Source organism: Trifolium pratense, linkage group LG7 (genome assembly GCF_020283565.1).
Source record: "Trifolium pratense cultivar HEN17-A07 linkage group LG7, ARS_RC_1.1, whole genome shotgun sequence".
Taxonomy (NCBI): domain Eukaryota; kingdom Viridiplantae; phylum Streptophyta; class Magnoliopsida; order Fabales; family Fabaceae; genus Trifolium; species Trifolium pratense.
The window spans coordinates 35,479,285-35,610,137 of NC_060065.1; the positions used below are offsets into that span (position 1 = coordinate 35,479,285).

General features: G+C 33.4%; 14 protein-coding genes, 1 long non-coding RNA gene and 1 other non-coding gene across 23 annotated transcripts; 9 read left to right on the top strand and 7 right to left on the bottom strand.

Annotated features, from left to right (window-relative positions):
• Positions 1 to 8,931: 8,931 nt before the first annotated feature.
• On the bottom strand, positions 8,932 to 9,480 carry LOC123896340. Its single transcript, XM_045946740.1, has one exon. The coding sequence runs from the start codon at positions 9,478 to 9,480 to the stop codon at positions 8,932 to 8,934; it is 549 nt and encodes a 182-aa protein (XP_045802696.1).
• Positions 9,481 to 20,798: 11,318 nt separating this feature from the next.
• Positions 20,799 to 24,186, top strand: LOC123897982. Its single transcript, XM_045948824.1, has 5 exons — positions 20,799 to 21,174; positions 21,264 to 21,375; positions 22,482 to 22,574; positions 22,828 to 23,034; positions 23,468 to 24,186. The coding sequence occupies exons 1-5, from the start codon at positions 20,807 to 20,809 to the stop codon at positions 23,663 to 23,665; spliced, it is 978 nt and encodes a 325-aa protein (XP_045804780.1). The 5' UTR covers positions 20,799 to 20,806; the 3' UTR covers positions 23,666 to 24,186.
• A 1,370-nt stretch (positions 24,187 to 25,556) lies between these two features.
• LOC123897984 lies at positions 25,557 to 25,912 on the top strand. Its single transcript, XR_006805170.1, has 2 exons — positions 25,557 to 25,612; positions 25,822 to 25,912. It is a non-coding gene; the product is annotated as an uncharacterized LOC123897984 (long non-coding RNA).
• Positions 25,913 to 27,305: 1,393 nt separating this feature from the next.
• On the top strand, positions 27,306 to 30,841 carry LOC123897983. Its single transcript, XM_045948825.1, has 5 exons — positions 27,306 to 28,023; positions 28,171 to 28,282; positions 29,011 to 29,103; positions 29,298 to 29,498; positions 30,347 to 30,841. The coding sequence occupies exons 1-5, from the start codon at positions 27,707 to 27,709 to the stop codon at positions 30,572 to 30,574; spliced, it is 951 nt and encodes a 316-aa protein (XP_045804781.1). The 5' UTR covers positions 27,306 to 27,706; the 3' UTR covers positions 30,575 to 30,841.
• A 37-nt stretch (positions 30,842 to 30,878) lies between these two features.
• Positions 30,879 to 34,129, bottom strand: LOC123896341. The gene is made up of 2 exons (XM_045946741.1): positions 31,231 to 34,129; positions 30,879 to 30,961 (listed from the first exon to the last, which is right to left on the bottom strand). Exons 1-2 carry the CDS (start codon positions 34,127 to 34,129, stop codon positions 30,879 to 30,881), a joined length of 2,982 nt encoding a protein of 993 aa, XP_045802697.1.
• Positions 34,130 to 35,299: 1,170 nt separating this feature from the next.
• LOC123898907 (exosome complex component RRP45A-like) lies at positions 35,300 to 39,071 on the bottom strand. 4 transcript variants are annotated; one of them, XM_045949946.1, is made up of 8 exons: positions 38,909 to 39,066; positions 37,934 to 38,404; positions 37,724 to 37,838; positions 37,558 to 37,638; positions 37,279 to 37,467; positions 36,656 to 36,918; positions 36,268 to 36,326; positions 35,300 to 35,622 (listed from the first exon to the last, which is right to left on the bottom strand). In XM_045949946.1, exons 2-8 carry the CDS (start codon positions 38,374 to 38,376, stop codon positions 35,420 to 35,422), a joined length of 1,353 nt encoding a protein of 450 aa, XP_045805902.1. In that variant the 5' UTR covers positions 38,377 to 38,404; positions 38,909 to 39,066; the 3' UTR covers positions 35,300 to 35,419. The 4 variants fall into 4 exon arrangements, 3 of the variants coding, with proteins under 3 accessions (XP_045805902.1, XP_045805901.1, XP_045805903.1); XM_045949945.1 differs by having other exon boundaries at positions 37,934 to 38,382; positions 38,909 to 39,062; XM_045949947.1 differs by having other exon boundaries at positions 37,934 to 38,386; positions 38,909 to 39,062.
• A 1,510-nt stretch (positions 39,072 to 40,581) lies between these two features.
• Positions 40,582 to 41,835, top strand: LOC123898154 (protein TIFY 5A-like). Its single transcript, XM_045949046.1, has 3 exons — positions 40,582 to 40,716; positions 40,922 to 41,048; positions 41,496 to 41,835. Exons 1-3 carry the CDS (start codon positions 40,664 to 40,666, stop codon positions 41,700 to 41,702), a joined length of 387 nt encoding a protein of 128 aa, XP_045805002.1. The 5' UTR covers positions 40,582 to 40,663; the 3' UTR covers positions 41,703 to 41,835.
• A 10,325-nt stretch (positions 41,836 to 52,160) lies between these two features.
• Positions 52,161 to 55,407, top strand: LOC123899557 (protein TIFY 5A-like). 2 transcript variants are annotated; one of them, XM_045950722.1, is made up of 3 exons: positions 52,161 to 52,423; positions 52,549 to 52,669; positions 54,934 to 55,407. In XM_045950722.1, exons 1-3 carry the CDS (start codon positions 52,356 to 52,358, stop codon positions 55,138 to 55,140), a joined length of 396 nt encoding a protein of 131 aa, XP_045806678.1. In that variant the 5' UTR covers positions 52,161 to 52,355; the 3' UTR covers positions 55,141 to 55,407. The 2 variants fall into 2 exon arrangements, with proteins under 2 accessions (XP_045806678.1, XP_045806679.1); XM_045950723.1 differs by having other exon boundaries at positions 52,163 to 52,418; positions 52,547 to 52,669.
• A 3,857-nt stretch (positions 55,408 to 59,264) lies between these two features.
• Positions 59,265 to 61,093, bottom strand: LOC123899555 (receptor like protein 29-like). Its single transcript, XM_045950720.1, has one exon. It carries the CDS (start codon positions 60,765 to 60,767, stop codon positions 59,364 to 59,366), a length of 1,404 nt encoding a protein of 467 aa, XP_045806676.1. The 5' UTR covers positions 60,768 to 61,093; the 3' UTR covers positions 59,265 to 59,363.
• An 8,850-nt stretch (positions 61,094 to 69,943) lies between these two features.
• Positions 69,944 to 70,991, top strand: LOC123899556. Its single transcript, XM_045950721.1, has one exon. It carries the CDS (start codon positions 70,084 to 70,086, stop codon positions 70,879 to 70,881), a length of 798 nt encoding a protein of 265 aa, XP_045806677.1. The 5' UTR covers positions 69,944 to 70,083; the 3' UTR covers positions 70,882 to 70,991.
• Positions 70,992 to 72,366: 1,375 nt separating this feature from the next.
• LOC123899765 (protease Do-like 5, chloroplastic) lies at positions 72,367 to 76,057 on the top strand. Its single transcript, XM_045950975.1, has 8 exons — positions 72,367 to 72,719; positions 73,451 to 73,600; positions 73,918 to 73,980; positions 74,070 to 74,159; positions 74,248 to 74,370; positions 74,594 to 74,681; positions 75,624 to 75,698; positions 75,832 to 76,057. The coding sequence occupies exons 1-8, from the start codon at positions 72,450 to 72,452 to the stop codon at positions 75,936 to 75,938; spliced, it is 966 nt and encodes a 321-aa protein (XP_045806931.1). The 5' UTR covers positions 72,367 to 72,449; the 3' UTR covers positions 75,939 to 76,057.
• Positions 76,058 to 78,127: 2,070 nt separating this feature from the next.
• On the bottom strand, positions 78,128 to 79,933 carry LOC123899766. 3 transcript variants are annotated; one of them, XM_045950978.1, is made up of 3 exons: positions 79,770 to 79,933; positions 79,103 to 79,197; positions 78,128 to 78,694 (listed from the first exon to the last, which is right to left on the bottom strand). In XM_045950978.1, the coding sequence occupies exon 3, from the start codon at positions 78,673 to 78,675 to the stop codon at positions 78,334 to 78,336; it is 342 nt and encodes a 113-aa protein (XP_045806934.1). In that variant the 5' UTR covers positions 78,676 to 78,694; positions 79,103 to 79,197; positions 79,770 to 79,933; the 3' UTR covers positions 78,128 to 78,333. The 3 variants fall into 3 exon arrangements, with proteins under 3 accessions (XP_045806934.1, XP_045806933.1, XP_045806932.1); XM_045950977.1 differs by lacking the exon at positions 79,103 to 79,197 and having other exon boundaries at positions 78,128 to 78,718; XM_045950976.1 differs by lacking the exon at positions 79,103 to 79,197 and having other exon boundaries at positions 79,770 to 79,930.
• LOC123900255 lies at positions 79,099 to 79,198 on the bottom strand. Its single transcript, XR_006805903.1, has one exon. It is a non-coding gene; the product is annotated as a small nucleolar RNA R30/Z108 (small nucleolar RNA).
• Positions 79,934 to 81,126: 1,193 nt separating the features above from the next.
• Positions 81,127 to 87,170, top strand: LOC123899764 (KH domain-containing protein At4g18375). The gene is made up of 8 exons (XM_045950974.1): positions 81,127 to 81,253; positions 81,626 to 82,223; positions 82,473 to 82,964; positions 83,925 to 84,164; positions 84,249 to 84,506; positions 85,057 to 85,112; positions 85,248 to 85,350; positions 86,289 to 87,170. Exons 2-8 carry the CDS (start codon positions 81,627 to 81,629, stop codon positions 86,418 to 86,420), a joined length of 1,878 nt encoding a protein of 625 aa, XP_045806930.1. The 5' UTR covers positions 81,127 to 81,253; position 81,626; the 3' UTR covers positions 86,421 to 87,170.
• An 8,508-nt stretch (positions 87,171 to 95,678) lies between these two features.
• Positions 95,679 to 98,302, top strand: LOC123899767 (F-box protein At5g46170). Of its 2 annotated transcripts, none has more exons than XM_045950979.1 (2): positions 95,679 to 97,157; positions 97,719 to 98,302. In XM_045950979.1, the coding sequence occupies exon 1, from the start codon at positions 95,967 to 95,969 to the stop codon at positions 97,134 to 97,136; it is 1,170 nt and encodes a 389-aa protein (XP_045806935.1). In that variant the 5' UTR covers positions 95,679 to 95,966; the 3' UTR covers positions 97,137 to 97,157; positions 97,719 to 98,302. The 2 variants fall into 2 exon arrangements, with proteins under 2 accessions (XP_045806935.1, XP_045806936.1); XM_045950980.1 differs by having other exon boundaries at positions 95,684 to 97,152.
• Positions 98,303 to 123,283: 24,981 nt separating this feature from the next.
• LOC123898165 (transcription factor TCP24) lies at positions 123,284 to 128,184 on the bottom strand. The gene is made up of 4 exons (XM_045949056.1): positions 127,822 to 128,184; positions 127,659 to 127,723; positions 125,272 to 126,737; positions 123,284 to 123,536 (listed from the first exon to the last, which is right to left on the bottom strand). The coding sequence occupies exon 3, from the start codon at positions 126,464 to 126,466 to the stop codon at positions 125,318 to 125,320; it is 1,149 nt and encodes a 382-aa protein (XP_045805012.1). The 5' UTR covers positions 126,467 to 126,737; positions 127,659 to 127,723; positions 127,822 to 128,184; the 3' UTR covers positions 123,284 to 123,536; positions 125,272 to 125,317.
• Between the last annotated feature and the right edge of the window lie 2,669 nt (positions 128,185 to 130,853).

Here is a 130,853-nt window from a genome sequence, read left to right on the forward strand (position 1 = left end):
TGGTAGGCATCACGCCGCGCGTGATCAAAGTGAAAACTTGGCTCCCTGTGATCTCCATCACGCGGCGCGTGATGGGCTACGCCCCCAGCGTAGTGAAAATCAGCAATTTCCTGCAATTTTTCCTGTTGTCTTGCAAAACAAGTAATCAAGCTTATGATTAGATTTCTCTTACATTTATTGCTTAAAACCTACTAAAATGCATTTAACGTTGCTAAAATAGGCATGGATTAGAGAGTGTGACGATCCGTCATCACAACCCCAAACTTAAACCTTTCCTTGTCCACAAGGAAACAACTATTACCTCAAGCTTTTGTGTCAAGACCTTGGCATTTTCCTTAAATTCACTCGAATCATACATACGTGAGAATCACCTGATGATCAATGATCCACCTGCAAACAATGCTCAATTGCACAATCGTTCCCGCAAGACATTTTCAAGTAATTCACACTTTTCAACCAAGGCTCTAAGATCCCATCACACTACTCCCATACACTCATCAGTTTTGGTAATTCACTCAAATCAACACATCAATGCAAGTCAACAATAAATTTGCAAGTAGTCTAAGAATTCATCCGGTTCACTTTGTGCACACACTTTAGAGGTCTTTTAGGGTTATAACGTGGCTTGGCTAGGGTGGATGGTGACATTTTGGGATAAGTAGTAGAAAAACTTGGAGTTAGATCTCCATAAGGTCAAAAATTCATAAACCAAACCCTTATTCTTTTGAAACATAGTGGACTAGAGAACATTTTCATTTCAACACACAAGTTTGCAATTCTCTTTGTAACTCAAGGCTATCACTTCTATTTGGATGTCTTTTCTCTTTTGCAACATTCATTTCTTGTTTTTTTTTTTTTTTTTTTCTTTCATAATGATTAAAGCCTTGCAACTTTTGAAATTTTTCTCAATTTTTCAAATCAAAACTTTGTATAAGTTCTCTAGGACCCTCACCCCAAACTTTATTTGTTGCTAATTCCAAAGAGCAACCCCAAACTTAGTGGTGAGCAATGCGCATCAACCACTAATTAGGTGCCTAACTTCCAAGAAAGTCATTCCTTTTTTTTCATCAAAATTTTCTTAAGGTTATGCAAAAATAACATATTTTCTTTCGGCTCAACTTGGGTAAGCAAAGGATAAATCAACATGTAAGGGTGGATAGAAAAGGCTCAAGGTACCAATAAACATGCCTCGTGTGTGCTACAAAAGTACCAATCAAATACAAAGACGACAAGCAAAATCGAGAGACAATACATGAGTGGATATCACACATAGAAAGAATGAGAGTGTTTGGCTCGATACCTCACGGTTGGGTCGAATCCAAGAACCGGTCAAAAAGTGTGCGTTCCCTTCCTTTGCCTCTTGATCACATGAGTGCAACAAGCTATTGCACTGCAAGTTTCACAAATTACACACGGAGAAAATCATGCAATTGATACTCAAGTAACTAGAAGGAACATGCCAAAATATTGAAACAAATTCTAAAGGTAAAAACCATTCCACAATCAAACAAGACAAAGTTCAAATTCAAAGTTAACATAGTACAATCCAGCCAAATCCAAGCAACATCAAATTATTATTACAAACCAACGAAAGTAAAGTAGTAGAAGGTAAAAGTAGAGATAGAGTAGCAGCAACAGAAAATCATAACCAAGGACGTCAAACGGTGTCATCCGGCTGGCCAGTGAAGTAGTTTGTGAAAGGGCTATTCAAGTTCAGATTCAGCCCGTCCACATCCAGCATCTCCCTCTCCATAGCAGCTGCCTCATCCTGCTCAACCCGGCGGCGCCTCTCGATCTCAGCTAACTCAGAAGTTATCAGACCAGAATTGTAAGCTTGTCTGGCCTGAAATGATGTCAGCTCCCTTGCCTGATATGCCTCCCAATCGGCATCATCCGGATACAAAGTCCCAAAAGTAGGAGGAGTGAAGGTAGAACGGTAAGTCATCGCCTCGGTGTACATGGAAGAGGATGTATCAAAGTAAAGATTAGGAAGCCCGGAGTATTGAGAAATCTCCATCTGATGCAACATAGAAATCTCCAGGCTTCACACAGCGCGTGATGCACCCCCACGCCGCGCGTAATATATTTTAAAAACTCCTTCCTCTGTACTGAAGGATCACGCCGCGCGTGATTGTACTGCGCCCCCGGCGTAATTGAGTTCTGTTTTGCCCTGTTTTGCTTCAGTCCTTGCTTCTGCTGCATACCTACCTACATACTTCAAAAACAAAACAAACTAAAATATTAGAAATCGTTGGGTTGCCTCCCAACCAGCGCTTGTTTAACGTCCCGATGCTTGACGTCCAATACCCCTAAGGGTTAAGGAAAAGTAGTTCCACAATGTGGCAAGTAGTGTGCATTCCAAGGTAACTTAAGAGCATCTTTAACAATATGATCATAAACCTGGACCTTAAAGCATTGTGGGTCTCCATCATAACACTTCATCTTATCAAAGACATTGAATGTAACCTGCTGATCATCGGTCCTTAGCATGAGTTCACCTATCTCCACATCGATTAAGGCTCGGCTAGTGGCTAAGAAGGGTCTACCAAGGAGCAAAGGTTCCCACTCCCTAGTTTCTTCCATGTCCAAGACCACAAAATCTGCGGGAAACACAAATCCAGCAACTCTAACCAACACATCATGGAGAATACCTTCCGGATGCACAATCGATCTATCCGCCAAAGAGAGACTCATCTTTGTCGGCTTTGCTACCGCTCCCAGTATCTTCTTCATCATTGATAACGGCATCAGATTTATGCTAGCAGCCAAATCACACAAAGCCTTTTCAATAGTGAGATTTCCAATAGAACATGGAATTGTAAAGCTCCCCGGATCTTTCTTTTTCTGAGGTAGCTTCCGTTGGATGAGGGCGCTGCACTCTTCCGTCATACTTACCATTTCATAATCTAGCGGTTTTCTTTTCTTTGTAAGCAGCTCCTTCAAAAACTTTGCATAACTTGGCATTTGTTCCAATGCCTCAACCAATGGTATAGCCATCTCAAGCTTGTTCAACACCTTCATGAACTTCTTGAACTCCTTCTCTCGCTCGAGATTCTTAACTTTCTTACTAGACCGTGATGGAGATTTCTTAGAGCCTATCTTCACTGAAGCTTTCAATGTTGAAGTGGAAGACTTTTGAGGATTGACAACCGGATTGGGCTCTTCTTCTTTGGCCACCTTGTGCAAACAATAGATAGGAACCGCACCATTCAAGTCCCATCCTAGGTCGTCATTCACTTTCTCCGCTTCTTTTAATAAGTCATTCTCTTCTAGTGGAGTGAGCAAATCACTTATGATCATGAGTTTCCTAGAGTCGCCACCCAAAAACACATACTTCCATTTAGGAGGAAGTTCTTTTAATTCCGGTGGCTTTTTTATCGCCTTTGGCTCTTTCTCCTCTTCTAGGGGGTTATCCAAGTTTTGAAGAAAAATTTCAATCTCATGATCCCACTCTTCTTCTTTCTCATCTTTTATCGCTTCCTCTAGCACTTCTACTTTGAAACATTCGGATACCACTCCACAAAGTTCAAGGTCTTGGTTCTTGACCTTCTTCATCCTCGAATAAGGCATTCTAGCATATGGTGAAGGAACTTGAAACTTGGGGTCCTTCACAATAGGTTTCTTGCCTTTCTTGGCACTAGACTCATTCTCCACTCTCTTTTCAACTTCACCCTCATAAGCTTTTTCTTCCTTATTTCTTTCTTCTTTCTTATTTTCTTTTCTATCTTCGACTACATCATCCCTCATCTTTTCAACTACACCATTTTTACTCTCATCCTTCTTAGGATTCTCCACTACTTCCGGTGATGAAACTTCTATATTCCTCAAATTAATGGAATTACAACTTTCATTACGAGGATCTGTGGTGTTTCCACAAAAACCATTTTGAGTTTGTAGAGAAGAGACTTGCCTTGCTAATTGACCCATTTGGTTTTCGAGATGTTTGATGGAGGCTTTATGACGTTCGCTTGACACTTCTTGGTTTGCCTTCATCACCTCAAAATTTCCTTGAGTCATCTGCATGGCTAAGATAAGAGTATCTTCAAAAGATTGAAGGTGATCTTCAAAATGTTGATCTTGAGGAAACGCTTGATTCGGATTAGCTCCATAAGAACAATTCATGTGATTCTTCACTCCAAGATTGAAGGTGTTGAAATGAGGATTATTTTGAAAGGTTGCTTGCACCATACATTGAGCTTCTAGTTGTTTGGTAATGATTTGTAGAAAGACATTATTGAACTTGCAACTAGTTAAAAGTGCCTCTTGATTGTATGATTCAAACATGTCTTCCTTCCACTTTACGATTTGCTCGTGCTGCTTTCTCAATTTCAGGATCGAAATCCAGCTGGATTGGACCTGTTCTCCGCATGCACAAGGAAACACACAAGTAGAACGCTCTCGACAGAAAAATGTAAAAACAGAAAAATCAAAGAAAACACAGAAAATATAAACACTATTGCCTTGTCGAATCAATCACAATCCCCGGCAATGGCGCCAAAAACTTGATGGATAATTTTCGCAAGTGAACGAATTACCACGTAGTAATAAAAATATCGATCCACAGGGATTGTGTGATTAAACTAGTCTAATAGTGTTCATAAACATTATGCAAGAAATACACATAAATTGGGGGTATGTTGAGTGATGAATTGTTAGAAAACGTGCTTTGATATAATGGAAAAGCGAGGTAGAATCATCGGAATCACCTAGTCTATAGCTAAACCACATGCAATCTACTATATCATACGAATCTACTCAAGTGTTCACAACTGGATCAACAAATTAGTGAATCGCAATCTCTTGTCAAAATCCACTCTATTCGTTGTCGATACTCCCCCGATCTCTCGGGCGGAAGCTACCTACAACGAATGATATGAAAGCGCGTCGATCGTTCGCTACACTCTATGTCTCAATCTCTCGACCGGAAACACTCGAGTGCTCAATGCAATTCAGTTCAGAAATTAAATCAATACTCTCGCACGTGACTTAACTCGACATCATTACAACACTAATGAAGGATTATAAAGCATTAAGAATAGATTTGCATTGAGTAAACACATGAACAGAGTACATTCTTACATATAGCAGATCACAATTGATTCATCTACATCCTAGACTATCCTAGATCCTACCTCCAAAAGAAGCTTAGCTCCTCATGTTGCTTCGTTCGCGGCCTCGCTTCAACTTCATGGCTTGAGAATCCATGCTATTGAGGTGCTCGGAGCTATCCTATGGAGTCCTTGATCTGGATCTTGATGCTTCCAAAATCAGAGAATAGATGAATATTGCCGAATTTTCCCCCTTAACAGAAAAATGCAGAATCCTTATATAATGAACGCAACCACGCCGCGCGCCAGATCTATCACGCCGCGCGTGGTTGCACTTTCTTCAACGACGCCGCGCGTGTAACGGTATCACGCGGCGCGTGATCAAATCTGAGGTCTCTGATCTTCAACTCTGCCATCTTCACGCCGCGCGTGATAGCTCCACGCCCCTGGTGTAGTTGTTCCTCTTCTCTTCACGCCGCGCGTGGTCAAGGCTACGCCGCGCGTGACCAAGTCAGAGAGCAATCCAATTCTGATCAAAGCTTCACGCCGCGCGTGGTAGGCATCACGCCGCGCGTGATCAAAGTGAAAACTTGGCTCCCTGTGATCTCCATCACGCGGCGCGTGATGGGCTACGCCCCCAGCGTAGTGAAAATCAGCAATTTCCTGCAATTTTTCCTGTTGTCTTGCAAAACAAGTAATCAAGCTTATGATTAGATTTCTCTTACATTTATTGCTTAAAACCTACTAAAATGCATTTAACGTTGCTAAAATAGGCATGGATTAGAGAGTGTGACGATCCGTCATCAGGGACAAAGGGTCCCCTTGTCGAACGCCTCTCATAGGGGTAAAAGTGTCAGTTTTATCTCCATTCCATAAAATTTTATAAGAAGTGGATGTGATACAATGATGAATAATATTAATAAGCTTAGGGGGGAACTTACAATCAGTCAGACACTTCTCAACAAAGTTCCAATTAAGACGATCGTACGCTTTTTCAAGATCAATCTTAATGGACATAAACATTTTTTTACCTTTCATTCTAGCCATAGAATGCATCATCTCTTGGGCCACAACAATATTATGATGAATAGTACGCCCCAAAATGAAACTCGATTGATATGGGGAGATGATGCCATCCAAGAGGGGCTTGATTCTATTAACAATCACTTTTGTAATAATTTTATAAACAACATTACATAAAGCAATAGGACGAAATTGAGAAATAAACTCGGGTTTATCCACTTTAGGAATCAAAACAAGTAGTGTATTATTAATTGAAGAAATAAGTGAAGGGTTAGACCACACCTGATTCACGTAGTGATACACAGAGCCACCAACAATATCCCAATTTTGTTGGAAAAAGAATGCAGGAAATCCATCTTCACCAGGGGCTTTATAAGGGCCTATATCAAAAAGGGCTTGCTTACACTCTAAGTAATGCACCAGGGAGCTCAACTTGTGATGTTCGGTCTCAAGATTCTGAGGGTAAGTCGTCCATGAAACAACAGGGTCGCGGACTGGCTTGTCTTCATGATATAAATTAAGGTAGAAATTCCTTACCATGTTGCTGAGATTTTCTTGATCCTCAATCCATTCTCCTGCCTCATTTCTAAGGGAAACAATCTTGTTACGACGTCTTCTAACAATTGTTTTTGAGTGGTAGTACTTCGTATTTCGGTCACCATCAGCAATCCATTTCCCTCTTGACTTTTGGTACCATAGACATTCTTCTTGATACAAAGTAGTCGCGAGTTGATCTTGAAGCTCCTTTTCCAGAGACTCGAGAAAATTGCTATAACCATAATTTAGACTGTTCTGGATCCCATTCAGTCTTGCCAAAAGCTCCTTCTTTCTTTTAAAAATATTTCCAAAAACCTCTTTGTTCCAGACTTTTAGATTATCAGTGAGATTGTTTAAGAGAAACACCAAATCTCTTCCCCTGTTCCAATTTTCCTGAAGGACCTGTTTAAAATTCTCATGAGTATTCCAAGCAGCTTTAAATCTGAAAGGTCGATTTCTCCCTTCATTAGGCTCCCCTTCATATAGAACAATAATAGGATGGTGATCGGATTGAACACGGGGAAGCACTTTAGCAAAACCATCATGGTATTTTAATCTCCAAGAGACGTTACACAAAACTCGATCAAGTTTTTTAAAGACTCTGTCCCTCCCATTCCAAAGAGGTCCCCTCCAAGTAAACTTTGTTCCCGCAGTAGTGACCTCCATAAGGTTGCACTCATTAATCCACCTGTTGAATTGCAAACATTTTCCTATATCTGCTTGCACTCCCCCTTTTTTTTCATCTGGACTAGCAATCTCATTAAAGTCACCCATCACGAGCCAAGGTTCAGTAATATTTGATGCTAATTGATGAATATGATGCCAGGTCTCGCTTCTCTCATTCTCACGAGGGCTAGCATAAACCACAGTTAGAAGCCAAGGGTCCACGTCTTTTTCCTTAACCTGCACATGAAGAAAGTGAAAGTTAGTTTTGATAAGGTGGACCTTGATATCCAATCTATTCCACATAATCCAAATACCGCCAGAGAAACCTCTAGCTTCCTCTAAAATAAAATATTTAAAACCCAATTTTTTTATAGTATTGCGAGCAATAGTGCCACTACACCGCGTCTCTTGTAAAGCAACTAAGTCTACTTTATTATTCCTGCAAAAATTAATAAGTGCTCTTCGAAATTTTTTTCCTTGAGCACCCCTGCAATTCCATGTAATAACTCTCATTAAAAAAATAATTAAAATAAAGTAAAACAATGAAAGATAAAAAACACTCATTATAATATCATAGAGCAAGCCTGAGCACGCCCTTCGTCCGGGCTATTTTTTTGCATGTTCAAACCATCATTCGCACTAGATTGAAGCTCTTCCATTTGCATTTCAACTAAGTCATCTCCATTGATCCCCTTCATGTTGGGACGTTGATGTAAAGAGCTGGAGGAGGTTGGATTTTGAATAATCACACTATCATGTCCTTTTTGAGATTTATCTCCATGATGAGCTTGAAGTGCACTATCTCTTTGGACTTGTAATGATCCATTCCCACTTTTTGCTACACGTGTAATATTAGTAGGATTAGTGGAATTGATACTTGGGATGACTTGAGTCATACTACTAGTTTCCTCATTCAATCTTTTCTTTTTCATTCGGACCTTAGCTTTTTGGTTAGGTCCAATAAGCGGGTCCATTTCTTCATTTTGGATCTTCTTTTTCATATTGAGATAACTTTCCTTATCAGGGAAACCATATTTGGTATGTTGTTGTAATTGCCCCCCTTTTAATAGCTCATTATTGCCATGATTCTTGGATTTATTGTTTCTTTTTTTTCTTTGAACCTTGATCCAATCACCATGCAACAAATTAAGAATGTTACTAACTTCCATACTATTTTTTTCCTCCCCATTAATAGCTGCATTATTAACAACGGTACTATTTTGATCATTTCCAAATCGTTCAACATCCGGTTCAACTTGCTTGGTTGGTTCAGTTCCTGGTTCAGCGAGTTTAAGGACCGGTTCAGTTGGTTTAAGGACCGGTTCACTCGTTTTTTTTCACGTTCATTCTTCCTGCCACTGTCAACATCTGTTACTGATTGCTTCGTCGGCGGCGCACAATCTTTCATCAAATGGCCATAACAACCACAATGTGTACAAATTATGTGTAGACCCTCGTATTGCACTTGATACCATTCGCCGTTTATCCCTACGCGACCAACCACCGGCTTTGTGAGATCAACTTCAACACACATACGAGCGAATCTTCCTCGAGCAACCTTCAAAGTTTGAAGATCCACTTTGATAGGATTTCCTACCATTGAAGCTATAGCCCATAAGACACTCTCATCGTAGAAAACAAGATTAAGACTCGGAATTCATATCCACGCCATGGTTTTGTCAATCTTTGCGGTGGAAGCATTAAAATTAGGTGTCCATTGTCGCACCATCAAATAACGATCATATATCATCCATGGACCTTCATTGATGACTTTGTTTTTGTCTTCCTCTCCATCAAACTTGACCATGTAAAAAGCATTTCTGACGTCCATTAACTCAATTCCTCCCATGAGTTTCCAAATGTTCTCTAGTTTGTTCTTCATAGTGTTGTATCCAAGATTTTTGCCGAGGAGTTTAACCACTAGCGCATCCTTCCAAGGTGTACTCAAATCTTCCATAACCATCTTCTCCACATGAAGCATAGGCATCAAACGATTACCTTGTACAAGTTCAATCTTTGCCATGTTGTTCGCGATGAGATCAACTTTTTCTCTAACCGCATGCATTTTAGTTCCCAGCACCTTATCTCGAAACGACACCTTGATGGTGTCTTCATTTGATCTTGAGTAATCACGGTGTTGGTCATCTGGTGGTTCAGGTGGCTTTTGTGGCGGCGGCGGCCGTACTGATGTAAAGGTGAAAACCATTGCTCACAAGGGTTGCACGGTGCACAACATGTTTTCAAGAGTTGGATTTATAGACCCACCACATCTTATTGTATGTCATCAATACTTGATTTTTTGTTTTTACTTTTCTTTCTCTTTCTTCTCAACCCAACATAAAAATCTCTCTCCTTTCACAGCCAAGGTGCGATACTTTATCAAAAACTCTTATTCACCATCACCCACTCTGCATGTTATTGATCTTTGTTTTTGTTTACATTATTCCATCTATTGATGATATTGAATATTCTTCCTTGTTTCTAATATTGAACTATAGCAAACAAATTAATTTTAATATAACAAAGAGAATATGGGGAAAACATGCAGAGACCATGATAATGGAAGTGGTAGGGAATATAAAATTCCGGCACGGCGGAGATGTGTTTCCGACACGGTGGTCGCCGAAAAATCGCTCCAATCATAAAATAAATTTAGGGGTTTTGTTGCCGATGTCAAACGAAAGAAAATCGTAGTCCGATTTTTCCATATGCGGCTGCCGGTGGCCATGGCGGCTGGAAAAAATGAGGTGTCAGTTGGGGTTTTTAAAATCTTTCTAATTTGAAATTTAATATGTCGTTTTATGCAGAGGGGGAAGAGAGAAATTAAATATTGGTGATTACTTGGCCAAACTACGGCCTTGGGACACAAAGATTTGGTTTGTTCCACGGCGAAGAATAGATTGTTGTGAGGAAGGAGAATGAAACTTTTTTTTTTAATAAAAAATTAAAAGCAGAATAAAAAATTAAAATTTAACTAATATAATACACAAAATACATGATAATATCTTATGCCATATTTTGATCCAACGGTAGAAACAAGTCTTGCATGGTGCAAGACTTAAATGAGTCTTTCACGGTAGACATCGCCATAATTATATACTAGCGTGCAGACGGGCACTCTCGTGCCCGTCTGTCCGCTCTTTTTATTTTGTTATTGCACTAACGTGTATATATTTGACTATTATGTGTGAAAACAACAAAAAAAAAACTTGAAAAATACACACATTGTAGTAAAAATAAGACAAAAAAATCCAGCACCATAAATAAAAAATAAAAAAAAGACTTAAAAAACAAAATCATGGAACAGAGTGTGTGACAATGTCTTTCATTTTTAATGTGACTTAATTTGTTGTTTTTCAAAAACCAACTATTTATATATATGTGAAAAATCTATAATATAATATTTTTATCCAACTTAGCAGAATAGAAAAAACGGAACACACAGACGGCCACTGGATTGAAAAAAATAATAAGAAATAAAATTAAAGTACATGTTAGCGTAATAGAAAAAGTGGATCACACAACAGGCACGGAACGTGTCCGCTTCTTTTGGCATCTAGCGGTCAAACGGACAAGTTCTGTGCCCGTTTGTGTGGTCTGCGTTTTTTATTTTGCTATCATATATAAACTGTAAATATTTTACTAAGAATTTAATTTTTATTCAATTCAATTTTTGTAGTTTTCATTTAAATAAAAGTTATATTTTATGTGAATTGATTGACATAAAAACAACTTGTTACCAATATATGTTAATATGTGATCTTATATTTGAAAAAATGTGATCTTATATTTGAAAAGTATTTTCAAAAAGACTCCATTCGATGTGTAGAACATAAGAATGAAAGTTCATGATGGTTGTCAATAGAAAAAAAAAAACTTTGAACATAAAATGACAATCCATTTTCATAACTATCAATGTTCCGGTCAAGATAAGTATTTATAGAGAGAGATATACATCCATAGTTAAAAATAAGACAAACTATATGTTTGTTAATTGTTGATTTCATGATCATACATGTCTTTGTGAAGATAAAAAATAGATTTTTGACTTAAAACAATAATCAAACTTCTCTCTAATCTTCTACTTCTTCTTTAATCATTTTGTGTGCCTTTCGTAAGGATGACCTGTTTTCATACTTTTTTCCTTGCTATAGTCTTCTCCCACTCTTTCCCCTTCTTTTCTATATGTATTTTTTTGTTGTTAATGGTGTGAAGTGTCTTCTCTCCTCGTCAACCTTGAACAGATGCCAAATAGAAAATTGAGATTGTAAAGCGTACAATAAGTTTCGTTAAAAAATGGAAGTACAAAAGAGACAATTAATGCTAAGATACAATGACATCAATCATCAAAATTGAAAAATGAGGTTTTTATCTTTTGGAAAAATTACAATTTTTGGAAAAATTAAGATATAATTACTGGAAAAATAGAAAGAGTAGAAAAATACCTTTTGTGTGTGATTTTTCCTTCAATGTTATAGCATATACTCGTTGTAGGTGTGAAGCCCCTGATGCATGACAAACCTTTTATGCTTTTCAAAAAATGTCAATATGATTTCCCATCTTTCTTTTCTCTCTGACATTTACTTTTATCTTTTGCAACGATTTTGAAATTAGGTCTGAAATAAGATGTAAAAAATTAAATAGAAAAGTAGAAATGAAATCAATTGAATGAAAAAAAAAGCATAGCCTTATATTAATGTCTATGATGTAAGCACAATTGAAAAAAAAAAACAAAGAAGGTTGTCCCTAACGTCCATGAATTTGTAGTGAAAACATTCCAAATATATATGTACTACAATATATAAATGACGATAAAAAAAAAATAATTGATGCTCTAAATTCCTAAAAATTAAAAGATAAAATATGTTCATTTTCTTTGTATTCAATTGCTGCTTAAATATTGTACTCTAAATACAAAACTACCATGAGTAAAAAATAAAACTTATAATTAAATATTTGGTTGTTCTAAAACACTTGCAGATTCAATCAAAAAGTAGAATCCATTTCATTGAGATACTCCATGAGATGTTCATTCAATCATCGGTAGTAACAAAGACTCAACCAAACATGAAATGTGATTATCGCATGGTAGTAACAATTGAAACAAAGAATGAGTATATATTTTACCAGCATTCTCAAACTTCAACTAATAATAAAATATTTCAAATACTGAGTATATACATGGTTGAAGGCTTGAAGCCATTTGAACACTTTTGTAGAAAGAGAAAAAAATTCGAACCAATATTAATGAACAACACAAATGAGAAAAAAAATTGAACAACCATTAATGCACAACACAAATGATGAACACTAACAAAGAAAAAATAACAATAGATGAAGAACCAAAGAGAAAGGGAGGGAGTGAGAGAAAGAGTCTTGAAATTGAAGCACCATCACTGACATGGTCTTCCATTGTGCGTATTTTTAATGTTAAAGATCAACAGAAAAGATGGATGTGAAACAAAAATCGTAGTGAAACATTTGTTTGTCGCATTGATGATGTCACTGCGTTTCAATTTCAATGAATGGACTTCTGCAATTAAACATTAACAAATTTGGATAAAAATTAAAGACATATATCAATCAAATATTAGAAGAAAAGTTAAGAAGAGTGTGTAGAATTGCCTCACTCACATGACTACCCTTAAAATAATTAGAAGAAATGACAATAAATAGTTATATTTCTTACTTGTATTTTTTGTTGATAGGTGTAACCTTTCTTACTTAAATTTCCATGATTTTGACCATGGCATCACTGAGAAATTGTAAGGTTGAATCTCATTTTATGATTTAAAAACCCTTAATTTTTTTTTTGACAAATAAAAGCCCTTTAATTAAGACTACTATATGAAGTGAAAAGGAGAAAACAAAAGGAGAAGAAGGGGTGTATTCAAATGGTAGTGGAATGAAAGGATGTGTAGTGTTGGAAGATAATATAAGCCGTTAACATAATTTTTTTGAAATGGTAACCGATATAAGATTTGATTTTTGAATATTTTGGGATTTTTAAAAAAAGGCTACACCAAATAAAATTCCGGCACGGCGGAGATGTGTTTCCGACACGGTGGTCGCCGACAAATCGCTCCAATCATAAAATAAATTTAGGGGTTTTGTTGCCGATGTCAAACGAAAGAAAATCGTAGTCCGATTTTTCCATATGCGGCTGCCGGTGGCCATGGCGGCTGGAAAAAAATGAGGTGTCAGTTGGGGTTTTTAAAATCTTTCTAATTTGAAATTTAATATGTCGTTTTATGCAGAGGGGGAAGAGAGAAATTAAATATTGGTGATTACTTGGCCAAACTACGGCCTTGGGACACAAAGATTTGGTTTGTTCCACGGCGAAGAATAGATTGTTGTGAGGAAGGAGAATGAAACTTTTTTTTTTAATAAAAAATTAAAAGCAGAATAAAAAATTAAAATTTAACTAATATAATACACAAAATACATGATAATATCTTATGCCATATTTTGATCCAACGGTAGAAACAAGTCTTGCATGGTGCAAGACTTAAATGAGTCTTTCACGGTAGACATCGCCATAATTATATACTAGCGTGCAGACGGGCACTCTCGTGCCCGTCTGTCCGCTCTTTTTATTTTGTTATTGCACTAACGTGTATATATTTGACTATTATGTGTGAAAACAACAAAAAAAAAACTTGAAAAATACACACATTGTAGTAAAAATAAGACAAAAAAATCCAGCACCATAAATAAAAAATAAAAAAAAGACTTAAAAAACAAAATCATGGAACAGAGTGTGTGACAATGTCTTTCATTTTTAATGTGACTTAATTTGTTGTTTTTCAAAAACCAACTATTTATATATATGTGAAAAATCTATAATATAATATTTTTATCCAACTTAGCAGAATAGAAAAAACGGAACACACAGACGGCCACTGGATTGAAAAAAATAATAAGAAATAAAATTAAAGTACATGTTAGCGTAATAGAAAAAGTGGATCACACAACAGGCACGGAACGTGTCCGCTTCTTTTGGCATCTAGCGGTCAAACGGACAAGTTCTGTGCCCGTTTGTGTGGTCTGCGTTTTTTATTTTGCTATCATATATAAACTGTAAATATTTTACTAAGAATTTAATTTTTATTCAATTCAATTTTTGTAGTTTTCATTTAAATAAAAGTTATATTTTATGTGAATTGATTGACATAAAAACAACTTGTTACCAATATATGTTAATATGTGATCTTATATTTGAAAAAATGTGATCTTATATTTGAAAAGTATTTTCAAAAAGACTCCATTCGATGTGTAGAACATAAGAATGAAAGTTCATGATGGTTGTCAATAGAAAAAAAAAAACTTTGAACATAAAATGACAATCCATTTTCATAACTATCAATGTTCCGGTCAAGATAAGTATTTATAGAGAGAGATATACATCCATAGTTAAAAATAAGACAAACTATATGTTTGTTAATTGTTGATTTCATGATCATACATGTCTTTGTGAAGATAAAAAATAGATTTTTGACTTAAAACAATAATCAAACTTCTCTCTAATCTTCTACTTCTTCTTTAATCATTTTGTGTGCCTTTCGTAAGGATGACCTGTTTTCATACTTTTTTCCTTGCTATAGTCTTCTCCCACTCTTTCCCCTTCTTTTCTATATGTATTTTTTTGTTGTTAATGGTGTGAAGTGTCTTCTCTCCTCGTCAACCTTGAACAGATGCCAAATAGAAAATTGAGATTGTAAAGCGTACAATAAGTTTCGTTAAAAAATGGAAGTACAAAAGAGACAATTAATGCTAAGATACAATGACATCAATCATCAAAATTGAAAAATGAGGTTTTTATCTTTTGGAAAAATTACAATTTTTGGAAAAATTAAGATATAATTACTGGAAAAATAGAAAGAGTAGAAAAATACCTTTTGTGTGTGATTTTTCCTTCAATGTTATAGCATATACTCGTTGTAGGTGTGAAGCCCCTGATGCATGACAAACCTTTTATGCTTTTCAAAAAATGTCAATATGATTTCCCATCTTTCTTTTCTCTCTGACATTTACTTTTATCTTTTGCAACGATTTTGAAATTAGGTCTGAAATAAGATGTAAAAAATTAAATAGAAAAGTAGAAATGAAATCAATTGAATGAAAAAAAAAGCATAGCCTTATATTAATGTCTATGATGTAAGCACAATTGAAAAAAAAAAACAAAGAAGGTTGTCCCTAACGTCCATGAATTTGTAGTGAAAACATTCCAAATATATATGTACTACAATATATAAATGACGATAAAAAAAAAATAATTGATGCTCTAAATTCCTAAAAATTAAAAGATAAAATATGTTCATTTTCTTTGTATTCAATTGCTGCTTAAATATTGTACTCTAAATACAAAACTACCATGAGTAAAAAATAAAACTTATAATTAAATATTTGGTTGTTCTAAAACACTTGCAGATTCAATCAAAAAGTAGAATCCATTTCATTGAGATACTCCATGAGATGTTCATTCAATCATCGGTAGTAACAAAGACTCAACCAAACATGAAATGTGATTATCGCATGGTAGTAACAATTGAAACAAAGAATGAGTATATATTTTACCAGCATTCTCAAACTTCAACTAATAATAAAATATTTCAAATACTGAGTATATACATGGTTGAAGGCTTGAAGCCATTTGAACACTTTTGTAGAAAGAGAAAAAAATTCGAACCAATATTAATGAACAACACAAATGAGAAAAAAAATTGAACAACCATTAATGCACAACACAAATGATGAACACTAACAAAGAAAAAATAACAATAGATGAAGAACCAAAGAGAAAGGGAGGGAGTGAGAGAAAGAGTCTTGAAATTGAAGCACCATCACTGACATGGTCTTCCATTGTGCGTATTTTTAATGTTAAAGATCAACAGAAAAGATGGATGTGAAACAAAAATCGTAGTGAAACATTTGTTTGTCGCATTGATGATGTCACTGCGTTTCAATTTCAATGAATGGACTTCTGCAATTAAACATTAACAAATTTGGATAAAAATTAAAGACATATATCAATCAAATATTAGAAGAAAAGTTAAGAAGAGTGTGTAGAATTGCCTCACTCACATGACTACCCTTAAAATAATTAGAAGAAATGACAATAAATAGTTATATTTCTTACTTGTATTTTTTGTTGATAGGTGTAACCTTTCTTACTTAAATTTCCATGATTTTGACCATGGCATCACTGAGAAATTGTAAGGTTGAATCTCATTTTATGATTTAAAAACCCTTAATTTTTTTTTTGACAAATAAAAGCCCTTTAATTAAGACTACTATATGAAGTGAAAAGGAGAAAACAAAAGGAGAAGAAGGGGTGTATTCAAATGGTAGTGGAATGAAAGGATGTGTAGTGTTGGAAGATAATATAAGCCGTTAACATAATTTTTTTGAAATGGTAACCGATATAAGATTTGATTTTTGAATATTTTGGGATTTTTAAAAAAAGGCTACACCAAATAAAATTCCGGCACGGCGGAGATGTGTTTCCGACACGGTGGTCGCCGACAAATCGCTCCAATCATAAAATAAATTTAGGGGTTTTGTTGCCGATGTCAAACGAAAGAAAATCGTAGTCCGATTTTTCCATATGCGGCTGCCGGTGGCCATGGCGGCTGGAAAAAAATGAGGTGTCAGTTGGGGTTTTTAAAATCTTTCTAATTTGAAATTTAATATGTCGTTTTATGCAGAGGGGGAAGAGAGAAATTAAATATTGGTGATTACTTGGCCAAACTACGGCCTTGGGACACAAAGATTTGGTTTGTTCCACGGCGAAGAATAGATTGTTGTGAGGAAGGAGAATGAAACTTTTTTTTTTAATAAAAAATTAAAAGCAGAATAAAAAATTAAAATTTAACTAATATAATACACAAAATACATGATAATATCTTATGCCATATTTTGATCCAACGGTAGAAACAAGTCTTGCATGGTGCAAGACTTAAATGAGTCTTTCACGGTAGACATCGCCATAATTATATACTAGCGTGCAGACGGGCACTCTCGTGCCCGTCTGTCCGCTCTTTTTATTTTGTTATTGCACTAACGTGTATATATTTGACTATTATGTGTGAAAACAACAAAAAAAAAACTTGAAAAATACACACATTGTAGTAAAAATAAGACAAAAAAATCCAGCACCATAAATAAAAAATAAAAAAAAGACTTAAAAAACAAAATCATGGAACAGAGTGTGTGACAATGTCTTTCATTTTTAATGTGACTTAATTTGTTGTTTTTCAAAAACCAACTATTTATATATATGTGAAAAATCTATAATATAATATTTTTATCCAACTTAGCAGAATAGAAAAAACGGAACACACAGACGGCCACTGGATTGAAAAAAATAATAAGAAATAAAATTAAAGTACATGTTAGCGTAATAGAAAAAGTGGATCACACAACAGGCACGGAACGTGTCCGCTTCTTTTGGCATCTAGCGGTCAAACGGACAAGTTCTGTGCCCGTTTGTGTGGTCCGCGTTTTTTATTTTGCTATCATATATAAACTGTAAATATTTTACTAAGAATTTAATTTTTATTCAATTCAATTTTTGTAGTTTTCATTTAAATAAAAGTTATATTTTATGTGAATTGATTGACATAAAAACAACTTGTTACCAATATATGTTAATATGTGATCTTATATTTGAAAAAATGTGATCTTATATTTGAAAAGTATTTTCAAAAAGACTCCATTCGATGTGTAGAACATAAGAATGAAAGTTCATGATGGTTGTCAATAGAAAAAAAAAAACTTTGAACATAAAATGACAATCCATTTTCATAACTATCAATGTTCCGGTCAAGATAAGTATTTATAGAGAGAGATATACATCCATAGTTAAAAATAAGACAAACTATATGTTTGTTAATTGTTGATTTCATGATCATACATGTCTTTGTGAAGATAAAAAATAGATTTTTGACTTAAAACAATAATCAAACTTCTCTCTAATCTTCTACTTCTTCTTTAATCATTTTGTGTGCCTTTCGTAAGGATGACCTGTTTTCATACTTTTTTCCTTGCTATAGTCTTCTCCCACTCTTTCCCCTTCTTTTCTATATGTATTTTTTTGTTGTTAATGGTGTGAAGTGTCTTCTCTCCTCGTCAACCTTGAACAGATGCCAAATAGAAAATTGAGATTGTAAAGCGTACAATAAGTTTCGTTAAAAAATGGAAGTACAAAAGAGACAATTAATGCTAAGATACAATGACATCAATCATCAAAATTGAAAAATGAGGTTTTTATCTTTTGGAAAAATTACAATTTTTGGAAAAATTAAGATATAATTACTGGAAAAATAGAAAGAGTAGAAAAATACCTTTTGTGTGTGATTTTTCCTTCAATGTTATAGCATATACTCGTTGTAGGTGTGAAGCCCCTGATGCATGACAAACCTTTTATGCTTTTCAAAAAATGTCAATATGATTTCCCATCTTTCTTTTCTCTCTGACATTTACTTTTATCTTTTGCAACAATTTTGAAATTAGGTCTGAAATAAGATGTAAAAAATTAAATAGAAAAGTAGAAATGAAATCAATTGAATGAAAAAAAAAGCATAGCCTTATATTAATGTCTATGATGTAAGCACAATTGAAAAAAAAAACAAAGAAGGTTGTCCCTAACGTCCATGAATTTGTAGTGAAAACATTCCAAATATATATGTACTACAATATATAAATGACGATAAAAAAAAAATAATTGATGCTCTAAATTCCTAAAAATTAAAAGATAAAATATGTTCATTTTCTTTGTATTCAATTGCTGCTTAAATATTGTACTCTAAATACAAAACTACCATGAGTAAAAAATAAAACTTATAATTAAATATTTGGTTGTTCTAAAACACTTGCAGATTCAATCAAAAAGTAGAATCCATTTCATTGAGATACTCCATGAGATGTTCATTCAATCATCGGTAGTAACAAAGACTCAACCAAACATGAAATGTGATTATCGCATGGTAGTAACAATTGAAACAAAGAATGAGTATATATTTTACCAGCATTCTCAAACTTCAACTAATAATAAAATATTTCAAATACTGAGTATATACATGGTTGAAGGCTTGAAGCCATTTGAACACTTTTGTAGAAAGAGAAAAAAATTCGAACCAATATTAATGAACAACACAAATGAGAAAAAAAATTGAACAACCATTAATGCACAACACAAATGATGAACACTAACAAAGAAAAAATAACAATAGATGAAGAACCAAAGAGAAAGGGAGGGAGTGAGAGAAAGAGTCTTGAAATTGAAGCACCATCACTGACATGGTCTTCCATTGTGCGTATTTTTAATGTTAAAGATCAACAGAAAAGATGGATGTGAAACAAAAATCGTAGTGAAACATTTGTTTGTCGCATTGATGATGTCACTGCGTTTCAATTTCAATGAATGGACTTCTGCAATTAAACATTAACAAATTTGGATAAAAATTAAGACATATATCAATCAAATATTAGAAGAAAAGTTAAGGAGAGTGTGTAGAATTGCCTCACTCACATGACTACCCTTAAAATAATTAGAAGAAATGACAATAAATAGTTATATTTCTTACTTGTATTTTTTGTTGATAGGTGTAACCTTTCTTACTTAAATTTCCATGATTTTGACCATGGCATCACTGAGAAATTGTAAGGTTGAATCTCATTTTATGATTTAAAAACCCTTAATTTTTTTTTTGACAAATAAAAGCCCTTTAATTAAGACTACTATATGAAGTGAAAAGGAGAAAACAAAAGGAGAAGAAGGGGTGTATTCAAATGGTAGTGGAATGAAAGGATGTGTAGTGTTGGAAGATAATATAAGCCGTTAACATAATTTTTTTGAAATGGTAACCGATATAAGATTTGATTTTTGAATATTTTGGGATTTTTAAAAAAAGGCTACACCAATAAAAATGTTTTCCCTTTATTATTGTTATATTATATATATCAAACACCACAAACAAAAAGTATTTCATCATAATAATAGAATTATTTTATCAAACACCACATGATTCACGTGTATATGTATATCAAGGCTTTATCTAACATGCACCACTTGATTAAGTGGTGCATGGTGCACAAGTGTTCGATATTTTTATAACGAATACGAATTTTATAAAATCCACCGTTGGATAGAAAATTTATATTGTTTAGATCATCCATAAATTTTTTAATTTTTTTTTTGAAAATTATTTGATATGTTATCGAGACCCATCAAGATTAACGGTATTGAATAAAAATCCATAAACCATTAATTTTTGGGGTCTCAATAACATATCAAATGATTTTAAATTTTTTTTAAAAAATTTATGGATGTTCTATACGATATAAATTTTCTATCCAACGGTGGTTTTATAAAATTCGTATTCGTTATAGTGTTTTCGATGACTTGTGCATGATGCACAACTTAAGTCACTTGTGCACCATAGACTTTGACGTATATCAAACACCACAAACAAAAAATATTTCATCATAATAATGGAATTATTTTATCAAACACCACATGACTCACGAGTATGTATATATATATATCAAACACCACAAACAAAAAATATTTCATCATAATAATGGAATTATTTTATCTTCTATGCTCTATAGTCTACACTTCCATCACCACTCTTATTCTATCCCTTTTCCTTCCCTTTCACACGTTGCTTCGCCGTTTAGTACTCTCACGCGCCGCTTCTTCCTCTTCCGGTGAAGGGGATGAATTCATATCACTCTACGAAGGTACAATCTATCATCAGCGCCGCCAACCCGTTCACCACTCCTTTCAACACCAAATTCGCTACGCGCTTATTGATCTCGACCGTACACCTCACGCGCCACCCAATCATCTTTCTCCTGATGAAGCTCGTCAAATTACTGATACCAATGGACCTATGTAATTTAAATTCTTTATTCTTTACATTTTCTTCATTGGGTTTCTTTATAGCCATGCAAAATTTCATCTTGACGTTTCAAATTGTGCAGTTTGCTTTTGACAATTCCACCTAGTGTTGGATATGAACAAAACCCATTGAGTGTATATTATTGCTATGATGTTGAAGATTCTTCTACACGTTTGAAGAAATGTATTGCTGAGGTTTGTAAGTTTGTTGGTGCTAAAGAAAATATTTATTCATTTATGTTTGAAGAAAATATAAACATGCTTAAATATGATCTGTTTTGATTTTGATCTTTGTAAAAAAATAATTTTCATTTATACCCGTGCAAAATCTCAAAAAAAAAAATTTAAAGGTCCATGAGTGGAAATTTTAGCTATCCACCTCGTTCTTTAGTATGTTCATTAGTGAACAAAAAGGAAATAAATATTGTCACTATCTAGGTTAATGCTACGTTGGACCACCTTTACAAGTGGTCCACCATGAACAAGTGATCTACCGAATATGAATTTTATAAAATTTACTATTGGATTGAAAGTTTATATCGTATAAATCATCCATAAATTTTTTTGAAAATCATTTGATGTGTTATTGAGACCCATCAAGATTTACGTTATTTAATAAAACGTTAATCTTGATGTGTCTCAATAACATATCAAATGGTTTTCAATTTTTCTAAATTTTTCTATGGATGATTTATATGATCTAAACTTTCAATCCAACGGTAGATTTTTTAAAATTCGTATTCGTTATAATGTTATTCGTGACTGGTCCACCATGGACCACTTAATTAAGTTGTCCATATTAGAATTTACCCTATAAAGTACTACATATCTTTCTCTTTTAAGTGTCTCCTTTTTAACTATTGTTACTAAAAAGGAAATAAATATTGTCACCAAATTAACAATGTATATTTTTGCATTTTATCTTCTTATTATACCCTTATTATATTTTTTTTTTTTTTTTTTGGTAGAGCCCTTATTATATTTTAATTCACCAATAAATTCTTATTTTTTCACACATTTTTTTTTCCAATGAATTTAATATATTACGTACAAAAAAAAATTAATATGTTATGTACTATTACCAAAAAAAAAAATTTAAAACAAAATTTAAATTTTTCAAATATATAACAATAATTAGTTTTATTAAAAAAGATAAGAGTAATTGACAATGAGCATAATTGACTAAAAATTCCAAAATAACTGTTAAATAGGAACGCTAAATCCGATATAAAAGACATTTAAAAAGGAACACAAGGCGTATAATATTGTGAAATTGGTGACATTTATTTTGTTTGTTTCAGGCAACCAATTCACCATGGTCCGAAAGATTATCCTTCACTTTCAATCCACATTCTGATCTAGTGGCCAAAACTATGCATGTCAGTCCTTTTATGGTATGTAATTAAATTATGAAAAATTTAGGAAACTTTGGTTCAAATTAAATTGCTATATGGTTGAGTTAAATTAATATATATATATATATATATATATATATATATATATATATATATATATATATATATATATATATATATATATATATATATATATATATATATATATATATATATATATATAACTGACAACAAATTTAAATAGTTTTTCAGCATTTTATCAGTAATTAAGCATCTATCTAAACTATTACAGGATATGCTTGGAAATTGGAGTATCAAAGCAGGTGAACCTGGAGAGAATCTTAACATATCAATTTCAATTCATCACCCTGAGCTTGGAAACTATTTTACTGCTACTCTGAAAGCCAAAAAGTTGTGCTCATCATCAACGTCGATTTTAGATCATTCAGTTTTCTTTTGGTTGATACCTCATAAGATTGTTGTGGGGATGTATTGGAATGTAAGCTTCATTTTTGCTATCAATAATAAGTCATTAACTCTTTTTTATAACGTATAGACATATAGTAGAGCGCATGTAATTTTTTTTAGGCCCCCAAAACATGGAGGCTCTGTTGTGCAGATCACACTCCACTTGTGCAGGGTCGGCCTTGGTCTTGTCATATATGTTGACATGGTATGTGAGTCATTGTCAAATATTGTGTTTTGACTTGGTCAAAAGCGATGAATTCATTTTCTTTTGCAAAATGTGCTAAAATTATGGGTCAAAATCATATGTTTGAAAAAATTAGAGGATAAAAAGTGTAGTTTAAACTTTTTTTTAATGTGCTGAATTCATTATGTTTAATTATGATAAATTTTTTATCCGTTTATGAATTAATTTATTTTTTCAATTGATTTTTTTATGTGCTGAACTGATTATGTTGTTCCACCAGGGTTTGAAACTGTGGTGGAAAAATGTGAAATTTATACCACACCCTAAATATACCAATCTTGCGTACAAGGATGAATCTTTAATTCGAGAGAGAAAATTACAGTGTTGTCCATTCAGTAGACAAAGAGAAATCAACGAAGATTGTTTAGCCGGAGGAACTCCTAAAGAAAGGTGGTTTAGATGGATTGATGCTAAATGACAATGGCCATAGAAAATTAATGCCAAATATTTGTTACATCAATCAATCATGGTTTGTTATTTGTCACATCAATCAATTTATATAACAAACATGACATTGTATCATGATTTGTTATTTGTCACATCAATCAATCAATTTATATAACAAACATGACATTGTATCATGGTTTGTTTTCTTGTATTTTTGTTTTTTAGTGTGATTTTCATATATTTGTTTGTTTTTGTGTATTTTGTTGTTCCGTCGTTGTGCGGTGTATCTTGTTGTCTCGCCTTTGTGCGGTATACTTTGTTTTTCTGTCTTTGTGCGGTGGGGAGGGATTGTCTCCCGTGGATATCTCACTGGAGAATATCCAGTGTTGATATCCACCCTTCTTCTTTTTTTGTCATCATTAAACAATTGTAAAATAAAATAAAATGAAGGGTTTAGATTTAATGGGAGGGAAATGTCACCGGAGACAACCTCATCCCTTGTGTGGTGTTCATTTGTTTCAGGTTGAAGGATTAGATCTGATCAAGTGTAAATCTATTCAATGCCAACTTTTGTGTCATCAACGCTACAGATCTGGAGGCATGGACAATCCAGACACTTCAATATAGTCATATTTGTGGGCTTATGTAATTTGTCGTTTTATGCTATTAACATGGATGTTATGAGTTTGTTCGCAAATTCATCCTTTTTGTTTTTAGCGAATTTGAATTTGCATTGCATCGATGTACTTTATCAATTTGAATGAATGAATATCGTTTATTTTTAGTAAAATAAAAAAATAAAAATTGAGAATTAACTTGTTTGTGGGATGAGTAAATGGATACCAACATAATTGAGATGTTTTTATTAAGCTTATATACAATATTGAGAGCTTTGTTAAAAATTGGAGCTTGGTTGAACAAAACTTTCACATCAATATATCCGAACATAAAGCATTTTATCTTCAACTCAAAATTAATTAGAATTAATTTTACACGATCATCTCCAAAACTCTTTAAAAACGAACTCGTAAATAAAGCTAACTTTATCTTTTGAGGCGAATTTTTATCTTCAAGCTTTGTGTTGTTAAGTTACACATATCTTTAATTCAGTATTGTAGCATAACGTTGGATCATATTTTGGGCCTGTTTGTTTTGGTTTTTTTTAAAATGAATTTTATACTGTTGCATAATTTTGTGTAAAACAATTTACAAGAATTTTTTTTATAAAAACTTCATTGGTTCAATTGAAAATTTGGTTTGAATAGTTATTCTTAACATGTTATTTTAGTTATTTCATATTTTATTGAAAAAAAAATTGGATATCAAATTTAAAAAAATCACTTAATTTTGAAGCTATTTCAAATAAATTTTCATAAAAATCATTTTTGAAATACAACTTTTTGAAAAAATTGTGATTTTGATTATGTTTTGATCTTCAAAAATGTATGTTTATGTTATATGATGTCAAAGTTAGTGTTTCAATTTAGAAAAAACAAATATAAAAAACTTGTAATATTTTGAAAAACGATTTTATAAAATCTATTTTAAAAAATTCATTTTTTTAAAGCCAAAACAAATAGACCTTTTATACGATGTCAGTTTTTATGTGTCAAAATACGAATTCACACTTTTAATTTTTTTTAAGACAAATACTAACTAATATTAGAGAGCTTATTAAGAATTCACATGTAGAAATATTTACTCTTTTATAAAACTAATTTTATTTATCTAAAATTTAAGTATAATCATTTTGCTAACTATATCACTTCTCAATTTTAGACATTAAAAAATTGTCCTCTTAACTTGGTCACACTTTATATGTAGGATTACGATCGATCGTTGATTTGAGAAATTTCAAAGGTTGATTTGAGATTGGGCAATGGACCAGAGTGTGATATGTTAAGGCCCAACCTAGAAAAGTACACACTCCACTTGTGCAGGGTCGGCCTTGGTCTTGCCATATATGTTGACATGACATGTGAGTCATTGCCAAATGTTGTGTTTTGAGTTGGTCAAAATCAACGAGTTCATTTTCTTTTGCAAAACGTGCTAAAATTATGGGTCAAAATCATATGTTTGAAAAAATTAGAGGAAAAAGTGTAGTTTAAACTTTTTTTTTAACGTGCTGAATTCATTATGTTTTCAATTGATTTTTTATGTGCTGAACTGATTATGTTGTTCCACCAGGGTTTGAAATTGTGGTGGAAAAATGTGAAATTTATACCACACCCTAGATATACCAATCTTGCGTACAAGGATGAATCTTTAATTCGAGAGAGAAAATTACAGTGTTGTCCATTCAGTAGACAAAGAGAAAGCAACGAAGATTGTTTAGCGGGAGGAAATCCTAAAGAACGGTGGTTTAGATGGATTGATGCTAACTGACCATGGTCATAGAAAATTAATGCCAAATATTTGTTACATGAATATTTTTTTAGCAATGCACTCTTTTCCCCTTCACTTCACCTGAATTTTCCTACGAGTTTTACAGATAAGGTTTTCAATTCGACTATTGAATTTGTTAGCTTCTACTTAGGTATTGGTCTAGTCCTCCTAAATTTTCTGTATTTTTTTCTTTTTTTCTTTCTCGTTATATTAAATAAATATGATTTTTACATATTTGTTTGTTTTTATTTATTTTGTTGTTCCGTCATTGTGCGGTGTATTTTGTTGTCCCACCTTTACGCGGTGTACTTTGTTTTCCCGTCTTTGTGCGGTGTTCATTTGTTTGAAGTTGAAGATTAGATCCGATCAAGTGTAAATTCATTCAATGTCGACTTTTGTGTCATCAATGCTACAAATATGGAGGCATGAATAATCCAGACACTTCAATATAGTCATATTCGTAGGCTTATGTAATTTGTCGTTTTATGCTATTAACATGGATGTTGTGAGTTTGTTCGCAAATTCATTCTTTTTGTTTTTAGCAAATTTGAATTAATGAACGTCGTTTACTTTTAGTAAAAAAATAATTGAGAATTAACTTGTTTGTGGGATGAGTAAATGAATACCAACGAGTAAACTGCCAAATATCCCCCTAAGATTTTAAAATTCGTCAAATACCCCCCTGAAATACTCCGCCAGGGGGCAATTTGATTGACTTTTTAAAATTTCAGGGAGTATTTGCCTATTTCCAAATTTCAGGAGGTATTTGACGTATTTTAAAATTCCAGGAGGGTATTTAACAGTTTACTCGAACACCAACATAATTGGAATGTTTTATTAAGCCTATAAAAATTATTGACAGCTTTGTTAAAACTTGGAGCTTGGTTTAACAAAACTTTCACATAAATACATCCAAATATAAATCATTTTTTCTTCAACTCAAAATTAATTAGAATTAATTTTACTCAATCATCTCCAAAACTCTTTAAAAAGGAGGTCGCAAATAAAGCTAACTTTATCTTTGCTTATAAAAAAAAAACTAACTTTATCTTTGGAAGTGAATTTTTTTTTTTTGTTCAAGGGAAGTTACACATATCTTTCATTTAAATGATTTAATATTAATGTAGCATAATTTCAGTGTTGGACCATAGATATCATGTGTCAAAAGAGGAAATCTAACTTTAAAAGACAATTACTAACTAATGTCTGTAGAAAATTTGTTAAAAATTCAAATGTAAAAATATTGAGTCTTACATAAAACTAATTTTATTTATCTAAATTTAAATATAATCATTTTGCTAAGTATACTCTATTTCTCACTTTTAGGTGTTAGAAAATTTGTCCTCCTAACTTGGTCGACACTTTATGTGCGTTGGTCGAGAATTCGAGATTAATTGTTGTTGAACTTCTACACGATTTCATGTTTTAATAAAGTTCAACAGTTAATTTATAATTTAACGATCTAAATTACACAATAAAATAATCTCAATCATTAATCTAAATTGACCGGTTGAAGGTTTGTCATGTAATTATATCAGAAAATCCAATTTTCTATTGTAACCCTTGAGTTGAGATCACAAAATATTTCATCATAAGCACATGGGTGTATCAAAGGGAGTAAAAGAAGGGTCCTAAAATTAAACACATAAACAAAGAAAAACACTTTTATTTTTCACAGAAAAAAAAAATGGAATTATTTTATCTTCTATGCTCTATAGTCTACACTTCCATCACCACTCTTATTCTATCCCTTTTCATTCCCTTTCACGCGCTGCTGCGCCGTTTAGTACTCTCACGCGCCGCTTCTTCCTCTTCCAGTGAAGGAGCTCAATCCATATCACTCTACGAAGGTACAGTCTACCATCAGCGCCGCCACCCCGTTCACCACTCCTTTCAATACCAAGTTCGCTACGCGCTTATTGATCTCGACCGTGCACCTCACGCGCCACCCAATCATCTTTCTCCTGATGAAGCTCGCCGAATTAGTGATACCAATGGACCCATGTAATTCATCTTATTTATTTTTTACTCTTTCTCCGTTGGGTTCCTTCAATGCTATGCAAAATTTCATCTTGATGTTTCAATTTAATGTGGGTGAAATTTTCTCTGTTATGAAGTTTTTGATTTGATGAAATTGACTCAATTTTGCAGTTTGCTTTTGACAATTCCACCTAGTGTTGGATATGAGCAGAATCCATTGAGTGTATATTATTGCTATGATGTTGAAGATTCTGCTACACGTTTGAAGAAATGCATTGCTGAGGTTTGTGCTAATTTTTGCTCTCTTTTCTTAGTTTATGAGACTTTTCCATTTTACATATATCTTAGAGGTTCATTATTAAGAAAATTAAGGAAATTTTTTGTTACTAAATTTAGAAAGTTTTTTTTTTTAAGCAAACTAAACTTAGAAAGTTAATAGTACTAATATTGTTTTTCCAAATTTACCTTTTTGGATAGAGTATTAATTTATTTTTAGCTTAATTGCATTTTTGGTCTCCCGTTGTTTTTTCTAAATTCGTTATTTTAGTCCCCAAATTTCAAAATGTCCAACATTTTTTGCAACTTTAAATTTGGGGATCAAAAGAAGATTTACAATAAATAGAAGTAATTTGGTAAAGAAAAAATTAACTCAGTTGGTTGGGATATTGCATGTAATATGCAGGGACTTGAGTTTGAACTCTGATACTCACACTTATTTACCCTAAAATTCGAAAGAGATCCTATAAAATTGGAGAACAAAGTTCTCAACAATGTGATATATAGAGACATAGGTACTATAAGGCTACCTATAGATTTGGAGTGTTGAACTGCATTTATCTGTTTTCTTTTCTTTATCGGATTTCTCAAGGAAGATGGTGTTTTTCACTTTTTATGTGGGATATTTAATTTGAAATGAGTACTGTTTTTTTTCTTCTTTCATTTCTATAAATATTGTCACTAAGAATAGTATTGTGAAATTGAAACTGCTGATATTTTTGTTGTTTGTTGCAGGTAACAAATACACCATGGGCTGAAAGAGTAACATTTATATTCGATCCCCATTCTGATCTAGTGGCCAAAGCTTTGCATGTCAGTCCTTTCATGGTATGTAAATTACGCCATTTGCATTTGCTATGCAGATTTTAGGAAACCGATGACAATTTTAGAATGGTTCCTGAGGGGATTTGAACTCTAATGCCAAGCTCTTATAACTTAAATTACTATAAAAATGAGAATGTATCTAAATAGTTTTTCTGCATTTTATCAGTAAACATCTCCCTAAACTTGAGCTGTTGCAGGATATGCTTGGGAGTTGGAATATCAAAGCAAGTGAGCCTGGAGAGAATCTAAGCATATCAATTTCAGTTCATCACCCTGAGTTTCAAAACTATTTTACTGCTAGTCTGAAAGCTAAAAAGTTGTGCTCGTCATCAACGACAGATCATGCAGTTTTCTTTTGGTTGATGCCTCATAAAGTTGCCATATGGATATATTGGCATGTAAGCTTCTGTTTGGCTTTACCTTCCTATTACTGTGTTTTAAAATTATATGAAGTATTTAGTGCAATTTCTGTTATGATAAATTTTCTTTGGCAAGAAATTTAAAGTCACACTTAATATCTTGCATGAGAAGTAACTTTTTTTTGCTTGAGATCAAGGACAACACTTTGGGTTTATTAAGTATGTCATTAGGCTTAAATATATTGTTTGTCCTTCTATTTTGTCTTATTCAAAATTTTGGTCTCCCTATTTTTATATCCATAATTTTGGTTTCCCAATTTTTCAAACGATAGAATTTTTCTTCGCGTATACATTTAGAGGTTGAATTTTGATGATGCGACAAGTAAGATGTTTATATGTAACAACTGAGTTGGTGACAATGAAAAAGAAACCAGATTCTTACTTTATAACTAATTTATAATTCTTCAAATTTTACATTATTAGTGTATATTACAAAAGAAACCAGATTTCATATAAAACACTGTTTAGGTTGATTCTCACTTAATAACTCATTTCCATGTCCTCAACTCAGTTGTCACATAAGTATCTCAATTGTCAAATGTATAGGTGAGGGAAGTTTCGAACATTTTGAAAACCGAGTGATCAAATCCGTAGATTTAAAAATGGGGAGACACAAATTGTAAATAAGACAAAATAGAGGAACTATAACCGAATTTATGCCAATCAAGGCATTTTTACATTTGAATTGAAATTACAATCCTATGTTACTGCCTTTATTTAAATGGACATGTTGCTTTGGAACACCACCATCAACCTGTTTTGGAATTAATGTTTTCATTTGAACTTTAATATATGTGCTGAGCCAATTATGTTCATTCTTCCTTCAGGCTGTAAAACTGTGGTGGAAAAATGTGCAATTTATACAGCATCCTAGATATACCGCTCCAACATACAGGGACGACGCTTTAGTACGAGATAGAAAATTGCAATGCTGTGGATTGAGTGATTATAATTTGCATGTACAACAAAGAGGAAGCAACAAGGATTGTTTAGCTGAAACAAGTCCTAGAGACAGGTGGTTCAGATGGATTGATGCTAAATGGCCATGGTCATAGAAAATACAAGCATTTGAGTGTGTGCAAATATTTAAAATGTATTCCACTTGATTTGTTTATACCAGCAAATAGTTGTAACAAACATTCCCAAATGGGTAATAATGATAAACATGTAGGTTTACCATTTATTGTTTACCATCACTTGGCTTGAGATATGCCATTATTTCCCTGTTTTTTTTAGATTTCTTAGTTCCTTTTGTCCTTTGAGCTGGTTAACTAACATTAAATTTGAAATAAATCTACCTGTATATAATAAATATTTGAGTATTTCTGCTGGAAAGTTCAACATACTTAAGCTTGATTATTAATCTGTGGGTTCCAGTTTCTTTAAATGGTTAAACAAACACGTTTTATGAGTGTTGAAGTTTTTTGAACCAAACAAACTTACTGCATTTCATTAATTATCAAAAGTTCAATACATGAAGGAATAATCTCAAATCTATGGAAACTAGTCCAGGAATTGGCCGCCCTAGCTAAAGTGTGAGCAACCGAATTCACTTGTCTCCTAATAAACTTAACTTCAAAGTTCACACATGATAACATAACAAGAATAATTTCATCAACGATTGAAAGAAACTCTGAATTGCCTCGCCTTTTGGTACGAATAGCATCAACCAACACTTGAGAGTCACTTTCAAACTGGACGCTTTCAAAACCTCTACTCTTAGCTTCATTCATAGCTTGCAATAGTGCCCATGCTTCACCCTCCTCGGTTGATAAAGTCAGTTGCTGCCACTGCGTAAATCCAGCCATAAACTCACCAGAATTATTACGAAAACAAGCACCCATCGCGGTCCTACCTGCATCGACAAAGAATGCTGCATCTACATTGCACTTCAACCATCCTCTACGAGGCTTTTCCCACCGAATGGTGCTAACAAGCGGAACATCATGATCATCGTTACCTCGCAACTTATGGACGGCAATCCACTCGTTCCACTGATCAAACGCAGCCCGGCCTATTTGGTTCGGGCTTCTAACATTATCGTTCCAAATTTTATCATTCCGGTTATGCCATATACTCCATAACAGCATAGCCACTCTACCTATCGTAGCGTAATCCTCGTTCCGACACAAGGCAAACACTCTATCTGCCGCACTACCTTGCTGACAAGCTGCGGAACCCAAGACAGATGACAGTCCAGCTGCTTGCCAACTGGATTGAGCAGACGTGCAGGTGAAAAATGTGTGTATATCATCTTCCACCTCATCTTCACATAATGGGCAATGAACATCACAATCAACATGACGTTCTAATAACCGACGCCTCGTTGGAATACATCCCCTACATAATCGCCAAAGAAGATGACGCGCTTTGTGTGGAGCATGCGCTTTCCATATTTCTTTCCAATTACCTTTCACATGGAATTTATCATTACGGAGAATACACTTCATAGCAAGCTTGTACCCGGATTTGACAGAGTAACACCCATTTCGTTCCTCCTCCCAAACCATTTTATCCACATAGACCGACCCAATGAGAGGTGTCGTAATAATCCTCTCTGCCACCTGGACTGGGAATAACATGCGAATTTTAGTCACATTCCATGCTCGATAATTGTCTACCATCAGGTCCCTAACATATAAGTTATACATTCCTTCAGGTTGAGGCGAAGGAATCCAGCGTTCTCCATTCCCACGTAACCAAGGATCCGACATAACGTGTATCTTGTCGCCACCACCAATCCTCCACCTACACCCGAGTAAAAGAACCTGTCTAGCTTTCCAGATACTACGCCATGCAAAACTAGGATTATAGCCCAGAGACGCCTCCAACAAAGTAGATCGTGGAAAATACCTTGCTTTAATAAGTCTAGCCACCAATGTATCTGGATTTTGTAAAATTTTCCATGCTTGTTTCGCTACCATAGCCATATTAAAGGCTTCAAAATTCCGGAAACCCAAACCCCCTTTATCTTTGGGGCAAGCAAGTCTCTCCCATGCTAACCAATGAATACCTTTACTATTACCATTACCACCTCCCCACCAAAAGGCATTTATCATTTTTTCAATATCATCAATAAATGAAGAAGGGAGGATAAACATACTCATAACATAAGCTGGGATGGCTTGAAGCACTGACTTTATCATAATCTCTTTTCCAGCTTTCGATAAGGCTCGACCTCTCCATGAGTTTATCCTCTTCCAGATACGATCTTTAATATAGGAAAAAATTGCCTTCTTACTTCTACCTACCATAGACGGTAGGCCGAGATAAATACCTGTGCCCAACACATGTCGCACCCCAAGAATACCGGCTAAATCTTCTTGAGCCGCCTGTGACATATTGCGACTAATGAACACTTCAGACTTAGACAGGTTAATTTCCTGACCCGAGGCCTGTTCATAAGTTTGTAGAATACTTAAAAGTTGGGTCACCTCATCAACATTAGCTCTGCAGAATAAGAAACAGTCATCTGCAAACAATAGATGAGACACTTCAGGGGCGCCTCGACAAATTCGCACACCATGAATGTCTCCTTTACTAACAGCTTGGTGTATTAGAGCAGTCAGTCCTTCCGCTACAAGGATAAATAAATAAGGGGACAATGGATCTCCCTGCCGTAAACCTCTTCCCGGAGTAATAGGACCAACTTTGTCAAAATTCATAAGCACTGAATAGTTAACAGAACTCACACACATCATCATCCACTGTACCCACTTCTCTCCAAACCCCATTTTGACTAACATACCACGAAGGAAACCCCAATCCACCTTGTCATAAGCCTTACTAATATCAATTTTTAATGCTAACTCACCTCTATATCCTCTAGTCTTTCTCTTCATAGCATGTATAACTTCAATAGCAATAAGGGCATTATCAAGGATCGACCTGCCTTCGACAAAAGCTGACTGCTCCTGGGAAACACATTTATCCAGACAGTGCTTCAACCTATTAGCAAGCACTTTAGAGACTATCTTGTAGAGGACATTACAGAGAGAAATAGGTCTCAAATCTTTCATCGAGGTAGGATTATCACATTTAGGGATGAGACAAATATTAGTTTCATTAAGGCTAGAAGGAAAATACCCCCTATCTAACCAGGAAGATGCGGCTACAAAAATATCATCTCCGCAATGTTCCCAGAACCTTTGGTAGAAAGCTGGGTTGAAACCATCAGGACCTGGTGATTTATCCGGGTGCATCTGAAATAAAGCTTGTTGTAATTCAATTTTGGTCAGAGGTGCCATAAGTAAATGGTTATCCTCCTCTGTCACCCTTCGCTGGATAAGATTAAGCACAGGTTCATGAATACCACTTATACATCTGAAGAGAGCATTAAAATAATTCTTAGCTACCCCGCACAAATCCTCTTGAGTATGAACTGTAGTACCTGCTTCATCCATAAGTTTGGTAATCTTTTTTTTCTTACTACGAGCTGAAGCGGACATATGAAAAAATCGAGTATTCAAGTCACCCTCTTGAAGCCAATGCATCTTGGCTCGCTGCTTCCAGTACCCTTCCTCCTGAACCAGTAAAGTAGCATGCTTATCAGAGCATTCCTGAAACCTCCTACTCTCTACCTCCCCCTGATTATCCCTCAACGCCTCCATCTCACGGACACATTCTTCAATCTCCCGTTTAAACTTCACTCTTTTCCTTTTACCCCACTCTTCAATCTCCTATGAGTGTTGAAGTTAAAACCAAGATTTGTACCTCTTTTAAAAAATTATGAATGAAAATAAACATAGTCAATCAAGTATTTACATGTACATCTTTTTATATTCAGGAATAAAACTTTCATGTAATACAACTCATTATATAATTTTTTGTCTGAGGATAGAGGTGGGAATAGGCTAGGCCGAGCTAGGCTTTGCCAAGCCTGAGTCTGGCCTGTCAAAAAATCGAAGGTCTGAGCCTGACCTGTGGCCTATCATAGGCTTAAATTCTAGGCATGAGCCTGGCCTTTTGAAAGTCTGATGTGGCCTGTTAGCCTGTTTAAAAGCCTATTTCATATGAACATATTTAAATAAATAATTATATTTATTTTGAAATATACTTATGAACTAATAAAATAATGTTTCATTTGATATTTTAGAGAATTTGACTATATATGTCATCATATTTCAATTCTAGTTTATAATAATACATTTATATATGTTAAAAACTAATGTAGATTAATAAACTTAAATTACTTAAAAAGTTAATAGATTTATAATTTAATCAAAGTATAAATTTTAATATATAAATAATAATCGTAATAAAAATATTATTCATGTTAACTTAAATAGGTCAGCCTAGTAGGCCTCAAAGGCTTTTTTAATGGCCTGCGGCCTGGCCTTTTTAGCTAAATAGGCTTATAAAAAAGCATTGGCCTGCTCTATTTAAAGAAATAGGCTGGCCTGGCCTGAGCCTATGTAGGCTAGGCCTTAAGGCCATGTAGGCCGGCCTGGCCTGTTCCCACCTCTATCTGAGGATCATCCCTACTTTTATCTTTTTCCCATTATCTTATTATGAAAGACAACTTTTTGCAAACCTCGCTGTATATTTTTGTTATCAATATTTTCTTTCCAAGTTCTAACACAATCAAATCTCTCCAACAAAACAGTGAACAAGAAACAAAACAATAACAATTTCTCGTATGATCATTAATATTAGTCACAAAACTTGACAAAGCATGTTTGGTTAAGTTTCTCTGCGCCACAAGAGTGACATTGTGCGCCTTCTCGGATACATTTGATGAAAGCATCCTTTTAGTCAAAATTGAATTTGGCATGCCTAAATGCACAAACAAACAACTAATTTTCATTATGCAATGAAATTTTACAGCATTCCGCCCTATCGATCAAATTTTCTAAGATAACATACATGGTCAGTAACAATGTGACTGCACATTTCATCACTTAATTTGCATTATTGGAAGATCCTTTTTTCTTCTTCCTCTTGTGCTTGGGCTTGACAGCATCCTTTAGAGTCTTGCCTTCATTACTCTGCCCTGAAGTTAGAGCTGTGTCCATCGGTGCAGAATCTATCTTGACTTCGTTCTGTGGTTCTTCTGGCTTAGTCTCCCGCCTTGAATCCTTTTTTTTACTAGGAGTTGAATGTCCTGCTTATTTTATAACAGTTATAATCATGAGATTATGTACTTCTTTTTTTTTTTTTTTTTTTTTTTTTTGGTAAAGTGAGATTATGTACTTCTATCTACTCATTAAACTACATAAATGCATGTATAAACTATATGAAGCGATACAGACACCAATGAAATATATGAAGCAGCCTGTAATTCAAAAAGCTGAACTATTGAAACTTAAAAGGGGAGCCCAAACAAAATCAACACGAGAAATTATGCATATATTTTAAATGAAAACATCACAAACCTCTCACAGAATAACGAATATCAGATTTATGTCTGTGTAAAGTACTGCACGGTTCACATCTCAACCACTAAGTTATTGTTTTTCAATGGGCTTGTGAGGGTTTTGTTTGTTCATGCACAATTTCTCAATCAACAACGCTTCCAAACTCCCATAATATTTGTAAGTGAATGTTTTTTAAACAGAATGGGTGGAAAATATTCTAGAACATCCAATTAGACAATTTTATCTAAACAAATGAGGCCTCTAAGTACTGCAACGATTTTAGTTTTTGGAAATATCCCTAAGCGCAAGCAAACAGAGTCACTGGTTTATATGTTTAATCAAAAGCCACATAACAGCCAAGATTATAATGAAGATAAAAGAGAAGCAATTACCACGAGAAGCTAGAGAAGCTTTTAGAAGATCTGAATTGACACAGTCTGAGTAGGGATCCCTGAGAAATGAAAGAGCAAGTATGCGTTATCCTCAAGAACTCAACATATACTAAATTCGGAATAGAAAAACCAAAATCACCAATAACATTACTTATTAATTTCAATGGTTCGCTAACTATGATTGTTACTTTAACATGCTTATGGCTCGTAGGTTTCCAAATCATCAATCCATTGGCTATAAATAGCAGTCTTCACTCTTCAGTTTAATAAATTATTCTTATAATAGATTTATATGAATGAACTAAACTAGAAACAACTAGATTATCAATAACTTTCATAAAGAAAACCAATTCAAAACCTATTAGTTCTTGGCGAACTGACATCTTACCAACTTGAAGGACCGCCAACGAAATTCTTTGAGCTTCCATCCTTCTTGTTACTCTGTACTTGTGCTGATGATGTGGCATCACATTCCATAGACTTTGTCTCGTCTTTCAACTTCAATTGGTCTAGACGACTACCTTCTTTATCACCATCTGATTGATTTTGTTTTCCCCCTAAACTGGCAGTGGTTCCACATACATCCACGGCAACAGAGGAAGAATGGCGTTTAATCTTCTGCAGTGCCCTTTCAGTGTTGTGCTTTTCAACCTACATCAATTCAGACAACAAAGAAAATTAGCCAACAATATGCATCTGTGTGGATTAATATGGTAATTGAGGCAGATAGCTAAAAAACGTGAAAATTTTCATGACGACATCTAGAAAAAGAAAATAAGATATTAAAGCATACTTCACTACAATGAAAAGCATGTAGAGGGCAACTCATACTATAGTTCTTTCTGTAATTATAACTAAACAAATCAGAAGACTTAATTCATTTGCACCAGCAAAGCTTAGCACCAAACACAAAAAGGGAGATGATATTATTAACTAAATGCATCGTTCAGTTCATAAGCATTAAAAGCATGTGAGGTCATTGAAGCTTAATTATAAAAAAAGAGAGCTCACCGCGTCCTTTATCTTGGCTGTCATATCACCAGCTTTGACATGAGCAAGTCTCAAGCAATGCATTATAACCCGATGAGAGATTTCCTGCCCCCCAGGCTTTTGAATGGCGCAAACATCACCATTTGCATTAAGAGTTGCAGTCATGCGTCCAGTCATTACAGCCTCTTCATGGTATGTCGGATCCAAGACCTAGAGAGCATCATAAAAAATCAGAAGATCATTACCTCGCATATGTATCAAAATCAAGAAAAGCAGTATTACAGAGAGATAGATTTGTACCACGAGATTTTCATTGCTGAAATATCCAAAGGTGACAGCAACTGGAAGATGATGTATAATCAAAGGGAGTGGCTCGCGCACCTACAAAGCATGTATTAGATAACAACTGTGGAAGCTAAGTAGAAAACAGGTGCGAAAGGACACACAGTAAACTGAGGAAACTAACCTCGGGAGGATGCACTACAACTTGTTGACCATCCTCTCCCCCCAACGAGCATTCAGGCCTTCTGAATGTCAACAGAGAAGCCAATGCAGCAATATTTGCAGCATCAACAAGATTCCTATTGAAAAATTAAAACATAACAAAATAAACAAATTAACAAGTTGCGTAAGAAAGAAGAAGAGAACAGAAGCAAAACTGAAAGTTGATTCTCACCCTGCATTGTCCAGTATATGGATATCAACGCGAATGGCCCAAACAAGCTTGGCAGAAAGAATGCAGAGAGATTCAGTGTCAATGGCTCTGCTTTCCCGTAAACCGCGGTCTATAATTCGTCCTAACTCCACGGCCGATTCTCCAGGACGGCCAGGCTCAAAGGAAGGATCAGCCATGGGAGAGAACTCAGTGAAGATGGAAAGTGTGCCTTCATTAGGCCTATCTCTGTAAGGCTGCACAAGTTGAGCACTCACATAACTCATCACACGTGTCTCACCCAATTGGACCTCGGCGGAGCCATCATTCTTCCCAAATTTAATGTTCAGCTTGCGATAATCCAAGGGGCCACGACCATCCACTCGAACATCTGATAGAAGAGCACTTTCGATGAATTTTTTTTCATTGACTGTCAACCGCCAACAATTAGCTAATCTCTGCTCCATCCCTCTCTGCTTAACAAAAAGAAAAAGGCTGATAAGCAAATAAGAATGCAATTAGCGAAAATTACAGAAAAAAATAAAATATGCAAAATATAAGCAAAAGCTTGTATGTAACACAATTTTCTGACAGAAGAACAAATAGTGATAACTTGGACTTGATTTCAGAGTAATTTTGTGCCTTCAACATCACATAAATCTACCACTACCTTCCTAAGAAGCACGGACACCGACACTGACCGACACATCGACACCAATAATAATTTGAGAAAATGACATAATTAAGTGTAATAATAAGTGTCAGACACCGACACGTGTCTGACACCGGACACGGCTAATCTGAAGAGTGCCGTGCTTCATAGCTACCTTGATGAAAATCAAAAGGGAATCAATATGCATCTTCCCGTATCATTTTAAGGTCCAAATTTGATCCCTATCAGTAACTAAAACTTTTGAACTATGTCAAAGCTCAAAGAATGGCTTCACAGCATGATTAAACAGAAAGAAACTCAATTAAACAAGAGCCGTAAAGTAATACCTGTACGTGCGGACGACGATTCAGGCGGGACTTTGTCGCAGATTCAGGCGGCCGACGACAAACTCCGTGTGGGTTTTCCGGCAATGAGTTCGGTGGAAATCGGAGTACAACAACGAAGGGTAAGTAAAGATGATGGGAAATCTTTGAAATTAGGGTTTTAGTGGGATCGAGATCCAGTGAGTTTAACGCGGGAAAGGCAGGTGCCGTTGGGTCAATACAGTCCGTCGGGTCAATCTAATGATCTTGATTCTACCACGTGTGATGATAGTCAACTAGGAACTTTACGAAAGATACTTTGCACAGCAGGAGAGGTGTACATGGACCGGATTGAGTTAAGTTTTACCAAAATCAAAACTTGAATCACATATGGTATTTCGGATTGGGTCCAGTAAAATAACCACACGTTATAACATTGAGTCGAGTTCGGTAAATTCACTAATTTCCGGGTTGGATTGGTTTGTATAGTGGGTTTACCCAAAGGGTCAGGATCAAATGACACAAACTAGTTTGACATCAAATGTTACCCCTCTCAATAACGTTTTAACCGATATAAATTTTATAAAATTCACCATTTGATTAAAAGTTTATATAATATACATCGTTTATGTAAAAGTATTGAATAGTCCCCGGATCACTACTTATAATTTTTTTTTTGACTAATTATCACTTAACTTATGGGGAAATAATTATTTTTGTCCTTAATGTGCAATTCGCTGTTATTTTGGTCTCTCACAAAGAAAAAACTATTGAATAGTCCATGAATCAGCATTCGGTTAATCAGTTTGGTTCATGCTGTTAAGTTTGACCGTTAACTCAACAAAAAAGCTGATGTGTCATTTTTTTGACACACGTAAGCTTTTTTTGTTAAGTTAACGGTCAAACTTAACAACAAAGCCAAACTGATTAACGAAATGCCGAATTAGGGACTATTCAATAGTTTTCTATCGGTGAGGGACCAAAACGACAACGAATTGCATATTGAAGGACCAAAATAACAGTAAATTGCACATTGAGAGACCAAAATAACTATTTCTTCATAAGTTAAGTGATAATTAGTAAAAAAAATAAAATTATAAGTAGTGATCCCCGTGGTGCCGACACGAGTGTGACATCTATACACTTGTGGTGTGCGTTTTCGTGTGCGAGACGTAAACACGTGATACCATCAAACTTTAAAAATAGACGTTGAAAACATGCTCTAATTTAATTATTTGATCTTGAATATATTTTTTGGGATAAAATATAGGGTCTTGTTAACATGTGCCCTTAAGGGCACATGTTAAGATATATAAAAATAGAAATTCAACATTTAATAATACAAGAAATTTAATGTTTCAAAAGTCAATATGCACAAATTAGCATTTAATAATTTCTATTTTTGCTTCCTTAACATGTGCCTTAAGGGCACAAGTTAACATTCTCCTAAAATATAAATGATCTTTAATTTTTGTAGTACTATTAAAACTAAATAAAAAACACATGCTCTAATTCTAAATCTAATTATTGTAAGAAAAAAGACAGCACACAACAGTGTATAAGTCGACAGCTCAAGTTGAACCAACCTCTGTATCTGTTCTGTCCTTTTCTCATCCTCTCAGCCGTTTCCACGCCGAAATTTACTTCTCTTTTCCATTCCATTCCACTTGTATTGTATATATATATATATACTCTTATCTCTATAGTAGTATACCATTAACATTTTTCACTTCATCTCTCTCTTTCTCTGATCTGATTTGAATATATCATTTGGAAAATATGAGGCGGAAATGTAACTTGGAACTCTGCCTTTTTCCTACCAATCACCCCATGTAAGCAATTTCTTTACTTTGTCTTTGATTTTCATATTTCCATTTCATTTGTTACTATCACTCTGGTTGGTAAAAAATAGCGAATAACTGATAAGCTAAGCTTATAACATACGAACTTATAGCGAATAACTTATATGTTGCTACGGTTTTCTTTTTACATTTGGGTATTGAGTTAATTGTTTGTTAATTAATTTGTCCTTTAAAGGCTACAAGAAGAAGAAGAAGAAGAAGAAGAGAGTGAACCGAGTCCAATGGAAAATCAGCAACAGGCGTCACTGACCATTTTCTATGATGGCAAGATGTGTGTTACTACTGATGTCACAGAGTTTCAGGTGATTTTTTATTTTAATTTATATTATTTTATGGTTTTTTTAGGCATTTGAGTGGCCTCTGTTCTTGAAGATGAATAAATGATTCTTATTAAGTATGCTATCATTTTTAATCCCAGCTTAATTGTTTTGGTTGTAATATGGTACAACAAGTTAGAAAATTAGTTTTGTTCTTTAGGTTAACTCTCTTATTATCATGATAAGCATAAGGGCTAATTCAGAGCCCAGCCGCTAACAAAGTAAAATTTGATAATTTTTTTTAAGAAGCTAAATTAGCCGACTAAATTGGCATCAGAGAGAATTGAACTTGAAACTAAATTTATACCAGGTCAATTATTTCGGATAAGAAAGGCATAGTCTTTGAACTATGCACTGATCCTATATTGAATGAAAGAATAATTAATCTCTTTGTGAGAAGAAAATTAATGGGTTAATGTGAATCATGTGCAGGCCAAATCCATCTTAATGCTAGCAAATAAAAAGGAACAAGAAAAAGTGAAGACACCAACAGGGTCAGTGCCAACAACACCAACAATTGTAGAATCTCCTCATCAATTGTATAGCCCTGGACCTGGTCTTTCAATGAAGAGATCTTTGCAACGTTTTCTACAGAAAAGAAAGAATCGGATCCAAGAAACATCTCCATATAATCACTAGCAAAATCAAATTAATTTTTCCTTTTTTACTATAGTATAGCCTATTTTGTAGTTAGGATCAGTTATTTTCTTCTCATTTTTTAGTTAAATATTGTTAATTTGAAATATCAGCTTCCAAATTTTTATCCAATCAATATATACCAATTCCTCATCAGAAAAATTGCTCAAAATAGTATATATAGTAGTAACCGAGAAGCAACCTTTACTGTCATTAGCCCCCCCTTTCTCATCCATGATCCATTCCATTATAGATGGTTTCTTGATTAACAAAAGTGATTATTATTATTTGATCAATTATTTTGGTTGAGATTTGATTATTTTTCATACATCAACGAATTACGGGTAGATCCTCTCCCGTAAAAAATATCTACATTAAATTTTAACCGGACATTATTTTTCGTTGCAAATGGTCGTGCAATAAAAAACATATTGAATGGTGAGGATATCCACTGGACCCTACCATAAAATCCTCACCGAAAGTGGAGAGAGTTCGTATCCACGAATTAACTACATGCATTTCCTTAATTATATTGTACGGGTATTTCAGATAATTAAATGTAGCAATTTTATATTTTAAGAGAAAAAATTAATATTAATATCCCCCTGAAATTTCAAAATTCGTCAAATACCCCCGAAATTTGGAAATAGGCAAATACCCCTGAAATTATAAAACGTCAATTAAATTACCCCCTAACGTGGACTCTGACTCGTAGTGTCAAGGGGCAATTTGATTAACTTTTTATAATTTCAGGGCGGTATTTGCCTAATGCCTATTACCAAATTTCATGAGGTATTTGACGAATTTTAAAATTTCAAGGGGTATTTGACAGTTTACTCGATTATTTTTCTTAAGAATCATAACTTCATTTTTAATGTATCAAAAAATAACTTCATTTTTAATGTTGAGATATGTGGGCTAGTCCACTGGGCCTTACTCTTGACAGTCCACAGTACTTACCCTAAAATTATAATTAAATACCAGAAATATCCTTTATTATATAGTTAGAAAAAACACCTTTTCCATTTTCACAAAGCTTTACTGGAATATTTTTTATATGATTTTTAATTCAGATTTTTAAAAATTTTAAGATTCTGCAAAAAGACTCATTTGAATTGTCGAAATAGAAAAAAATTTCGCCTTTCAACATGACAATTAGAGCTGTAAAAAGGGCCTTAAGGGGCCGGCCCTTTAAGGGGCGGACCCACTTATTCCTGATTATTAATTTTATTTAAATTTTAAACAATTTTTCTAGTGTCGTGAACTTATTCTCTTTTTCTTCAATCAGCACTGTCCACGATCGGCACCCTAAAAAAACTGTGTTTAAAATTTAAATAAAATTAATAATCATGAATAAGTAGGTCCGCCCCTTAAAGGGCCGGCCCCTTAAGGCCCTTTTTACAGCTCATGAATAAGTAGCAAGTCATTGACAATGTTTTAGACTTTAGGATTAAACATATTTGCAATTTAAATCGATGATGAATTTTTTTTATATTAAATGATCACTTTTATATTTTGCACGCAGCCTCCAAAAACTCGAAGACGCTCATTGTAACGCCCCAAAATTTAGAAATAGTTAGTTTAATAAAACTTGTTCGTTTTAAGTATTTTTCGCGTGTTAGTAAATTTTTGGTCGGTAGAATGTAAGACCCGAGAAATTTATTTTAATAAAATTATCTAAAGTATTAGAAATCAATTATTTTATTATTTTAGAATTATGAGTAGCCAGTCCCCATGAGCTTAGCTCAATTGGTTGGGACATCAGCATTTTATATGCAGGAGCCAGGGTTCGAACCCTGGACACTCCACTTATCCATCTTTAAAGGTGGAATTTCAAGCCACTAGGCTACCTGACCAAAAAAAAAAAAAAAAAGAATTATGAGTAGCCAAACCATTTTAGTATGTGACTGACTTTAGCAAATGACTCAAAATTGATCATGAAGGACATGCTAATTCTATTTCCTTCAGTTCCTTCAATTACATTAAAACCAACAAATAAATGCTCTTTATCACTAGCAAGTAGACGTATTTCTAGCCTCAATATCATTTTGTTTTCTTCAGTTACATTAGCAAGTCAACAAATTCATTCAATTGCAATTATTTTAATTAATTAGAAACATTATATTAGTTTATTTGCCTTGCCATTTTGAATGATCTGATAAGCCTCTCAAAAAGCTAAGGACTCACACGGTCCTTCATCTATCCTCTCCCATACATATATTCCATGTATATATGTTGATTGGTTCATTTTTTACAAATTCTCTTTTTATATTGCCATACGTTATATCAAAACTAGCATCCTTTGTCATCTCAAGAGATCATCATGCTTTATTATAAGCTTCATTCTCCTTAGTTCAATTTGTGTAAGTTCTCTTTGATGAGTCTCTCTATTTTATTTTCTATTTGTCCCATGAAAACTTCAAAAATAATTCATTTTCGTTTTCCTTAATGTTGACACCGTAAAATATCGACTGCGCTTTCGTTAACCGTCGGATCATACTCAACTTTGGACGGTGGGTTCACGACATGTGGTTTTTCATTTTCAACCGTTGGATCGTCGAAACAAATTTTGAAGCGTGAGATATCATGTGTGCACTGTAGCTGCGAGTTTAGGCTAGTTGTGCTTGAAAGGAAAGTGGCTAAGGTAAGGGCTCTTTCCCCATACATTCATACTACGTAAGGATTGTGTTGTGAATTGGTAATAGGGCCTTTTATCTTTTAAAAGAAATAATTAAAAATAAACTAATAGAAAGAAACTAGTTTTGTTTGAAGTTTGTTTGTTGTTGTTTGAGAAGTGAATTGATGATGATTTGGTAACTTATAAAAGTAAATAAATAATTAAAAAGAGAAAACAAATAAAAGTATACAGAGGATTAAGTTCTCCGTTCTACTCGCTAGTTATATTGGTTTTGTGCAGAAAATGACTATACTAAAAATATTTGATTTTGAATTAACATATGTAAATCAAATTAAATTGAGTTGATGCTTACAAGGTGTGTGATTATGCCGTTGTTACCGTTGATTGTTATGGTGGTTGTTGTGTTGTTGTTTGTCGTGTTGCCGTTGGTGTTATAAGTCGTTGTTTATAAGTTGTTGTCAACTATTGATGCTTGTTTTGTGATTAAGCCGTTGATTATTGATGTTGTTATAATGATGCTGAAGTTGTTAAATGATGTTGCCTATTGACGTTGCTTATTATAACATGACATGCATTCATTCATGTGTCCAATGACGTTGCCTATTGAAGTTGTATAAATGACGTTGTTCAATGATGTTGCTATTGGTGTTGTTCAATGAAGTTGAAAATAATATGACGTTGATCCTCCAAGATGTAAAACTGGAAATGACGTTGCTATTGGTACCACATGCATTTAGCGAGTATAGGCGCATTGCATGCATTTTATTTATTGAAGTTATGTTGTACTTGAATTGATGAAGTTGTGCTTTACCCATTGGGTGTGTTTTCTTGTCGTGTGTTGATGTTACTCCTTGATGTTCCGATAGTGTGTTTCTTTATATGATTGGTGACGAGTTATCCGCTTACTATTTGGAAATAAATAATTATATATATATTTTTGAAAATCTTTTGATTGGTGAAGTGTTTTGTTATTATTCTATGACATTTTTCTTATGGTGAGTATGATTCAATTTGGATAAGGAAATTGACCCTTACATGATTATTGTTGTAGGTACTAAAGATGATGTGTGACGTTGATAATTTGCTTGAAGTGTGTGCGGGAAAAAAATGGGTTTTATAAATTGGAAACTTTATGTAACGAATAGTCCGTTGAGAAACCTATTTTATTTTAATTATTTTGTAACTAAAGTTTTTCTATATAATTTCTTTATTTAAAATTTGGGCTGTTACACTCATAATATTATCTTAAAAGGATCATTAGTACTATACAAAAAAAAACATCATATTAAAAGTTAACACTAATTATTTTCAGTCTCTTCTCCTCTATGTTATCATGTGAACATATTGTAACTTTTATTTGAAAAATATCAAACACATCGGTGTCAAATCCGTACCTGAGAAATTCTTAGGTGAGTACTCGCCTAAGAATTTATGATTAGACACAACCAATAACATTTTTACAACTAATTAAATATTAAATAATTAAAAATAATTAATAGAGTATTAATAAATCAAATATGGACCAAATCTGGAAAATAAGGAAAAAATATATTTAGATCATTGCCAAAAGGGATGAGTATAGCATTGTTTGGTGCTTTCGTTGTATCAGAATTTTTTTTTAGTAAATTTAGCACTCTTTGTACCTATTTCACTCTTCAATAAAAAAAATAATTGATTTGTGTTCAGTTTATATATGGTGCCTATGTTTTGTAGTTTCATTTTTTTTGGTATCTATTCGTCTTGTGCAGAGACCGGTTATTAATAATACTAATGTATTTGCTGTTAAAATAAATGTTGTTTTTCCAAAAAAAAAAAACCATTGTATTTTCTTCAGTACATGTAATCTTCTTTTTTAGTTGAATCCATATTATTTTTCTTCTTCTTTTTTATGTTTATAAACCGTATATGTATTTTTTAATTATAGAATTATATATCTATTTTCTTTCATGCCATTTAAAATACATTTATATTATTTGTAGGAAAAATATGAAAAATGATGGCTCTAAAGAAATTTTTCTTGGTCAAGTTGTGAATAATAAGGATGATGCATACAACTTGTATCAAGAACGTGCATTTAAAATGAGTTTTTTAGACTTTTAGCGTAGGCACTTTTAAAATGGGATCAATAACATGTCAAATGATTTTAGATTTTTGTAAAACTTAATATGAATGATCTATACGATATAAGCTTTCAATCCAACGGTGAATTTTATAAAATTTGTATTCGTTAAAGCGTTATTGAGCGGTGTAACATTACTCAAATGTTACACCGGTGTAATTTGATCCCTCCCTATATATATATTTATTTAGTTCATTTAATTCAACCGTAAATTAATTCAATTTCCTTGTGTCACCCACAACTAACACATACAAATTGAGATGAATATATGGTACTAAAAATCTGGGGCAAAAACAAGTTACTCAAAATATGGCTCGAAAACAAATAATGTGGCACATGAGTTTCATTATTTTCTAAGATTTGGTTAAGATTTGTTTTTATTAATACTCTATTATTTACTTATAATTATTTAATATATTAATGTGTTGTAAAATTATTATTGGTTGTGTCTAACCATTAATGCTTAGGTGAATACTCATCTAAGAATTTCTCTACGTACCTAACACGAAACTTAAACAATTTTAGAATTCCTAAATTTCTAAATTGTGAAATTTGCATGAATGTGGTTCCTAGTATATAACACCGCTCTTTACTCCCTCTGTCCCAAAATGAGTGAGTCATTTTGACTATATACACTATTCGCATATCTTACTTTGACCGTATCTTTTTATTAATAAATAAAAGCAAATATTAACATATAAGATGTTGTTGAATTCATCTCGATAGGTATTTTCTGTTAAGAACAAATGGCCAAGTCAATTTTATTGATCACACAAACCTTGCTTATATAGCAAGTCATTACAATTGGGCCTAACACAACTATATTGGGCTTAAGCTAATCAAGGCCCAATACCACAAACACATTATACAACAAACTCTCCCCTAATTGAACAATCCTAAGAGTTCAATTAAAGGATACTTGACAAGCAAGCTAAACAATATTCACACACACAAAAACTGAAAAACTAAGCAAAGCAAAACTGCAGCAATCCAAGCCATTCTGCAGCAAGAGCAAAACTGAAGCACATCAAGCAATCAAAACAAGCAATTCTGCAGCAATCATTTCATCTCCATTCCTAACCCACTTCTCAATTTCAGAAAAGCATCCAACTTCAAAGGTTTAGTCATGATGTCAACCAACTGGTCTTGTGATTTGCAATGTTTGAGTTCAATTGTACCATCCTTTGTAAGATCTCTCAAAAAGTGAAACCTCACATCAATGTGCTTACAACGACCGTGCATAATGGGATTTTTAGACAGCTTGATGGAGGAGCTGTTATCACAATAAATCTGAGTGCAAATCTTCTGATTCTTAAGCAAGTAGCTTAGTATACTTCTCAACCAAACAGCTTGGCAAGCACATGCAGCAGCAGCAACATATTCTGCCTCTGTGGTGGACAAAGTGACAATAGGTTGCTTCTTAGAAGACCAAGATATGGCTCCTGATCCAAGCATGAATACAAACCCTGTGGTGCTCTTCCTGTCATTCACATCACCAGCATAGTCTGAATCTGACCATCCAACTAGCTCAAAACCCTTCTCAGTGTCACACCTGTACATGATTCCATTTGTAAGTGTACCCTTTAAGTACCTCAATATTCTTTTGACTGCTGTAAGGTGCATGTTTGTAGGCCTTTCCATATATCTAGCTACCAGACACACTGAATAAGCCAAGTCAGGCCTTGTAGCCAACAGGTACATTAGGCTCCCAACTATCTGCTTATACTCTCTTGCATCTGTAGCATCACTATCTTCATCTTTGTCAAGCTTACAACCAGGCACTATAGGGCTACATACACTGTTGTAATTCTCCATACCAAACCTTCCTAAGATCTCAGCAGCATATTTCTGTTGACTGATGTATATACCTTCCTCAGACTGGATTACTTCTACTCCAAGAAAAAACTTCATCTTGCCCAAATCAGTCATTGAAAATTCTTTTTGCATTGATGTCTTGAATTCATTCATCAAAAGCAAATCATTTCCAGTGTATATGAGATCATCAACATATAGACTGACTATCAGAATCTTACCATTTGGCTTGTGCTTTATGAACAATGTATGCTCTGAAGGACATTTCTCAAATTCTTCAGAATTGAAGTAGGCTTCAATTCTACTGTACCAGGCCCTTGGTGCTTGCTTTAGGCCATACAATGCTTTCTTAAGTTTGTACACCTTGTTCTTTTCCCTCTGATAACCTGGTGGCTGTTCAACATAGATATCTTCACTTAATTCTCCATGTAAAAAAGCACTTTTTACATCCAACTGAAATACTTTCCAACTTTCTCTTGCAGCTATAGCTAGTATTGATCTAATTGTGTCCCATCTTGCCACAGGAGCAAATACCTCATCATAGTCAATACCATGCTTCTGATTGTACCCTTTTGCCACCAGTCTTGCCTTATGTTTATCAATTTCTCCCTTTTCATTGTGTTTAGTTTTGTAAATCCATTTCACACCAATCACATTGGCTCCATTAGGTAAACTAGTAAGCTCCCAAGTTTGATTCTTCTCTATGGACTGCATTTCTTGATTCATAGCTTCTATCCAAACTTTAGACTTAACAGCCTCACTGAAAGATGTTGGATCTTCAGCAGCTACATAGACTGCAAGATTATGCAGCTGGTCAAGCTCCTCTCCTGTGACAAAATCATTCAAGCTCTGAGGTGGTCTCCTAGCTCTTGGAGGCAAATTCACCTCAGATTGGAAGTCAATGCCATCACTATCATCACTTGAAGTATTCATATCAACTTCAGCTTGAACCTCATTGTCATTTGCTGGAGCCTCATTGTCATTAGCTGGAGCTGATGTACTACACTCTTCATCATTGAGAACATCATTGCTTGATTGGTTCTGCTTTTTGTCTGAGATCTTATTCCAATTCCAACCTTTATTTTCTTCAAAAACAACATCTCTGCTGATGATTATTTTCCCATTTTCAGGGTCATAAAGCTTATAAGCTTTTGACTCTTCACTTAGTCCCAGAAGAACACATTTCACACTTTTGCTATCTAGCTTGGTTCTTTGACTGTCAGGTACATGAACAAAGGCTATGCATCCAAAAACTCTGAAGTGATGCACAGAAGGTTTGACTCCACTCCAAGCCTCTTCTGGTGTGATGTCTTTGACAGATAGAGTGGGACTTCTATTCATCACATAAGTAGCCCACTTCAAAGCTTCTTGCCAAAATGGTTTTGGTACACCCTTTCCAGCCAACATACTCCTTACCATATTCATTAGAGTCCTGTTCTTCCTTTCTGAAACACCATTCTGCTGAGGTGTGTATGTTGCAGTCAATTGCCTCTTGATTCCATGATTTCTACAAAAATCATTAAAAGCATTTGAGGTATATTCACCACCCCTATCTGTTCTTAGGCATTGAATAGAACAACTGGACTCTTTCTCAACCATAGCCTTAAACTGTTTGAAAGTGTCTAGTGAACTAGACTTCTCTTTAAGCAGATATATCCAAGTTTTTCTAGTTAGATCATCAGTGAAAGTTATGAAATACCTGTTGCCACTGTTGGATTTTGGATTGATAGGTCCACAGATATCAGAATGAACAAGTTCAAGCTTAGAGCTGGCTCTCCAATTTGCTTGCTTGGGAATGGCATCTCTGTGTTGCTTGCCCTCCAAGCAATCTGCACAATTCTCATCTAGCTCTTTCAATGCTGGTAGACCTCTCACCATATCCTTTTTAACAAGAACATTCAGTCCTTTGATGCTTAAGTGGCCATATCTGCTATGCCAAAGCAAAGAGTTGACAAGTTTTGAAGCTTGCAGACATCTTGGAGCAATAACTTCTGCTTTGACAATATACATTCTATTTGTTGACATGTATGTAGCAAAAAGTAATCCCTCTTCTTCATGATAAACTTTGCAGCAATTGTTTTTGAATACAATTGTAGCCTTCTTCTGCTGAATTTGGCCAATGCTGAGAAGGTTTGTCTTTAACCCAGGTATGAAATACACATTGGTGAAAACATGAACTCTTCCATTGATACTGAGTTTCACATTTCCTTTTCCCATCACATTCATCCTTGAGTCATCACCCAATTTCACTGAATCTCTATAATTCTCATCAAAATCATAAAACCAATCTTTGTTACCTGACATATGATTGCTGCATCCAGAATCCAAGAACCAATTTTCACCAATCTCATCATCATTGGTTTTGGCCATGAGGAGCATTTCTCCTTTAAACTCATCCAATTCTGCATAATTGGCATTTTCACTCCAATTGGGACAATTACTCTGATAGTGTCCCAATTTATGACAGTGAAAGCATTCCACATTCTCTTTGCTTTGCCTTCCCCAACCACGACCTCTAGTAGAATTTGAATTTCTTCCCCTACCTCTTCCTCTGCCACCATCAGTGACCTTGAGAGCTTGCTCTTCTTGCTTGATCAGTTGGCCTTTCATACGTTGTTCATGAACTATCAAGCTACTCTGAAGCTCATCAATAGAGAGTGTGGTAACATCACAAGATAATTCAATAGAGCAGACTACATGATTGAACTTTGCAGTCATTGATCTAAGAATTTTTTCAACCACAATACTTTGTTCTAATCTTTCACCACAAGAAGTCATCTTGTTGGTGATAACCATGGTTCTTGCAATGTATTCCTCCACTGATTCATTCTCCCCCATATCAAGAACCTCAAAATCTTTGCGCAATGCTTGAAGCTGTGCACGCTTCACTTTGGTGGAACCTTGATACCTAATTCTCATAGCATTCCAAATATCTCGTGCAGTGTCACGATTAAGAATCGTTTCTAAGATGGATCGATCAATAGACTGAAACAAATAGTTCTTGACTTTCAAATCAGTAAGCTTACTCTCATTTGCAATGCGTTGTTGTTCCACCGTGGCATTCGCCGGAGCCACTGTCACACCATTCTCTATCAAGCTCCAATATTCTTTAGATCGGAGTAAATTCTCCATCAACATTGCCCAATGGTCGTAGTGGCCATCAAATTTTGGAATTGAAGGCTTCAAGAAGTCTGAATTTTCTGCCATCGTGAAGAAATTGCAGTGGGAGGAATGAGAAAGATGAAGAATGTAGGTTTCTTTGGTGTGGTGAGGTGAAGAAGATGAACGGAGAACGAACTTTTGGAACGGTTAGGACGGTTAGGGTGGTTGCAACCACCGTAACTAACTTGTTTCTTGCAAGAAACGGAATTCAGGTGATGGATTAAAGGCTCATGATACCACTTGTTAAGAACAAATGGCCAAGTCAATTTTATTGATCACACAAATCTTGCTTATATAGCAAGTCATTACAATTGGGCCTAACACAACTATATTGGGCTTAAGCTAATCAAGGCCCAATACCACAAACACATTATACAACATTTTCAAAATATCATATTTTTATAATTTTTACTATTTACAATTAAAAATATTAATCGTTAAAGTTATGCATGACATGCATGATACAGTTAACTGGATCACTCGTTGTGAGACGGAGGCTTATAAATATTTATAAGCGGTGATCCCGTGGTGCCGACACGAGTGTGACATCTATACTTGCGGTGTGCGGTTTCGTGTGTGGGACGTAACACGTGATACAAACTTTAGAAAAAGACAGAGAAAACATGCTCTAATACTTTGATCCTGTATTAATTAAAACTAAATAAAAAAAAACATGCTCTAATTACATTCAAATTGTAAGATTAAAGACACCACAAATCAGTCGACAGCGCAAGTTGAACCAACCTCAAATGAATCAGTCTTCCCTCAGCCGTTTCCACGCCGTAATTTACTTTTAATTTCCATCACATTTCAGCTGCGCCTAATTTCTATATATAACTACTACTCTTCTCTCTCTACATTTAACATCTTCACTTTCATAATTCACATCTCTCTCTCTCTGATCTCAATAATCTCTTTGCAAAAGATGAGGAGGAGAAATTGTAACTTGGAACTCTCCCTTTTTCCTATCTACAATTCTACCAATCACTCCACGTAAGCAACTCTCTCTGATGTTCCTGTCAACTGTGTCAAGTTTACGGGACTAATTTCATTTACTTTTTACATATTAAATGGTATATGTTGAATTAATTGTTTGTTAATTAATTTGTCCAATAAAGGGTAGATGAAGAAGAAGAAGAAGATAGTGAAGAGAGTAGTAGAATGCAAAATCAGCAACAGGCGCCATTGACAATTTTCTATGATGGCAAGATGTGTGTTACTGATGTTACAGAGTTTCAGGTAATTTTCCTTATTTATGCAAGTAGCATATGTTATTTTATGTTTTTTAGCCATTTCAGTGACCTCTGTTTTTGAAGATGATATATATGGTTCTATGGGATCAAATACAATAGTACATGCTTCATCTTGTTGATTATGTGTTTGAGTAATTTTCTCTCTTTTTATTTTAATTTGAATTTTGGATCTTTAAATTATTGATTCTTTTAATCTTTAGCATAGCTTACCCACCCTTAAAATGCAAGGGTTATCACTTATCTTGACAGATTTTTAGTTAACAAATATATCTTTTAAGTTTTCTAACTTATTGTACGATATTCTTCCAATTATCATCCGTTACAAAAATTTGTTACATTGTTATCCTTCTGATTAATCCCCTAACCATATGTACATTTTTCATTAAAATATCCACCATGGTGGAAGCCAACATTAACAATAATGGTGCAACAAAGTAGCAAATGTTAACTAGAAGAACAATAATTTACTAAGTTAGAAATATAAAAGACTTATTTGATACCTTAAAATATTTAAATGATCTAACTGATACAAACACAAAAATTAAAGTATCATTTGACCTATAAAGTATTATAAAATTTTGGTGTTTTAAATACTTTTAACATTTAGTCTTATAGCAATTAAAATTCCTTTAAAATTAATTTTAAAATTGTTTCATATATTTCACAATAAGTAGCCCTTAACTAACATAAGACAAGTACTAAGTTCTTTAGTTCTTTAATCATTTAGTTTAAAATTCGATATTCAACTTGTGTTCATAGGAAAATATTTGTCACAAGAAGACAATTCTTTAAATATATCTTAATTATCTCGAAGGACTAATCACCATTTTTTGTGTAAATGATACCTTGATTTATATGATAGACCAATTTATAAGACTTAATTCAACTAACAAATACCAATTTTATTAGTCCGAACACCCGTATTTGAATCTGAATTCTTGCAGGTTGTTTTATATGTAAGTTAGTTGTGATGAAAAAAAGATCAGATCCTCAACAACCAATTCGTTGATATGAATTTATAAAAAAAAAAATTAAGTTTGTACAATGAATTTATAAAATTTATATTATTAGTCAAAGACAAGCTAATGTGGTAATTATTCAACTAGTAAAAAAATGATAATTATTCAATTACTAAAATTGCTAAAAGTGGCAATTAATTTAATCTTATGAATAATGCTTAATTAACCCAAGACAAACATATAAACATTTTTAAAATTAGAAAAACCTTAAAGAAGAGTTTTGGTGAGCTTAACTCACCGAATAAGAACGTCTCATTATAGGTGCAGATGTTGAAATTCAAACTCGAACACCCTATTTAAAATTTATAGTTACTATTTGACAAAAAAAATTATTACTTTAAAGAAGAAAATAAAGGATATGCACTAAAGAGGAATGAATCTATAGGTAGGTGATGCATTTGGAAATATATTCCAACAAGTTGATTGTGATACTTACATAGTTGTAGGTTTGAGGTTGTTTTGTTTGGTGTTCCTCTATTAAAAACATGTATGGTGTGCCTAAAATATTTTTGACTTTGATGCTAAACAAAGCTTGACATGTTTGGCAACTTTCCAAGAAACTTCAATGTTCTTTGTGGTCAATTATTTCGGATAAAAAAGGCATATATTCTTTGAACTAAATTGTAGTATATATCGTCAGAACCGGACCGGTCATCGAACCGGCCAGCTCACAGGTTCAAGGTTCAATTGGTCGGACCGGGTTCAATCGGGGTCGAACCATTTTTAATTAAATATATATTTTAATTAATATATAAATAAAAATATATGAATAATTGCTCAATATTTCATAATTTCACACATTAAAAAGATAAAATATCACAAGTCAAAATAAAATAATTCAAACCAAATGAAGAATAGATGAAAAACAAAAGTCTTTCCTATTCCTACGACGTCGTTGTTTTGTTTCATTTTTTTTTTTAAAAAAATAATTTAAAACGGCGTCTTTTGCCCTATTTTTTTAAAAAAAAATAAAAAATCTGCGAAACCGCTTGAACCGCCCGGCCGGTTCACCGGTTCGTCCCGGTTCGACGCCGGTTCACGCGGTTTTTTGCCGGTCGATTTCCTATATATTTTTTGCTCAAAACCGAACCGTTTTCATGACCGGTTCACGGTCCGACCGGCCGGTCCGGTTTTGATAACCTTGGTATATATATAGTATATGAAAATGAAAGAATAATTAATCTCTTCATGGAAAAAATTAAATTAATGGGTTAATGTGAATCATGTGCAGGTCAAATCCATCTTAATGCTAGCAAATAAAAAGGAACAAGAAAAAGTGAAGACACCAACAGGGTCAGTGCCAACAACACCAACAATTGTAGAATCTCCTCATCAATTGTATAGCCCTGGTCCTGGTCTTTCAATGAAGAGATCTTTGCAACGTTTTCTACAAAAGAGAAAGAATCGGATCCAAGAAGCTTCTCCATATAATCACTAGCAAAATCAAATTAATTTGTACTTTTTTTACTATAGTATAGCCTGTTTTGTATTTAGAATCAGTTATTTTCTTCTCATTTTTTTATTTAAATATTGAAGGTAAGTCACAAGTAATTTAAATATTTTAACTAGATTCAAATACCGACATTTTGTAATATATAGATCCTTCAAAGATCATCAATTAAACTTTGTTGATTACTACAGTCACTTATTCAAAAAAGTTACTCTTCCCAATTCTAATCCTAATCCTGACATATTTGTTAGTATAGATTTATAGATGGCTTCTTGATTAACAAAAGTGGTTTTGTTAATATTATTATTTTATTTAATCAATTATTTTGGTTGAGAATTGATTATTTTTCATACTTCATCCGTCCCAAAATATAAGCAAAAATGAGTTAAACAAACTTTGGTTCAAAATTTGGACCAAATACATTCACTTTTGTTGACTAACTTTTGCTTATATTTTGGGACGGAGGGAGTACATCAATGAATCACAAATGTAGATACTCTCATGGAAAAGTCCACTGTTAAATTTTAACCATAAATTATTTTTTGTTGCAAATGGTTATGCAATAAAAAAAATGAATGGTGATGATATCCATTGGACCTACATTGAAATCCTCGGAGATGATTCATATCCTCGAATTAACTAGCAATTGAAATAATTTATAAATATGAAATAACATGAAAAATATGTTTAATTAAATTAATATTTAGTTTTTTCAAGTAACATATAATAAGGATAAAATTGAAATAAAAAATAATAAGTTATAAGCTAATAAAATTGAAATAAAAAAAACAAGTTATCAAAAAAATTTATAAGCTAGTAAAAATAAGCATGATACACACAATGTCCTTACTAATTGAGTTATGCTCACATGATAAAATACTAAAAGTTTTATCTATGAAGGGAACAAATTATTTTTTAAAATTACAAGTTAAAAATATAGTGAGAATATTAAATATTAGAAATATATAATGAGATTATTTCTCTTTAGAATCATAACATCATTTTTAATGTTGAGATATGTGGGCTAGTCCACTGGGCCTTACACTGGACAGTCCACCGGACAATACTTCTATACCCCCACAGTTCTTACCCTAAAAATATAATGAAATACCAGAAATACCCTTTATATCATTAGAAATACCCTTTCCATTTTCACAAAGCTTTACTGGAATAATTTTATATAATTTTTAATTCATATTTTTAAATTTTTTTAGATTCTTCAAAAGCCTCAAATTTGAATTGTTGAAGTAGAAATATTTTCCGCAAAATCAAAATTTGAGTTTGTAATTTTCGTTATGGTAGAACCAAACCGACTAAACTTAAATTGCATTAACCCACTAAAGATAGGTCAATTTTAAGATGCACAAGTAAGATAAGTCTTGCACGATATTTAAATTTATTTTCACTAATAAATTGATAAATGTTACTATTAGATCACATATAATATATAGTGTGACTTTTTGTTCAATAAAAATAATATAGTGCGACTTATTGATCTAAAAATAAAACTTGTATAAGATGAAACACTAATTTACTTCACTAAGGCTTTGAACAAAAATGAACAGATAAATTGGCATGATAGAAAATTTTGGTTTTGTGATTATTGCCTCGTATTTGGTAACATTAGTTGTCTCCATCTTCTTCCCAGCATTTATTATGCTGACATCTGCCTTCTTCTTAGAGGTGGGTTCAAAATACAATGATGAAATAATAATAATACTATGAAATTCAACATTTAAAATTAAATACTAGTAGTATACTTCCAAATTCAAAAACTAAAACAAATATAGAGCATTATTTCAAGAGAACAACTATACAATGCAACATTCCAAAACACCTACAAAAGATTTTGGTCGGATTTCTTTCAAAAATAAAATATTCTTGGGGCCAACTAGAAGCAAATCAACATAGTGTCACTCCATTGCATATCAATTATTGAACCATGCTTTCAGCACTATACGATTAACAAAATCTAGTTTGAATCTACTCTAGTTTACTAGTATATGGATAATAATACATAGTAGTGGCGGAATCAGAACCCTAATTCAAGGAGTACGAACTATCGAATTTTATTAATAAATATAATCATATATAAAATGAGGTATTGAAAGTAGTTCAATTTTGTAAAAGGAAAAAAGTTGAACTACTAAAAATAGTCGGTTCAATTTTTGTAACTTATTCATGCGAAATATTTGCACTTTCAATCCAAATTCCTTGTTTGTGGGTGCTTCACTTGAAGCATGGTTCATAGTTTGCGTATTCATTATGGTAAAAAATTGTTGGAGAATTTGGGAGAAACGAGTCAATGCTCCAAGATCATAAGAGAAAAGAACGTCACATCTTTACTCAAAATTTCAAGACATTAAGTATATCAGTCACATTTTTTATATATTTAACATTCGTCTCATAATCGATATGAAACTTAACCATTCACACTTGAAATTCAAACGAAAAAAATATTAAAGAAAGCTCAGAAAATACAAAGAAGAGAACAAGTAGAAATAAACCATGAACCTTTTGATGTTATTTTCCCTTCTCCATTCAACTAAATTTCTCATAGTGTTAATACTTAGCAAGTTATAGGTAAAAAATGGGAATTATATAAAAGATTCTGTATGTCTCCCTCTATACCAAAACAAGTATTGAAAGAGTGCATCTTTTTTAAGAGTGGTTTCAGCTAACAGCAACAGCATGCTCTTCTTCAGTATCATCAGAAATTGACAGTCCTTTCTAAAAGGCTGCTACAGACAACAACACTCAGGGATAGGAATTGGGAGTTGTGACACATCTATCCCCTAAATATACATAAATCAAACACTAAACTACAAACATTCTGAATCTTTTTCTTTCACCATTGCATGCAAATACACTCCTATATTAAATTCAACTCACTAATTATCTGCTGCCACACAAACCACCACTGCATCCAATGTTATACTACTATTTACTATCTAGTTCTAAATGCAAGTCATAGTTGGGTTTGGTGTAAATTTTGGACTATATTAATTAATTTTTGTTGACCTAACTGTCACTTATTTACGAGTAATATTGAAAGGAGTATAATTGTGGCCATCATTCGTAATTGCAGCTGCAGTATTACTAATGTGATATTAGCCACCACAACCGCATCATCCTGCAATTATGGTGTGATTTTCAATTACGTGTTCGGCCGCATCAGACGATTTTGGTTATATTTGCTTCAAATATTTTCACCAAAAATTAGTAGTTATGAACCCCAAATTCTACTATGAGTAAATAGTGCAGTGGATAGTAAAGCAGCCACTTGATAGAATTGTGAAAACTTAAAATTATTCCACGCCGCAACGCGCGTTGCATTAACCGCCATGCCACAATCACAATAACTGCAACCGCATCGGCAATTTAAAACCATATTGCTAAAAGTTCAGTGGGATAAAATAAATGAATCATGTAACATAGAGTGCATTTAAATCTCCACCTTTCATCATAAAAGAGAAAGAAACATAATTTAGTTTGCATAAAAAGTTATTTATGGGTATGTTGAGATGTGAACACTTGAAAAAAATTCATTTTTAATCATCCACAAATCTTCTCATGATCCAACAAATATAATATTGAGTAAATATAAAATTATATGCATGATTGTATTACTCCAGTCCTCACATTATCAATATATTTGAAAATGACATCTATAAGAAATTACAAAATTGTAATCAAATTTGTTCCTCTGTTTTTATTTGCAAGGACTATAGGACATGCATTAAGTTGATATAGTATCATATATGAATATAAAACCAAATGAATAATGTCACATATACATGACAAAAGTGACCACTTACTTGATTAAAATTTGCAATTCCATAAATTATTTTAGAATATTCTACAATTTCAATTAGGAACTTTGATATAATTTACTCTAAATATTTGGATTAATATTTGCTATGGTAAACAAATAACGTAGTAATCGATTTCGTTCATTAATTTCACATCGGATTGTTATAATATATATACATCAAAATGATTTTGACCATTCGTTTAAATCGAATGGTTAACAAGTTACAGCAGACAATCTATTTCTCGATAATCTTTTCACACACATTAATAATAATCACCAACAATAACATTACCTAGGAAAGCACTTTAATGAGATAAAGTTTCAGACTTTCAGTACCCAAATATAAGATTATCAATTATCAATAAAAACATTTCATAAAAAATATACATTCCAAGTTTCACAAATTAAGTAAACTAAAGCTAAAACTTAAAACCAATGTAAAAATGATTACATGTAGATTCAAATAAGCTGAACTTGAACTTAAGTTACTTTTGCTCCGTGATGGCTTAATTCCTGCTGGATCTTCAGCAAAAGATTTGTCATTTATAGGTCTCAACCCCACACAAGATGCAATTTCCAAGTATGAAGATAAGTTCTTGTTATCATTGATACAAAGTTCATTGTTTCCTCTTACATCTAACCTTTTACCAAGCTTTTCAATAAACTCATTTGAAAAATGCAAAACACCATTCAACTTATTATAGCTTATATTAAGTTGATCTAAGTTTGGTAACAAAGCTAGATTTTTTGGTACATTTCCAATGAGACTATTGTTATCTAAGGATAGAGCTGAAAGATTCTTCAACAAAGAGAAATAATTTGGTATGGAACCAAATAATCCACATCTTGAAAAGCTTAATGATTTTAGATTCCAAAGGTTTCCTATAAAATGAGGTATCATAGTTTTGATGGGATTATCATCAATGATTAAATACTCCAAAAGATTCAATCTTTGAAAATTTTCAGGAATTGGGCCACTAAAAAAATTATGACTTAAATCAAGCAAGACTAACCTCTTGAGATTTCCAACATTAGAAGGTAATTTTCCATTAAGCTGGTTTGAGCTCAAATCCATTTTTTGAAGAAGTTGAAGTTGTCCTATAGAGTAAGGTAAATTCCCTTCAAATTTATTCCAACTTAAGTCCAAAATGGTTAAACTTTTCAACCCTCCAATTTCATTGGGAATTTGACCAATGAAATTATTATAACTTAAATCAAGTTGCTCAAGAAAAGCTAAACTTCCAATCTCTTTAGGAATGCTTCCATTTAAGCTGTTTTGTGATAAGCTCAAGACTCTAAGATTAGTAACAAAACCTAAACTTGAAGGTATTTCTCCATAGAGTTTTGGATTAGATTGTAAAGCAATGTGTTCTAAGGAAGAAAAAGAACCGAACAAAGTTGTTGGTAATGTGACATGTGAAGTAACAAAACAGTTAAAAAGTGAAAGTGTTTTTAGAAAAGTGAGTTTCAAAAGTGATTTTGATAAATAAGCTGATTTTTTACAAGGTGGAGAGAGTACATCAGGACCAATGTGAATCTTTGTGACATGAAAGATTTGTTGTGTATCATTGTTGTCATCAATGCTAACTTCACACTCAATTCCTGGCCATGGTGTATCAGTACAAGGTAAAGGATGTGTTTGTGAAAAATCAGGTTCATCTAAAAGTGCTTCCATCACTTCAAACAATCCTAATAATTCCTTTTCTTCCATCACCATTTCTTGATCATAATCACCTTGTATAACATTTCTTGTAAACAAAAGAAACACAAAAAGGACAACAAAAGACAAAAAAGAAGACATTTTTGTTTTTGAGACAATGTTTGAGGTTGACTAAAACAATAACAACTACAACCTTAAAATCTTAATTGAAAAGATTTGATTTTTATGAAGAGAATTGAAAAGGGTAAGATCCACTTTCTTAAATTGTGGTGATGGCAAAGGAGAAGAATGTAAAGTTAATTCTAAGCATCTAATTTTTTTTATTGTGTCAGCAATTGAAAGCTGCAAAGAAAAAACCAAAACTGTGTTTGCCTTTAAGTTGATAAAAAATTGATAATGTGATTATGACTGTGAAATTTTGCATGGAAAAAGGTGTGAGAGAGAGTGAAAGACAAAAATGGTGGCTATAAGAAGCAATGAAAATTTCCAGAATAGTTAAAATTTTAATTCAGATAAATGTGGAATTGATATGACATGACTTTGTAAGACTGTGACAAAGTTATGATTAATCAACACACACATTCTTTCTCTGTTTAATCCATCAATTCATGTAAACCTTTTTTCAGTTTTTTGAAGTGAAATAACCTTTACTCATTCCCCAGTGTACTACTAGACAGTAGACACTAGTCATGTGAACTATTGCTAACTAGTTCTACAGTACATGTTTTTTTGAAATTTTAATTTTTAAACATTTTTTATTATCAATATTTTAAAAGATCAAAGGAACATGCAGCAACCGGGAACGGACCTGGAGGGGGCCAAGCAGTGGTCAAGACCCCCTTCCCCCTCATTTACATACATCTGAATTATTAAAAATATAATCTTTTAATTAACAAAAAATTAGTTGTTTCAAGTGGTAAGAGTTTTGAGTCTCTTAAGTAAGTTGTCAAAAGTTTGATATTTGACTCTTGCATATGAACAAAATCCGATTGAGGGGAAGAACTCATTTTTTGTGCCCCACATATTTCCCGGAGGCGATTAATCATCATGTCACCATTAAACAAGAACTTCGTAAATATAACACGATAACATAAATAAAAAATTACATGGACAGTGCAACAGAAAAATCTACATTCATTTTTATTATTTTACTATTTTTCGGCCCCCGGTGTTATACACTTCTGGATCCGTCCCTGGCAGCAACTCTCTAGGTGGCCTAGCGAGCAAAGTCAGAAGGAACAGAGAGAATCAGGGCAAAGTTGCTCGCTAAGGCGAGCATGATAACTTGCATAGCAAATCACAAGTTAGAAAGTTTGAAGTTTGCAAAAGCAATATTTGTGAGGTGATCAAGTTAGCTCGCCTAACGAATTATGATTGTTTAGTGGCCACTTACACGAGTCACAATTACTTCAACCTAAAGAAAGAGAAGTAGATCAATGTTTCAACAAAAGTGCACCACCATTGCAATTGGTCCATTGCCTTGGTTTCTCGATCTCTTTATCTTTGTGTAAAGTTATCATCAATATGAGTAACTAAATTTTCTTGTGTTGGGATTAAGTGCAGTAAGTTATGTATCTTTTGTAAAACTTTTAATCTGATGATTATATAAAATCTTGTTTTCGGTATATTGATGTTATTATTCTTATTTTTAATGATTTTCTAAATTAAAACTCTGAATATGATTATTAGATTTTAAAAATGTTAGACATAAGTTTTCTAATTAACAAATCTAGATTAATTTCATTTATGTGATTTTGGTTATTATGTCATTTTCATATTAACAAAACATCCATTTATTAAAATTTCTAAAACAATAATGATTTGTGATCTCAACCACCTGCTCAACGGACTGATAGTTGGTCATCCACCTGTTCTGATCAACAATTAAGATCAGATTCACGGAGGAGGGGTTGTACCTATAGGTGCTCCGATGCCAAAGTTAGAGAGGGAATGAGAGCAAGAGAGATACAAGAGAGAGAAAGTAATTGAGTGAATGAATAATATTACCTAGCTCTCCTATATAAGAGAGCTTATATAGCCCTCAGCTCTGGGCCAAAGGTCCTCCTATTGGGTTGGATTGTGCTGTTAGGCCCAATAAGAAAGACTGCCAAAATACCCCCTTTTGCATAGTGGAAAGAGTAGTAATCTACTCATATCTTGGTAGAACTGATCTGTTTGTGCTCTGCTGATGTAGATACAGTGGATACACTGTATTGGTCCAAGTAGGCATTGATGTGGACTAGCTTTAGTCTAAGTCCAAAACAATTTGTAAATCAAGCTTAACCAATTTTTTATATAATTTTTTTATAATAATAAGGGGGATAAATTAACTAAACGAGGGGGGTGAAAATACCCTTACAATCTAGGACTAGAAGTATACGTAGAAAGTTACAATCAAGATAAACTAAAACCGGAAGAAATGAGCATCAAAATATTACTTAACTAGTAAATATGCACACAAATTAGTCTCTCTGAAGCATTGTTGAAAGGTTGTAAAGGTTGAAAAGTTTAAAAGAGATAAGATATGGTGGTTGAGGGATTGAGGACAACAGCTGTGACAATCAACGAAGGTAGAATCCGTTTTAAAAAACGACACTAACGAGAGAAAGATGGTGAGTGATGCGCATAACTTGAACTAAAACTCTACATCTCAACAACTTGAGAATTATTTCGGCCCATAATGCAATAAAAATCTTAAATAAGACAATCTTGGAAGTTTATAAGCAATCATCCACAAGATGGGAAATAATTCCTTTTGCTATGAGTTTTGTCTACATTAAACTTCTCTTCTTTTTTTTTGTTGAACAATTCATCTACATTAAACTTAAAAGTACTCGTAGATTGACTCTTATTTGATAGAAATAGTTGTCCCGAAACTCTCCATATAAGACGAAGATCTAGCTATGCTCTCAACTACTACTATTTACACTTGGTTGGCTATATGAAGAAACTAATTTTGTCGAAGATTAGAGTATTGATTAAACACTAATTCCTTATATCTATTATAAAACATCGATAAAAACATCAAAGGTTATCACTCAATTTTATGAGTATTTTCAATATCTTCATTTCCAAAACTCCATTCTAACTAAAATAAAAGACCCAACTCCAAAGCATATGTTTTTCTTATTATTTTTTATAGATTTTTTAAAAAATATTTTTAATTAAGAAAATTGAAAGAAAGCATAGTACTATATAGTAGTACATTATATGTTAATGAACTTAGAACAAAAATCCATTTCCTAATGTAGAGATGAACCCAAAATCACGGCATCCATGTTTCCGCAAGTAAAGCGAATAAATGAAATGAAACAAACGAAATTGCCATTTTTTTACAAGAAAATATTCTCTTTTTTTAATTTTATTTTTTGACTGGAAAGTCTTTTTTTTTTTTCCAGTGAATTTTTTCTTTTCTTTTTGTTTTGACCATAAAGTATGTTGAAACAGGGTTTTATATAATAATTCTTTAGATGATTTGATCACGTAGGAGACAAATAATTAACCAATTGCAAAATGACAACCCTTTTTCCAATGTTGTAACCTACGTATCTTGCTACCTACCATTGTCGTAATTATCTCATAAAAAATTTATTGTAATATTGTGAATATGACCAAGTTCATTCATCATTCAATAAAATTAATGATCACTAAAATATAGTAAAGAATTTATCAAACATATATTCGTCTTGGTGGGTAAGAGTTTTCAACCCGTAATTTTAAACATGTGGATAGAGATTTGATTTTTGACTTTTGCATTTGAAAATTCGGTTGGGAGATTTGTACTGAATTTATTTGAATTTGTGGAGTCAAGGAGTTTTAGAAGGTGTTCGAGAGGAGCGGTGGCACGAGCACCAGCTTTTTAGAAGCACCAAATTTTTTATTTTCTTTACTATATATACACATATAAATTATATAATTAATATGTTTCAAAAAAAATTAATTAATATTAATATTCTTTAGTATAAGCTTAAAATATAATAAAAAAAGTAAATTAAGATTAAACTCACATAATCTGGAAAAAATAATTATGACTAAATAAAAAAGGACACAAAATTCATAATTTCGATATGACACTCCAAATCTTGGGGACGACCCTGTGTGCAGTTCAAAGCGGTGGAAAGAGAAAGTCGCATGAGAGAGTTTTGGGCTATGTTGTGTCATTGTCATTAGTTGTGACGCGATAATGTAAGGCATGATGATCATTTTCATCGACCTAACCTAATGTATTTTTTTTAGAGCGTAAATTTTCTCTTTTAAAACTTAGACATCTATTATTATTATTATTTTGACGGCAGACCTTCATTTTATGACTTTTGTAAAAATCAAGTTAGACTTGACAAAAACTGATTTTATTAAAGTGAGAAAAACCTATTAAAAAAACAAAATTTCTGCTAATTTGATGCGAAATTAAGTTTTAAAGATCTTATTTTGAAGATATGTGTGCCACACAATCTAATGTCACCATCTTAGAATTTGTAATAAGGCTATTTAATCACAATTAAATAAAGAAATTTGCCACGCAAGCAGTAAATGACCAAAATATTCGGAGGAAGCACAGTTTGGTGGATTTGTCATTTGCGGGTCATGTGAAGGGCTTTAACATGTTACATGTGTTCAACTTTGGACCAATCATATATTGCCACTCATAATTTCTCAATAGCCATTTAACACCTTAATATTTTTCCCATATTTTTTTTAATCACATCCCAATAAGAGTATTACATCACATTTTCTATTTCTTTATTTTATTTTTATAAAAAATAACCTATACATCAAATAATATAAATTAAGAAATGACTAAAAATTAAAAGAGATGAATATGCAAATAAACTCACAATACATTAATACTATACAATAATAAAATGCCTACGGATATGACAAAACATATAAATATAACGAAATTGAAGTGTTCAAGAATACTCATGCTTTCACATTTGTAATGTTAAAGACGTGAAAGTCATTATATTGATTGAATATGTATTGGACTTAATCTAATATGTTAATCCGAACAAAACAAACAATGCACAAGACGAAATAACGTTGCACCAAGACGATAAACAACACATCAAAACAACACATGAAAGTTATTATATTGATTGAATATGTATTGGATCGAATCTAATATGTTAATCTAAACAAAACAAACAATGCACAAAGACGAAAGCAACACGCTACACCAAGACGACAAACAACACATCAAAACGATGAAATCACAAAGAAAAAACTCCACGAATCCTAACTATTAGAAATGCCGAAATTATTTGGTTATATGTTCGGGGTTCAAACTGCGGTTCCTTCACTTTATGCGTTGAGTTTTCAATGATTTACCTATCTACTAAAAAAAATTTACCTATCTACTAAAAAAATATACAAGCTAACAAGAGTTATGCATAATTTTTGTAAATGATTGCTTAGCTTATGGTCATGTGATTTGGTTTTTATTTGCATAATTGAACAATAATCCTCCGGACAATGATAAGTACTATACATAAACTATAGCTAGACAACATCAATCGTTAGTCAAAACTCTCTCAATTAATGTTTCATATGAATCCTAAAATTGTGATCTTCCATCGTACAAGTGTCTGTATATTCAGAAAATAAAAGTCACACAAGTTCATACTCATACATTTGGTTCAATCACACGTTTGTTTATCTTTAAGCTCATCCACAAGTACAAGTTAATGAAAATTCGAGAATAGGGTATTTAATTAGGTCTTACCTTGATTAATCTAGGACATGTTTTCTTTGGTATATGGTTTAGTCACGTGCATTTGATGAATACTTGGAAAGGAATTCAGCCACAAAAACCATTAATATAAGTTCGAGTCTTGTTCAATTTGTTAAGAAATAATGAAACATATTGATAATGAAATTTATTATTGCACATTTATGATATATTGTTTTTTCTCCTTTTGTATGGAGAAGGTTGTAGAGTGTTTTAAAATTCGAAACTACAGTAGTTGATTCAAGTGGTTTAAATGGAAACTTGGTAGATCTTTCATTGATTTAATCTCGTTTGAAGTTTGAACTCTAGTTTGATCAAATTAAATTGAACAAATTAATTCTGAATTGGGTTGAATCGGTTGAAGAGTCACAAAGTGAGTGGTTAATATCCGTTTATTCAAATATGTAAATATGACTTAATGAAGAACTAAATAGTCACCAATGATATTTGTAAAAAAAAAAAAAGTCACCAATGACACAAGTGTCATATACTTAGGTTTCTTATAATTATTTGATTCTGGTTCGTTCTTTAGTCGGTGCGTCTGTAGTTGGGTCACCTCAAAATCAATTGAGAAGAAAATTTCGCAAATTCTAAAAGTATATTTATCGATTTAAAAATGAGATGACTAAAACCACAAAGTATATGCAAAAATATATAAGTCACTAGGTTTCGTCTAGTGGTGAGAGGTTTTTTGTAGTATGTTAGAAATTCTGGATTCGATCTTCAACTCTATTGTAAAAAAAAAAGAAGCAAAAATATAGGGTGTTTTTTGGAGAAAAGAAGTAGTATATCTATATATATAATTCCTAAATAGTTCTCCTAACCCTAATCCATTTAGACCAATCAAATTGTTTTATTTAGACACATCATCTATTTAAATCCAATTAAATCACTTTACAATGACACATCATTTCTACTTATATTATTATTATTATTATTATTATTATTATTATTATTATTATTATTATTATTATTATTATTATTATTGTCATCTCTATACTTTTCATATTCTACATTTATAGACTTATGACTTTTTAATATACACTCACTCAAGCCTTTACTTAGCCTTTACTTTTTTTGACGAATATAATAACTTTTGCTTACTATATTATAATAAGGAGAGAATACAAAAATACACACTAATTAACTTTGTAACTCTCAATATTTTAATATATAGGTTACAATTGTTTTAATTTGTATCTTATTCATATTTTCCTAACTAACCATTACGAATGTTAGAAACAAATATTTTCATCCCCTGATGCTCAATCATGTGCTTAACAATATTACCATTTGTTTTTTCGGTTGAATGTGAGAATAGATTTTTTCATATCTTATATGTACAATTTCTCTTTCCATTATCTTGTCTCTTCATCTTTTGTGCATTAGGTATAAATACTTATGTTATTTTCTAAAACCATGATTTGTTGTAGTTATTTTATTTTTTGCAAAAATTAACTTTTTGCATAACAAATAAAATTAAGAGAATTCGACATTTTTTGTTTGTTGCAGGTCATACATTCAACTTTTGTGTTGCACATCCATTTATAGGTTTAGTTAAGTGCTACTGTATATGTGTATTCATATTCTATTATGATACAAATTAAATAATATATACTTTATTTTAATTGAATTATGTAATAGTTGTTTTACTTTCCTTTCCTTTACTTTTTTATTTATTCATTTTTTTTATTGATATACAAATTTTTATAATTTTTGATTTTAGGCTTTGGGTCATCATCTCTTACTCAAAAGAACTGAACCGTGAGGTTGATGCTCTTCACATATGTCCTTTTGAAATATTTTTAAAAGGTATGTACCCTTTAATTTTATTTATTTTATTTGAGTTTTTCTAATTATGTCACTATTTATATGCCAATTGTATGACTTAGATTTTTCCACATCTCTTTTCATTCAATCTTTTGTGTGTTTTGAAATAGATTTATATGTTGTGCGGAGATATATCCTATTACTCCTGTATATATAAATTTTAGATAGTTATTCTGTTACTCATGTAAAGTAAACCATAATCCTTAAACCAATAATATTTCTTCATTTAACCACTCACTTACAATGTCACATCACTTCTCCTTAGAAAATAAATCTTTTGAGTCTCGGATTCTCTATTTTAAAATAATATTTAATGTTTCAGTTTTATACAATTGTAAAATAAAAACAATGGCATCACACCCGTGCATCGCACGGGTAAGGGTCTAGTTATAAGTCAAAACAATATAAGTCATACTATGTGATTTAGTCAAAACAATAAATAAAAAAGTCATGATTTCTTCAAGATTCTTTGAAATTTTGTTGGAGATGTGTTAAAATCTCTTAACAGTCATAGTTTAAGTGTTCAATTTTTATGGTTTTTTATTTCACGTGAGGTTTATATTCAAGGCAATGTTATGTACTAAATGTGGGCACATATTTCAATCGATTTTCTATCTTTAGTTTTCCATTATTGTGAAAATCTAACCATACTATACCCAAAATCCGTTTGTGGTTTCTATAACTTTTGAGAAGAAGATAAAGGCCATGCAACTTTAAAAAAATTGAGCAATGACAACTTTAGTCTTTTGTGACTAAAAAAGATTTTTTTTTTCTAAACTCTCCCAATAATTTGAGATATTTATCCATTAACTAATGAGAACAAGTCATATACATGTGAAATAAAAGTTGATTATAAGTTAGTTGTGAGTATCACATACAAATCTACTTATCCACCTTATCCTAATTAATTGATAAATAAATACCTCAAATTATGAAGGGATAAAGTATGTCTAACCGAACTTTAATCAAACTTTAATCTTAATAGTAACTTATAAAATTAACTTTTGGGGCTTTGCCGTGCTGAAATTTAGGTTTGATTACCTAGTTGGCACATGAATGTGTTTGAGGAATTATTAAATTGAATTGTTTATTCAAATACATGACAATCATCAGAGTTGATTGAAGACTTTGCAGACACTTTGCTCCACTATTGAACATACCAACTTATTATGACATTTAGGATATTATATTTTGACTTGCCCCCTTGTTTCATTTTATTTTCATTTTCATGCACAATAATTTTTACTTGTTGCATAGCTATCATGTAAAATAATTGAGAGAAAACTAAGCCACATGTATCAAAAAAATAACTAGCTAGGTACCTAAAGGCACCTTTAATCATGCTCCAATTATTATACTTATAATTCTATTCCTTGTGATTTTAATATAGTTATATTTATGATCACATTCATTTACATAACACAAGTTAAATAATTAAGATATTTGTATGTGACATATCATGTATATCATGTGGTCTATCAATAGGAAAATTCCAACAAATACTGCTCAATCAAAGATATGTTCAACTCAAACACATCATAAGGTTTAAATTATTCACCATGGTATATAGCTGGCATATTTTTAATTCATTGGATCATTATTCAAATTATAAGAGAAGGAAAACTTGCCACAAGGGAGAGAGAAGAAGGGTATATTTGTAAATTTAGGGTATCAATCATTTTACACTTATTCAACTATGTAATAATAATCATCAATCCAAGCACATATATAAGCTCTATGATACAATTCATTTCCAACTCCCACCCACCAAATCTCAAATCTTCATAGATACTATACACTCTCATAATTATAAGCCTTAACATAAAGTTTCATAGTACTAGCTAGTACCACAATCTTCTGGCATTTTTTTATAAGCACTTTTTTAGCAATTTAATTAGCATGGCCAAACCACCATATCTAGAAGAAAATTTTATGAAAGATCACTACAAAATAAAAAGTCATAGTAGCCAAAATAAGGCAAAGAATTTATCTTTCTTTGCTTCTATTTTCACCCTTTTCATCTATATATCTATCTTCTATATTTTCAACCTTTCTCCTTATACACTTTTAAATAACAATATATTTTGGTTTGTCATGTCCAATACTTTAATCCTCATCATAGCTATTGACTATGAAGCATTTTCTTCATCCAAACAAAAACAAGAAAATATTCATGAAGAGTATGTAAAACATAGTCAAGAAATTAGAAACCAATATGTCTCATCAATTCCTACATATGATGAACAAGTTGTTAAACAATGCATTGATTCCAAACAAGAGTTAGATGTTAAGCTTTTGCAAGAGGAAAAAGACACAATTGTCCCTCATGAACGTGTGTTGGAAATTGTGGTACAAAATCAACCAAAAAAAAGTACTAGTCATGATGATGATATGGATAGTACAAATGAGAAGAAGAAAAAATCAACACTTCATAAGGAACATGAATTGGAGAAAGTAACATTTCCTACAAGATCAAGTTATGGAAGAAGTAAATCTTATAGACACAATAGAACCAAACATGTTATGATTGATGAAAGGAAGAACAAAGTTAAAAGGTTAGAGTCTATGAAAATAGAACCAAAAGTTGATGAAGAAAATGAGTTTTCTAAGATGTCAAATGAAGATCTTAATAAGAGGGTGGAAGACTTTATTCAGAAATTCAATAAGCAGATTAGACTTCAAGCATCAACTATATAATTGATGTTAATCTCAAAATTTTGCTGTAAAATATTTTGTCTTGTACCTTTTGTACTTGTTTAAATGTTGCACTTTGCTATAAGAGTTCATAGTCCTATCTTTTTCTCACAGCATATATTTCACTTTTTGTCTCTTTACTTTGGATTTTGTGCATGCACGTGTTCCCTTTCACTTTTAATTTTTTTCCTTCTTTTTATTAGAAAAATTGAAAATATAATCCGAAAGGCAAATTAATACACCTTGTATCGTAAAAAATTGCAAGGACATTTATTCGTTACTTTATAAGTTATAACACTATGTCAAAAAAAAAAAATTGTTACTTTATAACACTTTGTGCGTGTGTTTTGCCACAAAACATTTAAAGCTAATTGGAAAAATAGTGAATGTCAAAAGTGACGGCAGACAATTGTTAAAGTGGTGATCGGCGGCTAGGTGGTCACTATAGTTAGAGGTGGCGAACAAAGTTGTGATCGAAGGTGGCAAGAATGGTGGTGGAATAGTGGTCTTGGTGGTCGATATGATGATTAGAGTGGTCATCGACAACTGCTGTTGGTAAGCGTTAAAACAAAAATGAGAACTATGAAAATCTAATTTTGTGGTTTAAGTGAAAATTATTTTCAAATTAAGAAAAAAACATACAAATTGAACCCGATTTTATTCAAACATGATTTGATTTCATGTTAAGCCTATGATGCACAAGTAAATTAGTGTTATGTCATGCACAAATTTATTGTCCATGTGTATTGGATCATAATTTTTTACCTTTTTTAATTTGATCTAATCGTGAAATTTATTGATTTAATTGTGGAAATAAACTTGTATATGGTGCAATAGTTATCTTACTATATTTTTTACAAGAACAAACTCATATCATTTCCACTAAAATAGTGTTTAAAATATAGGTTGCAAACTAAGACATTGAACCGTATCAAATTAGTTATGGTTTTTTTTCTAAGACTAGTTATAGTTTTTTTTTTTTTTTTTGAAGAAAAAAGACTAGTTATAGTTGGTTATTCATTAGTTGGTACAATTAAACTCTATAAATAGGTCTACTTTATTTACATTTTAATTATCTTTAATTTATCCATGTCAAAAAAAAAATCTTTAATTTATCAATTTTGTATGATTTCTGTTGAGTTTTTATCTTATAAATATTCCTATGCACTCTTTCTCTCATATGAGTATGATCGATGACACTATGATCCTATGATTATTAACGGTTAATCTTTGTCACAGAATCTGTGTGTACAAAAAAGTGAGTTCTCTTCTTCCAACCAATTTTTTTCATCACGAAAATCATAAATCGAACTTTAACCGCTCTAACCAATTCATTGTCGGTATCTCCTTTTAACATCTTATTTTTGTGCAATAAATAGTGATAGTTAAAATAATTTTGACAAAATAATAATTAATAATTTAAAATTATGAAATTATTAGAAAATAATTTAAATGAAACTGAGATATTAATAGTTGAGTTGAGTTATGATAGAATAGAACATGAAAGAAAAGGAATGGCTGTCTTGTCTTCTCGCTTAAGATAGATCAGAATCTTAACGACAAACCGTTCTATGGTTGCAACCTTAACAATGTTTTCTCTCCAAAACAACCTCTTTCACTCGCCATTGTTAACTACACACTCCTCAACAAAGATCCTTCCTCCCACCACCACTGTTTCAGCTACTGTCACTAGACGAAGAGCCACAGTGTTTACTTCAAGCCTTGTACTTGCTTCCTGGCTTAACTTCTTCAATTTCAATTCAACACAATCACTTTCACTTTCAAAGCAGCTTCAAGATGAACTTCAACAACAAGAAGATCACCTTGTGGATTTGTTTCAGGTCTTTACTGTTTTTTGTTTTTAATGACATGACACCCTTTTCTTCATTTTTGATAAATTTTGGTAATTTATTGTTGGGTTGTGTTGAAATTTGAAATACATTTTAAAGTTGTTTGCTTTTCTTCATGTGTAATCAAATTTTGCAATTGGGTTTATTTGTTAAGAGTCCGACATTGAATTGGATTAGAGATGACTTGAAATTGAATTAGAGAGAGTCCGACATTGAATTGGGTTTAGTTAGGCCTAATCTGAATTTTAAGAAGGTTTTAGTGACTCTCGAAGATCCTTTGGTCCACCTGCTATCGGGTCACCCTAGGTAGGAGAGATAGCTAGAAGATATGTTTATAAGTAGGGGCGATCCTCGCCTTACAAGTTGGTTTTGTAAGGTTGAGTTAGCTCAACACAAGATTCTAAACAAAATTCTAAGATTATGCGTGGTTCTAAATTACAGTCGCGTTTAGGTTGCTAACATTGATATTGCAGCAAAATGCAGACAAATGTCGTTGATGCAGTCACAATTGCAGCTGCATTGTCAATGCTGAGATATTTAAAACCTTTATATTGCAGCTGCAATTGATGTTGTTGACCGCAATTTGGAACTATGATTAAAACCAATGCATGTGGTGATTGATAGACACACTTTCAATTCAACACACACTATTATTGGATAAATGATGTTGTTATATTTGTTGTGGATCACATAAGAAATGGTGATTTTGTTGATTATCTCAGGAAACTTCACCATCAGTTGTTTCTATTAAAGACATTGAATTGACTAAAGTCCCCAAGACCGCTTCTAATGAAGTAGTGCTAGACGAGAATGAAGATGCAAAAGTGGAAGGCACTGGTTCAGGCTTCATCTGGGATAAATTTGGTCACATAGTAAGAAGAAAAAAATCAGAAAGGGGAATTTGTTTGCCCCACTTAATTTGATTCTGCTTTTTTTTCGTATGTTACAACCATGCTATTTTTTTCACTTTAAATTAAATGTGTGTCCGGTGTCCAACACGCGTGGTTACATTCAGTCACTTCTATTATTGTAACTTATTATTAGCATCTACATATCAGTGTCGTGTTTGTGCCTGTGCTTGTGCCTTACAGTGAATAACTAAATGTAAGGCATGTATGCATAATTTGACACACTATCTAAGGAATTGCAGACTCTTCCATGTATTTATTTGGTTTTTTCTGGTGGACAGGTTACCAACTACCATGTTGTAGCTAAACTAGCTACCGATACAAGTGGTTTACAACGTTGTAAGGTTTTCCCGTATGCTGTTAATTCCATCAAACTTCGTATTTTAGATAGGAGTAACATATTTCATATTGAAATGTATACTTCTATCTGCAGGTATTCCTAGTTGATGCCAAAGGGAATAGCTTTTCTAGGGAAGGGAAAATAATTGGTTTTGATCCATCATATGATCTAGCTGTTCTGAAGGTATATACATTCTATTCCAATCATCTTATTTTCTTTTATGGTATGTTACATTTAGTCTAGAAATGCATGACAGTGAGTCTATTTGCAGGTTGATGTTGATGAATACGAAATAAAGCCTGTTCTTCTCGGTGAATCTAAGAATTTACTTGTTGGGCAGAGTTGCTTTGCCATTGGGAATCCTTATGGATATGAGAATACTCTCACAACAGGGGTAATCTCTTTTGATAAATTGAGTCCAACATGGTAAACCTTCATTAACAAGTCTCTGAATCTGCTAAGAACTCTATCTGATCATGCCAAATAGTTATAGATGAAGGATACTAAATTGCGGATAAAATTCAAGAAATTATGATTTGGCATGTTGAGCTGTAGTATTCCAGATACAACGAAATCTGTCGGTGATTATTGTGTATTATGTGATGTAAATTTTGCAGGTGGTCAGTGGTTTAGGCCGTGAGATACCTTCCCCAAATGGAGGGGCTATCAGAGGAGCCATTCAAACTGATGCAGCTATTAATGCAGGTAAGCTATACCCTTAACTGTGGTTCTTTAGTTAGGACCTCAGTCCTCAACACACCAAGCTAGCATTTGTTGGCTTGTTGCCCCATGAATAACTGTCACATTCGACACTTTGTAGATTTAGATAATATGATAAATGAAAACAACTGAATGATGATTTTACTCCCTTGGTGCATTTTCATTATCATAAATGCAAAGTGAAAAATAATAAGTTAGGAGTGATGCACATAGGCTATGTTTAGTAAAAAGTATCGGATAATTGATAACCTAGCTGATAGGTAGTAGAAATAAGCTGACGCGTTGAGTTTATGGTGTTTGTTAAAATTAGCTGATGAACTAGCTGATAAAAATGAAATGACATGAAAAAATATTTTTAATTGATATTTTACTTTTTTCAATGTAAATAGTAAGGTAAAATTGATAGAAAATATGATAAGTTATAAGCTATATGCTCAAATGCTACTATTTGAAATAGTTTATAAAAAACGCTATAAGTTAGTAAAAAATGTTATAAGCTCACGAGCACTTATAAGTTAGTAACCAAACATGTCTACTTATATCATATGAACGTATAAGTTATAAGCTATTCGCTATAAGCTTGAAAATTGGTCTTGCCAAACAAAGCCATTATATTAATTAGATAAACAATTAGAAAAAATCAATTAAAACTACTTTGAAAAATGAAAGTCACACTCTTTTTGAGACAAATTTTTTCTTACAAGTGTGATGTGACAGAGGGAGTAATTTGACTATAGTTTGTAACCTAACTTGTACACTACTAAAAATGACCAGTTTACTATTTCCCCCAATGCTTCTTAGAATTCTCCATATTGTTTTGGATTTCAGTATTTTCCATACTTGTACTACTGATCATAGGACTATAACAGTACATGATCTTACGCGCGCTTGATACATGATCTTATGCGCGCTTGTGGATGTTAACAGGAAATTCAGGTGGACCATTGATTGACTCTCATGGCCATGTTGTTGGAGTAAACACAGCCACTTTCACAAGGAAAGGTACTATGATGCTCCTTCATTGTATTTTTATACAAGAAGCTGCAACAAAAAAGAAATCTAGGAATTGAGATGGAAAACTTTTGTCTAATGCAATATTAACTTCCAAGAATGTTTTGCTTTCAATTTATTTCAGGAACTGGAGCTTCATCAGGTGTTAACTTTGCAATTCCCATTGACACTGTAATCAGAAGTGTACCATACCTTATTGTATATGGAACACCTTATAGTAATAGGTTTTGACTGTGCATGTAATCAACTATTTTTGTTGAATGCTTTAGAAAAAAACTATGGAGATAAATACTATATTTATCCTATGTTGTTTTGTTTGTGTTTATTACATGATACTTACCTTTTGCAAATCAAAAGGACTCTCAAATTGAAAATGAGCGTTCTAACTTTTTTTTCTTTATACATTATACAAGTGGTCATTTTAAGTAATAATGTTCCAAAGTTTCACACAGACAATTACTGAACATGGCAAAACAGATTATTTTCGTCCAGAATTCATTTATATTTTATAAAAATCTTGATTCATTCATAAAAAAAAGGTCTTGATTTAATACCACAAGATTATTTTTTTCATAGAAATATCTTTTAAAATCCTTTGAAATTCAAATTCAATACACCCCCCTTAATTTCTTTGTTGCGCTCTCAAGTAGTCTCATGACCAAAGTTGTCATAATTGAATTTTTACGTCAACTTATTTAGTTTAGACAATTTTGTGCAGAGAATATCTAATTTACACTAAAAAATGTACAACAATTTTATTATTTTCCAAATTAAATGTACAACCTAGAGATAACATCAAGAGTACTTAAGAGGTGGTGATTCTTGAAAGCTACATAAGAATTTCTACATTTTTAACAAATATGTAAGCCACTACTAACAGTTGGCTTCTTGAACCCAGTTGGCTTTTTGAAATCTTATGTGAAAAAAAGTCCTTAAAAGTGTAGGGATCCTTGAAAAAATTATTAAAATAAAGTCTCAAAAAATAAATCTTATGTGAAATCAGTCTAAGTAATTTGTTGCATTTAACGTTTTTTGTTAATGTGATATGTTAGTAAATGTCATTCTAAAACCAACTTGTCTCTAACGTATACGTGGCTGAGGAGAGAAAAAATAAAAATGTTGAGTTTTGGTTTTGATTAACTTCTCATGAATTTCAAGTAGCGATGCATTTTTTTTTTTTTGAAGCCATATTGATGTTAGAACAAATTAAGGGTTTCAATGATTCCAAGTGGTGATGAGTTTGTCTTTAAGTGTCTGTCTAGAAATTGAGTTCATTTGTTCTATTTCAGAACTATAGAGTAACAAAATTGGATGAATTTATGTAATATGTTAGAAACATTGTGATTTATTTTCTGAGTTATGTGCTAAAACATTGTGATGTATTACAACTTAAAATATTTCATTGTTTTATACACAGTATGATTTGCATACTTTGGTTTATTAGTTAATTTAAGTATTACTTGCTTTATAAGTTTTAGTTTATTTTAGTACCCACCCCTAACTTTTTGGCCTGTCTCCGCCACCGACATTTGGGGTTTTTTGCTGTTGAGGATCCTTTCTATTACTTATTATTATCATGTGAAAGGTAAACCCTAGCTTGATTCTCATAAATTTCTCCATTTTATGGTGCAGCATGATGGAAAACTCTGAGCCAAAGACAAAGAAGAAAATGAAAAACAAAAAGAAAATCAATACTGAACCAATGCCTGAACAGGTCAAGCTAAAGTTGAAGTTGTCCGTTCTGATCCAGACAAAATGCTTCCATTTGTTGGTTATTTTCCTTCTGGATTTGATCCGGTTAAGCAAACGTCTTCCAGTTTGACTGGTATCCAAGTTTATCGAAACAAGCATATGCATAAGAGGACTGAGCTTGTTGTTTGTCCTGCTGGGTGCTCGGTTGAATTCGTTGGAATGAGTTATGCAGGCAAGGCATCGGATGGACACCGATCGATGTATGCACTTGGTGTCTTTGATAAGGAAACTCAGACACTTAAGGTTATGTATATTGCCATATTGGTGCCAATAAGGTAAGTTTGTGAAGAAATGTAAAGAAAGAAGTTGTGTTGATGTTTTGGAATTTGTTAGTGCTGTGTGATTTGTTGGTGTTGTGTAGATATTCAGATTGGAACCAAAAGTTAAAAGGTTTGGAATATAACATGCCGCCTCCGACTCCAACTGATGCCCATATAATAAAATTACTTTAAATCTCATTTATATTGATGCCCCAGGGGCACGCATTTTCCTTGTAATATATGCAAATCATGTCACCTCAAAGAACTTAATAACAACAAAGAAAGTGAAGTCGACAGAAAGTTTAGAGTCGACAATAGAAGAATGAAAATTGTAGCGAAGACAATAAGACATGAAGCCACTTTGAAGTTGGAAACAGTTTTTTCTTTGGTGGGTTGAGACAGAAAGCGAGGGATTAATAATGTTATTAAGATGCATTTTTGGTTACACAAAAGGTTAATGACAACAACCTACTATCAAGATAAAGTATAAGATTAATGTAAATACAAACAAATACGATTATAAACTCGCCAATTGCTCCTGACTTATAAATGTATCAAATCGAAGGATTCCATTGACAATTCATCAATGGAACAAATGAAACCCCCAAAATTACTCATGTTTCAGGAAGCGATAGAAGTGACAATTGTTCATCTATAGAGCAATCCACATGACATGATGTGCGACAAGAAGAAGGAATAAGAATAAGACCAATGCACCTCTGTTCCATAGGAGAAGGTGACGGGCGTCGAGTGCTACGATACTCCACAGTATCCTGAAGAATAATGTTTCCTTGCTTGTCAATGCAATAGAAGTTACCCAAGAAGAATCTTCCATCTTTGATCCCAACTAACATTTGGCGAAATAGCAGCTTCCTTACCCTACTGACTCGATCTGATTCCAAACTGTCTGAGCTCCCTCCATGAACTCTAACAGTTTGTTCTGCTTCTTGTTCCATCTTAGCACTTGAACATCACCTGCAAAAGAACAACACATAACATCTAAACATTTCATTAAACGATTTCAAAGTCTGAACAAATGTATATGCAACTTCAGAACATATCATCAAAATAGGAAGACGACACAACGGTCTATGAAAATATTATCCTTATGAATCAAATTCAATCACGGACAAAACAAAATTGTGTAAACCGCGTGAAGTTTGAAAACATCAATAAACTTATAAAGAGGTCTCCGATTATTTTAACACATCATAATCTATAAAAGATGATCAGCCAATGTACGCAAATTAAACACATCACTGACCTCACCTTAATAAAAATCACACTATAATAAAAAAAAAAATTGAGAAAAAGAACTATAAATAAACATTCAATGTAAACGAAGGAAAAAAAAAAACAGATTTAGATGGGGTAAGAGTTCACTCAGTGATGGCAATATTTATTTAGGTTCGATTCTGCCAGCAATTTTCCTCAACCAAATATCAGAAGAGGGAGCTTTGTATCCTCATTGTGAACATCTATCCCCAGAAAAACACAACAAAAATAATTAAAAAGATGATTAACTATGTAGCACAGACACCAGACACTACACAGACGCGTCAACACCAATAATAATTTGAGAAAATAACATAATAATTTAATGTAATCACATGCGTTGGTGTCAGACACAGGGGCGTGGCCAACATCAGGACGCACCTAATTTGAGGATAGTACATGCTTCATACTATTAATTAAAGTGAAAGAGGTCGCTTATCGACACTCTTGAAAAGAGAAAACCTTTAATTTACACTTGAGATTGGATTCTAATTTTCAGCATAACAAATAAAATAAAAATTGACAATTTATTGCAGAAAGTGCAACAGAGATAACAGTAAGAGAATAAACGATTGATTCATAAGCACTTATGAAGATCTGGAATAACAAAATTAAAGATGTATGGTTGGATTTTGAAGCAGTGGGTTGATTGATGCAAATTATAATAATAATAATAATACAATAAATTGAGAGGGGAAGGATGAAAAAGGCAAAATTATAATATGTGAAATTTGAATTCGAAGACTTGAGGGAGGAAACAAAAGAACATACATACCTGTGAACTGAGAAAAGAGGGCGGCGCGAGGGAGCGGCGGCCGTGGAAGTTACGGCGCAGGGAAGGACGACCAGAGTGTGTACTGTACTGTTGTTGAGTTTCTCTAACTTCGATTTGTTTATTTTATTTTTTACAGTACAAAAGGGAATTGGCCTAAAAAATAAAAATAGAAATACTATGTCCATAGAAAAATATAGAAATACTATTGTTTTTAATTTTCAAATATAAAAGATTCTTTAAATTTTATTAGAATTTTGTTTTTGTTCTTGCTATCGCTTCAGGTATGGGAATATTTGGTTGGTGATTAGGAAATATGGTCCGAAAAATCTCGATAGTAGTTCTATGAACAATCCTTTGTGGGATTGGTTTTTTTTTTTTTTTTTATAGTTGAAATTTTATAAAGCGTGAATCAAGATCCCTGGTACAAAAATCAAAATTAGAACGAGGAATAAAAAGATATTGTGATGTGAGTCTGTTATTTCTTGCATCGTAGGTGTTGTTGCGTCTTGAAATCATGGTTGTCATGGTTCCGCAACATCACAAGGAGTAGTCGTGAGGAATAATCATTCTAATTTGATTTGCTTTGGTTCATTTTTTAACTACTCCTCCCGATAAGAGGAAAGACTTATTTGTTGTAAATCGCCGATTGGATTTATCAATCAAGAATGACACCGAAGTCACTTTCGGAATCATACTTCCTACAGTTAAGTCCAGTAGTGCATTCTATCAAAAACGATAACTCATCATGTAGTAATATTTGGAAGTAAGTGTTATAACTTCATACAGGATAGCTAGAACTAGGGATCTATAAGAAATGAAATTTCATTTTGCTCTCTTATCTCAACCTATAAACTCGCTCTTATGTACTCTTATTAGACCTAGGTCTTAATACATCCTTAGTTTGTCAAAAAGTGATGATCTATGGCTCATTCCCCCAATCCTATATATCTCCTCATGCCTTAAGTCATAGTGGGTTAGGTAGTAGGGTGATGTTACCTCCCATCATCTCTCCCGCTGAAGTTACAACATCAACAGACACATTGAGCTATTGTTTATGGGTTGGGCCTAGCCTTCTAATTCACTGAAGTTATAACGATACACAATGATCAAACATGAGACATGAATAATCAAGTTTTAAGAAAATTTGGTAAAAGAACATTTATGTATCCCACATATTCCATGACGAATATTAGTTATCGTTAACTGATATAGAAATTTCATATCAATATTAGCGTAAAAAAAAATAAAAAAAATAAACACCGTAAGACACAAATTTTTTTTTGTATTTATGTATTTATGGATGACGTCAAAAATAATTACTATAGATTTTTTGAGGGAGGATCTTAAATAATGGCGTCAAAAATAATAAAAAATAAATAAATTAACACCTTGATTGGGATCAAAGGGGATTCTTTTTCTCTTTCTCACGTTAGGGTTTTAACTTCTTCTTCCTATTCGTCTTCTATCCAATTTTCATCTACCAGGTACGTAATGCAACTGTAGCGTTTGACTTTTTCACAATTCATACCTATATTCATTTTATTCTCATTCGCATCAGCTCTCGCTTCTTAGGTTTACCAAACTTCAATTTCATTATTTTCTAATTACAATTGTGTAATCGCCATTTTCAAATTGCTATCTTAACAATATAGAATTACGTGTAAAGCTTAATTTTTTATTGCAATATTATTGGATTCTCTTATAATTCAATATTACTATCGAATTTTACTAAGCTCTTCGGCACAATTGATGTTGAATAATGATTTCAGATTCTGTAATTAAGTTTTATGACTAGTTATTATGTATGCATCTGAAAGTATTTTTTTTTTTTCATGAACTGTGGTTGTGATGTGTAGAATGGGGGAGAATGGTAAAAGAAATCGTTCGCAGAGAGACCGTGGAGACCGTAATAGGGATAACAAGAATCAAAAGAGGCGTGTGAATGACAGAGATGAAAGGGAAAAGGGTGAATTGATTGTGTATAGGATACTATGTCCAGTTGGAGTTATCGGGAGTGTTATTGGTAAGAATGGAAAAGTTATAAATTCGATAAGGCAAGAGACTAGGGCGAAAGTTAAGGTTGTGGATCCATTTCCCGGTGCCAAGCATCGGGTTATAACTATTTATTGTTATGTTAAAGAGAAGGAGGAAGTTGAGGTCGAAGATGAAATCGATAATGAAAAGCCTTTATGTGCTGCTCAAGATGCTCTTCTCAAGGTTCATTCTGCCATTTCAAATTCGATTGAAACTGCTGGTGATTCTGAGAAGAAACGAAAGAATAAAGATGAATGCCAAATTCTTGTTCCATCTAGCCAGTCTGCTATTTTGATTGGCAAGTCTGGTGCAACCATCAAACAACTGAGAGTTAAGACAAGAACAAATATCAAGGTCGTTTCAAAGGATGCAGCTGATCCTGAGCACTCGTGTGCTATGGAATTTGACAATTTTGTATTGGTAGGGATATTTATATTATCAAACATATTTACTTGCTATTGAACTAATGCATAGATTCATAACATGATTGCAACTTTGATTAGCACACTGGCATGTGAATCCACTATATAGGTGCTGATCTAGTTTTGGAGGAAATCATACAAAATTTTTATATTTTCTATAGTTTTGTACTTGGACATTTTATGGCTGTTGAAACAATTCTTTTGCGATGAGCTTCTATCTTATTATGTTATTGTTTTCGTTGAATAGATTACAGGTGAATCGGAAGCTGTGAAAAGAGCATTATTTGCAGTTTCAACTATTATGTACAAATTCTCCCCCAAGGAGGACATTTCTCTTGACACAAATGTACCAGAAACCCCGCACAGCATTATCATTCCGTCTGAAGTTCCTATTTACCCACCTGGTGGATTATATCCAGCACAAGATCCTATTATTCAGCCTAGATCTTTTCCTCAAATTATAGGTGCTACAACTGTGCAAGATCTGCATGGTTATGCCGATACAGGAAATTCATGGTCCATGTACTCATCTCCCCTTCCAGTAGTTTCCAGTCTTGGTGCTTCCCAATCTGAAGAATTAATTGTAAGAATGCTGTGTCCCTCTAACAAAATTGGACATGTCATCGGGAAGGGAGGGGGTACTATTAAACGCATGAGGCAAACTAGCGGTGCTCGTATTGATGTTGATGATTCCAAGGCTCGTCATGATGAATGCTTAATCACTGTAACTGCAACAGAGGTGCATTATCTGTTCTTCTATTTTTTCTTTTTTCGCATCTTGCATTTGTCTGCAATTTTGAAGTTCAAATTTTTAGTTTGATCTCTAGTTTCTCTATTCTTCTTTATATTAAGATTTTTGTAGTAAAAACAATGGTAGATAAGTTTTATTCTATTATTATTACTTTTATATGTTATTGGAGTCCAGGATATATCTATTTACATAAAAAGTCTTGACTACTTTTCATTTTTTTTTTGTGTGTGGGGGAGTTGTTATTATGCAAGGATAAGAAAATGAAAAATCCCCATGAACACCATGTACTTGTTTGCTTTAACACACTCTTATTTTTCTTTTGATGACCGTGACCTCAATTTTTTTTTCTTGACTGATACATTTTATTCATATCTTCAAGTTCCATTTATAATCTTTGCTAGTTAATTACCGTGGACTCGTTAACTGATTCTGTACCATTCTATTTGGAAATCAGCGCCAACAGAGTTCACATTTTAACTCCAATATGGAATTATTGTAGATCAAAATTTTATAACTTTTGGGTGAGGTGAGGGATATATGATTCTGAATGTTACTCCAGTGAAGAAAACATTTTAATTTCATTATGTCAGAATGTCAGTAAGCTACCTGTTAGAAATAAGTTTCCATATGTCTTCACACTTGATTTAGGTTAGTTTATAGGTGTAACTGCAGATAAACTTGTGAATATATTATAATGTGGTTAGTTTATAGGTGTAACTGCAGATAAACTTGGTGCCTTGCATTTGTTTAACTTGCAAGCTTCTTCAAATAATAGAATTTTACGATCAACTTTATGCTTCGTTTATTTGTTGGTGGATTTTGGTGCCTCCCATTTTGTTCATATTCTATACTATAGATATAGTAGTCTTTTCCTATTATGTTTGGAATGTGTACTGTTCTTCTGTTATCATAAGAATCAAATTCTCATGTAGTATGTGATTTTTGTAGGCTTCAACTGATCTGAAATCTGTAGCTGTTGAAGCGGTTCTACTGCTGCAAGAGGAGATAAATGATGAAGATGATACTCCGGTCTCAATCCGGCTCCTAGTTCCATCTAAAGTGATAGGTTGTATTATAGGGAGAAGTGGTTCAATCATAAATGAAATCCGGAAGAGAACTAAGGCCGATATTCAAATCTCAAGAAGTAATAAGCCTAAATATGCTGATGACAATGATGAACTCGTTGAGGTTTGAATTATTTTCACTTTTTTTTTTTTTGTTTAATTTGTGTATCAACTTTATTCAATCTTCTTTTTTCAATTTATGATTTAGGTTGTCGGTGAAGTTGATTGTGTGAGAGATGCACTAATTCAGATAGTCTTGAGACTAAGGGAGGATGCATTGAAAAAAAGGGACATTGACCATAACCCCCCCATAGGTGCCGAATCCTTGTATGCAAGCAGTTCTGTTCTTTCCGCACCATCTATGCTGCCTTCAGTTGCTGCATTATCTTATGATCAGAGGGCTGGAAGTGGAACTGGACTGGGCATGCATTCTACTAGCAGCCGTTATGGATATGATTCTTACTCGGTATGATATGTATTCGTTTTCAAACATTTGACATGACTTTTTTATTCACTGTGAAGTTCGGCATATCTCCTCAAGTCTATGCTTGGGTGAAATGCTTACGACTACTAAGTATTACCATATGTGGTCTAGTCTGTTGTTAGTAAATGTCACTCTTCATGTGATATTAGTTGTGTGAAACCTCTTATGCCCAATGCTATGCTCATTGATTAATCTTCTTTGAGACAAATTATAATTCCATTGAGTTTAGGTACAGCAAATAACTTTATTTTCTTCATCACATGGAATATGGATAAAGATGTTTTCATGGCTGTACAATAATATAAAATGGGATAGTGAATGCAATTTGAAGTTATGAGCAGTACTACTATAAATATAATGTAGTGGAATAGTGAATGCTGATGGATTTTAGCTGTCTTTTCTTCATCGATTCTAGCTCTCTTTCCTTCCAGAACTGTCTAAACTCTATCTTTTTTGTAACATAATTGATTTCTATTTTCAATTCTTGATCATATGGAACTGATATTTTCTCTTTTTTGCTTCTTTGTAAAAGATGGGAGACACTGGCTATGGATCTATGTCTTCATATGCCACCAAGCTGTATGAAGGGTTAGTGTGTTTTTGAAGTTATATTTGTTCTTTAATTTACAACTGAGTTGGTTCTTTTCTTTCTCCGTCTCTTTCCTCAGCCTTATGTTAAGCTGATTAGGCATTTTCAACTCATGTTTCTGTGCCCTTTATTAGACATAGTCTGCCTACCCTGTCAACATTGGAGATGGTCGTTCCTGCTAATGCTGTTGGCAAAGTGATGGGTAAAGGTGGGGCAAATTTATCTAATATCAGGAAGGTTAGTTCACGTGTTCTTATTTACCTTTCTTGTATTCTATGGAAGAGAGAAATCATTCATGGTTATCTTAAATTAATGCCTGATTTCGTAAAATTTAATTATTAGTGTTAGGGATTCTTTGATTGGCTCACCTGGTTCATTTGATATGATGCACTCAGGCTAAAAATATAGAAATACGCAATTCCTCTTATATAATTTTTTTAAAATATAAAAATGTTTAGAATAAAAACTGAAATAATAAAAATTAGTTTAAAGTATGAAAATATTAAATGTTTTAAAAATTATTTTGTGATTTAGCTGCAACATAATTTTGTCATTTTACATTATTTTTTAAATCTAAAAAATAAATTTATATTTAAAATCGTAAAATGCTCTATTGGTTAAACATTTAATATTGACATAGATAGATAGATATAGAGAGAGAGGCAGAGAGAGAGAGAGAGAGAGAGAGAGAGAGAGAGAGAGAGAGAGAGAGAGAGAGAGAGAGAGAGAGAGAGAGACTTATTTTGAACATCAATAGCCGAAGTTTCAATTATGGCTTAACTACACATTTGGTCTCTTACGTTTAAGACATATCAATTTGCTCTCTTACGATTTTACCGTTTGCATGATTTAGTCCTTTCTGTCAGTTTTGTCACATGTGGCAACCATTTTGCATATGTGGACAAACACGAGGACACTTGGTCTTGGACACACCGACACGTGTATAGTTCAAACGGTGTTAGTAACAAAATTAATGGAAAGGACTAAATTGAAACCTAATGGAAACGTAAAGCACCAAATTAAAACCTAAAATAAACGTAAGGGACCAAATGTGTAGTTAAGCCTTCAATTATACATCTTTGACATAGCATGGACTACTATTTTGTTGATATTCCATACTCATTACACATTTACTTCATTGAATATGTATTTTATGCCCAGTTGTTTTAATTCAGATTTCAGGAGCAACAGTAGAGATTTCTGAGTCTAAATCTTACCGGGGTGATCGCATTGCTCTTATTTCTGGCACATCCGAGCAAAAGCGCGCAGCCGAAAACTTGATCCAAGCATTTATAATGGCTACATAAGTTTTCAGAGTCGGGTGGTTTGGAGGTGAAAATTTAATTCTCAATGCATCTACTCGATCCTCTTTTTACTCCGTCTAGGTTGGTCTGGAGAGAGTATCCTCTAGGGATCTTTGACTGGACTCGTGCTTCTTCCATATCTAACCAGCAAGATTATGACAAAGCATCCGTTTCTGGTTTTGTATTTTGGAGCTGTAGTTCCTTTCTTCACCTTTTCTTAATCTACTCTTCATCTGTGATTTCTCTTAGAAGTGTAGGATCTTTCTATCCATTCATGCTGTTTTTCCATTGATTAGTGTGGAATCATCTTTATCTCCATGGATAATTTATCGAGGAATCTTAAAATGGTGTTTGTAATTGACTTGTTTCTTGCTCAACTTTTTATTCTCCTTTCTTGCTGAAATCATCTGCCTAATGATGCAAATAAAATGCAAGATTCTCTAGCTGTTTCCTCTTCCAGTATACCTGGCTTTTGATTTCTTCGGTCAAAAGTGTGGAAGTTGCCTCGCAAAATTGAAAACTGGCAGATTGTTTCTCTCCTTCTTGCTATGTTTTGTATCTATAGTAATTCGGTAAGTGAGGGCAGTTGTTGACCATTTATTTACTGTTTGATTTCTAGGCCTCTGGTCATTTTGTTACGACACCAATGGCATTTTATTATATGCCTGTAATCTGAAAAACCATTGGAATATGTTTTGTAAAACATGTGTTCTTGTTTTTCACTTCTCAATGTCTTATAATGGATATCACTCACAAGGCGATGCTTGCTGCTGCATTTTATTGTAGCCATCCTTCTCTTCTTCCAATGTGGTTGAAAGTAATTTTATTTGATCTCTTCAATTCTATCAAGTGAAGTTCATGTTATGATCTCTATATATCTGGCTTATCTGCTACCCATATAGATTATTCAATTGGATATCCGGAATTCTATCAATTGGAGTTCTTGTTTTGATCTCTATCTCTGCTGTCTGCGGCTTATCTATTGTACTATTCACAACTTATTTCAACTAAATCTGTATCATTGTTAACTGAATTTTAGCTGCCTAGATATTAAACTGATCTAATTTTAGGAATTTTTCTCAAATGAAAATTAAAGTTGTTGGTAATAACTGGTTACCAATGCGCTAAACTGTTCCCGAGATTTTTTGTTGTTGACTACGGGGACTAATCAAAGTGCATTAAGATTAAGTCATCCTATTTTTCGCATCATAGTTGTACTCCCCATCCCAACAGAATCAATGTGCTCTAAACTTTCTATCCTTTCCTGTCACTGACCCCTCTCAAGCTTTTTTTGTAGGCTTAAATATGCATTCAGTCTATTTCATCGCATCATAGTTGTATTCCCCATCCCAACAGAATCAATGTGCTCTAAACTTTCTATCCTTGCCATATGTTACTGATCCGTCTCAAGCTTTCTTTGTAGGCTTAAATATGTATTTAGTCTCTGCAAATGTCTCATTTTGGTTTCATTCTTTAAAAAAACATTCTGTTTGCGGCCGTAACAAATTCATAATATCCAAGTCTCTTCTAATAATCTACATTTGATAAACATTTAGATTAGAAACTCTGACATTCTCTTCATATATATAATAATTGAGTAACATACCTCTGACATTCTCTCTCTCTCTCTCTCTCTCTCTAAACTACCCCTCCTCTCCACCGTATCACCAAATCTTTTTGGTGAGCGTTTGAGTGGCGGTGAGCCGATATTTTGGTTGTTTATGAGGTTTTATTTGCAACTTTGTTTTTTTCGGTGATTTTAGCGACGATGGACATGGTGTTCCACCAGTACCGCCTCCTTCACAACGGTGATGACTGATGGTGTGGTTCTATTCACTTCTTATGGTGGTTCCACAATGTTGGAGGTTGATGCAGATGCTTTATAGATCTGTCTGGAAAGACAACTTGATTCTAACAACCTTTATCTGAACAATAAATTTGAGAGATCAGATAGTAAATCATAAATGTTTACATGAACGTTTTTATCTCCAACCAAAGTTAGGGTTCTTGTATTCATGTTTGAAGGCCAACAATGTCCATTTATTTTGTTTTTTTGCCAGTTCTTCTCATAGCATTATACTTCATCTCAACAAACCTCGCTCAATTTGCATCATCATTTTTGACCGGTAATGCACCTCTTCTCTAATCTCACATAAGATGGACGGTTCATAAACACCTTCTAATGACTCGGAGGCTCAAATAACATAATCCAAGTTCTCATTAGAGAACTTGTCTGCAATCAAAGTTTGCTTGATGGTTTGTTTCATCACCATTAATGAGTTTCTATGATTGCTACTATTATAAGGTGCTTCTACGGTGGTTTGCACTTTGCAGAGGAAAGTGCCAAATGACTGTTTGAGGTGGAGTTTTTTCCATTAAACTCAAATAAAAATGTTTCTCTTAAATGAAGCTTGCAATCCAATTTTTGGTTGTTTTTTAAAATGAGTAAAGGGGAAATCTACTTGGAAAATATGTCTCATGGTCATTGAGTTTACATATTTTATTTTGGGAGGGAGATTTTAGAGAGGAGGGGAGGTTTTGGTTTCTTGTTCTGAATTAAGCAAGCTATAAAATATTACTAAAAATGAATGAAGTGTGATTGAATTGTTATATGATCATATGTCGTGGCATTCTTTCAAAAAAAGAAAAATTAAGATTAAAATCTCAAATATATATTAAAACATAGACTTAGTCTCCAAAAGAGTTCTCTCTCAAACACTCAAAAATCTCTTCCAAAACAGATTTCAAGCTAATTATGGTTGTCATTGTCTCTTGGATGCTCTTTCATCAATTTCTAGTAAGGGATTTTAGCTTTATTTTGGCCATTGGGTCCATAGGCAACCATTGTCATCAATGCTAGATATTTGGTTTGTCTTGAGATATTTGGTTAGAATTGTATTTTTTTTTTTTGACTGCACTTTGGGTTAGAATTGTATTAAAACTTGATATCAGAAACCTTCTTGTTAATTACTATTAATATTACTATTTGAATATGAATTTGTTTTTATGTCACTTAAGTTGACAAAAGTTGAAGTAGATTTCTTAGTGTACGTACAGTTTACCATGCATCAATGGATTGGGACGGTTAACCAGTCAGATTGCCATTTTGTTTGTGATTTCTGTTTTTAAGCTTTACAATAATAATCTTTCTTTATACTCATTTGTGATAAATAATGAGGTTAAAATCAACCATATGTGTAAAGACATGATGTCAGATATCAAATTGAATACACCTCTGCTCTGCATAAAGTTTTGACAGACTGAATTTACTGACTGAATTTACTTCATTCATTTTACCAAAGTACTAGATAGAGAGATTATGATTTTTGGAGTTGTACGAATTGAAACATTTAATTTTGTGATAAAAATTCACAAATAAACATGGATGATGGATGATGTGGGAAGTTCTTAGAAGTTTTGAGAAGCCTCTAGTGAATGCAAGGGGGTACTAGAGCAGTGTTTTTCTTATACGAAAATTAAAGTGTTTTGGATTAATTAAATTTAGGGTTAAATATGTTTTTGGTCCTTATAGTTTAACAAAATTTTTGTTTTAGTTGGTTTTGTTATAACCAAGTTAAGGATGTAGAAAAATAAATAAAAATAAATTTAATTAATTAATAATTAAATTGATAATTAAAAGACCTTAAACGCAAAATAGAATAGAACAAGCTACTAGGTTTTATTTTTTTAAATCCAAAAGGTGATTTTCTCTCTTTTTATTCTTTATAATTTACCAATTTTTAAATTAAAAAAAAATGAGGAAAAATTAGCAGATCCCAATCCTAAATATCCATACATTCAAAGTCCTTGCCCCATTTTGAAACATGAGTCTACTATACTGTATCATAAATCATTTTCATGGGTCTAAAGTAATAATAGACTACTTAAATAGATAATTTGCTGTTTCAAAATTAAAATAGACTACTTAAATTAGAATGCCTTTTTATTTTTGAACGACAACTTGGTTACACTACACAATCCACAGGAACATGGACCACACCTCAAACATTAAAGTGTATTTAGTACCACAACCAATACAGCTTTTTCATGATTGTTCTTTTAATCCTCTATCCTCTATAGTGTAATGGAATAGTACAAGGACGTGCCAAGATTCGTGTTCGATTCATGGTTTGGATATGCAGTAGTGTTAAAAAATTTATGGATAATTTGTCATCCATTTGAGACTTACAAGATCCGAGAGAATAATCTCTGCAATTCCGCGTAGAAGATATCTGGTTAACAGAAAGAAAAAAATAGTTCAAGGATGTGGGATATTTCAATAGGTAAGCATAACAATTATTGTTCCCACTTTTTTTATATGGCAATTGAGAAAGTCTTGTTTAAGTGCATTTGTCGTGTTTTATGTGGAAATAAAACGTTATTTTTTTCTTTTCAGAAGTTGCATATTTTTCACTTTTGTAAAGTACTTTTTGAAACATTATTTTCAGCCATAGAATCATGTTTTGTTACAAAATGAAAAACATACTGTCCCAGTTCATGTTTGGATTTTCAACTATATAAGTAATGATCAATATTCTTTCCCTAATTTATGTTAAAGTCCTGATTGGTTTCTTGCAATAGTTTTGTTGTTTTAATTAAGTTATCACATGTGAATGATGTTATAACCCATGTGATAACCAATAGATGTATCTTTCATTGCAAAATTGTGATATATTGGAAATGGAAATGGATTTTTTGTTGTAATATATATGAGGAAGTTAGCAGTTATAGTTGTAGACCGTTCTATATCAACGAATAAGATTATTTGGTTATATAATTAATTTGGATCGCCTGATCTAAAATTAATGGTTGTAATTAATAATTATGGAAAACTATGTGTGATTATTCCTGCATTCGGGTCGTTTGCCGCATTTGTGCACAGTAGACTTTAATTTTTATTATATATTTTAAAATATTGATCTTAAATCTAAGTTTTTTATTTTAATCGAACAACTACTGATAGTGAATTGTGCGAGCCGAATATGAAGAATCTCTGACTTTAGTCAAACGTGTGATCTGATGTTGCATGTATCACAAACAAACTTTTAAGGAGTCTATCACAAATCATTTTGTTAATCATGAGAAGACTTAAGTGATAATCCAACCATAATGACTACTTTTTTTTGGGGTAAGAAAAACCATATTATTGGCTACTTTTATTAACCGGATGATTTTTTTTGACACATTATTAACCGGATGATAAGATAACTAGTAGTGCTATTGCTTATTTATCTTTAATGTTTTTTTTAATATTGTCTGAGAAACGATGTATAGTTGTGACTTGTGAAGTGCAGTACAAATCCTAGCTAAATTAATAAACTAACTCAACTAAAAGCCACTTTAAGCCTAATCCGGATTAATACGTAAAGTCGCAAAAAATTGCTCAGACGTACCTTATGCAAAACTAGAGTGTTATTTACTATGTCCGACATATTTTGTTTTAGTATATGACATGTCCAAATCATGGACACCCTAGCTTATCTGGTGGATTATAGTATGGATAGCGAGATTTTCTTTTGTCATTCTATCCATTTTCTCATGCTTTACGAATTTATCAAAATATCTTTGTTTGTTACTTAAATAGCGGATACATCTTAAAAACACCTTATCAAATTTGTTTGTTTTATAACGCCCGCTACTTAAGTAGCGGACGACATTTACAAAATTTCTCAATTTTATAATTTTCGTTATACTTAAGTAGCGGAAGGGTAAAAATGGAAATGTGTAGGACGCGCGAGAAATAGGTAGGACGGCAAAAAAAAATCTCATATATACCACGTCATCAGAAGCGGATTCTCTTATACTTTTGTTTTCTTTCTTCTCTCTTTTTTACAGAATTCAACGATTCATTGACCCATAAAGAAAAAAATAACACTCCATAAAAGAGAAAAAAAAAGGTGAATGACTGAAATTAATATAGAATTAACACCATAAGAAAAAGAATAGGAGATGATTCAAATTTTCATATCATCTTTTGCAGTCATGCATTGTGATATGTGAAAGTGTTATCAAATCAACTGGCCGTAAAAAATATGGTGTTTCTGTACCATATTTCTTAAATAAAAACATGACATTTTTCGATTTCGTTGGTGAAAATTTTAAAGATGCATATTCAAAATCTGATTGTTCTCCATAAATATTTCTAATAAAATTATTGATGTTTATAGAAGCTTTTGAATCTTTAAAGAAACCAAAGTTTAGGGATTTTAGCAACAACATTAGTCACTTAGTAAGTAAAAGGACTAACTTAATAAGGACGTACGTGATTCATATACTTCACAACAATCATAAGTTTAAATTTTGTTCTCGATTTAAAGAGAACTCATTGAAATTGAAATAATGTTCTATACTACAACTTTTACTTTGTAAACATTTAATCTTTAAGTTAAAACATATATAACACCTAATTAGATCTTTAAGTTAAATAATAAATCTTTATTCGTAAAATAAGGTTTGACCATATTTTCATTCTAACTTTGAAAGTGGTAAAGTAGGTTAATTATATATAACTTTGCATGTTTTGTGTTTGTACTTGATTCCATACGAGTACGGAAATTGTAATCTTAATTAATCATGGTGAAACATAGAGTGTTTACAAAGCATATGTCATCAATGAACACATGCCACAACGTGTGCCTATTAAGATTAGTTGTAATTTCTTTGATCTAAATTCTTATTTTCTTTTTCTGTTAATTAGTTGTAATTTCTTTGATCTAAATTTAAACTATAACTATAAGAACAATGTTAACTGCACATGGCATGTGTTCCACAATTTATATGATGCAAAATATGCATTTTATATTGCAGGAAGCTTTTGATTCGCAACTCTTAATATATAGACTTAGAGATAAATTAATCAAATAAATCAGGCATTAATTAATTTGTATAATACTCCCTGCGGTGCATCCATCCTAAAACATTTCTTTTAAATAAATAAGTGAATCACTTATATAATAAACTAATTAATTTAGTTAAAAGTTTTATAGTAGTAAATCTTTTATCCAAACTGCGAAATCTCAATTCAATATATCCCTAAATTAAGTACCGAAAAAACTACACTTAAATTTATCGGTACGTGGAATTATCTTTCCAATAAAAAGTTTATGCAGTAAATTATACTCTATTTATTATTGAGTAAGTATCCAATTTTTAATGATCAAAATTCAAGGATTATATGATCGAAATTATTGAGATAGTTAGCTGAACTGAAGCAGCATATTGTCAATATATATATATGAATGTTGGAAGGGGTGCCCGCAAATATTCCAATGTTGATGAAAATTGTGATAGATTTTTAAGTGGAAAACTGTGTATTTTGCATATGTTGTAAAAGGGTATACTTATAGGATCCGAGGAGGAGCCGTGAGTAAAGGAAGAATCGTTATGAATGGCGCTCTTTAATGCCTCGATTTGACAGGCATTGAGAGGTGTTATGAGTCGATACAATGTTACAATTCAAAGAGAAGCCGATGCTAAAAGACTGATCGAGAATCCGATACTAGGAGACTTACTTGATGGATTGGGCTTAGCAAAATGGGAATCTAGATGAAAATAAATTGAACATTGAGCAGGTCCAAGAACAACCTTTTTTTCTTTTTTCATGTAATCTAGTGACCAAAAATTCCACCCATAAAGTGACTACAAATATTACCCGTAAGGTGGATAAGTAGTTTCTCATATAGTTCATAACTTTGACTCTTTTAAGAATAGCTAGTGTGTGTGTTGTTTTGTAATTGTCAAATCTATTCAATGCTCTACCAAATGCTCTAACATATGTTCTAAGTAGTTGATTACATTCAAAGTTAGTTAGATGTAACTAACTTGTGTTAGATAGTAGTTAGTTGGTTAGTTACTTGCCTAACAAGTTAACTACCTTAAGTTTTTCAGTTTTTATAAGTAGTGTTAGATAATGATTGTAAATCTCAACTTCATCTCTTGTATAACTTTCATTCCCACAATCAATAAAGAATTACTTTTTTCCTTTCTTCTCCTTCATCTCTCAAATCACTTCAATTCACAAAGTGTGTATGTGCAAGCACATAGGCCTCATTTATGCTTAGTGTTTCAGCATTTGTTCCAACATGCTGGACTTTTTTTCTTAAACGAATGTTAGGCAGTTAATTAAAATCATGAATACACCTTTTTTTTACAAAGAAAATGGCATATGCTCCAATACGAAGGAAACTAGAAAGATCTAGAAAAATTACATGTTTTTAAGACTTTTTTTTCTCCCTGCTATTTTTTTTTTTTGAAGTTCTCCATGTTATTAATCTAATGGTCAATATATATACAAATCAACTTACACACACATACAAGGGAGGGAGGGAGAGAGAGGACATTCGAGTTTAAACTTGAAATTCCACGTAAAATGTCCATACAAGCATACAACCAAATAACTAAGTGTTATGGCAAGTGTTTGAGGTGAGATAAGTCGCACACTACTTAGAAAAATAGAAATTGAAGACTTTATAAGTGAGATAACTTATAAACCTAATGTCGATATTTATTTATTTTTTCTCACATGGTGATGAGGAAAAACTACACCAACATATATCAGAACCTTCCCACATATCTCATATCTTCTCCGACTCACAACACTTTAACAACTAGTTACACTTCCAACCATATTCAAACATTGACGACCACACAAACACGCGCGCGCACACACACACACACACAACTTCTTCAGAATGGCACAAGCGCGCACGCACACACACACAACAACTTCTTCAGAATGACTATAAAAACAATCATTCACTCCATTGCAAGATAAACACATTCTTCTATTTGAAACCTCTCATTGTTACTCTGATACCTACTTGAACTTTAGAGTGTTTATAGATATCTCAACATCAATCCCATTTCCATCATCTCTCTCGGTGCCTGGATCTCGAACCGAGTTCCTCTATATTGAAGATTCACCTCCATCATCTAAGACCACTTACTATGTAAACTTTGCTTATAAAAAAAAACTTTCCTTATCAATCTCATCTCCATCATCTCTCAGTGCGCAGGTCTCGAACCGAGATCCTCTAGGTTGAAGATTCACCTCGATCATTCAAGATCACTTGCTATGTAAACTTTGGAAAAAAAAACTTACCATGTAAATTTTTTATGTCCAAATCGTAATTCCCTATTAATTATAGATATTAAATTATATAATTATAATATTGTAAGAAAAAAAATTAAAATAAGAATAATATAATATAATATAATAAATAAATAAATAAATAAATAAATAAATAGATAGATAAATAAATATAGAAGCAACAAGCAATGACACACAAACACAAACACAAACACAATCACAGCTTCTCTACCACTGATTCACCTTTTTCATCGACGCGCATTCTTTAATAATCTCTTCTCTCATATGTAAAGACAAAATCCATATTACTATTATTTATTTGTCTCTTCATTTCAATTTCTCTTACAATTCCCAATTTTACCCTAAATCTTCATTTTCTTCTTCTTCTTCATCTTCTTCAACAACCCTAGATCTACCCCCAATTCTCTCTCTCTCTCTCTCTCTCGATCGATCTATCAATCATGTGTTCAATTCGCTCACCAGATCATTTCTCCCAAATCGATCACTTCGATCGCATCCCCGATTCTCTCCTCCTTCTAGTTTTCAACAAGATCGGTGATGTTAAAGCTTTAGGTCGATGCTGCGTCGTTTCGCGTCGTTTTCATTCTCTAGTACCTCAAGTTGAAAACGTCGTCGTTCGTGTTGATTGTGTTATTTCCGATGATGATTCTAATTCTTCATCTAATTCATCTGATAAATCCAGAGGACCTTTCTGGAATCTTCTTCGATTGGTTTTTGGTGGTATTGCTAAACCGATTCAAACCCTAGGTCAATTTTTAGGTCCGAAGAGAGTTAATTCTTCTTTGTCGGCAGCGTCGTCGGCGGCGAATTCTTCCTCTGGATCTTCGCTTGCTGTTGGAACTGAAGATGATGGTGGTGTTACTCATCATTCACCTACTCAGGTTTTGAAGAATTTTAACGAGCTTCGTTTGCTTCGGATCGAGCTTCCGAGTGGTGAATTAGGGATTGAGGATGGTGTTTTGTTGAAATGGAGAGCTGATTTTGGATCAACGCTTGATAATTGTGTAATTCTAGGTGCTTCCTCTGTTTTTCACCCGAAATCGCAAGATGGAACTGTTGTTGATGCATCTTGTGGTGGTGGAAATGGAAATGGTGGTGTTGTTGGCGGTGTCGTTGAGGATAATGGAAGTATACCGGATTCGTTTTACACGAACGGTGGTTTGAAATTAAGGGTAGTTTGGACAATTAGTTCATTGATTGCTGCATCTGCAAGGCATTACTTGTTACAACCGATTATATCGGAGCATACGACTCTTGATAATTTGGTGTTAACTGATGCAGATGGTCAAGGTGTGTTATATATGAACAGAGATCAACTTGAGGAGTTAAGAGTGAAGCCGCTATCGGCTTCTTCTGCTTCGAAGAGGACTCTTGTACCTGCACTTAATATGAGGTTATGGTATGCACCTCATTTGGAGTTACCTGATGGGGTTGTTTTGAAAGGTGCTACTCTTGTTGCTATTAGACCGAGTGAATTGTCAACTACCACTGCTAAGAAAGAAGGATCTGATTTGTCTTGGGTTTCTACGGCGTTCGAAGAGCCTTATCGGTCTGCTGCTGCAATGCTTATTAAGAGGAGGACTTATTGCCTTGAGATGAATTCCTTTTGATGGTTTTTGCACCCTTGTAAGGTGCATTTTTCGCAATTTTTCTATTCATCGTTAGATTCATACTTGAAGATAAATATAAATATGAAGTTACATTGTTTATATTTTTTTGCTAAATATAAATATGATATGTTAATGGATTGCAACTTGAAGTTACATTGTTTAGTGTTTGTTTGTGCGTGTTTTCCCGAGGTGTTTGTTTTTTGTCACACTTGATATTGTGGATAATTGCGGTCAAATGTGGCTAATGTGGCCTCAATTGAGTTGTGGATACATAAAAAACTTAATGTCGCGGCCCAGTTCGCGGTCATTGACTTTTTTAAACGGTGTTTGCCTGCTAAATGAATCTGCCTGCGTGTCTTTTTAATTATGTATGTTCCGAAGAATTCTCTCAGGTTAGGTTAGATTGGTTTTGTATCTAATTTCTTGTCTATGTAATGCTTGTTTTCGCTTAAATGCTATTTTTTTTAGAAGATGTAGAATGTTAAAATACTTATTTAGATCTCTGTTTGGAAAATGGTCGTTTGGAATGACTTTTTCCTATAATTTTTATCACTATTTATTTGTTTGGAATGAAAATTTCAGGGAATCTAGAATCATTTGAAAATCAGGGAACATGAAGTTCCTAATATAGAAGGAATCAGAAAACACATTTTGTTTGGAAGCAGCCGGGCGACCTGAATCTTTGCTCTTTCCAGCTTCTGATCAACTGCAGAGCCCCCATATATGAGTAGTAGTTACTATTAAAAGAGCTGCAAATCATTTACCTATCTTTGCTGGAACTGAGATACTGAATGCATCTGCTGGTTTTTAAAATTTGAGGCAATGCTTTTTATAAGACCTGCAACTAGGACGATCGATCTTACAAGATCTTTTGAGTTATCAGTCATATGCCATTTTCAGGTCTCCATCTGTGAATATTCTAGGTTATTTATCAGTTTGGTTTGCCTTTGTGATATAAGTTAAATGAGCAATGTACTTTTGCTTCTGTAATTTTTTAAATAACTTCTGGATGAGTCAAATCATACCATGCAATACTTGTTCCTGTACTTACTTTTTCCTGGGCACAACTTTGTCATATTTAGAAACTCTTACTTATGAGTGAATTTGTAAACAGTTCAATAAATCATGATTCAAGCCAAGGAATTGAATTGAACTTTTGCTGAAAATATTGTTGGCTAGTGAATTAAATGTACAATGGTTGAACTTACTTTTCAATATTCAGCTCATGAATTGATTAAATGCTGGAGTGAGCTAAAGTTAGTTCTGAAAGTTGATCTCACAAGGTGTAAGGGTTGAGCATGAAGCTAAAATATTCCCCTTTTCATATATTTTTACTCATAAGCTGATTATAATTATTCAATGAAGACAAATCTTATTGATACCATATCTAGATTTATTTGAAAAAGAAAGATGATTTTTTAAAATCTTATTGATTTTATTTTACTCTTACGTATGCTCCATAACATGACATTTACATGTTAATTATTGACATGATCTAGCTTAGCTGTCACAGATATTTAAAAAGCACTGCAAGCTTATAGTACATAGTATGAGATAATCAATTCACAATAATTAAAAATAAATAAAAAAACTTGTATTAGTCGACATTGATGGTTGGTAACTGTAACTGATACTACTTGCACACTGATGATGAAATTGTTTTCTTTAAAAGGCTCACATCACATGGCATCTTAATACTACTTACAGGATTTTTGATTTTTTGTTACACCGTGTCAAAACCGCAAATTAGGTATCTTTAATTTTGGGGAGAATGGTCCCCTGGTGATAGGTAGCCGGATTTAATACACATAATTATCCAGTCAGATTGATAATAGTGAATCTACTATGTTATGTACCATTAACTCCCAACATTTATAATTGCAAAAAATTCATAGGAGTAGATACTATAGGGGTACTAGATTTATCTAATAGTGTGCTATCAAAAAAATTTACTATAAAAATCAGCTAGTACTGTATTTCACTAGTTTTTCTGTTTTTTGGCTTTCACCACAAGTTGAATCTGGTTCAGGGGTCAGTTCTGGCATCAAGTGGTTTCAGCTCCATCCCGATTGCAGTTGAGGGGATCGAATCGCGGTCCTCCCTACCAAGTTCAGCGTCAATCACCACTGAACCAACTAACGATTGGTTCACTAGTTTTTCTGTTTGTTACATGATATAGATAGTAGACAGGAAGTTTTTACGTTGTTACTGATTATTAATCTTAGATGTATGTTCTTCCCTCTCAACTGAATTCTTTCTATATGAAAGAATTAAAAATTGAACACCGATCATCTACTTAAGGTCCTAAAATTATTACTTTTTGACCAATTTATTGTTGATTATTTCACTGATTTTTTATTCTCATCATTATGCAATTAAGGGTGATTTTAATCATTTTTAAGTAGTTCGATCTTTTTTTGAACAAAAAATATCACCTGCATAAGGGTGATTTTAATTTTTTCTTTTTGAAAAAAACTAGTGTGATCTTTGTAACATTAAATAAAAATATCACACACTAGTAGTACTTGTTTGGTAGTAACATGATTGAGACCAATGTTCTATATGAACCAACCATTTATTATAAACTCAATCAATTTAACCGTTCATCAATCATCAACTACCAACCCACAACGGTTCTAACGAAAAGAGACAACAGGTTACAACCCCAAAGTTATGATAAGTTTCTTTTTCTCTCTTATCTCTTTTCCCTTTTTTTCTTCTTCTAATTTTTAATTGCAGATAATTTTTTCTGAAATATAGCAAATTCAAAAGACCTCTCTTGTTTGATATGTTGTTCAGGTTTTATTAATAATGATGTTATTGTATGATTGGAGAAATCAATATTTTATTATGTCATACTCCCTCCGATTTTAAATATAAATAAAAATTTAAACAATATAGATCAAATTTCAACTTGTTATGAATAATATAGATGTGGATGTCCATTTGTCTAGGCCCATATTCTTGGCCCATGTAATCTCCTATATATATGACTATCTCACAATGTAAAACACACACCTCGAATAGAACAATACAATAGTCTATTCCTTTCTCTTCTCCCTTTCTCTCCTTCTTCTCTATTCTAGTTATTCTCTAGAAATAGTTCATAACACGTTATCAGCACGATAGTCTCTCTCCCCTCTCTAGAAAGGTATAGCAACCATGAGAGGTGATAATTTTATTTCTTGTATTTTTTATTCTATTTTTTTCGTTTTTTTTCATATTGATTCACAGCCTACGATCTAGAAGTATCGTAGTGAAATTTTTAAAATATGAATCCTGAAGATTCATAGTATGATGAAATTTTAAAATATGAATCCTGAAGATTGATAAACCTACGCTTCTAAAATATCAATCCCTGAAGGATTGAAAAAAATAACTGATTTGATCTATTATATAGTTCTTAAAGAACTTAAAAATCCAAATTTTGTTCTCCATGAAATCTTGATGAATTCAATTGGGACACATCCCTGAAGGATGTACAAAATAATTGATAAGATCTATTATATTTATAGAGTTTTTGAAGAACTCATGAATAATTCAATATATTTATGCATCCCTGAAGGATTGCACCAATATATGTATTCCTATTACATTATAATATATGTTATACAGTTCCTGAAGAACTCGATGTTGTATGCATTCCTGAAGAATTGCATAAATGATTAATTTTACATTATAATGATGTTATATAGTTCTTGAAGAACTTCTTATAAATTATTTCTTATGAATTCCAGAAGAATTCAAAATACATATACATGCATCCCTGAAGGATAGCTTTATCAATTTTTTTTAGAGTTTTGGCAATTTATAATTTTTATTGAATTTATTTTATTTATTGTTATAATAATAATAATAATAATAATAGTGTATAATCTATGCATATCATGCTGATTAAAAATAAATAAATAATAATAATAATAATTTAATATGTATCATCATATTGTAAAGCTAAAGCATAAAAATATTCCAATTTATTTTCAATAAGTTACTAATTAATCTCATTCATAGCATATGTTACATTATAATTATTATTAATTTCATTATGTTACTATTTAATTTGCATTATAAAATTTTAGTACGTTACATTATATTAGTATTAATAAAAATAATTGGAATTATCTTTTATTAGACTGTGTTTAGTATGTTTATCTAATTATTTGCTTAATTTTATTATTTGATGATAGTATATATCAATGATAAATGAATGAAAAATCATTCCCAGAAGTGAATGAAATCTAACCCACTGATGTTACTCCATTCCCAGAAGTGAATGTAGTAACACACGATTACCATGAAAAAAAAAAAAAATTTGTGGTCATGGTCGTGGTAATAGTCATGACTGTGTTAATTTTAAAATTTCGGCTTCTCACTAGAAGTGAAAAAAAATAATGAAAAAAAAAGAGTAAAAAGTGGGCAAATTAGTTCCTGAAGAACTAAAGAAGAAAAAGGGAAAATCCAATCGAATGCACAAGGAATAAATTATTCTTAATCATTATGAAGATCACTTGTGATATAGTTCTTGAAGAACTAATGCTTTAATAATAATGATCTCTGATGGATTACTCAAAGAATATGAATTTCCCGAACCATTGTTAATGAAAAATTATATGTATAGTTCTTGAAGAACTTAAAATTCAATATTAAAGCATTTCTTGTAGTATCGCTCAAGAACAATTTTTCATAATCAATGTTTATAAATATTGGTGGTATAATTCTTGAAGAACTAATATTTTAATTTCCCTAAAGATATAGTTCTTGAATAAGCAAAAGTTTAATATCAAGTATTCCAGAAGGATTGGAAAATTGTAATTTTCCATAGCCATTGTTATATATTGTTAAGTTCCTGAAGAACTTACAAAATTTTACAACATGATTACAATCTAGATGATATATTTGATCTTGGTATAAGGTGAACCAAAATTAAAAGGAAATCAATAGAAGAATTATTTATGTCTCTTGAATATGCTCTTGAAGTAGCAACTTTGAAAAAAACAAAGTTCAAGAATATTTTGTATATCCATTGTTGTACATACATTGGATGGATATTATTGATATATTAAACTCGTGATTGAATGCATGGTTCAAACGTTTTTTTCTTCCTCTCATAATAATGATTATTCTTTGCTCTTAAAAAAAAAAATTATTCCTTTTAAAAAAAAATAAAAAATTATTCCTTGCAAACATAAATTGATTTTAATTATTCGGTTACATATTTAAATCAATTGATTGATTTTAATTTTAAAATCTTTTAATTGTTACTATATTTTAATTTCTAATTCTACTGAAATCCACATAAACATTATTTTGTTATACTTTATTTTTACTCTTTTAATTCTCATACAAATAAATTATTACTATTTTTTTATTGTGTTCCACCGAAAAGATTTTTTTTTGTAGAAACATATTTGTTTAGCTTGAAAATATTCATCGATACTACTATTCATGAAAAATTAAATTTTATATTTGGTAGTACGAAAATTATTGAAGGCTCCAGAAGAGACAATGCATTGTTATATCGAGAAACAAAGTTGCACTTTGCTAATATATTTTATATTTTAAGTCTTAAAGAAATTTGTTACCGAAAGATATTCACATAAATGAATATCATATTGAAACAAGAAACGACGGAAATATTTTGTTCTGGTACAAAACAAGGGGGTTTGTAGTATTGATTAAATGGTGTGATTACTCTCAGTTTAATCCCAACAACCCTGGGAGTTTTATCAGTCAGAATTCGATCTCTTTACAGATGAAAATATGAAACTATTTATAGACCATTAAAGCCTTCTTCTCCAAGCTAGGGTTCCTACAAATCCGGTCTTCGGCGCCTTTTCCGGTGATGCAGCGTGAAAGTAGGAATAAAACCTTGGTCTCCAAGCCATGGCAGTTTCAAGGAATTGGTTTCTTCATTCCCAAGTTAATCGCTAAGGCAGGGAAGGATGAAGGTATTTTATTATCGTATGCAAATCCGTCTTATGGGCGTTATCCGTCATCACCTACCTCGCCAAGGCCTTATATCGCCAAATGGACGTTTAGAATTTAATTGTTTTGGGCCTGTTTCCTTTCTCATATTAATTGGGCTAGTTTGATTTTGCCTTTAAGCCCATTGCCCAGTCCACAGCCCCCCAAGCATGAGATCCGTAGGAATGAAATGCTTAAGTACAATTCGAATTTCCCTCCATAATTCTTGGCGCGTGACATACCGCGTTTCTCTCCCACTCTCTAGCGCACGTCCTTACGTTCGTGAGCAACTCTCATTAACCGTCTCCCCACCTGCTGCTGCCATGACGAGATTCTTCGTCTATAAAAGTGGGACTTTGATGAAATAATCAGTTCATCCCTTCTTACCTGCAAAATTCTAAGCTTTCCTTTCAGAGTTATGTCTCCCAAAAATCCTTCTTTCGAATGTGGTCAATCCCCGGCTTCCCCTGTCATTAAGCGGCTCCGGCGTATGTTGACCCTAAGCACGGAGGACTTGATGGATGATTTTGGTGAGTTCTCAGAGTTCGTCAAAGAGCTTAATGATTATTGCTGGAGGTTGACCAAGGAAGAGAAGCGTTTTCTTGACAGTGTGCTGCGTCTGGAGAAGGAGTTGAAGGATAGTGCATCCTTTGTGATTGCTGTGGAGAATGTCAAAGAATGCCATGCCGAAGTTACCGAAGCCGTTGATAGCCAGATAGAGATCACGAAAGAGACCATGGGTGTGCAGGAGGAAATCTTAGGAATATGCTTTAACGAGGAGCGGAGAGTGGACGATCGTTTGGCGCTGCTGAACAAGGAGATGAAGCCGCTTGTGAAGAGGAAGAGGGCTCTTCAAGGCGAGATTAGGGATGATGTTGCTAAGTTGATTTCCAGGCGCCACTCTTTGGTGGGCCTTTTGGACAAGCAGAGCGAACTAAGAGAGGATCTGAAGCCCATTGAAGAAAACATGGTGAAGGCGAAGAGGGTGAAACGGGCATTGGAGGAAATGCACCGTATCGCCGTTGCCGATGCTGGTGAATTGGGGAGCTCTACCATGCCATGAAGTCTTTTGTTTGCTCATCTTTCCGTTTTGTGCTTTTCTTTCAAGTATTTGTAATTTGCTTCCGCATTTTTGGATCTTTGTTATTTTCATTCTGTTTCTTTGCTTCCGTTGTATTTATAAGAATTTGAGTATTAAGCAATTTCCTTTTCCTATGTGTTGCTCTTCTGTTCTTTTTAGTACCGCCTCCCTTTGCGATCTTTGATAACTAAAATGGGTCAAATTTTGACTTCTTGGGAACATAAAAGTGGCATTTCTCGAGACAGTCAAAACTTGGTGGTTACAACCGTCCACGCATTTATTACTACCGTTAATAACGATGTTAAGGTTAAACATTGACTATAAATATCACCTGCTAAAAACTCGAATTTTCATCAACTTGTTTTGAATCTTTATGATGGAAAATAACAATGCGAAAAAACCTGTTGCCAGAAGTACTCCGCCTCAGCGGAGGAAGAAAAGAGTTGAGGTTTCAACCTCTAACTCCACTCGCTCCCGTCGATCGAAAGAGGTCAAGGAGGTGGAGGTTATCGTCCTTTCTTCGGATACTTCTGATTCTGGTAGCACCGACAGGGATTATGCTTCGTTCTTGGAGACCTACATCCCTCCTGAGCTTCGTGCTTCTTCGTCAAGTGGGGAAGAAGGCTCCTACGCTACTGCCGAGTCCAAGTTGACCTTTGCTGAGCCTGCGCAGAAGGATTCGGAATCTGATTGATAGGATTTTAGGATTTTTCCATGTAGCCTTGGTTTCCCCTCGTTGTACTTTTTATTTGCTGCTAATAAAGATTTCCTTTCTTGCTTTGAGTAGAATGCTTTACTTTTGTTTTTTCTTGACTTTTTGGCTTCTTCTCGTTGGGCGTTGTTTTGGATATCTTCGCCGCGCCCCATGGGCGAATCAAACTTTTTTCGGCGAGATAATTTGTCCTGGCGTGGCCCTTCCTTTAAAGGCGTTATGGTTAGTCATCTCGCCTATAGGCGTTGTAATTAAATATCTGACGATAAATCTTCTATGATTTACTCTTGGGATGTGCGTTTTGACACGTACGCGATCCGACGACTCACATGACCCTACTCGTTCGAACCTTACAACTTCAAATTAACTGTTCGGAATAAGGTCTTATAAATAGGGGTTTTACTCTTTCTTTTTTCCTTTACTTCTTCTGCAAAATCTTCTACTCCCATTCCGATCCAGTTTACGCTCTCTTCTTCATTCTCTTGATAAAGGTTTTCAACGGTCTTCGTTTTAAGACGACTTTATCTTCCTGCTTCGAGGTCTTCATCCGTTTCATAAGGTATTTCATTTCATACCTTTCTTCTTTTCGTTAATTAGGTCTGTTCTGAGTAGGAACCCTAATTTCTCTAATTAGGTTTAGAACAAATGGTTATTTTGAGGGAACTAGATGAGGATGAGGGGAGAGTTCCTATTTCTTCTCCTAGTTATCTCGAGTGGGCGCAACAAGTTCGCGCCCACTATACTAGGGCTAACGGCGTTCTTAATAGCCGGGGGTTTTATTCGGAATTGTGGGGTTTTGATGTTGGGAGTAGTAGTAGTGATAGCGATAGCAGTAGTGATAGTAGTAATGACAGTGATTGCGTCATAATCTCCCCTTCCTCTTTCACAGGAAAGCGGAAGAACCCCTGCCGAGATCTGGTCGTTGCTGACTACTTTCCAGTCACCATGGAAGTTTCTTCAAAGTATACTAGTGTGGAAATGGTGAGGAGCTTTAGGAAAGCTGTCAAACTCTCTGACTCCCTTCCTCGTGAAGATTTGATTATAACCGAGCCCGTCAAGGAGGGCGAGTTCGTGTTTTCCAAGAATGATACCCCGCCAGATTATTTCTATCTTTATACTGGCGTGATCCAGCCCCTCAATATTTGGTTGCCTTTCACTTCTTTCGAGGCGGAGATGTTGAAGGTTCTTAACGTCGCCCCCACCCAACTCCATCCTAATAGTTGGGCCTTTATAAAAGCTTTTGAGGTAATGTGTTCAGGTTTTAACCTGGATCCCTCTGTTGGTGTTTTCTTCTCTTTTTACCACATAAAGAACCTAAAACCTCAATCTCTAGTTTCCCTTAGTAGTCAACCCAACCGTCGTCTCCTAAGTTTATATGCCTCCAATTTCAAAAACTTCAAAGACTCTTTCTTTCGGGTTCGCAATGATGAGAAATTTCCTGATCTGATGTATGATGAGGTTGAGGATCCTCTATTTCCTTTCTATTGGACCACTAACCCTAGGCTTATCAAGGGAGCCATCTTTGAGGCTTTGAGTGACTTTGAACAAGATACCGTTAACTTCCTTGATTCCTATGCCCTTATGGATACCGCTGACGTTCTTAGGTGTGAGGGTAATAGTGGCGCCTTGGAAGAATATTTGCGTAAGTGATAAATTTGTATCTTTCTTTATTTGTTTAATGTTGATCTCGCCTCGTTACTAACTTGTGTTTCTTTGCATTCCTTGTTTTTGTAGAGAGAATGAGAACTATCTCGAATGAGGAGAGATTGGCGTTTTTGGCAAAAGCTCGCCAGCAGAAGGCCAATCCCGCCGTTGCTGTGGTCGACCCATTGAAGCAGCTACAAGTGGAGGAAGCTGCTGCCAAAGAAGGGCGAAGTAAGAAGAAGCACGAAGGGCGGATCCGTGTCGAGATCCCGGGGAAAACAGCTCCTGGAGCCAAGGAAAACGAGAGTGTTGAACCTCCTCCTCCCAAAAAACAAAAAATAGAGAAAACTACTCAAAAGGCTGGGGGTGCTGACAAGGGTAAAGGTGCGGCTTCCAGTTCTTCTCAGCCTCCTTCTCAAGACGCTGAAGCCGCTGCGCCCCTTTCCTGGAGCTCCTTCGATCCTCTGGAGTTTATTGAGAGAGGAGTAACCATGGTGGGTGACATGACTCGCTTCGCCAACACTTCGACGGAAGACCTGAGGAAAAAAGCCTTAGAGTATGAAGTCAAGGGTACTCTCCTTAATTATCTGTTGACAAACCGCCAGGAGCAAGAGGTTATGGAGGCGAGGCAAAAAGTGAAGATGGTTGATGATAACCTCGCTGATATTGAGAAGAGGTATTCTGAAACTAAGGCGAAGCTGGAGGATGACATCAAAAAGTTGAAGGAAGAACGGGAGGGCGAGGCAGAGAGGCTGAGGAAAGACTATGAAGAGAAAGTGGCGAAGATCAAAGAAGGCTACGCCGCCTCTGAGGCAAAGCTTAAGGAGAATGCTGCTGCCCAGGTTGAGAAGCTTTCCAAGCTTTCCAAGGAGAAGGATGAGGCGGTACTGTCTGTTGGGACCTTAGCCGATGAGAAGGTAAGGTTGGAGAACGACATCAATGAGCTTCAACTCTGTGCAGCCAACCAATATGATGAAGGCTTCGCCTTTGCGATCGAGCAGGTTAAGTTGCTCTTTCCTGATTTGGATGCTGAGCGCCTGGGCGAGGCCGATGCAATGAAGCAGATAGTTGACGGAAAGCTCGTCCCTTATGTTCCTCCTCAGTGAATGAGTTCTTTTTTTTTTTTTTGTTGTAATAGATTAAATTTTGCCCTTATGTGGCTTTTGTAACTATTCTGTATGTCCTTTTGTGGCCTGAACAATTTACCCTTTATTGGGTTTCTATTAATTCCTTTATTTGCAATGATCTTCTTTCTTCATAATTTTGCGGATGAATTTTGCATTACGTTGTGAGGTAACGCCTTCTGTCATTCTCACCTTGGAAACTTTGTCCCTACACCAGTTATATCTTCAACATTCTATAATAATTGTGAATCGATAGAAAATAACTTTATACCTGTTGTCATTTGGCGTTATAATGAATCGCCTTGCTTTGGTTGTGTGTAAGCTTCTTCTGGCGGTGTTGATAATCTCGCCTTTCTTTTTCTGACGTACCCAACTCGTAAGACTTACAGGTAACGCCAAGGCCTTGCAACCTTATTTAATTTTTCTCTTTCTGACGTACCCAACTCGTAAGACTTACAGGTAACGCCAAGGCCTTGCAACCTTGTTTAATTTTTCTTTTTCTGACGTACCCAACTCGTAAGACTTACAGGTAACGCCAAGGCCTTGCAACCTTGTTTAATTTTTCTTTTTCTGACGTACCCAACTCGTAAGACTTACAGGTAACGCCAAGGCCTTGCAACCTTGTTTAATTTTTCTTTTTCTGACGTACCCAACTCGTAAGACTTACAGGTAACGCCAAGGCCTTGCAACCTTGTTTAATTTTTCTTTTTCTGACGTACCCAACTCGTAAGACTTACAGGTAACGCCAAGGCCTTGCAACCTTGTTTAATTTTTCTTTTTCTGACGTACCCAACTCGTAAGACTTACAGGTAACGCCAAGGCCTTGCAACCTTGTTTAATTTTTCTTTTTCTGACGTACCCAACTCGTAAGACTTACAGGTAACGCAAAGGCCTTGCAACCTTGTTTTATGGTTCAGCGCTCACATCTGAGTTGATCTTTGATAAAGATTCAGAGCTCAAGTTTGAGATAACCATTTTCGTTGATTCAGAGCCCGTAACTTAATCAGGTTGACGCAAATATTTTAACATATGCAAGAAGATATAAACTACTAGAATTTTGAAATTCAATGAGCCTCGATAAAAACCCCAGTTGGAACAGGGGAAAAGAGTGTCTCATTGTCTTTTTATTCATTTATGAAAATGGTTCTTATACATCATTAAAAATATTGCTAAAAGAAGAGAATGATTTTACTTATTCTTCCACCAGTAACGTGATGCCCCGCGACTAGCTGTAGTAGAACTTTAAATTTGCTACGTTCCACGTTCTGGGGAGGGTTCTTCCTTCCATGGTCTCTAGACGATATGCTCCTCCTTCGAAAGCTTCTTGCACCCGAAAAGGGCCTTCCCAGTTTGCCGCGAACTTTCCTCCTTTATCCTTTCCCATAGGTCTTTTCAACACTAGATCGCCTTCTTGAAAACTCCTTTGTTTGACTCTTGTATTATAACGTCTAGCAGCCCTTTGCTTTATGGCGAATTCTCTGAAATGCGCTCTTTCTCTTCTTTCCTCGATCATGTCTAGGTTCTCTTCCAAAGCTCTGTCATTCTCTTCTTGCGTTGTGGTTTCTCTGCGCCAACTAGGAGGATTTATTTCCACCGGGATCATCGCGTCTGAACCATAGACCATTGTAAATGGCGCTTCTCCTGTCGAGGATTGGGGAGTGGTGTGATACGACCAGAGGATGGGTGAGATGTGGGCTACCCAAGCCTCGCCTTTGCTATCTAGCCTCCTTTTTAAGGCTCTTAGTATCACCTTATTTGCTGACTCTGCTTGTCCGTTAGCTTGCGGATGCTCCACTGATATAAAGGTGTTTTTGATTCCTTTGCTTCGACAGAACTCTACGACCTTCTCGCTGGCGAACTGTGTACCGTTGTCGGATACGATATACTTGGGCAGTCCAAATCTGCAGATGATTTTCTTCCAATAAAAGATTTTTACCTGTTCCGCCGAGATGCTGGATACCGGTTCTGCTTCAATCCATTTTGTAAAGTAGTCCACGGCGACGATGATCCATCGCGCTTGTTTATAGCCAACCGGAAATGGACCGACGATATCTACACCCCACATGAAAAAGGGCCATGGGGATAATACTGACTTTAGTGGCTCCCCCGGAACGTGATGCAGGTTGGCGTGTCTTTGGCATTTGTCACAGTTTCTCACATACATGGCGGTATCATCATGTATATCTGGCCAATAAAATCCTGCTCTTAATATCTTTCCTGCTAATGCTCTTGAACCGATATGACTACCACACGATCCCTCGTGTACTTCAGACATGATGCGCTTGGCTTCTTCGGTACTGACGCATAAAAGGAGGGGGGACGCAAATCCCCTACCATTGAATACCATGCTGCCATTTTCTTTAATTTAAAAGCCTTTTCCCTTTCTTTCGGGAGCTCATCCTTTTGGAGGTACCGGATAATGGGCGATCTCCAGTCTTCTTCTTCTATTACCATCATCACCTCTTCCCCGCTGATGCTGGGAGTTTTTATAGTCTCCTGGATAACGGTTTTGTGGCTTCCTGGTTTTTTGGTGCTCGCCAGCTTTGACAATAGATCTGCTCTCATGTTTTGTTCGCGGGGAACGTAAACTAATTCGAAAGAATCGAACTGCTTAGCTAGGTTTTGAACTCTTTCTACGTATTTGATTAACTGCGGCTCCTTCGTTTGAAACTTCCCTGATACTTGGTTGGTTACCAGTTGGGAATCACTCATGGCCCTTAACTCTTTTACCTCCATATCGCTTGCTAACTTCATTCCTGCTATCAAAGCTTCGTATTCTGCTTGGTTGTTGCTGGCTTTGAAGGCGAAACGTAGTGATTGTTCTATCATAACGCCATCTGGTCCTTCCAGTACTATTCCGGCTCCACTTCCTCGCACATTGGAGGCCCCGTCAACTGAGAGTGTCCAAGACGCCGTTTTCTCTGGTAATGGGCGTGTCAAGATGGGCGGTGATGCTAGGAACTCTTTTAGTTGTCTGAAGGCTTCTTCACATTCTGGTGTCCAGGAGAATCTCTCATTTTTTCTAAGGGATGCGAAGAAGTGGAAACCCTTTTCGCCCGCACATGATAGAAATCTGGATAGTGCCGCTATTCTGCCTGTCAAGGTTTGTACTTCTTTCACGGATGTAGGGCTCCTCATGTCTATGATGGCTTGGCATTTTTCGGGGTTAGCCTCTATTCCTCTGCTGGTGAGCATAAACCCTAAGAATTTCCCGGCTTGTACTCCAAAGGAACACTTTGCTGGGTTTAGTCTCATGTTGTACTTTCTTACTGATCCCATGATGTCCAACAGATCATCATCATGGCGACTTCCCTCGGAAGTTTTTACTACCATGTCGTCGATATATACTTCTAAGTTCTTCCCTATTTGCTCGGCAAAAACCCTGTCCATCAACCTTTGGTATGTTGCTCCCGCATTCTTCAATCCAAAAGGCATGACGTTGTAAAAATAATTGCAGGTGTTCGACATAAAGGCTGTATGGCAGGCGTCTGAGGGGTTCATCTTTATTTGATTGTATCCGGAGTAGGCGTCCATGAAACTCAGCATCTTGCACCCCGAGGCGCCATCAATTAACCTGTCTATGTTGGGTAGGGGATATGGATCTTTGGGACACGCCTTGTTTAAATCTGTGAAGTCCACGCACATTCTCCACTTTCCGTTGGCCTTTTTCACCATGACGACATTTGCCAACCATGAGGGGTATTTTATTTCTTCGATGAATCCGGCTTCCTTTAGTTTCTCTACTTCTTCCGCTATAGCGACTCGTCTTTCTTCTCCCACCTTCCTTTTTCTTTGGGAGACTGGTTTTGTGCTGGGTGATATTGAAAGTTTATGTGTTATCACCCCTTCGTCAATCCCTGGCATATCTGAAGGCTTCCATGCGAATAGATCAGCGTTATCCTTCAAGATTTTGATGATTCGTCTCCTCTCCTCGCTGGGCAACGCTGTTCCCAAGCTGGTTGTCTGGTGTGGGTGATCGCCAATTTGAACCTGCTCCAGGTCTTCTATAGGGCTTACCCTTCGCTCTTGAAATTCCTCCCTCGGATCCATATCTGCGCTCTCTATGATGTTTATGCCGCCTGGAATTGCGGCTTGTCTTCTTTCGAATTTTCTGCTTGCGCTGGAAGTTCGGTGTCGTATCTTTAAGCTAGACTCGTAGCATTTCTTGGCGAGAATCTGATCGCCCCTTACTGTTCCTACTCCCCCATTATCAAGGGGGTATTTTATTGCTAGGTATAGAGTGGACATGGCCGCCCCCAATGTGTTAAAGGCGGGCCTACCTATAATAATATTATAGGAGGTAAAAGGAGTTTTAACTACCAGGTATCGCACCTTGATAGTTTTGGCGTTGCTGCCTTCTCCAAACGTGGTAAGGAGGGAGGCGTAGCCCATTACATCCACTTGTTCGCCAGAGAACCCAACCAGGGTTCCTGAGTAGGGTTGCAATTGTTCTTCTGCCAATTGCATGGCCTTGAAAGCTTCCCAGTACATAATGTCCGCTGAACTCCCTGAGTCTATCAGTACTCTCTTTACATCGCAGTTCAAAATTTGAACTTGTATCACTAAAGGATCATCGTCATGAGGCGCTACCTCCAGCCCATCCTTTGCAGTGAACGCCAAATCTGGTACGTCTAATTGTTGGGGTTGTCTTACGAGGTATATTTCCGAGATGGCTCGGCGTACATACCTTTTCCGTGCTGAGCTTGATTCACCTCCGCCTGAGAATCCTCCCGCTATTGTATTCACGGAGATTCTCCCCTTGGGAGGCTCCCTACTTGGCCCAGGGGGGTCCCGTGGCTCCTGTCGGTGGACTTTTGGCACGACAACCCGCCCTTGGGCGGCATCGTCAATGAATTTGCGGAGGTGTCCGCTTTTTATTAGCTCTTCGATTAAATCTCTTAAGCGGAAGCATTTTTCTGTGGAGTGACCTCTACATCTGTGATATGCGCACCAGGCGTTATCGTCAAGCCCCATGGGAATGTTATTGGTTCTCCTTGGGGGGAGGCTTGCCAAACCAGTGGCCAGAATTTCGTTTAAGACGTAAACCTTTGAGGCATTTAATGGCGTGAGGTCTTCATTGGCGGGATGGTTCCTGAATTCTCTTCTGGACGGTTGGCGGTAGGGCTTACCGTGATGCCTTTGCCATGGGTCTCCTTGGTGGCCTCCCGCTTTTAGTCGTGGGTGTTCAGGTGCTCTGGTGGCGCGGCCCACGTATTCCTTCTCCTTAACGTCTCTTTGTCTTTTTTCGGCGTTACTTTCTTCGCCCTTTATATAGCACTCCGCCCTCTTGTTTACCTCTTGCATTGACGAGGCTGGCTTTTGGGCTAAGGACTCATTGAAATGTCCTGCTCTTAGCCCATTGTGGAAGGCTGCCACAAACATCTCCTGATTGGGATTTGAGACCTTGATGGTGGCTTCGCTGAATCTGGCTAGGAAACTACGCAATGACTCGCCATGGTTTTGGCGGATGGAGAAGAGACTGGTTGATGTGACTTTCACGTGTTTCGACCCAGCGAACTGGTGGATGAATTTTTTATGAAAGGCAGCATAACTCTCAATTGAGTTCTTTGGAAGGTTCATATACCAACGTAGGGCGACATCCTTGAAGGTGCCGGCTAGTAGTTTACACTTTAGATGCTCCGGAGCATTGATTATGGCGGTTTGTGTTCCAATTGCCATCAGGTGCTCCCTTGGATCCGTCTTTCCGTCGAAGGTAGGAAGGTGAGGAACCTTGATTGTTTCCACCACTTGGGCATCCCACAAGTGTTGTGCTAAAGGCTGTACGTCCATGACGCCCTCTCCCTCCTCCTCCTCCGAAATCAATTTCGCTTTCTCTTTCTCATTAGTTCTTTCGGCTTCGATGGCCGCAATCTGAGTTTGTAAGCGCCGTATTTCTACGACGGCGGCTTGCAAGGTGTTAACGCTAGAGTTATCATTGTTTCCATGCTCTCCAGCCATGTGAAGATGTTTGATTTTCCGTCTAGTTGCTGTGATAGGCTGGGATCAAATGATTTTACCGCAGCCCCACGGTGGGCGCCAAAATGTTCTGGTACAAAACAAGGGGGTTTGTAGTATTGATTAAATGGTGTGATTACTCTCAGTTTAATCCCAACAACCCTGGGAGTTTTATCAGTCAGAATTCGATCTCTTTACAGATGAAAATATGAAACTATTTATAGACCATTAAAGCCTTCTTCTCTAAGCTAGGGTTCCTACAAATCCGGTCTTCGGCGCCTTTTCCGGTGATGCAGCGTGAAAGTAGGAATAAAACCTTGGTCTCCAAGCCATGGCAGTTTCAAGGAGTTGGTTTCTTCATTCCCAAGTTAATCGCTAAGGCAGGGAAGGATGAAGGTATTTTATTATCGTATGCAAATCCGTCTTATGGGCGTTATCCGTCATCACCTACCTCGCCAAGGCCTTATATCGCCAAATGGACGTTTAGAATTTAATTGTTTTGGGCCTGTTTCCTTTCTCATATTAATTGGGCTAGTTTGATTTTGCCTTTAAGCCCATTGCCCAGTCCATATTTTATCTCTATATTACGAGACATATTATCAACTTTTGTCTCTAGTTTGTGGTGTACTTATGATATTAGTGCAATTTAAGCACATGTTCAAGTAAACCAGAAGTTTACAAATAAATCATATTAATTTTATCATTGGCAAGATCAGTTGGGTCATTTCTGGTCTATTATGAAGCGAAAAATTTCTATGAATATCTATTGAATGACCAGAAGTTCATTCAATCTAACACTTTTTGTGTATTACTAGTTCCCGAAGAAAATTGATAAATTTAGTAAACGAGCGTCTCTTATTTTATATATAAGGTGATATTTATAAATCAATACACCGATCATGTGGACCAATTAAATTTCTATAATTTTAATTGATGCATCAACTAAATGGTCACATGTATGTTAGTTATCAACTCACAACCAAAAGTTTGTGAGATTATTTTTGAGAGCTCATTATGTATATATTATTCTAGAAAGTATTTGATAAGTATCATATGTTAATTGAAATTTATACCGAACATCTTGTAGAATATGTTCATACAAACAAAAATAATAATGGACTTGAAGATCCATTCTTTAGACGTCTAAAGTTAATTACATGATCGATACTTATGAGATCAATACTTCTATGTTCTATTTTATATTTTGGGAACATTTAAATATATATGTTGAGATATTGATTCGCTCAAGCCAATAAGTTATTATACGAAAGTCTTCCCCCTAACTTGCAATTAAGTTTAGTTTTATACCTTAATATTTTTCATATAAGCATTTTTGGATGTGTTGGTATGTTCCAATTGCTCCAATATAATGCAATACGATGAATTATTAAAGAATATTGGGAAAATATATTTGATACAACTCTTCATCCCTTATAAATTATATTGAGCCAATAGGGACTTGTTTATAGCCCAGAAGGATAATTTTCAAGTGATGATGAATTAGTTTTCCCAATATTAGGGGGAGAGAATAAGCAGCTGAACAATATGAACCTGAAGTTCAAATGAATCACTTGAAATAAATAGTTATTATTATCTCATCTTGATCCTCATATAAAATAGATTGAACCAGATGTTCAAAAGATGTATCATTTGCAAAGTTTATGAAATCAACTATCAGCTGTTAATGCTCCAATCAAAATGGATGTCCCTGTTGGACAATCTTATATTGCAAATGAATTTTAACCACCCTGTAGCGTGGTAGGTCAGTCGGTTCCAAAGATTAAAATCCTCAAATAAAAAAAGGAGCTAAAAAGAAAGATGATCCAAGTGAGGATATGAAAAGATTATTTGACATAATTAATTTTCTAGTTCCATAAAAACTTATCAGGTACCTGAAATTTATGAAAATAAAGAGATCTCGACGAATTATGTCATGAATGGAATACGATGAAACCGAAAGAAAAATCAACGTTGACGATGTTTATTTATATAATATAGCGCTATATATGATAAGAAATAATGAGGATCATAAATCAAAGTCTATTAAGGATTATAGACAATGAAATGATTGACTAAATAGATAGACGCAATTGATACAAAATTAAACTAACTTTGCAAAACGGAATGTTTTTGGACCAATAGTCCATTCCATCTGCAGATGGAAATAATTCGATATGAATAAATTTTCAAGAGAAAACTAATGAAAATCAAATATTTAGAGTTTGAATTGTTATTCAAGTATATTGATAAATGTCTATCATTGATTTTCAAGAAGCATATTCACCTAAAGTGAATTCCAAAACTTCTTTGTAATTAATTAAGTTGAGTAGCATATGAAATACTCAATTTATGTGAAATATGTGTTTTAACGTATTTGACTAGCTCACTTGATAATGATGATTATATGAAAATCCCAGAATGATTTAATCTTCGTAAGACACATATATATTGGAGAGATGACTTAATAAAGATGAATAAGTCTCCTTATATACTCGAGCAACATCTATATGCATGTTGAATATTTCCAAGTGAGAAATATGAAAATGACAATTTGTTCATTTTAAGAAAATATTTGGCAATAAATTTGTTTAAGATTGTATCATCAAGAGACTCCCAAAGAGCTTGAGATATTGTCATTTATTACAAAATAAGTATTTGAAGAATATTTTGTGAATCATGAAGCTTATATACAAAAGGTTCTAAAATGATTCTATAAGATCAATTACGTACCCTAATTTTTGTACGATCGTCGATGTAAACAAATGCCATTTTAGAGTTCGAGTAAATGGTGAAGAACTAATTGGTCCTGAAGCACCACATTTTGGTTCTAATGGGGACAAATACATTGTTAACCTATTATTTGTTGTCAATATATCATCAAGTATATACTTTGCTATTTTAGATATGCAGGTAATTTGTTTAATCCTCGTAAAGGTATAGATCACAAACAAACTATATGTTCACATGAAGAAGTACAATTACTCATGGAGACCTATGAAACAAACAACAATAACAATCTCATGAAACAAAATGATGAGGAAAGATGAGCACTATAGAAGATAAATCAAGAATGTGATTTGGTTGAAGTATATGATTCATCAGATACAAGAATTTGTGAGTTTTCTTCTAAAGGGTTCTTGCAACGATTCAACATGAAGATAATGTCGCACAAACTACATATTTGGAGAAGAGTATATGATCAAGAAGATAAGACAGGTCTTTCTACAAAGTCAACTTCAAGTAAAACTTTTGAGCAACTACTACAACTACATAAGATTATTTGAGTTTCTTCGTCTCATATACAATTGTCTTTATGAGGGGGAGATATAAATATGTTCTGCACTCTTTTTCCCTTCACCGTGGTTTTGTCCCACTGGGTTTTCCTGGTAAGGTTTTTAACGAGGCAGTTCACACACAAAAGATGTTGTACTCTTTTTCCTTCACTATGATTTTTCCCACTGGGTTTTTAATAGTAAGGTTTTAATGAGGCATATCATCGATGGACATCCAAGGGGGAGTGTTATGAATAATATAGATGTGGATGTCCATTTGTCTAGGCCCATATTCTTGGCCCATGTAATCTCCTATATATATGACTATCTCACAATGTAAAACACACACCTTGAATAGAACAATACAATAGTCTATTCCTTTCTCTTCTCCCTTTCTCTCCTTCTTCTCTATTCTAGTTATTCTCTAGAAATAGTTCATAACAGAACTAAATATATTTGACTTTTGCTTATGTTTAACAACAGAAGAGCGTGTAATATTGTTTTTATGGTCAAATGCAATTTAGAATTCTTTAAATTTAACGTTTATAATAAATTATTCATTTAAGTTTTTTAAGTAGACAACCACATGAGTATTTTTATAACGAATAGTTATTAAGATGTAACAGTGTAATCTATTATAAAGTTAAAAATCAATTTAAAACTTGAAAAATAAAACAACTCACCTATTGTAATTGTTAAAACTTAAAGACTCCTAAATCTTTTTTGACTTTCTCTTTTTTGCTATTTCTATTTGTTTCTTATGTCAATGGATTATTAGTAACAACTTTGTTTTTAAATCACAAAATACCAACAGCCTCCTCCCCCTTTTTTCGTGTTTTCAAAACTTGATGCTTCATAATTGAAATCGACATGATTTGTGTAAAGGGACACCAATCAAACTTTTCTTTGTCTTGTAACCATGATGGACCTACATGCATTTTAATTTTGGAACGCTATGCTATTTTTTCAGAGATAATTCTACAAGAAGTGGAGACGGTTGACAATTGAAAAGTTTTTTTTTTTTTTTTACAAAAATTTAAAAGTTTTTTTTGAAAGTAGTGTTTGGGTAAAAATAGCAATTTTCTATATTTGCACTATGAGTGAATGATATGCAAATTGCAAACTTATGGTACATTCATTTATCTTATTTATTTGTAATATATTTGTGATTTATTATTTTGTTTTCTCACACAAATCTTTTATTTTTATAAATGTGCATTAGTAGTGGATAATATATATATATATATATATATATATATATATATATATATATTGCTCTCACCACTAATATGGTCATGGATGGATCCACCACTTCTTGTAAGCGAAATATTTGACTATCATTATTTCTGTTTTCTCTCTTTCCTTGTAACTATTAGTGACTAAATTGCTGGAATCAGTGTACATTGCACATACCATGTCTTAATCTACAAATGGGTCACACCATAATAAATAGTGTGTGTATTACTACTAAGTTGTGTTTAAAGGGATTACTAAAATTAAGTAGTAGGAAATATAAAAAGGACATTTGAAGTACACCTTGAATTGTACTATAATTTCTTAAGTAAAGTCTCAAGTTTGAGTATTGTGAATCGCATGAGAAAATTTCATTAAAGATGACTAGTTAAATTTTATGATAGAAATTATAATCATCGCTAAAATTGGTAGAAATAGTCCGCACTTATAATGTACTAAAATCGGTAGAAATAGTTCGCATTTATAATATAAAAAGTACATTTGAAGAGTCAGACAAGCTAGCTAAATGTCATGCTCAATATGAGATAAGGCAACTTGATGGAACACATAGATTGAAAAAGCAAGTGAAGTTCAAAGAGGGTGACCTTATCTTGAGGACTATATTACTTCACAAGTTGAGTCTTTGTTTGGAAAATTGAATTTAGTCATTGTCTACACAAACAAGTTTCTATTCCACTATACACCATAATGGAGCAAGAAGAGGTGGGTCAATTAGGTATTGAATATACAATATTTTCCTTAATCAATGCCTTTTCTTTCTATCTTTCTTTCAATAGCTTATCTAGTTATTTCCAGAAAATTGCAATGACATGCTCAAGACTCAAGAGAGAGACTAATTCACTGAAAAAACAAAGACAATTTTTGTATTCGTGAGATACATTATACTATGAGAAATGTTAAACAGTATCTCGGAATAATGGTTAAGAAAATAAAAATATTTAAAGATAAAAATCATTAATGTTTTCATATACAATGTAGATTACAAATATTCAGTTTCAACATCATTTTAATGATTTTTACTTTAATTTCATAATAACAAAAAAGAATGGGTTGAATTTTGAAGCACGAACACATATCTTCTATTGTTTTTGTGGCACACTAACATATTAAATAAGTTACTGTTTCAAACGTTACAACAAAATGTTAGACGTGAACTTTTACTTCATAGAATTGACATCATTCATTAATAGATTTACAATACGAATTTCAAGTATTGGTCGACAGTAAGCCACATATCAAATGGTCCACCTTGCATCACTTTTATTTGAATCCTTTCAAAAAAAAAATACATAAAAATTTGCATGACTTTTATTTGATTGATTATTTGCCAAGTGCTGTTCATAAACAGAAATAACAGACATTATACAGTTGTGATGATAGGGCAAGGATGTTTCCAAGAACTGACCTAATATAATTTCCTTCTGCTTCTCTTTCTCTAACAATAATTCACATATTAATTATTTTATTATGTTATTAGTTGTTTCTGCTTCTAATTCTATCTGTATGTCACATGATCATAGGTACCTTAGCTTTGTACACTTACAATCCACGTGAAATGATTTCTAAACTTTGTGACTCAAATCACACACAAGCTATATTACACCTTAACTTTGATTAGTCACCATACCCTTCATTTTATTTTATTTTTAGATTATTATTATTATTATTATTATTATTATTATTATTATTATTATTATTATTATTATTATTATTATTATTATTATTATTATGAAATTTTCACTTTTCGTAACTAATTTTTATGAAAAAATAAGTATTATAACCAATCGTTAGTTAGTTCAGTGATAATTGACACTGAACTTAGTAAGAAGGATCACGATTTGATCCCCAGCAACTATGATCATAAGAGGGTTGGAACCACTTGATGTCAGAACTGACCTCCAAACCAGATTAGACAGTCCAGTGAATCGGATACTGGTGGTGAAAACAAAAACAAAAAAAAAAAGTTAAATTCTCTTTTTTTAACTAAATATTTTAATACATGAAATAAAAATCGAACATCAGATCTTCTATTGTTTTCTTATCACACACTTTGGTAATTTTAAATACAATTAGTGGTCATATACTGTATTATATATTATGCATCTCATATTATTATAATTGAAGATGTCACCTTCTATTTTATTCTACCCTATTATTTATTTAAAAAACTACCCTACGTGAGTAGATGATTTAAAGTGGAGGAATAATATAGGACACATCAAATGGGTGAACAATCCCCACATGCTAATCTTTATGCCGGCAGAGTTTGTGACAGATTGGGAATTAAACCCACTCAATAAAAAATAATTCGTGTAACAATAAGGATATAATGATTAATGAAAAGAGAGAAAAATAAATTATGTTAATGTGTACATGGGCCATTTGGATTTATCTAATAATTGTACTTTGTATATATCATCACACTAACATATTTTGGAACTATTTGACTAATTGTTTTTATAAAAAAAAATTGGAGCATTTTCAAGCTGCACTTGTAATTTTTCAAACCTTTCTATAAAATTATTAAAGTTGGAAATTGTCAGCTTTTTTATTGGTTAATTGCTCATTTTTTTGGTACAAGGTTAATTGCTCTTTTAAGTTCTAGTTTTTTTTTTTAAAAAAAAAATTAAATTAAATTTTAAAGTTGTATTTTAAATTATTAGGTGTCATTATGAGGACATTTTTTTCACCATCGGTATCCTACCCACTAGACCGTTTAGTCTTATTCGATGGTCAGTTATGACATCAAGTGATTTAAATTCTCTCATGATCAGAGTTGCGGGAGATCGAATCATGATTCTCTCTACCAAATTCAGCATCAATAAATACTGAACCAACTAACGAATGGTTATCGTAATGACAACAAATTGAAGCAATTGGATGTATACATATTGCTAATTATTTAAACACTTAGTTATAAGTCCTAATTATTGTTGATTTTGTTGGCAAGTCAATTATAAAAGCTAATTGTTGCTTTAAATAAAGTCTTCATTTTGTTAGCGTGTGCTATGAGATTTGTTAATTACTAGTAATATTAGCCTTAACTTATTTGAAAATGACAATGAACTTTTTGTAAAGAAAAATTGCTCTGATCGTATCTATGGATTTTTCCTTCTTTTATTATTGCTTCTACTAAGCTAAAGTTGCTCTGATTTTGTCGTTTTAAAGTGAAAATTGTATTTTGGTCAAAAACAAAAGTGATTATACTATTGCATAGCAACAAATTAAATGGTCTCAGTGTAGATTAAATCCGTGATTCAAGCAAAAGTTAAGTGCATCTCTTATTCATTTTCTTCTTTTGTCCTTAAGGATGGTGTATAGTTTGATGTTTTTACCGACTATTACATTTGTCCCTAATTAATTAATTAATTATAAGAACTGCTTTCTATTCTATGTTTATAATCTCTTAATATAGCATCATCTTCAAGCTTTTACATGTATTATTAACTATTTTACAAAACTATTGATGATAGCTCAATTAGTAAGGACATTTTATGTAATATGCAGGATCGATGTTCGAATTTCGGTACTCCTACTTATTCACATTAAAAATAAAATTATGAAAGTGGCTGGTTGCATGGTGTTTGAAGCTCAATAAAAAATTGAAACGAGAAATGTTAATAATTAATTAAGTTGGTATTTTTTTTCTCATTGGACAGATTTGAAAATACTCTAAAAAAAATTGCGGTAGTTTGAGAAAAGAAAAATAAAATTGAGTGTCATAAACAATTTTAGATATTGGGTCTAATTAAGAGAGATCAATATAGAAGATTGGGTATGAAGAGCAATTTTCATTCTTATTCAGCAGCTATCTACTTTATTTGCACGTGCTTAGGTTTAGAATCTCAAAAAGGCCCACAGAAGGGTCTTGCTGAGGGAAAAAATTCTCTACCCATCCCCTGAATTTTTCTTTTCGCACAGAAAAATTCGGAAAATATTTTTTGAATTTTTTTTAGTGTGAATTAGAAAAACACTTCATAACGTATTTTCTGAATCTTTTTACATGCTAGGGGAGTGAAAAAAAAACATGCGGAGTGGGTTGAGAATTTTTCTTGCTAAGGATATTCAACAGATGCCCATCACTGGCCCAAGACACGAGAGAAAAAAAACAGTACTAAGATGAATGAAAGAAAAAAAAAAAATTAATTTGACAGTTTGACATTAATAATAAAATAAACAAGCTTACAAATATATCAATGTTTTCTTGGATAGGTTTTGGTTTAAATTATTTATTTATTTATAATGATAATTTATTTACTATAATGTATAATGAAAATGTACATGTTATTCATATAATAATATACAATATTTACTTATTTAGTTGATAAAGAGTGAAATGCAATCTCTAACACTCAACATGAAATTTTACTCCATATTGCCATCCACTTTTATTGAACTTCAATTAGTTACTCATTCTCAAAATATAATGACTCACTCAACAAGGAAACAACAGTTTGCTTCATGATTTTCATATGAGATGAGTAGTTTAAATGTATTTTCCACTCTTAGCATGAAATTCTAGTCTAACATGCAAAATGTCTCCAAACTAACATTCTTTTCAGAAAAAAAACTCCCTCCAATGGTAAAATTGGTTCATTAGATGCGTTGGCTCATTCCATCCGTCTTTTTTTATGGGTAGGTTGACATTTTTAACATTCTAATTCATTTTGACTCGCCGTGAATGACCCATAAAAAATCGAAGCAATGTGGATTGATATGTCAAATTTGCGAAACATGGTATTTTTTGTTGTTTAATGGCGAGGTGGAGCAGCACAATGCGAGTTTGTCCATTTTGCCATCCCTATTATGGGTCCGCGTCTAGTGCATTATCGATATTTCTCTTTTAGAATCATGCATAGGTAGTTAAAAGAAGAAAGAATAATATACCAAACCTGTGCCAACTGCCAAGATGTTATGCTAACAAAGAATATGGTTAATGATATTTGGTAAATACATTAATCATATTGACAAAAATAGTCCAAAATCATTAACTACTCAAGTCTCTAGATTGATGATGGTTTATTTCTAAAACAACGATACATACTAGTTTCGTAGTGAGAAATTTGAGTAGTATGTATCAGGTTCTAGATTTGATTTCATTGGCTCCATTATAAATAATTTTTTTTTTAAAAAAAAAAAGGTACATACAACTTCAAAATAATTGTAGAAATCAAAAGAATAAGTTCAATCAAGATTCTTTTACATTTTTCCAAAAAGCAATAATCTGGATGCACAAGAAATTTCCAAATACTCAATGTAATTCAATGACTCAAAATGGTCAAAGAAGAAATTATACCAAACACATGAGAACAATGTACCCTCCAATTTGCAGAACAAGGCAAGGATAGGACACAATTTGTTACTCCTACATAGAAAGGCCACGGAAAATAGTTCCTAATATATAGAACACAAAAATCACATGTTAGTGTTTGTAGGTAAAAACATAGTTCTTATGATTTTAATATTCTTCTAACAATATTACAGTACAAATAATAACTCCTAAAATTACATTTAAAATTGCCCCTGATTTCTTTTCAACACTCCTACAATCTTTTAAACCAACAATTGTTTCACTTCTACTCAACCAAATAGTACAGTTTCCTAAGTCCTACCCTTGTTCTAACAAAGTTTTCACAATAATTAAATGAAGTTGGTAGTTTTTTACATCCTAATGGCTACTTGAGGTTATATTTGAATTTCATATCTATGCTTATATAAAGTATAGATCATATTTTATTTTACTTTTTTTCACACACTATAAGTTGGTAGTTTTTTAATGTCTTTCTTTACATGAGAGGTAACAACAACAAATTATACTACAAGGTTATTATATAATTTATACTAAAACAAATTTATACAGTTCTAATAGGTTATTATATATGAAAAACTTCAAAGCATGAGTATTAAATAAATATTATTTATTAATTTTTTCAGTCAAGTTAAAGTACCCTATATTTCTTATGTATCTATCCTACTTTATGAATCTGATTCCTTCTATGTTTGAAGGGTCAAGTTTGTGCCTACGTGCATGAACCTTTCACCATATGAAAAAAGTCCTCCATCATGTGTGGTTATCTTAGCCAACTAATTATGCTTAGTATATTTTTTTTTTTGTACAACACTTAGTTAAAAGCTTGGGGGGTGAAATTGTAAAACTATACTCCCTCAAGTCTCATATATAAGTAAAGATTCATTTTCAGGTTCATTGAATAACCGATGTATCTGGTCCATAGTTATTCAATGAATCTGAAAAAAGAACTTTTGCTTATATACGAGAGTAGATAAAGTAGTATGAGTTTCCATTACACATAAGAAATGGTTACAAGTGGCATGAAGTGAAGGGTGCAAGTGAGAAGGGGAACCAAGGACAACGAAAGAACTAAAAAGGAGACAGGCAATGGATTGAAAACCCTATTCACGCCAATTGATGCAGTGCAGGATTGATACAAAATGACAAAATAAACAGATAGCATCTCCTAAAACTATGTTCAGTAGTGGCCAATTTGTTTACCATTACCAAGAAAGTCAGTACTGGTGCCTCATTGTATTGTACACACCACATAAATCCAACACCTCATAATCTTTCAATTAATAATTAATACACACACAAAACCATATTAAATATTCATCTTGTATATACTATCCATATTAAATATATTACTTACTAATTAGGTTAAATTACTTTCTTTTTTTTAATAAGTTATTTTTTCAATTTCACTTTGACAAACACTACTTTTCTTAAAAAAAAATTGTTATATTTTAGTTCCTTGAATTGTAAATATTAAACATTTTGGTCCTTTTCAGTTAGTTTTTTGTTTAAATTCGTCGATTTTTGCCCACGTTTTCTTCTTCTTGTTAAGTCAAATGCCTAATCACCAAAACACAATGCCACATAAGAAACATTTGAGACTCAAATTGAAAACCGACAGGAAAAACAAAGTCTATAATGGTTGTAACTTAAGACTAAAATATAACGAAAAAAACTTAAGTCACGAAAGTGAAATCCAAAAATATCTTAGGGACTTAATCTACTAATTAATAAGTAAAAACAAACTATCAGCTGATAAGAAAAATGAAAAGAGTAACATCTAAAACATAAAAAGACTAATTTTTTATTTGAGGGGCTTACCAGAAAGAAGATGGAACAAAGGGAAATGTGGTCTTCCATAAAGAACTCAGTCCTTATTGCATTTTTCCTTTTGATCCGAATGCCGGCTTCCATCGCCATAGAAAAGTTGCAAACGAGCATCGAAGAGAGGTGAGAATTGAAGATGTTGTTGATCCATGGTTGGAGTAGCAACAGGAGGAGCAGCAGAACCTCCCATGAAGAAAGGTAGATTATTGGATGATGATGATGTTGATGATCCATGATCCATAACAGGTGAAAACCTCTGAAAATGAGGTAAAAGTGAATTGGACTGAAGGGTCCCCCTATTGTAACCAACAAGGCCCGAAGAAGATATCGTGAAGTTGAGATTATAATCATCATGATTCTCATTGTGTTGATCAGAAGATGAAGACATAAATGGAAAATGCTGCAGTTGAGTAATATCTGAGTTGTTTTCATTTTCACCACTAAACGGTGAAACTTGATGAGAATGTGAATGTGAAGAATGTCCTAGTTGGATTTGTCCTAAGAAACCACCATGACCATGAATCTGATCATGAACCGCTCCATTATTGCTTGTTACAGTACTACTGCCACCAATTCCACCAGTGAGTAACTCGGTGAAAGAAGCTGTTTGAGACATATTCTGATGATGTTTTTGTTCTTGTACAATGATGCTACACTCATTCTCTTTACTTGTCTCAGAAGTACTACTACAACCCGACTTAGACAAACAAAAGTTGTTATTGTCGATGTTATGTTTCTGTTTCTGGTTCTGGTTCTCACTTTGATTCTCATAACTTGGTTGTTTTGGATCGGTTTGCGTGAATGTGGTATCGAGAGAAGGAAGTTCTGAGATAGAATCAGAAGCAGCTTTGATTAACCAATCAACAGCTTTACTTGGTTGATCATAACCAAGTCTATCTTGAATATCATAGAATTGAATCGCCGTTGTAACCGATAACCTAACTCTTCTATCTCTTAAACCTTTTGAAGTCATTACTTTACTATGTCTATCTTTTCCACCAGAAGCTCTAGAAACTCTAACAATTCTAGAAGAGTTCTGTTGTTGATGTTGCTGCTGCCAACTACTTTCGAAATCACTTCCTCCAACAACATTTTTTCTTCTACCAGAACCTATGTTGTTCTTGTTCATTGAATTGTTTATGACATTTCCAAGTCTTGGAAACTTACATGGTTCAATCTCATTCTCCATATCAGAATCATGTATTCATGCCTTTCTTTTTCAACAACAGAAGAACCTTAAGCTATGAATTAGTAGAAAGAGAAAAAGAAAGTTAAGGATTTGTTTTGCATTGATGATGAAAATTAAGGCTCAATGAGTAGTTTAGCTGTATAGTGTGATAAAAGGGGTTTTATCATTTATTTAAGCAATGATGATATATCACAGTCTAAGTCAGAAACCCTTGTTTAAGGCTTTTATCATAAGCTAAAAGACTGATTAGTAGCTCTCAAAACTTCACCTCCTGCAAACACAGCCACAAAAGCAGCCCAAAATTAATTATAAATTAGTACTCTCATTAATATTATCATCCAAGACAAAAAATATATACTAGTAAAAAAAAAAATTGGAAAAAATAATAAGCAATCACAATGGGTGTGTTTCTTTAAGCTTTAAAAAAATGATTTTGTTTTGAAAGAATCTACGCTACTTTCCGTTTGTTTACTATAAAAAAATCATTTTTTAAAAATGGGATGCTCCGTTCCTTAGTTTTAAAAAAAAAAAAAAAAAATTTTGAAAAACTATTAGGATTAGCTTTTCATTTTAGGGTTAAAAATGGTTTTCATTAAAAAAAATCCAAAACACTATCAAAATCTATAACAAACACTATCAAAATGATAAAATAGATTTTTCTTAAAAAAATCCAAAGCAAATGGACCAGTATTGGATCTAATTTTTTAATTAATATAAACAAAATACTATAATCTCTCCGGCTCTTAAATATAAGCAAAAGTTAGTCAAAAAAAGTTAATGTATCTTATTCAAATTTTGGACCGAATACATCAACTTTGTTTGAACAATTTTTGCTGATATTTGAGACCGGACCGGATAGTATATATGAATTGTTGAATTGCTAGAATAAAATTAAGCTCTCAAGTCTCAAGCATATAGAAAGGGAAATTAATGAAGGCAGTATTGAGTTATACAATTGTGAGGACTAACTAAGTTCTTTTCACAGTTGATATAGATCTGAATCCATATAGTTCAAATATTAATGAAACAAAAGCCAAAAAGAGAAAACACAAATTCAGAATTTGCAGCTCATTAAACATTGTCAAAAAAATAAATTCAGCTCATTAAAGATAAGTTGCATCATTTTATTTTTCTAACAAAATTTAAAACAAATTAGAATAAAATAATAATAAATAGAAAAAGCATGAGAGACCTTGTTCTTGTGTTTGTTATTTCAAAATTGTTGACTCATGTGTTGCTTCTTCTTCTCAAGTGTACCTTCAAGTATAAAGAAGAGAAAAAAAAAAGTTAGACATTTTCATTTTTTTTTGTTCAATATGTAAAAAAAAAAACAGTGGTTGTGTACAAGACAAAACCTTGAATCCAACAAGAAGAAAGTATAGAAGCATATGTGTTTGAGGTGAATTTGTAGTTTGATTGAGGATTTTAAAAGTTTATATGTGAACATAAAAGTAGTATAGAGAAAGAGAGTGAATTGAAAGTGTAGTAGTGAGATGAAACATGAAAGTGCAGAAGAACAAAGAGAGATTGATTAATGTGTTGGTTTGTTGTTTGTTGTTTGTTGTTTGATCCAACAAAACAAAACAAAACAAAAGAAACGGGGCTTATCGGGAAGCGGTATTTTGACAGAAGACACTGCGCCGTTTACTTGTACCTTCTTCACTCTCTCTCCCTTTGCTACACAATTACCTTACCACCCTTCATTCATCAATGTTTCATGTATGAATTCTACTCCATTCTACTTAGAGCTGTCAAATGGGCCGGCCCGGTCCTGCCTGGAGGGGCCCGGTCAAATAAAGGGGCCGGCTCAGCCCGGCCCGTTAATTTCATGGTCCAACCCGCTTAGTCCGGCCCGATAAGCAAAAGCCTCGATGGGCCGGCCCACTAATTTTCATAATATTTTTTTTTGAAAAAAAAACATATTCTACTAAATTTATGTTATATTTCTCAACTAAATCTTCAAGAAGGTAATTCTTATCCCTATATTTTCTCACATAATCTCCCAAACAACAATATCTTCCTCTTTATCCTCATCAAACAAACAAACACATCTCTAACAAATAATCTCATTCTAATCCAATAAGTTTTTTGTCATATTATTATTATTACTACAAAAAACAAATTCCAAGTTTTATATCTTTCATTCATCCTAAGTAAAAAAAACAAAAATATAAAAGAATATAAAATCAATACAATAAAAAGATGATAGACTTAAAATAACCATATTCCAAGTTTTATATCCTTCGTTGTAATTGTACAAAAAAAAATTAAAAAAATATAAAAAGATGATATGCTTAAAAATAGGAATAAAACATATTATAGATATGAATAAAACACAAATAATAACAATAAAATAACAAAAAAAAATTAAAAAAATTATATATGAATTTATGCATAAAAATAGGACCAAAATATAACAATAAAAAGATTATACAATTTTTTTAAATAATTTTTTAATTCTTTAAGGGGCCGGCACAAAAGCCTGTGGGCCGGCCCATGACGGCCAATGAAAAAGCCTGACCCGATAAGGTCCGGTCCGATAAGGCCCGACCCCCTTTTTATGAAGTCCGGCCCGTGTAAAAGGATAGGGCTAATGGGCCGGCCCGATAGTCCGGCCCTTTTTGACAGCCCTAATTCTACTCCATAGTACTACCAAAATATAAATATAAATTATCAAAGTTGGTTACTTTTGTGGTGATTGAGGTTGGATATATTAATTTAAAATTATTAAATCAGTCATATATATATATATATATATATATATATATATATATATATATATATATATATATATTAAGCTTGAAAAAGTATTTATCGCTTGCTGCAGCGAGTTGTTGGTACTTGGACCGTTTTCATGTTGACGGTCAGTTCATTCGTCTCAAATTTCCATAACTTTTATTTGTCTGTTAGGATTAACTAGAAGTTCGTATGTTTTTTGTTCTACATGCATTGGTGTTGTTAGGTCTATGTCCCTCAGTTGTTGTTAGGTCTATGTTTTTTGTTTTTTGTCCCTTGATGTCTAGACGCTCTTCGCCTTATAAAAAAAATATATAATAAGAATTAAAGAAAGTAATATTTTGTCCCCGTGAGTTTAGCACAGTTGGTAGAAACACTATATTTTTTATATGCAGTGGATGATGTTCGAATCTCAGAGATCCCAATTGTCCACTAAAAAAAGTAATATTTTTAAAGCCAAATGTGCAATGATTTAAGTTCAATGTGTGTAACAAGTTAGTGTTTTCTCCCTAGGAAATTATACTCCCTCCACACACAATTATAAGCAAAAACTATTTTTTAGGTTCATTGAAAAAGTAATGTATATGGTCAATAATATAGACTGGATACATTATTTTTTTCAATGAATCTAAAAAGTGTTTTTGCTTATAATTATGTCTGCATGGAGTACTCCCTAGTCGAAAGAGTAAATTTAATTTAAATTTAATTTTATGATAATAAGCAAAAAAAATTCTTAAAAAATATAAATGTTTGTTTTTTCTCTTCTAATTTGAGATAAGGAAAATGAACATTTTTTCTCCTATATTTCGAAGCAACGAGAGTAAGAAATAAAAACAAACATTTTTCTTTTTTAAAAAACATTTTTATTTATTTTCATAAAATTAAATACAAACTACATTTAATTTTTTTTTTTTAACTGCACTACTGGCACTTAAAAATTATAAAATGAGATATGTCATGTTAAATATGTATATGGTCTCCTTGCGTCTTATGTTTTTGACAATTATAGTTGTGTAGATACTTATGTTTTCTTAAGCAAAAAGTGATATCGAAGTCGATAAAGGGCCTGTATGGCCTAACTTTTTTTTTTTTTTACTTAAAAGTAAGAAGATAGGTCAAACAATAATTTTTAAAAGCTATAGTAAAAAAAAACAATAGTTTTTATATTTTAGGAAAAATTATAATATATTATCAAATATATCTTTTAACACTATTATAATAAAAAAAAAACAACAACTTTTAATTTTTTTTATAAAAAAAATTACGATTTACCAAATAATTTTAACTTTAGTTAAAAAACTATTATTTCTAGCTTTATGATTAAAAGAGTTTCTACACCTAAAAAAAGATAGGCCAAATGGTCCTGAAGTGTAAGTATTTTTCTTTTAATTTTTAACTTATTTACACATCCAGGTGAAATTGAGCTGAATGTATATATTTGAACGCACTTAGAATGACTTAGGTGTTGACAAATTTTGTTGATTGATCACTCTAAATATGCTCAAGGTGGTTGCCACCGGCTAACATGGCGGTCGCAACTATATGAGTATAAAATATTGTCAACCAAAGGTGGTGGCAATTTTATTATTTTTGGAAATAGTATTATTGTTCATCGGTGGCCCTCATTGTTGGGGGGAAAAATCAATAATAA

Excerpts from the sequence above, each read along its gene's own strand:
- LOC123896341 (XM_045946741.1), bottom strand. The coding sequence starts at position 34,129 with ATGGAGGCGTTGAGGGATAATCAGGGGGAGGTAGAGAGTAGGAGGTTT. Across the intron at positions 30,962-31,230 it reads GAATGAAGCTAAGAGTAGAG|TAAGTTTGTTTGGTTCAAAA; the intron begins GTTTTGAAAGCG and ends AATGAAATGCAG.
- LOC123899556 (XM_045950721.1), top strand. The coding sequence starts at position 70,084 with ATGGCCAAACCACCATATCTAGAAGAAAATTTTATGAAAGATCACTAC.
- LOC123896340 (XM_045946740.1), bottom strand. The coding sequence starts at position 9,480 with ATGGTTTTCACCTTTACATCAGTACGGCCGCCGCCGCCACAAAAGCCA.
- LOC123898907 (XM_045949946.1), bottom strand. The coding sequence starts at position 38,376 with ATGGAGCAGAGATTAGCTAATTGTTGGCGGTTGACAGTCAATGAAAAA. Across the intron at positions 37,839-37,933 it reads CATATACTGGACAATGCAGG|GAATCTTGTTGATGCTGCAA; the intron begins GTGAGAATCAAC and ends ATTTTTCAATAG. Across the intron at positions 36,327-36,655 it reads GTTGGCGGTCCTTCAAGTTG|GGATCCCTACTCAGACTGTG; the intron begins GTAAGATGTCAG and ends TTCATTTCTCAG.
- LOC123897982 (XM_045948824.1), top strand. The coding sequence starts at position 20,807 with ATGTATATATATATATCAAACACCACAAACAAAAAATATTTCATCATA. Across the intron at positions 21,175-21,263 it reads ACTGATACCAATGGACCTAT|TTTGCTTTTGACAATTCCAC; the intron begins GTAATTTAAATT and ends CAAATTGTGCAG. Across the intron at positions 22,575-22,827 it reads TGCATGTCAGTCCTTTTATG|GATATGCTTGGAAATTGGAG; the intron begins GTATGTAATTAA and ends AAACTATTACAG.
- LOC123898165 (XM_045949056.1), bottom strand. The coding sequence starts at position 126,466 with ATGGAGAATGAGATTGAACCATGTAAGTTTCCAAGACTTGGAAATGTC.
- LOC123899555 (XM_045950720.1), bottom strand. The coding sequence starts at position 60,767 with ATGTCTTCTTTTTTGTCTTTTGTTGTCCTTTTTGTGTTTCTTTTGTTT.
- LOC123899764 (XM_045950974.1), top strand. The coding sequence starts at position 81,627 with ATGGGGGAGAATGGTAAAAGAAATCGTTCGCAGAGAGACCGTGGAGAC. Across the intron at positions 82,224-82,472 it reads AATTTGACAATTTTGTATTG|ATTACAGGTGAATCGGAAGC; the intron begins GTAGGGATATTT and ends TTCGTTGAATAG. Across the intron at positions 82,965-83,924 it reads TCACTGTAACTGCAACAGAG|GCTTCAACTGATCTGAAATC; the intron begins GTGCATTATCTG and ends TGATTTTTGTAG.
- LOC123899557 (XM_045950722.1), top strand. The coding sequence starts at position 52,356 with ATGAGGAGGAGAAATTGTAACTTGGAACTCTCCCTTTTTCCTATCTAC. Across the intron at positions 52,424-52,548 it reads AATTCTACCAATCACTCCAC|GGTAGATGAAGAAGAAGAAG; the intron begins GTAAGCAACTCT and ends TGTCCAATAAAG. Across the intron at positions 52,670-54,933 it reads CTGATGTTACAGAGTTTCAG|GTCAAATCCATCTTAATGCT; the intron begins GTAATTTTCCTT and ends AATCATGTGCAG.
- LOC123898154 (XM_045949046.1), top strand. The coding sequence starts at position 40,664 with ATGAGGCGGAAATGTAACTTGGAACTCTGCCTTTTTCCTACCAATCAC. Across the intron at positions 40,717-40,921 it reads TTTCCTACCAATCACCCCAT|GCTACAAGAAGAAGAAGAAG; the intron begins GTAAGCAATTTC and ends TGTCCTTTAAAG. Across the intron at positions 41,049-41,495 it reads CTGATGTCACAGAGTTTCAG|GCCAAATCCATCTTAATGCT; the intron begins GTGATTTTTTAT and ends AATCATGTGCAG.
- LOC123897983 (XM_045948825.1), top strand. The coding sequence starts at position 27,707 with ATGGAATTATTTTATCTTCTATGCTCTATAGTCTACACTTCCATCACC. Across the intron at positions 28,024-28,170 it reads AGTGATACCAATGGACCCAT|TTTGCTTTTGACAATTCCAC; the intron begins GTAATTCATCTT and ends TCAATTTTGCAG. Across the intron at positions 29,499-30,346 it reads CCATATGGATATATTGGCAT|GCTGTAAAACTGTGGTGGAA; the intron begins GTAAGCTTCTGT and ends TTCTTCCTTCAG.
- LOC123899767 (XM_045950979.1), top strand. The coding sequence starts at position 95,967 with ATGTGTTCAATTCGCTCACCAGATCATTTCTCCCAAATCGATCACTTC.
- LOC123899766 (XM_045950977.1), bottom strand. The coding sequence starts at position 78,675 with ATGGAACAAGAAGCAGAACAAACTGTTAGAGTTCATGGAGGGAGCTCA.
- LOC123899765 (XM_045950975.1), top strand. The coding sequence starts at position 72,450 with ATGGTTGCAACCTTAACAATGTTTTCTCTCCAAAACAACCTCTTTCAC. Across the intron at positions 74,160-74,247 it reads ATGATCTAGCTGTTCTGAAG|GTTGATGTTGATGAATACGA; the intron begins GTATATACATTC and ends GTCTATTTGCAG. Across the intron at positions 75,699-75,831 it reads AGCCACTTTCACAAGGAAAG|GAACTGGAGCTTCATCAGGT; the intron begins GTACTATGATGC and ends AATTTATTTCAG.